The sequence below is a fragment of the Protopterus annectens genome, chromosome 2.part0 (genome assembly GCF_019279795.1).
Source record: "Protopterus annectens isolate FY-2018-M chromosome 2.part0, PAN1.0, whole genome shotgun sequence".
In the NCBI taxonomy this organism is placed as follows: domain Eukaryota; kingdom Metazoa; phylum Chordata; order Ceratodontiformes; family Protopteridae; genus Protopterus; species Protopterus annectens.
Window position 1 is genome coordinate 1,548,629,845 of NC_056728.1, and position 144,179 is coordinate 1,548,774,023.

The following is a 144,179-nucleotide window of genomic DNA, read 5'->3' on the forward strand; positions in this document are numbered from 1 at the left end:
ATAGACATAAATTTGCAACCACAAAATTGGATCAAATACTGCAGTGAACAAAGCCACAAGTAAACAGTATCCAAAAACAAGACAAAAACCAGGACTTCAGAAGTGCCAAGAGTTTAATAAGTATGAAAAGCTTTCAGGTTACAACCCTTCCTCAGTGCATTCAAAGATACAATAAATTCAAACCACAATTCAAAAGAATTCAAGAAAAAGATTAAAAAAAAAAAATCACATGACACAGCCTTCTATCACAAAGCACGTGTAATTATGTAATTAAAGATTCAAAGAATAAATAGAAGTACAAAATATAAAAAAAATTATAAAATTAAAAAAATTTAAACATAAAGTAGCTATATTTATATACACAGCAAATCATCAATATTGCTTCTGCTTCTTTACAAGAATAGGTTTAACACTAAAGGTAGTGTTAATACCAGGCTCAAGATCTGCTTGCAATCGTATGATCCATTTATATTCTCTGGTCTCTAGACCATTATTTACATCCCCACCTCTAATACTTCTTTGAACAATATCCATTACTCTAAACTTGAAATCCATGTGCAGTATTGTGCTTCGCTAAGGCATTATTCTGTGTGTTCCTATGTATTTCAGACCGATGCCCAATAATTAGGTCTTTAAGTTTACAAGTACATTTACTAACATAGAAAGCAAGACATTTTGTACAGGTCACCAGATATACCACATTTACAGTATTGCAACTTGGAAACCAGCTAAAATTATACATTCTTTTAGTTCTTGGATGTATATACTATTATCTGTCTGAATGCACCTATAATATACACAATTATAGAAGGGCAATGTTCAACCCTTATAACATAACATCTTTTTCAAATTCCTACTATCATGAAAGAATGGTTTTGCCACTCCATCCCTATTTAAAATAACTTCCTGAATAGTTTCCTGAAGCATGTTTTTCTTATAACCTCTTTCTTTAAATTCTCTAATAGTCTCATTCATCTGCATCACACAGTTGCCGCTATCTCTTATTAGCCTGCAGACTCTTAAAAGTTGACCTTTAACAATGCCCATAAAATATGTGGGGCATTCATGATAATGTGGCTAATAGTATACCTAATAGGGTTTCAACAAATAATTATTTAAGGTATGTCACCACCTACAGTAGGGGAACAGATATTTTAAAGATCATAAAAACGAACTGGTGTATTTTAGATGCTATGCCTGAATTGAATCAATTTGTTGGTAATGCACCCAGTTTTGCATGTAGAAATTGCCCAAGTGACTTTCTCAAAGAAAGTCTGCCAGATTGAGCAGGCCTTATTGAAGTCAAACTGAATTGGGTCCAGTGTTTTGTGACTTCCTATGATGTTTATCAGGTCCATGATTATTCTTTCCATGGACTTGCATATGAGACTAGCCAAAACTATGAGTCTGTAATTTTCTAGATCTGTTGATGGTCCCTCTTTACATAGAGGGATGACTGTTGTTGTCATCTACACCCCAGGGATAAAGTGATTCTGGAGGCCATGGTTAAATAGAGATCCTAGTAGACCTGAGCTGTCACGTTTCAAGCTATTTAAGAGGCATCCTGAGATATTGTCAGTACCCACTGAGGCCATGTTCTTAGCTTTAGAGATTGCGGTGATGACCTTTTCTTTTGTGATAACTGGCAGAGGAATGGAAGAGGGTATTTCTTGGGAGTGGTAACCAGAGGTGATGGGGAGGTAAAATTTGAGTCGAATTTATCACCCAGCAAATTTGCTATATCTTCTGGCTGGGGAAAGGTGATGCTATCTACCACTAACTCTGCACATTGTTGGGTGTTGCTCTTAAGATTGCTGACATAACTGAAAAATGCCTTATGGTTACTCACAGCTAGGGAGGCTATTTTTGCCTGAAAATTTTCTTTTGAAGCATACCTCCCAACCATACTGAATTACTCAGTTTTTACCGAGTTTTGGGGTCCAAATGAAGGGGTGCCACAATTCCCAGGTGGCACCTCTTCATTTCCGATTTTTTTCTGTTGTTTTTTAATTTTTCAATATTCACTATGTTTGAGCTGACATCATCATGTACACAATGATGTCAGCTCTATCAGGGCTACCAGACAGTCAGAAATGAGCTCAAGGAGCTCACATCATGCACATTTGCTGGCCTGGGCTGCTCAAATGCAAGCGGGAACAGATGGCACTCTTCTAATGGGAATTATCGATGAAACAGCAGAACTCTTATTTATGTTCAGAATGGTAGTGGGAAATCAGTCTGGGCAGCACTCTTATTTTATGTTTGAAATGACAGCACTCTTATTTATGTATAGATTATTTTATGTTAGGAACGGCAGTGGGAACAAGAAAGTCCGAAAAGCAAGAATGAAAACTCAGCAACTTGCAAGTAAGGAATGGTGTGTTTGTGTGTGTGTGAAAATGCCCACACTTAATACACCTGGTGGCTAGAGGTATTCAGGTAAAAAGAGCGTGAAGTCCCTAGCCACCATGGCTTGTGAGATTTGTCCAGATTTTTGTGCTAACAGTTGAGAGCTATGGTGAGAAGTGAGAACAGAATTTGTATTCCCCCATTATTTGCTTTGTTTGTCCAGGTTTTTTTGTGCTAAGAGGTTGAGTGCTATGGTGACTGAGAAGTGAGAACTGAGTTTGTATTCCCTCATTATTGAATTTGTCCAGGTTTTTTGTGCTAAGAGTTTGAGAACTATGGTGAGAAGTGAGAACTGAATTCATTAAATTATACCCACTAAGTTTCAGTCTTCCTATTCTTCAGGGACCTGCTGATTTGGCATAGTGGTATGTTGCACTGACTATAGTGCATAGGGTCCTGGGTTTAAGACTTGCCAGTGAAATGCATGCTGGTAATACATTTTATGCTAGCAACTTTCCAAAATTATGCAAGCAATGTTTAAAATATGTCCCTGCTGGTAAATCCCTAGCCACCACCACTTGTGAGCTTTGTCCAGTGTTTTGTATTAAGAGTTTGAGAGCTATGGTGAGAAGTGAGAAATTAATTTATATTCCCCCATTATTGGCTTTGTCCAAGTTTTTTGTGCTAAGAGGTTGAGAGCTATGGTGAGATGTGAGAAATGAATTTGTATTCTCCCATTATTGGCGTTGTCCAGGTTTTTTGTGCTAAGAGGTTGGCAGCTTTGGTGAGAAGTGAGAACCAATTTCACTAAATGATAGCTATTAAGTTTCAGTCTTCCTATTTTTCAGGACACTGCTGATTGGGCATAGTGGTATGTTGCTCTAACTGTAGTGCATAGGGTCCTGGGTTCAAGACTTGCCAGTAAAATGCATGGTAATAACAAAGCATTTTATGGCAGCAACTTTCCAAAATTATACAAAGAATGTTTAAAATGTGTCCCTGCTGGTAAGTCCCTAGCCACCACCACTTGTGAGCTTTGTGCAGGTTTTTTGTGCTAAGAGTTGAGAGCTATGGTGAGAAGTGAGAACTGAATTTGTATTTCCCCATTATTGGCTTTGTCCAAGTTTTTTGTGCTAAGAGGTTGAGAGCTATGGTGAGAAGTGAGAACTGAATTTATATTCCCCCATTATTGGCTTTGTCCAGGTATTTTTGTGCTAAGAGGTTGAGAGCTATAGTGAGAAGTGAGAACTGCATTCATTACATGATAGCCAATAAGTTTCAGTCTTCCTATTTGTCAGGAAACTGCTGATTTGGCATAGTGGTATGCTGCTCTAACTGTAGCGTATAGGGTCCTGGGTTCAAGACTTGCCAGTGAAATGCATGCTGGTAGCACAATATTTTAAGCTAGCAACTTTCCAAAATTGTACAAGCAATGTTTAAAATGTGTCCCTGGTTTTTGACCTTTTGCCCCCCCCCCCAAAAGATAAAAACTGAAATTAAAAATAAGTGAGAGAAGCTGTGCAAGATGCCAATGGCTTACACTACTGTCATTCTATTTATAGGGTGGGTGTCTAAGTAGACTTTTATGATGGAAATGTTCTGAAGTGGGAAGTTTTGTCATTATTGGTTCATGCATTTTGTTTCATTGCCTACAGTACAGTGCTCTGTCTAACAAGTGTGCTGTATTATACGAGGAATATAACTTAATAAAGTCAGGAAGGTGTATCAAAGAAAAGAATACATGTATGTTTCTTGTTTTGTGTGCAGGGGGCCAATGATTTGGAAACAGTCCAAAGCTAATCTTTATCCACCACTGGCCAGATGCATTTGCTTTAGATGTGGTGTGGGTTTCACTGCTGTTTCAAGGAATGTGAGTTTCAAGGACAGAGAAGTTTTAATGCCAAGTCTATTTTCATTGTGAGACAGTATTGCTTTGTTTAGCAGATATCTGTTAGTGTTTGTGCATTGTTATGCTGCAAAATGTAAAAATAAAATCCAAATAATCATTGTAGAAGTAAAGCAGTATGCACACATTAGTGTTTATGGTAAATGGGGCAAAATAGCCAGGTAATGGGACATTGGAATGGCTGCAAGGGGACTCTGGTGCCATATTTTGGTTGTCTGTTCTTCAGTTTGTGTTTGAAAGTCGGTAGCCCACAATTCCATTGGAGTGGGTGAGGTTACATAATTGTGTATGCAAATTAAATGTTAATCAGCATACAGATTTGTACCTATTTTTCATGGGGTCTATATCATTTCATTGAAAACTCATTTCATTGAAGCTTAATTCATTGACACATATTCACTGAAAGCTCACTTCACTGAAAACCCAATTCACTGAAAGCTCACTTCACTGAAAACCCATTTCACTGAAACTCATTTCATTGAAAGGTATATATGGCCTTTTTCCCACTGTTGTGCGATCCTGGAGTTAGTATATAAAGTAAGGGGGTGTGAGGGGCACAGCCCCCCACATTGGGGGGGGGTGCGGTTCATAGCCCCTCACATATTGTAAATATTTTAAAGCATATAGATGGATACTTACAAGTGTAATGAAAAAAATCTTCCAGAAGACAACATATAACCAGTTTATGTGGGGGGCTTCACCCCCACACACCCCTTACTTTATATACTAACTCCTGGATCACACAACAGTGGGGAATAGGCCATATATTTGTAAGGGAATATGGTTTGTTTTTCTAGGCATGTACTACAGTGTTGTTCTTGAGTTGTTATACTTCAAAATGTCGTTTCAGCTCTCCATATACATACAGCACAATGCTTTGGTTCTCTGGTTTGGATCCTCTGCTGTTTCCCTGTAACTTGTGGATTTTGTCAGCATGTTTGCAGAGAACAGCCATCATTTCCTGTGAAACAACACTGTAACTTTTATCATGCTACACTATGATACTCTACATTGTATGTGTGCTTTAGATGTTAGAATGTAATCAGGAAATTGTGATACAGCATAACTGCTTATCTTCCACTCATTTGTTCATTAATTAATGCAGTGAAGTGTTCACTAATCTGCCTGATACATGTTTGATTTTCCTGCCAAACTGCCATACAGTGAGGTTTGCGATCATGCCATTAGCGAAGACTTCAGAATGTCAGTTGATAATGTAGCCTCCATTTTGGTTGATGCATATTGAGTTAGCCAAAGTAAAGCATGTACAGGTTATTAGCCCAAGCAGTGTAGGCACATAAGTAATCCTCTGAAATGCCTTCATGGTGGAATGAATCCTCAAATATATTGGGGGAGGGATCTAATGTACTCCATCACATGTTCTAAAATGGCATTTAGGAGGCTATTTAATATTTTAATTGCTGAGAACAAAGTTTTTTTCCATGGTGTTTCAGGTTGGCATTTGGAAGGTACAAGGTGCCAATATGCACAATGTTGTGGGCATCTTCATCTTAGATGTGATGCTCCATCTGTAGTCAGTATGTCTCTCCATTCTGGGCCTGCATATATCGGTGAGTCTGATCAGTCTCATCATGTTTGCATTGCTTCTGACTAGGTTGCCGTGGTTTATCAGTAACTGAACACTGAAATACATCTTCAGGTTGGGTCACTTTCTCCTCCATATCTGCTGTTTTACATCTGAATGGACAGGTGTGCCACTCTTTGTTGTTACTGCATGCAGCATGGCAGAACTGCTATTGTTTGCTATTATCTGTATCACTTACAGGTCAGTTTGCTACCATGGCAGATGGTTATGTGTATTTCTGTTAGCTGCTGACACTTTTGAGGCATACAGGTGTTTCATTTGCACTGGACAGGCTTGTAAATAAGTTCCATTAAAATATTACTCGGCATCCTTTGGTTATACTTTGTGCACAATTAATGTGTATTTTGACATGAATATCACTTGAGTGCAGCTGCTCTAAACCCACAGAACATGCACTTAGTTGTGTTTTTTTTTTTTCTGAAATTTAACTTATGTTTCTCTCTCTAAACTCAATATTCTATTTTTTTTAGAGATAGTTATTTCAGCATTCAGAAGTTAGGTTGCTATTTTACTTAAATTGGTACAAATATCAAGGTACGTCATAGTCTATAGGTTGATCCAAGTTAAATTATGCACTCTCAGATGTGTAACTTGTAGGTGCTGTTTTGCATTCAAAACTATGCATGTAATAACCACATGATTACATTGCCTCCCAGATACAATCACGGGTTCAGACTCTGTGACAGAGACAGTATAACAGAAAAGACATTTTGCATAAACATGCAGTAACAGACAAAATGGATAGGCATCAATGTATGAGTACTCATATTAAGCATATCCTTGGCTAAAATACCTTAATTTTCTGAACTACTATGCAATAATTATAATTATTAGACTTAAATGTTTCTCACCTTGCAAGTACAATATATTTACAAAAATACTGAATTATTAGCTGCTCAACTATGATTTAATAATTTGACTATTTTGAAAGAAAAATATTCTGTGATTTTTTTGTGTCTGGGAACTGTCCTTTACAGAAAAATGCATCAGTGTGAGCACCACGCACAGTTGGTGGTGTACAATATGTATGAAATTCTCAGCATGTGTTCACAAAGTCTCTATAACCATGTGGTACATATTTAGTTGTGGATAAGGAGTAGGCAGCCAGCACTGTGGGATGCTTTGTTTTTAGGACATCCACTCCACAAAGAATGCTACTTTTTAAATGCCTCTTCACACAAATAACAGGACAATCCAGCATGTTGTACAGTACTAACAGACATATTGTCTTTTTTGTTAAGATGAAAATAATATGTCACTAGCCACAGTTCCAGCCTTTGAATGACATTCAGGCATAAAATGTTATTTTAGATTCAGTAACTAGCAAACCTCAGTTGAAATACATTACAAAACACTTACACAAGAGACCACATTTATATTACTGTGTATACACACAGGGCTTTATAAAGCTAAATAATGATAGAGATGGCATTGTTAAAATAAAATGCTTACAAGATGAGGAATAATGTTTACATTCTAATGACAAGGAATCCAACCACTTGTGGTTTCCCATGTAACACAGTGAGGGAGGCTAAGAAAGGTAATAATACAAAATTTAGCATCTAGTTGCAAAACAGGACCCAGTCTTTATTTATTCTTGTGGAGCAGACTTTATAGCACTTGTCTCTAAAGACTAGCACTCATATACAAATTCCCACAAACTCAAAGCACTGAGGAAATACAAGGTTGATATGTTCGGGGTGTACCAGTCCTTGGAAATGGAGAAACTACAGAGGTCATTAAAAATGAAGAGGCCTGGCACTTTAGGATTAAGATCATGAGTGCGTGAGTGGCAAATAGGGTGTTTTGTTGTCCAGTGTTTGGTTCTCTCAATTTATGCTGGCACTTTAAGTAACTCTGAACAATCCTATTATAAGGAAGTGCTCCCAGATCCCACTGAAGAAAGGAAACATGCCTAGTGGGCTTACCCATTAAAAGAAACAACAACTTTAAAATATGCTTTATTTCATAAAGCAGCAACATACATATGTCAAATTTTACTCTTTCAATAAATAACTTTAAAATATGCATTACTTCATAAAGCAGCAACATACATATAAGTCAAATTTTACTCTTGAAAGTAGTTTAAATTAAAAGGCAGGATCAGACCACCTAATACTGATTCTTGATACACACACACACACACACACACACACACACACATATATATATATATATATATATATATATATATATATATATATATATATATAATTTGGCAGTCTGTGCTTGGGGAAGGATGGAATACCTGCTTAAAACAGTCACTGTTTTCTCATGTGTCACATATTATCTATCTAATTATAACTGTATTCATTAGATGACCAGTTAGCATCTTCAGGTGCAGCTACCTTTTTCATAGGTGACATCTTTTGCTACTATGAGTGAATATTATTTCACAAATTTACCATATTCATAACTTGCCTAGATATGCAGGTGATCACATCACATTAATTGCACTAACTGCAATTAGCTGCTTTAAATTTTTGTTAGTCAGTTTAAAGAGAAAACAGGTTATAGCTTTAAAAGTCATATTGAAGATTGTTAAATAGATGTTCATAGGTTCATAGGTTCATACTAGGCTATCTGCCCTAAAGCATTTATAAGCCTAGCCAGAGTGTGTTTGGCTTTCACCACCCATTTTAAATTAATTTTGCTATGCCCTTTTTCGAGGTTAGTATACTGTGCCTCTGTCTAACAGTGACACAGAAGTGATACCCGGGGTAAACCTACGATCCCCCATCCAGTCATCAAGATTCCTCTTGAAGAGAGTCAATGAGGGACTCTGCCTAACCTGGACTGGGATTTTATTCCAGAGTGAAGGGAGCCTCTGGGTTATGAATCTGTCCCTCCAGCATGTCCTATTTATTTCAGTGCTGAGGTTCAAGTCTCTCGAGCGCTTAGCTCGATGGGATTTGGATTTTCTGAGGTGCAGCATGTCCATTAATTCTGGGTTGGACATGGCTTTATACGTCAGGCACAGATCGCCTCTGAGCAGGTGGTATGCCACTGAGTAGAGCTGAAGTTTCTTTAACCAGGCAGCATATGGCATCTGTTTGAGCCCTTTGATCCTCTTGGTGAGGTACTTTTGGGGTCTTTCCAGTTTCTGCAGGTGTCTGTTAAGGTACATCCCAAAAGGGACATTGTACTCAATTATGGGCCTGATGAGGGATGAGTAAAGAGGCACGATGACCTCCCCTGATCTAGATGTGAATCCCTTCATGATTAGGTGGGCTATATAAAATGTTTTTCTAACCACTTTGGCCACGTGGTTGTCAAATGAGAGATTGCTATCAACTTGGGTCCCCAGGTCCCTAATTACTTCTTCTGTACTTAATGGATTACCACATATGTGGCAATTTGTGGGCACTTTGTTTTTGTCAAAGGGGATGACTATACACTTTTTGGCATTTAGCTTGAGGCCATGGCTCTGGCAACAGTTGTCTGTTTCTATGAGGCCCTTTTGGAGGATGCTTGTGTCGTCTGGAGAGTCAATTATGGTGCCCAGTTTGCAGTCATCTGCGAACTTGGTCAGCCACAGTCCTTCCGTGTTGGCCTGTACCGCCGAGAAATATATACCGAACAGGAGAGGTCCCAGGACTGAGCCTTGTGGGATGCCACTTGTAACTGGTTTGGAGTCTGACATGGCTCCAGCAATTCTAACCATGTGGGTTCTGTCCTTGAGCCAGTTTGCAACCCATCTAGTGACATAGGGGTTTATTTTTAAGCTGGTGAGCTTATCTATAATGCCTGAGTGGGGTATTGTATCAAAGGCTTTTGCGAGGTCCAGGTAGGCTGTGTGGAAAACCTTCCCCTTGTCAATGGCCTTGGTGATAGTTTCAAAGAAATCGACCAGGTTTAAGATGCAGGATCTGTCCTTAACAAAGCCGAACTGGGTAGGATCCAGTGTCTGTAGGTCCCCAATATCTTTTTTTATGAGGTCCATGATGATCCTTTCAATAGCTTTGCAGACCAAGCTAGTCAGGCTTATGGGGCAATAGTTTCCAGGATCCGTTGAGGCACCACCTTTGTGGAGAGGGACCACTGTTGCTGTACGCCACTCTTTGGCTACATATCCTGTGGTAAGGCTGAGATTGAACAGTAGTTTTATGTTTGGGTTTAGCTCTTCTTGGAGTTCATGTAGTTCACAGCCCGGGACACCATCTGGTCCCATTGATGCTGTGTTTTTTGCTTTGGAGAGGACGGCTCTTACCTGAGCATCTGAGATGTCAGGGGGGCAGCACTCTGCTGGGATAGATATTTGCCCTTTTGGTGGGGGGGGAGTGTGTACTGAATGCGTCAGCTAGGATGTTAGCAATGTCTGTGGGTTCGGTGTAGTTTTTGTCATTTTGGACTAATTCTGAGCATATCTGGGAATTCCCACCCAGGTTCCTAACATAACTAAAGAAAGCCTTGTGATTATCCTTAGTGTCCTGTGCAATTTTTCTCTCGAAGCTGGCCTTAGACAATTTTATGAGTGCCCGTAGTTTTTTGCTAACACTGATCAGAGATGCCTTCCCTTTTTGGGATTTTGCTCTATCATGTAGTAGTTTCCTCCTTCTATTGTATAGTTTGTTTATGGCTGGGGTCCACCAGACAGGACGTCTGTCTTTGGAGGATTGGGTCTTGGTTTTATTTGGGATTGCATGATCCATGCATTCCTGAAGGTGTTCATAGAATGCGTTTATAAAGGATTCTGCGGTCTGGGCCATATTTTCCACAGGCCCGGGGGCTTTGAAGGATTCTACCTCAGTTTTGAGGAGTGTGAAATTTGCTTTAGAGAGGTTTTTCACTGTGGTTTTCTGGGCAGGGGGTGGGGTCTGGATGTGAATATCCAGTGAGATTAGTTTATGGTATGATCTTACCAGTGAGGGATACACTTCTGGTCTGGAGCATAGAGTCCCCATGTTTGTGATGATCAGGTCCAGTATGTTTTCCCCTCTTGTGTGAGTGGTAACAAGTTGTTCCATAGCATTTGAGTTTATAACTTCTAGGAACCTTTGAGCTAGGGTGTTGGAGCTAGAGTAATGCTCCCAGTCTATGTTTGGGAAGTTGAAGTCGCCCAATATAATGGTGTTTGGAGAGACCTTCATATTTTCCAGTGTTCTCAGAAAGGCCGAGTGGGGTTCCTGGGTTTGGGCGGGTGGTCTGTAGCAGGCTATAAACTGGAAGGCAATTTTACCCACTGTTAGTTGCACATGGATAGTCTCTGATGCTTCGTGCTGTGCCACCTACCTGGAGGTGTGGGTATCTTTGACGAATATTGATACTCCCCCTCATTTTCTGGTTCGGTCCAAGTTTTGGGGCCGAAAAGCATGGTATGAGGTATAACCTGGTAGTGCTGGGGTGCTCTCGGGAGCCTTGAACCTGGTTTCTGTTACTGCACAGATATCAATGTTCTCCATGCTAAGGAGAGTTTCGAGTGCATGCATCTTGAGGTTTAGACTTCTGGTGTTGAGTAGCATTACTCTTAGTTTCTTATCCCTTGTGATACCTATGGAGGTGGGTTTGTCTTTTGAGCCTTGCCTAAAAAAGGCACTATGGGGGTAGCAGGAGCCTTTGCCAATATCCGAAAGCCCAGGGGTGACAGTTGCAAGCCATCCCTAGCGAAGGATCGTGGCCTGTCGAGCATGTCATCCCAGGCTGACAGGCATTGGATCCCCTTTGAATGACACCAATACTTAAGCCAATTGTTGAAATTGATCATCTTGTCTTCATATTGTGGCATCATTCTTGGTGAGGGTAAGATGCTACTCAAGGTCAGGGTCATACCGGCCTGGGCCACATGCTCAGAGAGCTCCTCTATGTCTCTTTTCATGTAGTCCAGGGAGGTACATCTCAGGTCATTCACACCAGCATGGACAATGACTGAGTCATATTTGTACTTGCCTTGGAGTGACCTGAGTGCTTGTGTTATGTGGCGGATCCTAGCGCCTGACAGGCAGCTCACTGTGACCTTCTCCTTGTTCAGCCTGGTGAGCGGGACGTCAGTGTGCCTGACGATAGAGTCACCTATTACAAGTGTATCAGGTGTGTTGTTTAGCCTTAAGGGCTGTGACTGTTCGGCACACTGGCTTTGTGAGCTATGTGTTGCACGTGTTTTGTTTTGGGGTAGCGGTTGCTTGGGTGTCTGCTTTGGAGGTCTCTGCTGCTTAGGCAGATTTTTATTTAGAGCCTCCGAGTATGTTTTTGTGTGTTTATGTGTTTGGTTTGCTGTCGTGGTAGGTCTATGTGAGACTGGAATTGTAGTGAGTGTGGTTTCCTTCTCCTCCTGACAGGTTTCGCCAGTACTGAGTTGAGAGAGCTTAGCCTCCAGTTTGGCTATATGGTTGCATCTCTCACATGTGTTGGAATTTGTTGGGAGGAGGAGAGGGTTGTCTGTGTACATGAGGCAGTTGTAACATTGCCTCAAGATTCCCAGATTCACCAGCTGGACCGGAGAGGAGATTGACAACTGACCTTTGGACATGCTAGAATAGTATTGGGAATTCCTTTATAATTGAAAAAAAAGGGCCAATGGGAAACAAGGTACTCAAGGGGAGTTTGTGAGGGTGTAGTGCTTTTAATTTTTTAGTGCTGACTTATATAATTGCTTTAGTGAGCAAGTGCCAGGTAATTTAATGCAATGTGTTACAGGTAACTTAAATGCAAAAATGACAAACAGTAACTTTCTTTCAAGTGAAACAAGGAAATAAGTACAGTAAGCAATGCAGATGTCACTAGGTATCCACAGAAGTGCTGAAAAGCCGCGTTTTAGGTGGAATTAGCATTTCAGGGAAATAACAAGCAAACAAGCATACAAACAAAGCTAGATTCAGCAGGCCTGGATCTAGTCTATGCTACAGCAAACAAGGTGTACCAATTTAGCAAGAAACAGTTCAAATATGCAGGCACTATAAGCCTCTAACCAGAAATTCCCAGCTCAGAAGGGCAGAGTCCAGCTTCTCCTCCCACAAGAGTGCAGACCACGAACCTTCTTAATGTAAAATAACTGGCCTGAAGCCCAAGTGCTTAAACCAGAACTAATATACTTTTAGAATAACATACACTGAGCCCTCAATCAACAGTTCCCAACTTAGAAGGATGTAAGCTACCTGTCCTGCCACCACAGTGCAGGCCACAAACCTTCCTAATGTAAAACAACTGGTCTGAGCCCAAGTGCTTAATCCAAAAGACTTTGAATGATAGCTACACTTTAATCAAGTTACTATCATGCAGTAATAAATACAATTGAATACTTTAAAGAATGCCTGGATTAGTGCTCAAGTTATACAAACAAAACTAGATTCAGCAGGCCTGGATCTAGTCTATGCTACAGCAAACAAGGTGTACCAATTTAGTAAGAAGCAGTACAAATATGCAGGCACTATAAACCTTTAACCAGAAATTCTCATCTCAGAAGGGCAGAGTCCAGCCTCTCCTCCCACAAGAGTGCAGACCATGAACCCTCTTAATGTAAAATAACTGGCCTGAAGCCCAAGTGGTTAAACCAGAATTAATACACTTTTAGAATAACAAACATTGAGCCCTCAATCAGCAGTTCCCAACTTAGAAGGATGTAAGCTACATGTCCTGCCACCAGAGCACAAACCTTCTTAATGTAAAACAACTGGTCTGAAGCCCAAGTGCTTAAACTAAAAGGCTTAGAGTGAGTTACACCAAGCAGTAATAAATACAATTGAGTACTTTTAAGATGACGCAAAAGCAAAATAAAGTAGGAAGAAACACAAATACAGTAAAAGCAGATAATTTTTTTTTTTTTTGTATGTATGCCCATCTTCTTGCCTAGAGCTTTAACTTAGGACTGGGTATTCCATTTCCAATAAATAATCATGTTTAATTGATCTATAGATATAAATAAGATCACCTCTTAAGTGTCTACAAGACAGTGAAAATATCCCATACATGCACAGTTGACATTTATAGTCTAGTTTTTCTAAGCAACAAACATTTTTGTTATTATTTGAATTCTTTCTAATTGAGGAATTAATGTGTTTTGAAGATGAGGCCTTTTAAAACAATGTTATTACAGATTATACCTCACTAGGCAGTGATAAATATTTATTATACAATATCCCTCCATTAATATTCCAAAATGTGCACTCTGATTGGCCAGCATGCCCATTGTAATTCCAACAATATACCAATGAAAAAAGGTCCGATTGCACAGACTTTTTTCCATTGGTATAAAGTGTCCAAAACCTTTTTTTTTTAATAAGTAAAAAAAAAAAGAAGAAGAAAACAGAGCAAAAGAGACTTTCTTTTCTTTGTTGCTTCCATTTCAAAGCATTGATGTACTGGGTATGCGTAGGAACGCAAGTCCCATAAGCATGTGCAGTACATCAACACAAGAAAGCAGTATACCACAGAAAGAACAGTAATGCGCTGTTATACAAAGACATTAATGGTGAAAAATCGATTCACCAGGCGTATAATATTTAACAAAGCAATTTATTAACAACACACAGAGGGAAAAAATGAAATAAATGAATAATATTAAACCAAATGAGTCAAATTCAAGTGCTTTCATCTCCTTTGTAGAAGGCTTTTTCAAGAACACACTGTTCTTGAAAAAGTCTCCTACACAGGAGATGAAAGTGCTTGGATTGGACTCATTTAGTTTAATATTATTCATTTATTTCATTTTTTTCCTCAGTGTGTTGTTAATAAATTGCTTTGTTACATATTATACGCCTGGTGGATCGATTTTTCACCACTAAAGCCTTTCTGGTTCATCTGTTTTGCGGCTTTTTGTTTGTATACAAAGACATTATTTAAGAAAAGTAAGTATTTTTTTTGCTTAAATAATGTTATTGTATAATAACAATAACTGACTCCATGTTTGTGGTATATTGAAATGTACCCACGGTTGGCTTTATTTAATCAGTCGGGCTTCACCCTTCTGATTACACCATGCCAACCATGGTTAATCTTCAATATACCACACCACGCCATCAATTATTGGTTAACTAAAACTTTAGGATATCTAGAGCTGATAAATATACAAATGCAGCTACCAGTCTTCAGTGTCTGTGTACAAGCTACAAAAATGAACCCAAGGTATTCAAGCTTCTGAAAGAACATTGCAGTCATTATATTGAAAAGCATCTCTAGAAAAATAATACCAGTTTGGTAAGTAATATCCACCTTCTTTGATATATGCTTACATATGTGGTTTAGTATTAATTTATATTTCCTGTTTCTCTTTTCAGTTGGCAAAAGGCTGGAGACTTCAGTTCAAGAAACAACATTTTGAGAGCTTTATGTCATCTGCATAAATGAAACTGAAGGCTAACACTTTGAAGGCTATATTGAGCAAGCGAATAATAAATAAGGTTACAGACTTGATCCTCGAAGCATGTTCTGTTTAATTGCTTTACAAATCCTAAAAAAACCCTTCAGTATACAAATACCATGGTCTTTTTAAGAGCCTTTTAAGAGCCGGTTTCCTAAATGCTTAATAGAATGCAGATAGTCCCAAGGTTTTAGCAGTTTTTAACAGAAGGGACAGACTGTAGTCCTAAAAGAAGTATATATATTCCACATAAGCCATCATGCACCAAATCAATGTTGTTATGACACTTTTACAGAAAAAGAATCATTCTGGGATGGAGACTGTCATACATAAAATAGACATTGTGATGGATGTTTATGACTTTAGTTTCTCTGTATGCCTTATTGAGATAGTTTGCACTAATCATACCATTCATTTTTGCATACATGATATCAGGCTTATAGGTATATAAATCATGTAGTTTTTATCCTTAGATACTGGCCTCAACTCTAGCTCTCCCAGTCTGATGGAAAAATATTTTTTAGAGCTGTTAGCAGTTAGTAATAATAGGATTCTGCTAGGTCCTGGTACAACATTTGAGGTCTTTGTTGACATCACCACTGCATCTTGAAACTCCATTAATGTCCAAGGAAGTAACCAATAACACCATACAGTGGTGCCAATGTATGAAAATCAGCTCATATAAAAGGATGTCAAAGTTTCTTGTTATATCTATGGAATGAAAGCACTCTCTGTGACATTTTATTCATGTATTATTGTTTTCCTGCTCTAGCCTGCCCAGTCTCTTCTGCATGTAGCAGCTTTCTAAGCTTTGCTAATGTATATGTATCTGTTCATACTGGATAATCCATTAACGTCAAGTATTTCTCAACTAGAAGACTGAATTTTGCCTACTATTTTCATACTTCCAAGAATATTTACCTGGAATTGAATAAGTGATTTTCAAACCCCGTTAGCTTGTTTGCAACAAAATAGATCTTAGTGTCATGCTGAGTGAGTGTTATTGGCACTTGTTGATGTGATCTACTTTTATTCACATAGTCATAGAAGAACTTATTATCTTTGTAATTAATTGGCATTTTTGCTCAAACTTAAATCTATTTTTCTTACTCAACACTGAAATCATTTGGTTAATTTTGGCTAATGTTTATACTGACATTTTAGTGCACAACTGGCATGAGTTTTTTTTTTTTTTTTTTACTGTGTCTTTTTTATTTTCTTGTTTGTAAAATTTTTAAGTAGGGAAAAACCTCTTCCTCTTTTCACCTCAAGCCTCTGAGCAAATCAAGACTATATTCTTGCAATAATCCAGGCTTAACATATAATGATGAGATGTACTACACACTCCCCTTCCATTTCTAACCATCTCCCCACGTTATACATTTTGATCATATCTTCCTCATCTATTACTCTCCTTTTCTTACCTCTCAAACCTATCCACCTCTCCATAACAATCCCTTAGTTCTGAGTTCATTTTGCTATCACCCTTCACTATAACCTACCCTTTTCTCTCCTGCATCCATCTTTCCTCTTCTTAGTTTATATTCTTCTAATAAATCAGTGTTGATTTCCTTTCATAGAACCAGTAATCTAAATACTTTTGTAAACACTTCAACAAAATATTTTATCATGTTGTATTTCTCAAAGTCTAAATAACATTTTATTTATTATGTATCATGGTTTTTAATTATTTGTATATATTTTGTAAGTCCTTAGATGTATCCAGAGCTATTCTCACTGCGCCTCAGCTAAAAATGGATACCTTTTTGCCCAGTCAGACTTTCCTAGTAAACAAATCTCAATCAATAAATATACAAACAAACAAACAAATAAATAATTGAAAGCATGAATAAATAAATAAATAAATATAAATAGATAAATAAAAAAATAAATACATAGATAAATAAATAAATAAAGTAAATAACTTAAATACCTGAAAAGAATAAAATTGTGTTTTACACATTTTAATTCAGGTATTCTAACTGAGGTTGCCAAATCTAGTTTTACAGATTTATTGAGGCATTCTTGTAAGTCATATAAATAGTGATCAGTACAGACTGGATTATTCCTTTAACTTGTTTTTCACCCATTTTAAGTATCCTTGCATTAGCTGTAATTAATAAGTAGTTACCACATAATAAAAGAGACCATAGCTAATACTCTGCATATATTATGTTCTTTTTGCATAAATAATATCATTATATGCAATTCTTTTGAAGGTTTACTATAACCATACTTAAATTAAGAGCTATAAAGTAAGATGTGAACATTTTCTTAAATTTTATACTATTGCTCAGTGTTATTCCACAATATCTGGTAAAGTTCTATGTTCATAAAGACCTTTAAAATAGGATAAGATGATTATAAAAACGTAATAGGATTTCCAAGACCATATGCCAAGACACTGGAAGAAATCACAATGAATCTTACTGACAGGAAGACTTAGTCAAGCCTTGTAGTTGTTGATTTAACAGTGTAGTCCACAGAAATCCACAGGATAAAAATGCCAAGGAACAAAGCTTTTCAGCTGTAAAAATAGTTTAATCCAAGCATTCACTTCACAGGAAAAAACACTGAAATCACACTAACTCTCCAAATGCAAGTACGTTTTCATTTCAAAAACTTCCTCAGATGTGGGCAGGTAACTACATCAGTGCATATATATACATCAATTAACATTTAAAACCACCAATCTCATGCTGCATAGTAAATGAGGCATAATTGAAAATTATGTCATGAAAACTTTTAAAGGCACATTCTAAATGCCTTATTTCTTGCACAAAAAGTACTATTGACCTAATTGTACTAGTGATAACAATCAAATATCATACCAGTTGTTTAAGAGTTTGCAAACTCTTTGATACAGTCACTTTTATTACTTTAATTTAAACTTTAAAATCTCAAAAACCTGTACAAATATAAATCACTTGATGTTGAAAATAGCTATTGAAAAGAATGTATTTCAGAGAATATTGTGCCGAAGGGTTTGAGGTTATGTAAATACCCGAACAATGTTGTACCTGGCAGTACATTTCATAAAGAACTTATTGCTATTTTTAATAGATGTGGGCTGGATGTTTTAAAAGCTATGACTGATGAAAATAACCAAGTAAAAAGTGACCTAATGAAAGAAATTGATATTTTAAATGACAACATTAAAACGGACCTTATGTTCAGAATTCAGGAATAGAGAGAGAGAAATATTTTAAGATCAAAAGTGGTATTGATGGTCAGTGTAGTGACTTGATTCAGAGAAAAATAAAGAAATTAGAAAGGGACTTGATAGAATGCAAAAATAACACTAGTTACCCTATACCAAAGTATAGACCTAGGTCTTGGATAAATGAACAACCCAGTCTTAGTGAAGAAGAAACACATAAACAACATCTAAGAAATGATGAAAGATTAGATGTCCTGGATGAATTTAATGACAGCCCCCTGCTGAGGAGGTCAGAGAGACTGAGAAACAGGAATGATTACCAACAAAATGGGTATTACACAAATTTTCGGGATGGTGCAAGAAGGGGGAGGGGGAAGTACTAAATGTTGCTAGTACCACCAGCCCCGCATTGAAAAAGAAAATATTATTCAGGATGTTAGTAACCCTTATAGATTTACCAAGGGTGACTTTAGTATCTACAGTTTTAGTAAAACCAAACTAACGGATGAACACTTTAGCCTGTTATCCAAGGGTATTAAATGTATACCCACGAGAAGAGGTGAGCTTACTAAGAACTTATTAGACATAAAAGCATTTCTTAGAAAGGTTAACTTGCAAGTTCTTTTAAACCAGGAAATGGAAACACAATCAAAATCTAATAATCTAACAAAGAGGAGTATTTTCAATCCTCCATTACACCCCCAGATTAAGAACTTTGAAAACATGATAGAAATTGAGATTAGATCTAATTTTGACAAGGTTAGATACACCAGTAACTTGAATATGGAAGAAAATAATACTTTAATAGAATTAAGAAAGGATGTCAACCTCAGAATCATGAAACCAGACAAAGGGGGTGGAATGGTCTTGATGGACACACTTCTCTATGAAGGTAAGATGAATGAAATCTTGAGGGACCCCACTGGATACACTGGTTGTTCTAGGAATGAAATAAATATAGCTTACAGAAGGACTGACATAGTCTTAGAAGACCTTATTTCTGAGGGACTTATAGACAACAAAATACTGAGGTACTTAAAAGTAGAAAAAACAAAAATTCCAACAATCTTTGGGATTCCAAAAACACACAAAGATGGAAGGGATCCACCCCTAAGACCTATAGTATCTGCTGAAGGCTCAAAAACCCTACCACTGGCCAAATATGTAGATTTAAAGCTCAAGAATATTTGGTTGAAACGTGACAATATTCTGAGGGACTCATGGGACTTCTTGAGAAGTGTGAGACAAGATATGTACGCAGATAATATTTCATTCCTTACTATTGACATTATTGATTTATTTTCCTGTATCCCCTCACAAGGAAGGTAAAATAATGTTGGAAGAAATAATTTTTGAAGAAGGTAGTTTAAGCCGAGATTAATGTATGGTTATTGTACAACTAATGGACCTGGTTTTAAAGTACAACTTCTTATACTTTAAAGGTGAATTTCTTCACCAAATTAAAGTTGTAGCCATGGGCGCAGCATGTGCACCTACATATGCCAATTTAATTTTAGCAAAATGGGAGGAAAAATTGGTACTAAACTCGGGATACAACCAAAAATGGTTGTAGTACAAAAGGTTCTTGGATGATATTTGTATTTTTTGGAACACATCAAATGAGGAAATTCAAGAATTTATAAACTACTTAAACAATAGTACAGATTTCCTTAGGTTCACCCACAATGTAGATTATGCCAGGTTAAGATACTTGGACATCCAGATTTATAAAGAAAACAAGAAGTTTAATTCAAAAGTTTACAGGAAAAATATATATTCAAATTTCTATTTGCACTATGACAGTGCCCACCCCATTCATCAGAAAAGAAGTCTTGTGAGAGGACAGTATATTAGGTCATCGAGAATGACATCAAAAATGGAAAACTTTGTGGTGGAAATGAATACTTTGAATAGTATGTTCAAGCAAAGGTGCTACCCACATTCCTTGATGGAAGACATAGAAAAGGAAGTTTTAGAGGGTAGAGCTGATAGATTTCAACCAATTTTAGGAAAAAGTGAAGTGGTTAATGAACAGACAAAGAAGTTAGAGGACAATTTCATAGTACTTTAGTGATTGAATTTAATGGAAGCTCCAACCTTATAAGAAACACAATGGTTAAGGAAAGGAAAATATTTTTCACTATTACAGATATAGACCATATAAAAAAAATGTTAAAATAGTTTACAAAAATGGGTGCAACCTTTAGAATTTGTTAGAAAGAAATTAAGCAGGGAACCGTAGAAACAAGAACCAAAGAAGAAAAGGAACATTTAAATGTGGACACTGTGCTCAGTGTCCATATATTATAAACAGGGAAACAGTGTTCCTTGAAAGTAGACAATTGGTTCTCCAGGGGAAAGAATACAGTAACTGTGAGGACAAAGGAATAGCATATTTGGCAAACTGTGGAATATGTCAAGCCTTCTATGTTGGGAAGACAGAACGAAAGTGGAAAAGAAGAATTTATGAGAACATGTAAGAGATACAAAACAAAAAGTGACTAATGCGCTCTATAAACATAAGTTACAATTTGAACAGGCATATTATGAATTGCTTGTACTGTAAAAAGTGAAATATGATGTTAAGGGGGGTTTATGGGAGGAAAGAATTGAGTATCGTCAGCTTTGGTGGAAAGTTACGTTGCAAGCCAACAAGCATCTGGGACTCAATGAAAGTATTTCCATTGCCTCCCTCCTCAAATTAAGAGCTGCGAAATTATAGATCCCAAACAGGAATCTAATGTTCTTCCTTTACTTAATTATTAAGTTATTAACTAATTTCCATGTCAGGATTGCTATCTCTGCTTGTATTTCAACAATATATTTTTCAACATAGGATGATGAACTACACTGACGTCAAGAAACTGAAAGAACTTTTAAAGTGTTTTTAGAATGTTTTTAAAGTATTTGTGTTTTCCATTTTGCTATTTTGCACGTTATTCATTTATCATGAAGATTTTAAACATATTTGTATTAACATGGATAGCTGCTTATTACTGTATTGCTCTGAATTTTGTAAGCATGATTACAACAGTTACTTCATATAAGTTCTGGGGTCAGAGAAACTCCTAGGAAACATACATTCTTTATAATAGAAAATGGTAGTTCAACTTTGTTCCACAAGATGGCATTGTATTAAAAGTTTTTTTAGAAAAGGTTTCAAAAGGTTTTAGAGATTTTAAAGTTTAAATTAAAGTAATAAAAGTGACTGTATCAAAGAGGTTGCAAACTTTTAGACAACTGGTATGATATTTGATTGTTATCACTAGTACAATTAGGTCAATAGTACTTTTTATGCAAGAAATAAGGCATTTAGAATACGCTTTAAAAGTTTTCATGACATAATTTTTCAATTATGCCTCATTTACTATGCAGCATGAGATTGGTGGTTTTAAATGTTAATTGATGTATATATATGCACTGATGTAGTTACCAGCCTACATCTGAGGAAGTTTTTGAAACGAAAACGTACTTGCATTTGGAGAGTTAGTGTGATTTCAGTGTTTTTTCCTGTGAAGCGAATGCTTGGATTAAACTATTTTAACAGCTGAAAAGCTTTGTTCCTTGGCATTTTTATCCTGTGGATTTCTGTGGACTACACTGTTAAATCAACAACTACAAGGCTTGACTAAGTCGCCCTGTCCATAAGCTTCATTGTGTTTTCTTCCAGGGTCTTGGCATATGGTTTTTTAGTTACTTTTTTGACCTGTTGGCAGTTTTTGGTGATTTACTAGGATTTTCAGGACCTTACTCTGTAAACTTGGGATTGTCTTTATATGCCAACTACTACAAATCTCCTCAATGGAAAATTTCAGTCTGAGCATGACAGATTTGTGTTATTCTTCTACTGCCAAACCATATAGACATGGACCTCTTTTTCTACTCTTCTATTAAGATCTTTTGTCCTATTACAGTTATAAAAGTAGCAATACAATGGGCAAAAGTAGTCTGCATTTAAAAAAAATGATTATAGTTAGTTCTTTTAATGCTAAACTTCAGACAAGATACTTGTTATTTAAACTTCTCACTATCATTCTCTATTTACTATTAAATATTACTGGTAATGACTGAAAAGTGTGAGCTTTGTCAATTTGTTTAGATAAAATTAAACTGGCGATGAGTACAAACTATAGCAGAAAAAACAACATGGTTTCATGCCCATTAGACACTAATCTAGAAATTCAATTTTTATACTGTACAAAAATCTATATTTCTTTAGTATGTTCATTTTTCTATCTTTGTTCTTTGAGCCCATAGTAGAATTTGCAAAATAGTGTGGGCAAATTTCATTTTCACTGATTGACAACAAATCTCTGATCCTCCTAGCAACTTCTAATTAGCCTTGTCATCTTAAGTTGTCAGCTCTGAGAGACAGTACAATGTGATCAAATTTCATTTGTCGTTATATATTTTTTAATCTCTGTTCTTGTATCATTTATCATCATAGCAACCAGATAACAAATATTTGTCACTCTAGTATAAAATCTGTTTTGTTGAGAGTAACTTTTTCAAGTAAACTCCTATATTTTTCCTGTAATACAAAGTCCAGCTGAGGGGTCAATAATGTGATAACTATGGATGCTTAACAGAATTTCACCACACATGTTTTAAATCAAAAGTATGAACACTAATATTTACCACAAAGGACTCAGCAGAAATTGAAACTAACTCAAAATCTATATTGCATTTTGCACTGACTACCAATCATTAGTGGACTGGAGTTCCGCTGTGGCGACCCCTAACCGGGAAAAGCCGAAAGACACAACAACAACAGAGGTATTCTGTCCCTCTCCCTCCACCCGACATAGACTGGTGCAAACCAACTTCCTTGCTTCTTACATTTGCTACATCTAAAATAACTGTACTTCAGAGAATTGTGGATTCTACAAAATACTGAATCTTAAAATCAGTATATACGTAACTGTATTTATACATTACTGTTTACACGTTTGAGTGCAAAATGTGTAGATAACGTTTTTTCTGCAAAATTAGGTGAACTCTTATTGATAGACCTTTCTAATACTAGCCTTTTCCTTAATAACTTTTAATACTTATTCTTAAAATATTATTTATGTTTTCATACATCTTTTGGTGTTCCCTAATACATTTAGTTCAGTGCCATATTTACCTAATATCGTCTCTTCTTTACTCACATCAGCTGGTGTTTGATTATGTATTATACTTATACTTAGCATACATCTGTTGGTTCAGAATGAGGTATTTCACTATTCTCCTTTCTCATTTTGTGTTGATGCCATCCTTATATTCCCAAAATCCAGCTCTTGAGCTTGCTCCTATTTTTGTTTTGCTTTACTACTTTAATTTCTTCAACCTTATACACAGGGGAAAATGAAATAATAATTTGCTGAGATTTTCACTGACTTCAGAATCAATACTTTCATCTACATGTATTGCAGAGAAAATTATATCCTGACCACATCATGATGATTTGCAAAGGGACACTGATTGGGAAATACTCTGTCCCAGAATGATTTCCACTTAATTTTCCCACAATTCTTAATTAGTGTCTAAACATTGATTAGGCCAGTCGTTAAACACATTGCCCCTTCATGATGTACCAGGCATATCAAGTGACTAGAATGATCCCAGACGTTCCTAACTAAGAATATCATGGTGAGAGACTGGAAGCAATTTTCCTTTATTCGTCATCTAGTAGACTTTTATGGGGAGATGTATGCCTTTCCTTCTGTGCCATTGCAAACTCAATTGTTGTGGACTTCTTGTATCATCACACATCTAAAAGGTCCTCAAATATCAGATCTAGGGACCTAAATCTTTACCAGCAGAAAAATAAAATGCAATACAGGGATGCATTCATCATCCACTGCCTCCCCGACCTGTGGAATAGACTGCTCCTTAGCAGAGTGATGCACTATCATTCTTTCCACAAGACCGAGCTGTTTGGATGGACTCTCACAAATTCACCACATGATTGACTGGCCTAATTCTCTTAAAGAAAGGGGGTATGGCCTAAAGGTTGGCACTGACAAGGAATAAATAGTCTTGAAATTCCTATGAAGCCTGTTAATCCTATTGCATTAATTGTTCTAGGCTACTGGATTTGAGAGTTATTATTGAATACAAAAGATGCATGTGAATAGCAGAGGTGTCCACCACTGAATGCCTCAAAGACCTGTATGTTTACTTGGTATCATACAGACTTTTGTGTAGTGATCTTTGCCTGGCATACAAGGCATCCCTTAACCCTCTTTTGATGAACTCTTTGCACATCTGCAAAACAAACAGCATTAGAACTAGATGATTAAAAGGGGTGTATGGTTAATCTTCAAAGAAAACATCTGTTGAACGCCTTTTAATTGTATGCAAATAACTGAAACTTCTTTTCATCATATAAACTTTTCACACCCACTAATTATACACACCAACTCCAGGATTGCATATTTATAAGGGGATAACATTGTTATTTATTAACATATAAAAGGCATTATGTACTTTATTTTATACAGTGTGCCCTTTAGAAGTCATATGAACAAGAACTTCTAAAGAAACTAGATAATTGAAGAAAAAGCTGGCAAGGCAAACAGGAGAAGGAATCGGACTCCAAATTAGCACTTTCATTCCTTTTTTAATTAAAAAGAAATATCAGAAATAATCAAACCACACTACTACACATTTAAATAAGGAAATGAAATCATGTGACATTGAACATTCAATAAACTTCACAAAACAATTAAATTTTAAAAAGGTCTTTTTTGTACTAAAAACTGTAAAAAACATACAAAATATATCTATATCAAAATAAATCCATACATATATATATATATATATATATATATATATATATACAAACTTAAATAGAATCCAAATGATTGCATAGCTTAAAATTGACTATCTTTTTTGTAGCTGCAAAAATCATTTGATGTTAATGGTCTCATTGAGATCAGCTGCTTGGTCAGCCACCAACGTAATCTGCCACAACCTTTCTCGATATTCTAATAAAGTTTTGTAATCACCACAAAAAATTCTGAATTCACCTTTTCTAAAACAAAAAAATTAATTTTTTTTAATTATTACACCCAATAGCATGTTGGCCAAGGGCATTAGATAAATCCCTTTTCTTAATAGCCAAAACATGTTCGTAAATCCTTTTGTTTAAAGTTCTAAACATCTTCCCTATGTAAAAATGATCACAGGAATTACAAAATGCAGAATAAACATTAATGGTATTGCAGGTACAATTATCTCCAGCCCAAACAGGTGTTTAAACTTCACAGATGAAGAGTTAATGACATATCTACACTGTCGACAATGCCCACATGAATAAATACCTAACAAGTGGGATCTAGACTGCAAAACAGTTTGTTTATCTTTTTCTAAAATTGTTTTGATGTTAACAAATTTTTTATAGGTGAACAAAGGACTTTCACCTATAACTTTAACCAAGTCAGGAATCTCCAACTGAACTTTCCGGTTCTCGGAAATGATGGTTCTAATCAACCCCATTTCATTGGTTATAGGAATGGGAAATGCCAAACTGTAGCTACTAAAATCACATTTATTTTTGACTGGAAAAATGTCCTGTGACATCTTCATTCAAACTTCAAATCATAAAAATAGGGCATGCTGTGCTGTGTCGCAGGCATATAACTTCATTAGCAATTCTTTTCAGCCATGTGGAATCATACCCCCTCTGGATGAAAAAGTTGCTAAACTTGTCAGTTTCTACCATAAAAACAGATTGATCACTAGTCAGTTGGCTAAGACGTATAAACTGGCCTTTAACCACCCCTCTTTTTATGTGATATGAATGTAGACTGTCTGTGTAAATATTGGTTTACAAAGGTGGATTTTCTAAAAAATACAACTTACAAAACTACAGTTAAAGGAAACAGAAGTCAAGTGTACATCCCAAAACGTCAATACAGCTTGCAAAATTTCCAATGATAAATATAAGGATATTGGTAGTGTTGTTCAAGTGACTCACAAATGAAAGGAAAGTGGCATGGTAACCCTTCCAGAGAAAAAAACAGGTCATCTATGTAATGCCTGTAGAATATTATATTGTCTGCCAAGGAATGTCCAATAAGGTATTTGAGGTCCCACTTTGCCATAGCTAAATTGGCAAAAGAGGGTGCTACCCTGGAACCCATGGCTACTCTTGACACCTGTTGAAACATAGCATTTTCAAATCTGAAAAAAATTGTTTTTAAACACTAACTCCATTAAAATACAAATTGTGTTGATTTTGTCATTGTCAAAGCTTGTATACTGACATAAATACTCTCTTAAGTATTCCAAACCTATCTCTTGGTCTATACTGGTGTACAGAGAAGTAACGTTGAGAGATGCAAAAGGTGAATTACCAACTTTAACTTGGCTCAAAAGTTCTAATAAATGTCAAAAATCACGCAAATAAAATTGTGATTTCTGGACAAGCTGAGAATGTCATCCAACCATATGGAAATGGCTTCTGTCTTAGTAAAGGTTGCTGACACTATAGGCAGAAAGAGGGGATGTATTTTATCCTTATGTACCTTCGGAATACCTAACACTGCAGCCAGTTTTGGATATTCCACCTGTAAATACCTATAGGTAGAATAATCCAAACTCCCTTGGCTAAATAAATCTAACAATGTGGTGTCAACTCTCAAAATACTTTATCTAATTTATTCTGATGTAACTCTTCTATAACATGTTTCATCATTCAACATTTCAAAAATAGCCTTACTATATTCACCAGATTTCATGACAATTGAACCCCTCTTGTCAGCTTTCATCACACATAGCTCCTTGCTCAAAGCCAAACTTTCTAAACTGACTTTTCTTTAAAGGAAAGGTTAGAATTATTGGGATGAGATGCACATAAATTCCTAAAGTGGTTTTCACACAGAGCATTGAAAACCTGTAGTGTGGAATTAAAAAATTGTAAGTGCTTCTCCTTCTAAAACCAACTTCAGTGTTTTCAATTCCAGAAACACCGTTGAAGATATATTTAAAATTTAATTTTCTCAAATACAACTTTAAATCAACAATCAGTTTGGAAACACTCACTGTGTTAGATGGAATAAAGGAAAAAACATGCCTTAACACTGAAATAGCATCATCACAAAGATTGCCGCCACTCAAATTAAGTATGTCTGTCTGAAAGTCTAATTCCTCTTTTGGCCCTTTCGTCTTCCTTTGTTCCAGGTTTGAACATTGTTGGACCACTTTGGAGTCTTTTTGTTAAAGTGTCCATCAAAAAAGGACTAGAGATGTTAGTTGTTGAAGATGGAGGCACTGACAATGTAGATGGAATCACTACTTCACCAATGCTACTTTCAGTGTTACTATGCCAAATGTTGACCGAACCCAACTGAACGGCTTCAGAAACAACAGCTGGTACAGTTAAAGATGTTTGTTTAGTCTGCCCAAAGATTATCCCAGATCCTCCATTCGTGATTTTAATGGGATAAGCACAATTGTCAGCATAAGCAGCAAGGTCTTTCTTTAATTTACCTAGATATAGATATATTTTATATGGTTTGTACATTTTTAGTGCAAAAAATACCTTTTTAAAATGTAATTGTTTTGTGAAGTCTGTTGGATGTTTAATGTCACATGATGATTTCATTTCCTTATTTAAATATGTGGTAGTGTGGTTTGATTATTTCTGATGAAGTTCTGTTTTATTAAAAAAGGAACAAAAGCACTAATTTGGTCTCTGATTCATTCTCTTGTTTGCCTTGCTAGCTGTTTGTACAGTACTTTAGAAGTCATATTTTGGAATGTTACTTTTGTTTTGTTTTAGTTGACAGCATCATTGGGCGATCCCGATGTTAACCAGCTATTACTGTTCATGATTTGCTTACAATGTAAAGCCTACACAATGAATAGCAGTTTTGATTAGTAGCATTCAATTAAATCCCATTCGATGGATTTTTTTTGACAATTAACCATAGACCCAATTAAAAGACCTAATTTTGCTTGCAACATAAACAGGACATGTTGGAGAGACAGGTATGCTTCTCAGAGAATTCCCAAGCTCTCAGACAGGCTTCCTGTTCATGTGAAGAAGAGTTACCCTTATCCCTATTTAAGTGTAGCTTGGACCAATGGATGTATAATTGGAAATTCACTCTGGTCTGGTTCCTATGTCTCAGATGGATAGAGGCAGTCAGTAAATCATCCCTTATATAAATCAAATTTGTGGGCCACATTTGGGTTGCACAGCTAGGCTTATAAGGAGCCTAGTATACACCTATGAACTTATAAAAGTAAGAAGAAATATTTATTTTATATAATATGTTTTATTTGGAAGGAAAGATAGAATGGAATTTTGTTTAAGAGGAAATGGATTTTGGCAACTGCATTGCAAAAAATCAGATTATGGTCATGGAAGAAAGATTGGGCATCTATAATGGAAGAATGCCAATGAGGATGCCATTAAAAATGATAAATAGTAAAACATGGAAATGTGTGTGCCCGTGTGTGTGTGTGTGTGTGTGTGTGTGTGTGTGTGTGTGTGTGTGTGTGTGTGTGTATGTGTGTGTGTGTGTGTGTGTGTGTGTGTGTGTGTGTGTGTGTGTGTGTGTGTATATATATATATATATATATATATATATATATATATATATATATATATATATGTATATGTATATGGGTCTACCTGTTATTAGGGAAAACCCACTTCAACAAACTGCAAAAAGATGAGATGACTTTGCCAAAACATGATTTTTTCGAACGTTCACATCACTGGAGTTTTACTCTGGGAAAAGAGACATTTGGCCAATAGGTAAAAAGAAACACACCACACATATCAAACCAGCTGTGATGCCCCTGCACTGGCACACTAATCAAGGAGCCTCAATCCTCACCACTGGCAACAGTGAAGGATGTGCACAATGGGAGGATGGCAAGTACACACACAGTAAAGTAAAATTTCCCTTAAGAGCACACAGAGATCTCAGGGGCTGGTTTCTCCCTCTTTCTGTAGATCCCCATTAAGACTCCCCACTGGCACAGCTATAGGGTTAAGATGTCAGCTGAATGGCCAAGCTAAGACCTGCAGCACCCTCTCTATCCAACCAGTGTTTCATGTCACTACCCAACTAGGTGACACACACACACACACACACACACACACACACACACACACACACACACACACACAAACTTTGATATTTGATTGATATACAAACACAAACACACATACGTGGGAATGGCTGGCACAGGCTTACTAGCTATGCCCACCTTCTGCCCAGACTATAAGGTAGCACTAGCTGCCACCCGCCACCATTATCAGCTACTATAAGGCCCTTACAAAGGGTGACCAATCCTACTGTGTAATGTTGCTATTTATCCAGTTTTGACCAAGACTTGCAAGGCTATTTAGGAGTGGCCTGTACAGTGTCACCAAATATATATGCAAGTAATCTAAGAGCTTTAATATCTCAAAACAAACCAGCCACAAAGAGGTTTAAATATATTTAATAATAAATAATAAAAGAACAAGCAGTACTCAGAAAATAAACACAGTTACTTCAGAGTTCAAAATCACAGGAAATATTTTAAAACAACATTGTAGGACAGTCACAGATAAATACAGAAAACATCTAAACTTATCTTTACTATATTCCTATCTATATCCAAGGGAGATACTATGCCCTAAGTCTTACTTACAGGCAACACACAGGCAGAAGTGCTGAGTGGATGTTTCTATGTCCAAGACAAGATACAAAATGCCCAGACTCTCTTTGAGAGAGTTCTTAAATTAATAATAAACGTTACTGCTGGGTTGGCTTGGATGACATCAGTCTTTGTCACCTGACTTCAGTTCCTATGCTAAACAGATACTAACAGAATTTTAACATCTCTGTGTGATAAGTGCATATCTCTCAGAAGTTTGCAGAACTTGGAAGTCGTAAAACAATAAAACACTTTACATTTTAAATCTAGTCATTACTTTTCTTTTCAGACAATAGAAAAACTTCTAGCTCTAGACATTTTGTCTGCTGCTGAAATGAAACTGAGAGATAACACAATCATAAACCCTTAAATTTCAACTTGTTTTCTTGAAGCTTGCAAGTTAACTTTGTGTTCCAGCTTCTATTATTAAAACGTACATTTGCACAGGTATATAGTTTCTACACATTTGTTTTTTTCCAGTAGGGTACACTGTAGACACATCCTTGAAGCTCAGTCATTTACAAACCCTGTTCAAACCACACTTCTGCACCAGTAGTTTAATATACACATAACATACAGTTATCTTACATAAGATACGTAAGACAAGCATATTAATCATTTTAATATTCACAAATGACATATGATTATTTACAAAATTCCAGATAGCTGGGCTGGCAGTGTCAGAATTCCCCTCCCCCCAAAAAAACTCAAGCTAGTTTTTCAAGTGACCCTTGAGAAACATTTCTTAAAAGGGTTGAGCCAATCTGGGAATACCTTGCCCCATTCCCTGTCTTGAGCTTCCAGCTGCCTTGTTATGGCTGACCCCAGTACAGGGCTGCACTGTCCTATTATATGCCTGCAACACAAGGCTCCACCATAGTAATTTGGAATGTTCCTGCCTCCCTGTAGCCATAGATGCCTTTCAGACTCATCCTGCATTGTACTGCAAATATTTAGCACAAGGACCTACCTGTCTTGGTAAGGTTTCATCCTGTTAACATGGTATAATGTGTGCTTCTGCCTCCTGCCTAGCAGTTCTACCATACAGTTAACATCACTGACCTTCCTTACTACCTTGTATGGTCCCTCTTGAGCTGCCTGTAGCTTATTGGGTCTGACAGGAGTGAAAACAATTACCTGCTGCCCTACTGCATACTCTCTAGCTTGAACATTCTGGTCATACCAGTCCTTTTTCTGCTGTTAGGCTTTTGGCAGGTTTTCTTGGGCCAAGCCCATGAGTTCCCTGAGCCTTGTCCTAAGGTTTAGGATATATGCCACAACAGACTCCTTGTGGGCTTCCCACTCACTCTTCCACTCATCTCGAATCAAATTTAGGGATCCTCCTGTCCCTAGACCCATACAACTTAAAGAGTGAAAAACTTGTAGATTCCTGGGGTACCTCACTATAAGCAAACAACAGATTGGGCAAATATTTGTCTCAGTCCCTCTCAGCCTGGTCTGTAAATGCCCATAGCATGGACTTGAGTGTAGAGTTTAACATCTCAATAAGACCATTAGTCTGGGGATAGTAGGGGTGGTCTTTAAGTGCTTCACCCCACAGTACTTCCACAGACAAGCCAGCAGGTCTGACATGAAATTGGCACCTCCATCAGTCAGTATTTCTTTTGGGAAACCTATCCTGCTAAAAATCTCTTAACAAAGCATCTGCCGCCCTTTCTGCCTTAGGGTATCGGGTAACATAGTCTACTATCACTAGGATATACTTTTTCTCTGTGGAACTTAGGTACTCAAAGGCCCCACTATATCCATAGTTACCCTCTAAAATGGCTCTTCAGTCACAGGCAAAAGCATCAAAGGAGCTTTCACCATGTCTCCTGCCTTGCCTACATTTTAGTACTGCTCACAGGCCCTGCAGTACCCTGTTACATCTCTGGAAATCCCAGGCCAATATAGGTTCTGCATAATATGTCTCTTCATACGTTTTATGCCCATATGACCTGCAAAGGGAATATCATGGGCTATGGATAGCAGTGCCAGATGGTAGGCTCTGGACACTACCAACTGCTGTATTCTTTTACCTTTTAGCCGTCCCTCAAGGGTCCACTCTCTATACAGTAACCCTTTGTCTCAGTATACAGATTCCCCTTTCCCTTGAGAATTAGGTGCCTCCCTGGCTACCTCCCTCAGGCCTCACAATGTAGGGTCTGAGAGCTGAGTCTGTCTCAACTCTGTCTTAGTAACCCTTCCCAGCTCCCATTCCACAGGAAGACTGGCATTCTCTGACTGTGGTGCCTCACTGTCAGCCTGGGTACTACTACTCACCTCTGCCCTTGCAGTCACTCTGTCCAAGGCAATATCAGTACCCTCAAGCAGCCATGGCTCACCTTCACTCTCAATGCTACAGGGTAACTCCCTCCCTGAAGTAACCACCTCACCAGTCCTGACTGTAAGTGTGCGGTCTGTCTAGGTTTCCCCCAGGCTACCATACTCCAAGCCTGACTGTGTGTAACTGCATGCATACACAATACTGCATTATAAAAATCATTCCCTACTGGGGCATCTGCAGGGGATATCCTCAAACACACCTACTTGCTGGCTTCCTTTTCCACCCTCCCAGTCAAGGTGAACCCTAGCCAAAGGTATTTGGAATGGGGTCCCTCCTAAATCTCTGACTGGAGTACTCTGCCTGGGCAAGTAGTTCTCCTCTTTAACCATTGCAGGCTTCACAATGGTTAAGTCAGAGGCTGTGTCTCTTTTAGCAATGGCCTCTTTCCCATTCACTAAGATAGCATATAACCTCTTCTGGTAGTATGGTACACTTGTTGTCTCGAGACAACTTACTGCTGGCATTTTGTCATTCCCACTTACTGGCACTCCCACCTTTTTTCCCCACCTTGCCTCTGTGGACATCTATGTATATGCTAAATGGCCCAACTGGTTGCATTTAAAACATTTGACCTTTGGTCTTTGATGTGTACCCGGACTAGTGTCTTCCCCTGCTACTGGTGGACTCTGTCTGGGCTTTCCACCATGGGTTCCCTTAGATCCATGAGCAGTACTGTGCATCCTTTTCCTCCGCAGTGAAGCCCTGCTTGCTAGGTATAGGTCTCCCTTCTTCCCCAACTCATCTGCAGTAGTGCATTGTCTATCAGCTAACCAGATTCACATGTCCTCAGGCAAAGTGCTAAGGGCTTGTTCCCTCACCAAAATGTTTGCAGCCCTTGAGAAGTGGTGACCTGACATCCACTCACCCACCTATGAAATTAAGTGCTTAGTTCAGCAATGTATTCACACACACTTTCATCTGCCTTGCATCTATGCTCCCAAAACTTTTTTCTATAAGCTTCAGGTGTTAACTTAAATCATTCTAGCAAACAGTTTTTTTACAAGAATATAATTTAAACAATCAGTGTCAGACAGTTTATAAATAACAGTTACAGCTTTACTATGGAGTAAGGGGGTCAGGAACTGTACTCAGAGCCCTTGGTCAACATTATACTGTTTACGTACCCTATCAAACATATGAATGAAACTATCAAAATTATTCCCCTCTTTAAACTATAGTAGAAATGTACTGACCTTTGTTGCTTCTGGGGTTTGGTTACTCTCTTCCCCATTACCTCACTGACTCTCATGAAGAGTCAGCATCTCCTTTTCATGTTGCCTCTACCTTTCTTTCTCCTCAGCCTCCAGCCATCACAGTTTCTCATTTTCCTCAGACTTAAGATGTCTCAGTTTCTCTGCTGCTTCTATTTCCAAATGCTTGGCCTCCAGCTCAAGTCTCTTTAACTCCAGAGAGATTCTTAAGTCCTCTGTGGAAAGGTTGAGCTGTCCATTTTCTGAGAGTTGTACATCTCCACGGCCAGTCCGATTGTCCTCCAAGTTGCTATTCTGTGATGCAGCTCTGACTAAAGCTGCAATATTGTCTGCTTTAGTCAGGTTAGCATTAACCAGTCCTTTAGCCTGGCACATTTCAGTCAAATGGCTCCTTGTCAGCTTTTCATACTCTTCTGCTGACATGTTGCCTGCTCTCCCTAACTAACTAAGCTAACAAAAAAATAAAACAATTGTGATATGAACTCTGAATGTTCACTACATGGCTGATTGAGAGTACAAACACCTTCAGTGACCACTTTACACAGACTAAAGAAATTCAATATCCACACCACTACACACCAATTAATATGCGATGTGGCTAACTCACCATTGTCAACCAATTAATATGTGATGTGGATATCTCACCACTGCCAACCATTTAATATGTGACACACCTGCACTGGCCCAGTAATCAAGGAGCCTCAAGCTTCACCATAGGCAACAGTGAGAGATATACACAATAGGAGGATGAGAAATACAAACACACTAAAGTACAATTTCCCTTAACAGCACACAGACAACACATTCAGTCCAGGGCTGGTTTCTACCTCTTTCTCCAGATGCCCAATAAGAGTCCCCATTTGCACAGTTATAAATTTAAGATCTCAGCAGAGTGGCCAAGCTAAGACCTGCAACACCCACTCTGTCCAATCAGTGCTTCATGTCCCCACCCAATTAGCGGACACACACACACACACACACACACACACGCACACACACACACACACACACACACACACACTTTGAGATTTGATTGATATACTAACACAGATACACTCACCTGGGAAAGGCTGGCACAGGTTTACTAGCTTTGCCCCCTTCTGCCCAAACTATAAGGTAGTAACAGTTGCCGCCAGCCACCCTAATCAGCTACTATCAGGCCCTTACAAAGGGTGACCAATCCTACTGTGTAATGTTACTATTAATCCAAAAGGTAGTTTTGACCAAGACTTGCAAGGCTATTATAGTGGCCTGTACAGTGTCACCAAATATATATGCACGTACTCTAAGAGCTTAAATATCTCAAAACAAACCAGCCACAAAGATAGGTTTAAATCTATATAATAATAAATAATAAAAAACAAGACAATACTCAGAAAACAAACACAGTTACTTCAGAGTTCAAAATCAGAGGAAATATTTTAAAACAACATTGCAGGACAGTCTCAAATAAATACAGAAAACATCTAAACTAATATTTATTATATTCCTATCTATATCTAAGAGAGATACAATGCCCTAAGTCTTACTTACAGACACCATGCAGGGAGAAGTGCTGAGTGGATGTTTCTAGGTCCAAGACAAGATACACAATGCCCAGACTCTCTCTCTCTTCTGAGAGAGTTCTTAAATTAATAATAAACATTACTGCTGGATTAGCTTGGATGACATCAGTCTTTGTCACCTGACTTCAGTTGTCAGGTTAAACAGATACTAACAGAATTTTAAGATCTCTGTGTGAGAATGAAATATCTCAGAAGTTTGCAAAAATTGGAAGTCATAAAACAATAAAACACTTTACATTTTAAAACTAGTAATTACTTTTCTTTTCAGACAATAGAAAAACTTCTTGCTCTAGACATTGCATCTGCTGCTGAACTAAAACTGAGAGACAACACTTTAACTTCAACTTGTTTTCTTGAAGTTTTGCATGTTAACTCTGTATGTTCCAGCTTCTACTATTAAAACATACATCTGCACAGGTATATAATTTATATACATGTCTGTTCTTTTCCAGTAGGGTACACTGTGGACACATCCTTGAAGCTCGGTACTCTACAAACCCTGTTCAACACACAATTCTGCGCCAGTAGTTTAATATACACATAACATATAGTTCTGTTACATTTGTAAGACAAGCATTTGAATCATGTTGATATTCACAAATGACATATATTCCAGATAGCTGGGCTGGCAGTGTTACACCCACCTACACCCCCCCTGACTAAATATACTATCTCAGAGATCACACTATAGCGGAGAAAAGGGCAAATTTTCCCATGGTGACCAAGTGTCTCCTTTCCTAAAGTACAACTCCAGTGATGTGAATCTTCAAAAAAACTCTTTTTTTGGCAAAGTTGACTCGTCTTTTTGCATTTCGGTGAAGTGGATTTTTGATAATAACAGATATACTGTAGATATATATATATATATATATATATATATACACATATATATATATGTGTGTGTGTGTGTGTGTAATGCATACATGTGCCTATAAATATGCACATTTTGTAAATATGTAAATAATGTTCTATGCTGTGATAAATAAAGGACTCTTACTCTTTTCAGGAGATGTTTTAGGTTCATTTACATACATTTGACCTACCACCAACTCAAGCAGATGGGACCTTGGTTTAACATCTCATCCAAAGGAAAACACACTCAGGAGTGCACCCCCTCATACTGCACTTCAGTGGCAGCAGTTCATCTTCATGTGGTGGGAGTAGAACCAATAGCTTTATACACTAGTAGTCAGTGTGCTACCTGTTGCACCACTGACACGGCTTTGGTGTCAGCTTGCAATGTGCTAGTATATGGGAATGTTTACTTGTATTGGTTAAGATACTGCAGGCTTCTGCAGTGATGTATGTCACACATCCTTCTGCCCAGGGATATCAATGGCATAAAATTAGAGAAATTGCCAAAATATCTGTGATGCTGAAGAGGACACAAGCAACTGTCATGGCTGCCTGAGTGGCAGGTTTCCCAGATGCTTCTCACTCCAGTGGATTTGGCAATGTTTCCATCCATTAATGGATTGTTGTCTGATTAGAGGAAACGTCATGGTCAACAGGTAAGTATACATGATTATAAAGAACAAAATGTCTCAACCCAAGTAATACCACAGGTTGTTCAGGATTTTTTTTCATGACTTTTTAGTGGAAACTTTACTTGGGAAATCAGAAAGAAGTAAGACAAGGCTAAATATCAGTGTTCTATCTAATGTTTTCTCAGTGCACACCAGTCAAGTAGTTGACTGCAGTGAACGTCTGTAATAAATCTGCTTTTGTTACAAGTGAACCATTTATTACTAAGTTTTATTTTCTTATTGTAATGGTCACCTTTTTCCCATTCAAGGAGGGATTCTGGTGAATAGAGGAAGTATGATTAATTCCATTCTCTCTTCTGAACTTTATAAATCCCTTGCTGGGTAATACTGCTGCAGTTTCTGATATTACCATTTCTGATATCCTATGCTTACTGAGGCTTGTCTTTCATTTTTCTGTAATTTGAGTAAACTTATAGTTGCTCCAGGGTTCACGTTCATATATTTAATGACCACAAAATTTCTCCTTTGTATTCAAGTGCACTTTACTTACATTGACTTAACATTTTTAAAAATGAAAAGAATATATAATTGTGAATTAAGCCATGTTATCTCAAAATTCTCTCCAAGGAAACATTAAGGTGTACAGTTCATGGTCATTCTTTTGGTCATAAATACTTAGACAAACCTCTGCGATGCTCAAGTTTCATTCCCTACAGGCGCTAGTCAGTGCCTTTCTAATACTTTCACTGTCTTTATCAGACAAGCCACAATCTCTGATACTCTTGTGCCATGCTTCATAAGTCCCAAACTGTGTGTCTTTCCACATACTCCCTCTCTCTGGATCTCTGCAAGAGAGGACCATGTCTCATTCCCTCTCTCTCTCTCTCTCTCTATATATATATATATATATATATATATAACTATATATATATATATATATATCCTTCTCTCTTTTGTAAGAATGGGTTTGTGGCCTCCTCCACAAAGAGTAGGTGTGGCTCTTTTTCATGCAGTGCCTGGAATACATGCAGTACCATGAACCCCAGAGCAATCTATAGGGGACACTATACCTCATGCTCCCCAGTTTAGACTGATGGGGGTGAGTGCCACTGACCATGCAGCTCCAGCTTTAGCTGGTATACTGCTTCCATGGCGTAGAGTAATTTTTTCCAGCTGTGGCCACATATGCCAATATATCCCAGTTGGGAGCACAACTAGCATTGTGAATCCCTAATGCTGTGCACATTGCTCAGAAGCATGGACTCCCCTACTTGGATCATCATTTCAGTTGTTAGCTCTAAGACTGTTTGCTTTTTCCTTAGCTCTTGAGGAAATATCAGTTTAGAGTGTTTCATTTTCTGTTCTTCAGCTCCTGTATGATAATATTTCATGTCTGAACTAAAATTCTATAAGTATAATTTTAGGCTTTATCACTTTTTATTTAATGCATTTTGTATGTCTTCCCATGTCTGAATATGCCCCTCCCACTATACTTTTAATTCCTTATAGGCTACATCCAGAGCCTTAGCCATGGTAACCTTCATCTTATTATGCATGGATTGAGGGACAGACTTGTCTTTCGTTTTTTTATTTAGTGTCATGGTTTCACAGCAACTTTAATTTTCCTCCATGCAGTTTTCTGAATTTTTGATTAATTATATCAACCCATTTTTTCTGTTCTGTCATGCTAGGCTATCATTGCAATTTCCAGATTTTTCCACTTCGTGGTTGTATGTCTGGCAAATCTTCAGTGGCCTCAGGTTGTTTGAAACTTTTGCTTTGTTACATGATCTGCATCTTTGCTCCTGGACCATTTACTGCATTTTTGTTGAGAGAGCCTTGATATTTGCATTTTGAACCCAGTCTGGGGTATTATTCCAACAGTTTAATTCACAGTTGTGGCAAAACAGTGAACTTTTTCCAGATGTGACCCTTATTTAGTCAGTTATTACTGCATTTTTCCATAAACCATTTTACTGGTAAATTTCTACTTAGTCTACTGTCTTAAACAGTGCTAGAATTGCAGTAGAGACAATATTGTACATTCTGCCCCAGGACTGATGCTTAAGTGCGGTTACAGTTGTTTATATTCCTGTTTTACTGCTAGTGTCTTGTATTCTGCTTATCAGTTACCTACCTAAAGTTCCATAGTAGTGCCTTTCTATTCCCTTGTTTTTTGTGTATGAGACATTATGCTAAAAGTTTCTGAAATTCTAACCCAGCCAGAGTTATTAAGCAGTAATTCAGGGTCATAGGACTAGAGTTCTGATAGTGGCTTAATTTGATTAGTTTCTTGCAGCATGATTTTTTCCCAACTCTCCCATGCTTTTCTTGTTGTGGTTTTAAAAGAAGTTGTGTCTCTGGTCTCCAGCACCTTATGGTAATCTGACTTCCAAAGTCCCTCCTCCCCTCTTTCATTGCTATTTTCTGCCGTGTAAGCTATTTAAATATTCTTCCACCCATTTTTTCCATAGATCCATAACACTGACTTCCCACCCAGCAAACCAGTATTGCTCTTGAGTAAGCCACTTTTAGTGCATATTGTCTCCTGCTCATTTTACAAGAGTTCCCATCAGCTTTGTGCTCTTAAAACACTCTGAGGGGGTCCTGAATTAATACTGATCATCCTTGACAGATAGCAGATTTATTTTATTATGTTGCACGTCGGTTAACTGTTTCAGTGGGTTACTGCTTCATTTTCACTGCATTTGATTTTGGACTTTAAATAATTATATAGGTCTGTCATACTTAAAATTGCCTTGTCTGGATATTTTTTGTTTTAATTCTTTAGTGTTAGAAAACATTAAGAGGACTGGAATAATCCATCTAGTGGCTGTAGATGGTAGTCTGATGTATCAGAAAAGGGGAAATATATAAGAAAGCTGTTGTTTTATTGGCCAGAAGATGCAGAAGCCAGTTTCCAGTGTTTTAAGTGTTTGTATACATTTGGAGTTTTTGTGTACCGCTGTCTATCATGCAGCAGTGGTTAGTATTGCCCTGTATAGACACAGACACCTGGAAACCAAATTTTCCCTATAAAACCACTTCTGAATCTGTATCAGTAATTCAGTGAGAGCAGTGCAACCACTTTGCCCATTGAGAAGCATTGAGCAGCTAGTGTGCTTGTTGAGGAGCACTGACTCTTGAATTTTGCATTATATACCCCAGTCTAGTCTCTGTCTGCAAAAACACCCTTAGTCAGCCCACTATTAATCCCTCATGAACCCCATCATTGTAGCTCACTCAATAAAGGACCTGACATTGTGGATATGCACTTTCCCATTTTCTCTGCAGCAAGTTCGGTGGAGATGGATACATTGAGATACTGTAACAATTGTCTGATGTTCACTGACAGCTATTTAGTCCTCAAAGAAACAAATATAGTATGTGAGAGATGTATGTACAGAATGAGTCTGGAGGCAAAACCTTTGCATACAAGCACTAATAATAAGAATTTGGTGATCAGAAACACCCGTGTTACACCCCACACATAGCTGTACTAATGGTGAGGCACCTAAATGCAATATTCCCAGACACCAAAGATCTCTCAGGCATTCCAACTACAAAAAGTATCCTCAGAAAACCCAAAAGAAATACCACCTAACACTGCACCTGGATCCACACCCATTGGAGCCTCAACTACCAAGGTCATGAGGCAAGACAGTAAGCTATCCAGGACTCTAGTCATATGGGGTTCCATTGTATGACATACTGATGCCTCACTCACCATGGTGAATAAGGAGAAAGTAACAGCCAGTGGCCCTTTAGGGGCCAGGATCAACCAAGTTATGAACACAATCAAGTCATTGCACTACAGGTACCAGTATGATTTAGTCGTACTCCATGAAGGAGTAAATAACCTGAGGCATACCTGCCTTGATCATATGAAGAGAGACATTATGTAGCTCTCAAACTGTGTATCACCAGGCTGGTATGCCCCTGACACAGTTCAGCATTCTACCTTCACCAAGGCGATGCTGCAATACAAATAGATGACTGACTTTAATAATTAGATTAGATTTTGATATCATTCTAAGGGGATACAATATTTGTCAGTGCGGGAGGACATGGTTAACAAACCGCATTGTTTTGTCAAGGGTGGTCTGCACCTGTCCTCTCTAGGCTTTCACATATTGGTAGAAACATTGTCCTACCCCATAGAAACTTTTTTTCAGGTAATGACAAACTGATAAAATGTCAGCATTGCGAAATCTAACTGAGGAACTCTAAAGGTGATGCTACTCAAAGACTGGAGTCTAAACAAGAAGTGTCACACTCTCCAAGCTCTCCTATACCAGTGCAGTTACTGATACATAGTTTAAAGCCACAGAGAGTACCCTGGCAGTGCAAGGCTTCAGTGCCTCCCACACATTTAGACCAGCACCTTGCAGACAGGGACTAAATTAGAGGTATGTCAATCTACATTAATATCAAACATAACGCTAGATTGGCTAAAAAGGATGATATATTGGAGTTCCTCTACATCCAGACCATAGACTAAATCTCATATTATATCCTAGCAAGCTATAGGTCACTCTCTGTGTCCCATGAAACCCACAGCTCATGCTTATACTACTCACCATTCACCGAAATACCATACTCATGGGGGACTTTAATTGCCCAGCTATAAACTGGGAATCCCATATGACCCTAAATCTGCAGGTGCAGAGAGTGCTAGACTTTGTAAATACAAGCACAGGCCTGTTGGACCAGTTAGTGCACAGGCCTACCAGAGGTACAAACATATTTATCTCGTACTCATAAATATGGGAGTATGCTGCCTCACCCCCCTGCCCTCTCCGTGTCATCCCATCTCTAGTAACAGCATTCTCCTTTAAAATAAGAATCAATTCTGTATCCCCAGAAAACTCTGTAACAAAAACTATTTCATGGCAAACCATCTTTTATTAAGTGATAACCAGTCAAAATTTCAAGCATCTCCAAACTCAGATAACACATCAACCTATGTAGAATTATTCACAGAAGGTTTGGGCAACCATGTGAATGATTATATAGAGGCTGCTGTGCCTACCAGATGTAAGCTCAAAACTAACTCAAAAACAAACCAGTGTGATATAGTCCAAAATTAAACAGATTGTACAACAAAAAAAGTCATAGCTATAATAAGGAAAAGTAACAGCAAAAAAAGATAAAACTCTCTCACCAAATAGAATAGACAAATGAGAGGGCTAATTAAGTTCGGCTAAATAAAGTCTGAGGTAAAGATAGTGTCCCAAGCCAAGAACAATCATAAAGCCTTGTTTAGCTATGTCTGAAACCTTAAAAGCAGCACACAACAGTGTGCCAAACTATTGGTTAATGGAGCCAGGTTTGCAGAACTGGGGGGATGTAACAAATCTTCTGGCAATCATAGACACCCCCCAAGATACTAACATCTTACAGGAAGGTCTCACACAGGCAAATGATTGCAACCAAAAACATGGCTTAAAACTCAGTACCAAGAAATGCACAATAGTACATTTCAGGAAGATGGCCATCCAGGGAAACTACCTTATTGAAAAAAAAACACCCCTAAGCATAGACACTGTAATCAGAGATTTTGGGACTTATATAGATAGGAACCTGGTTTTCAACCAGCATGTGTCTAAGGATTAAAAAAAAAAATCATTCTATGTAAATCAGGTTATAAGTAAGGACATAGCATCCAGGTCCAGGGAAATTCAATGTTTCACTGTACTCAGTTCTCATCAGACCCATAATTGAGTATAATATCCCTTTCTCTATGTACCTGACCAGGCACATGAGCAAATAAAATGCCCACAGAAGTTCTTCACAAAAAGAATACAGGGTGCAAACACAACGTTCTATGCAGATTGCCTCAAAGCCCTACCTCTATGCTGTGTTTCTTACAGACTGCTGAGGGGTGATTTATGCCTGGCATACAAGGCATACTTTGATCTTGCTCAGCTGGACCTTTAGCAATTTTGGAAAATGAACACCGTCAGAGTTACTAGATCTAAAGATTTCAACTTTGCTTGTGACATAAGCAGGACAAGTTTGAGGGGCAGGTATGTATTTCAGACAATCCCTATTCTCTGGAATAGGCTTCCCATCCATGTTAACCAGAGCCCTACCCTCACCATATTCAAGTGCAACCTGGACCAATGAACAGGAAATCAGAAATTTACCCTTGGTCTGATACCCATGTCTCTGATGCCCTAACTAACATACACCCCTTAAAATAATCTGTAAAGTACAATATCTCATGGGATACATTTGGTTTGCATTGCTAGGCTTATAATGATCTCAATGGTCATTTGCCTAGTTAACAGCTATGTTCCTAAGAACCAATGAGAGTGCCTTATTTCCTTGTAATAGCTTAACAACACTTAGCTTTTTTCTTCTTTTGGTATATTTACAATACTTTTATTATCTTTGCAATTTTCTTCCACTTTTGAGATCTGTTGATTACACTAAAGTTGCTGGTATTTCTCCTTTGTCTTTCTTTACTCATTGTTACACTTTCCACACTCACCAGTGTTGAATGTTTTCATTAATATATGTTTTAGATTTCTGTGGCATGACTGATTGGGCTACTTTATTGTTGTGACGACCTGTCCACGTGCAAGTCTCAACTCTCTTTGTGACCTCTCGAAGTTGTGCTTTTAGTATTTCAATCTCAGTTTTCATTGTCAGTAAAGCAGGGAACTGTCATTCTGTTGTAGTTCTTGACACAGTTTTTTTCTTTTACTTTGTAAACACACAAAGTTAGTTTGCATTTGAGGATGGTGTGTTGCTGTTTTAAAAGTTCAAACATTAGATTACTTTTCTGTATTTATTTATTTATTTGTTTATTTATTTATTTATTTTGAGTTGCAGTATCTCTTGTCTTAACATTTTCAGGCTTAATTTGGATTTTAATATTCTTATTACTGCAGGATATTCAGAGTGCTTTTTTTTTTTTTTTTGATAAATCAGCAGTTGCAACAAGTTGTAAATCTCTAATTTTGTTTTTAATCCCAGAAACCATCTATTCCACCATAGTTAAGAGCTCTTTTTGGACGAATATATCACTCTCTGACTGTCTTAATAATGTTGTACTCTCAGTTAATTTCCTAACTTCATTTTGAAAAGCTCTACAGCATTGAGGGAACAGCTAATTTGCCTTTAATAGCACTTTTTCTATAATTTTTCATGCGCCAGCCTGTTTCCTCAATTAAGTTGCATTGTCTTTTTACAAGCCCTTGTTTCTTAGCCACACTGTCTACTTTGAAAAAAAGAATGTCTTTCTTCAGCAGCATCGATTCCAGTCTTTTTAGAACCCAAAGTCTTTATGTCACTCTTTGGTTTCATCTTGACTAATTGCGGCACAGAACCAAAAACATTCATTTTGTCGTCTCGTTCCACTTCATGAGACCTAGATGATCAACACTACTTCCTTTTGTTAACTAATATTACTTTAACATGGCAGAAATTTGCTATAATTCCATGATGGCAACCCACATGTTGTTCTGCATATTATTTATTTTATCTCTCTGTTTCTGTACAGGCAATTCACAAACAATTTACAAATTCGCACACAATTTTCTTTCATTTGCTATACAGCAGTAGATCTTTTTGTTTTTGAGGGATTACTTTCAGAATCAGCATCCTTTTCTTGCCTCAAACAGAAGTGAATCCCCTCTTCCCATTACAAATTTTAACCTTTAAAAGCAATAACTAGCTCTTGGTTTAGTGAGAAGTCAATGTCCTTTTTTCTGATGAGTGAGTTGAACCATTTATTATCAACACTTTTGCCCGCTTTACTTATCAATTATTTTTTGAAAGATGGTTTGATTTATTCTTATTAGAAACAACATCTTTTTTCTTATTTTATGCATCAATGAACTCTCTTTTTTACTGTTAGCGTTTCACTGTTAGATGCACCTTTTTTGCAGCAGTGTTTCTGAAATGTTTTACTATTTCCTTACTATCACAATCCATTTTCTGCCACTGGCTGTAACTTTGTGCCATAGCTTTCCTGTGCAATGCCAGAGTGATACTCTTGGCATTGTGATAATATCTGTTTTTCTTGCAGTGAAATTGTGATTTGGGTTGACAGCAAAATACACTCATGTAAACATTGAGTATCTTTTTCTGAATTTGAGGGGTATGGAATTATGTTCACAGACATCAGGAAAATGTATAATAATGGTAGTGTTAAACTGTGACAAGTGTTGCATTTTTACTTACTTCTGGTGAAATTTGTATAACTGTCAATGGAACATCTGAGCAGTTCAATGTTGCCATTCTGCCTTCTGTAGGAGAAAATAGTTACCCATAGGGATTCCTTCCTGAAATGTACACTTACACTGATATGCTTATGCCAGAGTTCTTATAAACAAGATATTTATATAGCTTTGTTTTATATAGCTTTCATTTTATAAAGCATTGAAGCAAGTGGCAAGTGAACTACCCAAATATTACACTTGAGGTCAAACACAAAGTTATGCAAAATCTGTATGCCAGTTTATCAGAAGACCACTTTATGTTATCTATATATTTTGAACTGTAACATTTATTTATTTATTTTTAACTATCTATTTTATTGACATTGGTTTACCTGGAAAGTCTGACTGGGTAATAAATATCCATTTTCAGTGGAGGTCTGAGGAGTAAAGTTCCATAAAGTTAGAGAACATCAAATAAAACAGTAGTATAGATGTAAAAGAAAACCATAGGTACATACAATTTGACAGTGGAATACATAAGATACAATAAACTATGAGGATGTACCAGTGATGTAATAATAAAAAAAAATAAAAATGACAAATGTGACAATCAGTATATACAAAAGTATTAAAAGTATAGTCCATTGCACTAGAAAATACAACATATATATTGAAAAAAAAGATATAAGTGCCTCTTAAGAAGGGGATGAAGACAAGTGTTGAAAGGTACAGTTTTTGCTGATGTAGACCATTGAGGATAGGTCCATGATTTTATCTGGACAATGCTCATGTTCAGTAGATAGGCAACAAGAAATGATTGGTAGAACTTGCTGGAGTGTAAGGTGAAATGCAGAGTATATGACAAAAGATTACTAAATTATATGCACTAAGATTACTAGCTATATAAGTCATATAAGATTACAATTGCAATAATTGCATATACCATTGCAATACAGAAAGCATGACTTCCATACAAGCAGATGAATATAAAGTGGACAGGGATGCAATTTGTAGATGACACTTGTATGAACTGAACATCATTATTCATGGTTTCTCATTGAAAATCATGTCTTGCACTGTTTCTATTACACTGACAGCAGTTGCTTGCCATATTTTGTATTTTTTTCATTTCTACCATGGCAATAGAACAGCAGAGATAACAGACAGATAGATAGATAGATAGATAGATAGATAGATAGATAGATAGATAGATAGATAGATAGATATACAGATAGATAGATAGGTAGATAGATAGATAGATAGATAGATAGATAGATAGATAGATAGATAGATAGATAGATAGACATACAGATAGACAGAGGCATTAGGGTATCTCACACAGTGGAAAGTCCAGGCTTGCTAGATTTTTCTTTTGGTTTTTACTCAGTGTTTGTTCTGCGTGACCTTTTTACTCACTGTTTTAGTTTGTTGGTTGGGATATTTTGCAGACACCCTAGTGGTTATGGATATCAGCTGGATACGACAGCCCTGAGTTTCTAAAGGTTAGAGAAACATTCTACGTATGCTGTGCCAATGATGCCATAAGAATGCTGAAACATGCATGTCCACAGCTAGTGGAGTTTGACTTTTTTGGCCTGAATTTGTCCATAAATAGACTTAAAATAAAAAGTTATGGACATTCAGAATTGTCATATAGCTGAAACACCTGATGTCCTAAAAGGGTTATTTGCATATATCCCATGCTGTCTCTAATAAAAGAGGTTTAAGGACTCACACAGTGGAAAGTCTAGCCTAGCTAGATTTTTCTTTTGGTTTTCACAACAACAAAATTCTGGAATCAGATATATCTTAATTTGGATCATGATTACATTGACAGTGGTAATCAATATGCATTGCCAAGCCCCCAACTTTAGGCTAAGGGAATGTTTCTGTTTCTTCTGCTTACAAGAACAAGACCAAACAATTTTAGACAGGAGTATCAATCCACACAAGTGTGCACGTCTACGCGCATGCAAAAGCACACACACACACACACACACACACACACACACACACACACACACACACACATACATTTAAATATTTTTCACCTTACTACAACAGTATGTATCATATTCATAAAGGGAAATAACATAAAAAAAGAGATGCTTATGTACTCCAAATACCATGAAAATGAATATCTTCAAAGAATCTAAAGCAAGCTTGTCTCTTGGATGCTAAATATGATGGCTGCTCTACAGGTGGTTGAGGTGAAAGTACTTGAGTGTCAGTTGCCTGAAGAAAAAGATGGCACTGACCATCACCTCGATCTCTGCTTTCCATAGGAAATCATTGCTGATATGATTTCTAATCATGTGATGGTAAACATTCCCTTGATTTGGGGGAGTTATCCCTTGTTAGTGCAACCATGAAGTTGCTATATACAAGTTTAGGAGTGTGTGTGGAGCTTGACCTTCACATCCTGAGGTGCAGGGAGGCTTGCCCCCACCCCAAAAAAAAATGCTTAAAGTTTTTTTTTTTTTGCTCTTATGACTCCTGGTCATTATTTTTCCTCATTTACAATGCTCAGGATTCAGCTATTTGGCAATTCATAGTAGAACCAAATACATTTTATATTGCACAAGTTGATGAAGTGGGACAAGAACTAAATACCTGTTACATGTTCAACAAATAAATGAAAACAATTTTAAAACAAAATAAGATAAAAGAAAACTACCAAAGTAAACACTATTCAGGATGCAGATTTCCAGACAATAAGTTGTTTCCTGTAGAGATAAATTGTCAAGTTTTTTTGTTAATGAGCAAGAGACTTTAATTATTAATAAAGTAATATGAAGAATTTTAAAAACAAATTATGACTGCAGGTTAATGTTAGCGTAAATATTCAGTAATCAGCTGTCTCTAAAGTAGCCATAAATTTTCCACATATATCATGAATTTTACTATATTTTGAATATTTTTCTTTCTATTATTTATACAAAGTCACAAAGATTTTGGAAAAAATAATAGGATTAAAAAAAAACCCTTCCCCAAATGGAACTGTGTCTGATAATATGAATTATTAGGATCCATGGGTAAATAAAATAAGTTTATGGGATACAGGCATTGGATATCATTTTTTACCAGTACTGTCCTCAGATATACTTGTAGTAGTTGCATAATATGGATTCTTATGGCATAACATGCGCAGCCATTCTAAAGCACAAGTAAAATGCTTTTAAAAAATAACATTTTATTTTGGCATATCCCATATCTATATCTGACCATCTATCTATCTATAAAGTGGCCTGAATGTTGATTCAAGAAAAATCTTGCAGTGTATTAGCAAATCAGCTTTGTTGTTCATAGTGTCTTACAGCATATAATTTGGTGGAGGTACTTAGAAAAAAATATCACAGTGCATTAATCTAAATGGCACAGTGAATGGTAATACACAAGAAAGGAAGGATTCAGACACACACACACACACACACACACACACACACACACACACACACACACACACACACACGCACACACGCACACACGCACACACACACACACACACACACACACACACACACACACACACACACACACACACACACACGTACAGACACAGCATGACCATGTCAGTAGGAAACTAGCATCATATGCATGATATGCATTGCATGCAAATGACTGCATAATGATATGCAATTGAGGGTCAGTATACCAATGAAATTCATCACATATATAAATGATAAAATCTAATATAGTGGCATACTATGGAAATGTATCAAATTAGTATGAGAAGCCATAGCAGTCAGCTGTTTTGAACATTAAAAGTTTTCAGTGTACGGATCATTACTAGCATGTGTTAGTGGCCACCTTAGGAGCACAAGGCCATAGTATTATTTTACCACTCACCATGTTGCAGAACAGTCTGTCAGCAGCTCATGTGGCATCATGTCCACAAATTGATCAGGACTGACTGCTACCATGAATACAGTCATCACACTGGGGTCAGTAGATGTGCTGTCCTCCTATGGAATCAAGGGGATGAATGGACTGTGTACCATAATAGACACAAACATCTGATTAGCATCAACTATCCTTGCTATTTGGGATATCAGCCTCACAAATCCCATGCCAACTCCTTGATGTTATGTTGCAGAATGTGGAGAAACATATCTGTTTTCTATCAATACAGAGAGAATCACCACTATGCAGATAATCTAAGATAGTGGAATTTTCCCTGATGTCCTGGGGTGGCACAGACTGCACCCATATTTTCATCAAGGCCCCCTTGCTGCATATGGCTTCCACTCCATCAAATGTTCGGCAGTGTGTTTGTGCACCATCCAAGCAGTTTTCATGATTTCCACATCTGACACACACACAGGATCTATACCAGCATTTTATGTCAAGTGGCTTTCTACATGGTCATTTAATTGGTAGGTGAACATATTGCCACACATACAGTCCATTACAGTCCATTCCTACAAATGTGTATATCGGATCACTCATAATGGTGCCCACTGTTGTGAATTGCTGTCAGACTAGGACTGGCATGGAAAGAATGGTCTTTGCTCACCACAAATTATTCCATAATGTCTTCCTAACAAACTACAGCCATCTCAGCTGAGGGTGATGTGAGTGCACCCTCCACTGTTAACATAGTTGATGAGTCCACTCTGTCATCAGACTATACCACATGAATGGTGCACTCATTGTCATCCTCTGGTGACTTGCTAACGTCAAGCATGTAGTAATCTGTTGTACTGAATCCCATCCTATTGGAACCTTTAAATTCATACAGGTAACATACCTGCAGTAATGGTGGCATGTGGCATATGGGCTACTTTATGCCATTCTTATACTTAACCTATGAACACATGTATACCTTGTGCTGAAGGTCATCAGTGCTGCAGCTCTGATGTCCCTGACATGTTTTCCTCTAAGTAAAATATACAGAAATAAAAGTCAATGTCTACAAGAATAACATATGTTACTACTCACCTGCATCATCCATTATAGACACTTGAGCAGTTGTTACCAGTCCATCTCTCACATCCAGACCACTACTGTGTATGAGAGATCATTCATTTTGCTGGTAGGTGATAACAAGAATTCCTCCATCTCTGTGATACATGGTTGTCCAGGTGGCCCACCATCAGTGCATAAGTTGTCTTTGGTAATTTGCATGCAGTAATATATCTGTGATTCTATGACACACAATTGCCATTTCTTCAATCCCATGTTATGACATATACACTTATGGGTTAGACATGTGAATCAGTGTGTGTATTTATAACCTTCCAAGCCAGCCAACAATTGTCTCCATACTTTCAACAGCAGCCATGCAGAGGCCACGTCCCCATGTACTACTATAAAGTTACAGCTTAGACTCTGTGTCATAGTGTGGCGGATGTTGACATGATATCCATGCCTGTTATCCCTCACACATGAGCTGATAGCTCAGTCTGTACCTTGAGTTCTGGAGGTCTGTCATCCTCCATAGCATGTCAGGATGTCAGTATGCATATGGCACACTGTATAGATATCTGTGACAAAACCTGCCTCTGTCCCCTGTTCCTTGTCCTGTTGAAGCCATCTCTTGAGAGAACTGCAGCCCATCTTGTACTTTCTTATCTGGAATCTCCCCATAGGACTGCAACCTCTCTAGTAATATTCTTGTGTCCTATCATGTCAAACCCCTCACAGGGCTGCAAACTGCCCTGCAGTTGGCCTATGTGGTGTTGCCACTCACAGTCTACTGCTGTGGGACAATGTGCTTTGCTTCAAGGAGTAATAGCACTCCATAGAAATGGGGATAAAGCTCACCAAGTCACATCAGCCAAATAAATCTTTTTATTCCACCTTGTATAAAGTAAACTGTATAAGCACCTTAGCGCTTTCATTTTAATCTACATAAAACTTCTTCAGATACATTTAAAACTTGTAACTGCTAGAATTTAAATGCCATTTGTTACATGCCAAGTCATGCCCATTACTAGGTAAACAACTTCACCTTAAAGTTATATCCCTCCCCTTGTACAAATCCATTCACAGTATAAGCCAGTATCTTTCAACTTACTTATCACTTGTACAAAATTTTATGATACTGTCAGGTAAATAAAATCAAGTAACGTAGCAAGAACTAATAAAAACATGAATTAAAGACACATATAAAACTGTAAATTAAAGACACATATAAAAAGACCAGCTTAGACCCAGCAAATTTAGATATGTACGCATGTATAGGAAATACCCTTAAATTTTTATATAGCATGTTATAAGCTTAAATATCCCTATAAAAGGTATGTATAATCATTTAAAAGGGGTGTTAATGTTCCAATGACTTTAATTTTAAAATTGGACTTATGCTAACCATATCGTTAAGATCTGGGTATCTATATGCTTCAATTTTTATCTGCCAAATCAGCTCCTGCCTTTCCAAGACAACTGACCAAGGACCTCCATGTGGGTTTTTTTCAACCTTTTCAAGAATACTGAACTTAAAATCATACCCTTCATGTTGTTCTACATGCCTATACAAGGCTTTTGTATTTTTTTCATCCTTACTTCATACATGTGACCATACATGCGGTTATGCAGTTTCCTTTCAGTTTTACCTATGTAAAAGGCTTTGCAAACCTGGCATCAGGCACCATATATAATCCCCGCAGTTTCACAGTTGTATTTCCCTTTTACAAAATAATCCCTCCTCCTCAAATTAATCCTGCCCCCTTCCAAGATATATCTACAAGTACTGCATCTACCACATCTAGCCATACTTGCATGGGGTATGATTATAGTTGGCTTCCTTTCCATCATAATCTTAAAGTTGTACCTTCTTCTATATATGATACTTGGTCCTTCCCCCAAGATATACCAGATCCCAATTTTTTTTTTTTTAAATGCTCCAATTCTTATTTAAAATCCAATTAATTTTTGCACTTTCCATATTATAAGAAGTTATCATTGCATCTGTGTAACTGTTCTGTTTTTTCACCCTGTTTGATGAATTTCAATTACAAACTTTATCTAGAGATAAAATTGGCTTAAATACCCCACTTTCCCTCTTCATTTTCACTTCCAGCATTATTTCCTGTATGATATCCTGTCGGTAACCCCTTTTAATGAACATCTTCATTAATAGCTCACATTCGTTTCTAAAGTCACATTCCTGCGTAGTCATATGTGCTGCCCTCACCATCTGTCCCTTTATAACCATTTTCTTTTATTTGTGAGGGTGAAAATTAGAAAAATGCTGTAGTGTGTTTGAATATGTTGGCTTACGATAAACACTTGCCACATAATTATCCTTTAATAAATCATTTTCTATCAATACATCCAGGTATGCCATTTGGTTTGCATCAACTGTATATGTGAATTGTAAAAAGTCTGTGCTGCCATTAATGTAATCCATAAACTGCTGCAGTCTACTCTTATCAAAAGCCTGTACTGTCATTAATGTAATCCATAAACTGCTGCAGTCTACTCTTATCAAAAGTCTGTGATGTCATTAATGTAATCGATAAACTGCTGCAGTCTACTCTTATCAAAAGTCTGTGCTGTCATTAATGTAATCCATAAACTGCTGCAGTCTACTCTTATCAAAAGTCTGTGATGTCATTAATGTAATCCATAAACTGCTGCAGTCTACTCTTATCAAAAGTCTGTGCTGTCATTAATGTAATCCATAAACTGCTGCAGTCTACTCTTATCAAAAGTCTGTGCTGTCATTAATGTAATCCATAAACTGCCGCAGTCTACTCTTATCAAAAGTCTGTGCTGTCATTAATGTAATCCATAAACTGCCGCAGTCTACTCTTATCAAAAGTCTGTGCTGTCATTAATGTAATCCATAAACTGCTGCAGTCCACTCTTATCAAAAGTCTGTGCTGTCATTAATGTAATCCATAAACTGCTGCAGTCCACTCTTATCAAAAGTCTGTGCTGTCATTAATGTAATCCATAAACTGCTGCAGTCTACTCTGTCTGTAATGTCATTAATGTAATCCATAAACTGCTGCAGTCTACTCTTATCAAAAGTCTGTGCTGTCATTAATGTAATCCATAAACTGTTGCAGTCCACTCTTATCAAAAGTCTGTGCTGTCATTAATGTAATCCATAAACTGCTGCAGTCCACTCTTATCAAAAGTCTGTGCTGTCATTAATGTAATCCATAAACTGCTGCAGTCTACTCATCAAAAGTCTGTGCTGTTATTAATGTAATCCATAAACTGCTGCAGTCTACTCTTATCAAAAGTCTGTGCTGTCATTAATGTAATCCATAAACTGCTGCAGTCTACTCATCAAAAGTCTGTGCTGTCATTAATGTAATCCATAAACTGCTGCAGTCTACTCTTATCAAAAGTCTGTGCTGTCATTAATGTAATCCATAAACTGCTGCAGTCTACTCTTATCAAAAGTCTGTGCTCTCATTAATGTAATCCATAACCTGCTGCAGTCTACTCTTATCAAAAGTCTGTGCTGTCATTAATGTAATCCATAAACTGCTGCAGTCTACTCTTATCAAAAGTCTGTGCTCTCATTAATGTAATCCATAACCTGCTGCTGTCTACTCTTATCAAAAGTCTGTGCTGTCATTAATGTAATCCATAAACTGCTGCAGTCTACTCTTATCAAAAGTCTGTGCTGTCATTAATGTAATCCATAAACTGCTGCAGTCTACTCTTATCAAAAGTCTGTGCTGTCATTAATGTAATCCATAAATTGCTGCAGTCTACTCATCAAAAGTCTGTGCTGTCATTAATGTAATCCATAAACTGCTGCAGTCTACTCTTATCAAAAGTCTGTGATGTAATTAATGTAATCCATAAACTGCTGCAGTCTACTCTTATCAAAAGTCTGTGCTGTTATTAATGTAATCCATAAACTGCTGCAGTCTACTCTTATCAAAAGTCTGTGCTGTCATTAATGTAATCCATAAACTGCCGCAGTCTACTCTGATCAAAAAGTCTGTGCATTTTTTGTAAACATATACTGTGTCCAATCTACTGTAAGCCATAAACTGCTGCAGTCTACTCTTATCAAAAGTCTGTGCTCTCATTAATGTAATCCATAAACTGCTGCAGTCCACTCTTATCAAAAGTCTGTGCTGTCATTAATGTAATCCATAAACTGCTGCAGTCCACTCTTATCAAAAGTCTGTGCTGTCATTAATGTAATCCATAAACTGCTGCAGTCTACTCTTATCAAAAGTCTGTGCTGTCATTAATGTAATCCATAAACTGCTGCAGTCTACTCTTATCAAAAGTCTGTGCTGTCATTAATGTAATCCATAAACTGCTGCAGTTTACTCATCAGAAGTCTGTGCTGTCATTAATGTAATCCATAAACTGCTGCAGTCTACTCTTATCAAAAGTTTGTGCTGGCATTAATGTAATCCATAAACTGCTGCAGTCTACTCTTATCAAAAGTCTCTGCTGTCATTAATGTAATCCATAAACTGCTGCAGTCTACTCTTATCAAAAGTCTGTGTTGTCATTAATGTAATCCATAAACTGCTGCAGTCTACTCTTATCAAAAGTCTGTGCTGTCATTAATGTAATCCATAAACTGCTGCAGTCTACTCTTATCAAAAGTCTGTGCTGTCATTAATGCAATCCATAAACTGCCGCAGTCCACTCTTATCAAAAGTCTGTGCTGTCATTAATGTAATCCATAAACTGCTGCAGTCTACTCATCAAAAGTCTGTGCTGTTATTAATGTAATCCATAAACTGCTGCAGTCTACTCTTATCAAAAGTCTGTGCTGTCATTAATGTAATCCATAAACTGCTGCAGTCTACTCATCAAAAGTCTGTGCTGTCATTAATGTAATCCATAAACTGCTGCAGTCTACTCTTATCAAAAGTCTGTGCTGTCATTAATGTAAGCCATAAACTGCTGCAGTCTACTCTTATCAAAAGTCTGTGCTCTCATTAATGTAATCCATAACCTGCTGCAGTCTACTCTTATCAAAAGTCTGTGCTGTCATTAATGTAATCCATAAACTGCTGCAGTCTACTCTTATCAAAAGTCTGTGCCATCATTAATGTAATCCGTAACCTGCTGCAGTCTACTCATCAAAAGTCTGTGCTGTCATTAATGTAATCCATAAACTGCTGCAGTCTACTCTTATCAAAAGTCTGTAATGTCATTAATGTAATCCATAAACTGCTGCAGTCTACTCTTATCAAAAGTCTGTGCTGTCATTAATGTAATCCATAAACTGTTGCAGTCCACTCTTATCAAAAGTCTGTGCTGTCATTAATGTAATCCATAAACTGCTGCAGTCCACTCTTATCAAAAGTCTGTGCTGTCATTAATGTAATCCATAAACTGCTGCAGTCTACTCATCAAAAGTCTGTGCTGTTATTAATGTAATCCATAAACTGCTGCAGTCTACTCTTATCAAAAGTCTGTGCTGTCATTAATGTAATCCATAAACTGCTGCAGTCTACTCATCAAAAGTCTGTGCTGTCATTAATGTAATCCATAAACTGCTGCAGTCTACTCTTATCAAAAGTCTGTGCTGTCATTAATGTAATCCATAAACTGCTGCAGTCTACTCTTATCAAAAGTCTGTGCTCTCATTAATGTAATCCATAACCTGCTGCAGTCTACTCTTATCAAAAGTCTGTGCTGTCATTAATGTAATCCATAAACTGCTGCAGTCTACTCTTATCAAAAGTCTGTGCTCTCATTAATGTAATCCATAACCTGCTGCTGTCTACTCTTATCAAAAGTCTGTGCTGTCATTAATGTAATCCATAAACTGCTGCAGTCTACTCTTATCAAAAGTCTGTGCTGTCATTAATGTAATCCATAAACTGCTGCAGTCTACTCATCAAAAGTCTGTGCTGTCATTAATGCAATCCATAAACTGCTGCAGTCTACTCTTATCAAAAGTCTGTGCTGTCATTAATGTAATCCATAAACTGCTGCAGTCTACTCTTATCAAAAGTCTGTGCTGTCATTAATGTAATCCATAAACTGCTGCAGTCTACTCTTATCAAAAGTCTGTGCTGTCATTAATGTAATCCATAAATTGCTGCAGTCTACTCATCAAAAGTCTGTGCTGTCATTAATGTAATCCATAAACTGCTGCAGTCTACTCTTATCAAAAGTCTGTGATGTAATTAATGTAATCCATAAACTGCTGCAGTCTACTCTTATCAAAAGTCTGTGCTGTTATTAATGTAATCCATAAACTGCTGCAGTCTACTCTTATCAAAAGTCTGTGCTGTCATTAATGTAATCCATAAACTGCCGCAGTCTACTCTGATCAAAAGTCTGTGCTGTCATTATTGTAACCCATAAACTGTCGCAATCTACTCATCAAAAGTCTGTGCTGTCATTAATGTAATCCATAAACTGCTGCAGTCTACTCTTATCAAAAGTCTGTGCTGTCATTAATGTAAGCCATAAACTGCTGCAGTCTACTCTTATCAAAAGTCTGTGCTCTCATTAATGTAATCCATAAACTGCTGCAGTCCACTCTTATCAAAAGTCTGTGCTGTCATTAATGTAATCCATAAACTGCTGCAGTCCACTCTTATCAAAAGTCTGTGCTGTCATTAATGTAATCCATAAACTGCTGCAGTCTACTCTTATCAAAAGTCTGTGCTGTCATTAATGTAATCCATAAACTGCTGCAGTCTACTCTTATCAAAAGTCTGTGCTGTCATTAATGTAATCCATAAACTGCTGCAGTTTACTCATCAAAAGTCTGTGCTGTCATTAATGTAATCCATAAACTGCTGCAGTCTACTCTTATCAAAAGTTTGTGCTGGCATTAATGTAATCCATAAACTGCTGCAGTCTACTCTTATCAAAAGTCTCTGCTGTCATTAATGTAATCCATAAACTGCTGCAGTCTACTCTTATCAAAAGTCTGTGTTGTCATTAATGTAATCCATAAACTGCTGCAGTCTACTCTTATCAAAAGTCTGTGCTGTCATTAATGTAATCCATAAACTGCTGCAGTCTACTCTTATCAAAAGTCTGTGCTGTCATTAATGCAATCCATAAACTGCCGCAGTCTACTCTTATCAAAAGTCTGTGCTGTCATTAATGTAATCCATAAACTGCCACAGTCTACTCTTATCAAAGGTCTGTGCTGTCATTAATGTAATCCATAAACTGCTGCAGTCTACTCTTATCAAAAGTCTGTGCTGTCATTAATGTACTCCATAAACTGCTGCAGTCTACTCTTATCAAAAGTCTGTGCTGTCATTAATGTAATCCATAAACTGCTGCAGTCTACTCATCAAAAGTCTGTGCTGTCATTAATGTAATCCATAAACTGCTGCAGTCTACTCTTATCAAAGATATGTGCTGTCATTAATGTAATCCATAAACTGCTGCAGTCTATTCTTATCAAAAGTCTGTGCTGTCATTAATGTAATCCATAAATTGCTGCAGTCCACTCTTATCAAAAGTCTGTGCTGTCATTAATGTAATCCATAAACTGCTGCAGTCTACTCTTATCAAAAGTCTGTGCTGTCATTAATGTAATCCATAAACTGCTGCAGTCTACTCTTATCAAAAGTCTGTGCTGTCATTAATGTAATCCATAAACTGCTGCAGTCTACTCTTATCAAAAGTCTGTGCTGTCATTAATGTAATCCATAAACTGTCACAATCTATTCATCAAAAGTCTGTGCTGTCATTAATGTAATCCATAAACTGCTGCAGTCCACTCTTATCAAAAGTCTGTGCTGTCATTAGTTTAATCCATAAACTGCCGCAGTCTACTCTTATCAAAAGTGTGTGCTGTCATTAATGTAATCCATAAACTGTCGCAATCTATTCATCAAAAGTCTGTGCTGTCATTAATGTAATCCATAAACTGCTGCAGTCTACTCTTATCGCTATTCCAGATGATAAAGATCTCATCCAAATAACATAATATAATTTAATACATTCTCTATATGCTGATTGAAAATATATGCATATTCCCACTGTAGCATGACTATGTTTGCTAAATGGGAACCCACTGGAGAACCCATAGCAATTCCTTACTTTTGTTTATAGATATTGCCTTCGAAGATTATAAAATTTTTCTTTAGAATAATCTCAAGCATTTCTTTACATATGTTAACATTATCCTGAATAATACCTCTCCTAGTCAAGTAGTCCTGTGTCCAATCTAATGCTATATTATGAGGTATAACAGTGTACAAGTCACAAATGTATATCTTGATCGTAAGATCGCTAATATCAAAGTCTACCTCATTCATTTTGGCCAAGAAATCCCAGGAATCCTTACATAAATGTTTTTCATCCTTTAATAATTGTTTAAACTTAAAATCAATAAACTGAGCACATGGTACTGTTACAGAACCCCCTACCATCCACTATGGGTCTTAGTGGTGGGTTCTCAATTGATTTATGTACCTTAGATACTCCAAAGATAGTAGGTGTCCTGGGTGCAGCTACTGTTAGATATTTAAACTCATCGATATCAATTCAATGCTCTATATACATACCCCTTAACTGGTTATTAAATGTATGATAGCCACTGTTCATTTCTGACATACTCACAGTTTCATATGCAATATCATTCAAAAGTGTCAGCATACGCTCATTATAATCCCTTGTTGTTATAATGATTACCCCCTCTTTATCGGGCTTCATTGTCCTTAAATCACAATTCATAAGTAAGTTAAACACAGACTCAATCACATTCACCGTGAAAGCATCCTTTTTTGTAGATTTTCCTAACATGGAATGTAAGCCCAGCTAACACAACTTCTCATATGCTACTTACAACTGATGTAAGGGAGGGTTATATAAGCTTGACACTCTCAATTGCTCTATAGTGGGTTGCCTTTCATCAAAGAGTAGATCAAAATTCAGTTTGCATACAAATATTTTTAGATCTATTATTAACTTCACCAGGTCAGCTAGTTTTGGTGGAATATAATTCAATCCTCTCACAAAAACATCTTTAAAAGTTCTATCCGGTTCAAAATGAGTATAACTGTACAATTTGAAGTCCCGTTCTTAAATTATAAATCACCTTCACTACCAAACTAGGACATTCGTTTTCATTATAGATGGAATAAAAATCGTCATTACTGCTAACGGCCCTCATTAATAAGTTTTTTTTCCCAGCCTCATAGGACAGGCTGTTGTGATAAGATTTGTCCTGATTGGTTCTGTAAGGCTTCCTCCAAGGGTTGTGATCTGATGGCTGCATCCTCTGCTGCTCGCGGATATGCTCCGATCTCCTCAGTTCTGGAATATCCTGTTCCTCAGCCCCATTGGTACATGGATCCATAATGAGCCTATTCTAGCCAAGTATAGGGTCCTCAATGCCTTGATTGTTACTCTGGTTACTATGTGTTGTATGTGTAAATTATGAGAAAACTCCTGTTTCTCCCAAACTTGTGAGCTTGGTGGAGGTGGATATGCAGTGCCGTTAACATAATCCTTTCTATCCCTTTCAAATTTTTTAAGTTTGTAAGCTTTAGAACGAGTTATGCTCTGTTCAATACTGCTGAAAATATGAGCATGCTCAGTTCTTAATTGTGTATTAACAATTAATATGATTCTTTGTTTGTGAATTTACAATGTGTATTGCTGCCATACCCTTTTTAGTGGACACTGCAGTCATGTACTCTGTTACCAGCAGTTTGGTGCATCGGGAAATTCCTTAGGACAGGCAATAGAGAACTGGCAGGAAAGACTGCAGTCATTTTGGGGGGTCTACATGACAGCACACAAGAATATGGATGGATGGATAGCCTCCATTCCTATTTCTCTAGTGTGAGGCATAGGCTCCTTATTATTGGGTGGTACAGTGGGGCCCTAATGGTGTACTCCAATGCATGGCTCTCAACTGTCCAGATTTTTCATAGAATGTTCAGGTTTTTGGCTCCTAATTTTTGTCTGTTTCACATACAATATGTTGTTTTCTGGCAAATCAATGAGGACTGAAGTCACAAAATAATGACAGACATATGAATGTCAGACCTCATACCCCTTAAAAATGTGTGCTTATGCAAAACTTGGTAATCTATCAGCTTTCTAAATTTATAATAGCAATCTTTTAAACTGTCTGTATTTTGGGCCTTTTCTCTCCTCCACCCCCACCCCCCATTATTTTTGGCTTTGAGGTTGAAGGGCATGTCTCAGTGAAAAGAGGCAATTGGTGTGAAAGAGGTGAATTGGTATTTTGATGCCTAGCTTGGCACCTCCTTATGTCATTGGGAGAGAAGCATGTCCAGATGCTTTTGACCATCAGACCACCAAAGGTGGAGCCCTCACATGAAGTCAGCTATGGAAGCAAATGGCCTCAGGGTGTTTCAGCTTGACAGTCATTCCTCATTTTTTCTTATTTTAAATCATTGCCTGAATACTCTTTGTGTCACACTCCACTCCTTATTTGTAGTCCAGTTCCCACCCTCAGTATTTATCTACCCACTGTCAGTCTGCTTTGCCCTCGATTGTTGCACCCCCCCCTTCTGTCACTTGTTGCTGTATATAGCACAGTCTCCTGCAAAATGGCAAATGTAGTTTTTATCATGCTAAAACGGGGCACATAATGCATATGTTATACTAGAGAGGTAATACAGTGCAACTGTATATGAATCACGCTAGTGGTAATGCATTATCACCCCTAAGCTGAGCTACAAGACCCATTTCTTTTCATGCATGGGCTCAGAGTTAACTTATAGTGTGTGCACCCCAGGTGAGTGGTCATAGTAATTATAGCTTTCATTGCACTAATGACCATGGGGGTCATGCTGTCTTGCTGCCTGTCATGCCCATCTATAAGCTTTGATGTCACTTATGTTGCATGTATCTGTGGAGACTGGTTGTAATAGCTTCACTTTACACTGTACTAAGGTTCCACATTCACCATGTTATTACTAATGGCCACTGAGTAGCACTGCTACTGGTTGATGTGTCACATATGTGTTTTCCATTTTGTGTGTCTGTGTGTCTTAATGTGTTCTTTTTGATCAATGAACCAGATGATTGAAATCCATTTGGTCAATACTGTATGGTTAATAATTTAGTTAGCTGAAGCATTCTGACTGAGAGTGCGGAACAGTAGGCATTTAGGATTTGCCACTTTCCCCACTGTAGCATGATATCATAGTTGGTATATATAAATATATATACATATAGATATATATATATATATATATATATATATATATATATATATATATATGTTCCGTTCAGAATCTCGAATGGCCAAAAACCCAAATTTCATATGGTCAAAACCATATGATCGAGTTTTCAGAAACTCAAAATTCTGAACGGACATCTGCATACAGCGCGGAAGGGGAGATTTCCCTTTTCCTCGCTGTAGTGCAATCTTGGAGCAAGTATATTTAAGTAGCAGGGATGCGGGGGGTGCAGGGGGCTTGCCCCCCTGCAGAAATGTTTTATTTATTTATTTATTTTTTGGATTCATTTCAGGGCTTCGAACTTCTGAAAACTCGATTATATGGTCTCAGCCATATGAAATTCGGGTTTTCAGACGTTTGAGATTCTGAAGTGAATATATATATATATATATATATATATATATATATATATATATATATAAAATTAGCAGGGGGTGTTGGGGGGAGGGGGCTTGCCCCTGCAAATCATTGATAGTGTTGTTTGTGGGTATTGCTTGGCCTCTATTAGTTGATCGACAAACTAAATTTTTGACCATATGGTCTTGACATATGGGTTTTGACAATCTGATTCATCAGTCAAATGAACTAGATCCACTCTAACTACCATTCTTTGCTGCTGAACTTTAATAAGATCAGTTTGTGTTGGGGCTGTGTCACCTGATATAACAGGGAATGCAAGATCTTTTTACACATGCTGTCCACCTGTGTCCCTAAGTCTGTTATCACACTTTCGGTGTTTAGTGTACTGCCACCTATGTGGTAATTCACTGGTACATGTTTTTTCCCGAAGGGAATAACTATACATTTCTTGGCATTGAGCTTGAGCCCATGGCTCTGGCACCAAGCATCTGTTTCTGTAAGGCCCTTTTGTAGAATATCCACATCATTTGGGGATTCAGTAATGGCTCCCAGTTTGCAGTCATCTGTGAACTTTGTTAGCCAGAGTCCCTTAGTGTTGGCCTGTACTTCAGAGAAGTAGATGCCAAACAAGAGCAGTCCCAGGACTGAACCCTGAGGTACTCCACTTGCTACTTGTCTGGAGCTGGATTTGGAGTTGGCTACTTTTACAGTGTGGGTTCTGTCAATAAGCCATTTGGCAATCCATCGAGTGACGTAGGGATTAATGCCAAGCTTAGTAAGTTTATCTATGATTCCAGAGTGGGGGATGGTGTGGAAGGTTTTGTCTTGGTCCAAATAGGCTGTGTGGACCACCTTACCCTTGTCCACAGCTCTGGAGACTGATTTGAAGAAGTCAATCAGGTTCAGAAGATCGACCCTTCACAAACCCAAACTGGGTGGGGTCCAGTGTTTGAAGGTTGCCAATGTCTTTGTTTATAAGCTCCATGGTAATACATTCCATGGCCTTGCAGATCAGGCTCATCAGACTGATGGGGCAGTAGTTCCCAGGATCCAAGATTGATCCCCCTTGTGGAGTGGGATAACTGTAGCTGTGCACCACTCAGTGGGCACGAAGCCTGAGGTGAGGCTATGATCAAACATGACACTTAGCTGAGGTGCCAGTTCATTTTGTAGTTCATGTGGTACACAGCCAGGGATTTCATCTGGTCCCATGGATGCTGTATTCTTAGCTTTGGAGAGTGATTTTTTTACCTGTGTGGCTGTTATTACCATTATTATTATTATTATTCATCCCTCATCAGACCCATTATAGAGTACAATGCCCCATTTGGCATGTATATCACAAGACACCTACAACAATTGGAAAGGCCACAGAAATGCCTCACTAAGAGGATTACTGGTCTCAAACAGATGCCATACACAGACCGTCTCAAAAAACTCTAGCTCTACTCCATGGCATATCGCCTACTCAGAGGCGATCTCTGCCTAACATACAAAGCTATGTCAAACCCAAAGCTGTTGGACATGCTACACTTAAAGAAATCCCAATCTCTCTGAACTGCATGCTCCAGGGACCTAAACCTTGCCACCACAATAAACAGAACATACTGGAGGGATAGATTCCTGTCCCAGAGTCTTCCCATACTCTGGAACAAGCTACCCATTCATGTCAAGCAAAGCTCCTCATTGGCCCTCTTTAAGAAAAATCTTGACGACTGGATGGGAAATATTCACCCCGGGGATCACTTCTGTGGCACTGCTTGACAGGGGCACAGGAAAATAATTTTCTTGGGTGGCAAAAGCCAGGGAACATTTCTGGCTAGGCTTATATAGGCCCCAGGGCTGATAGCCTAGTACCTACCTAAGAACCAATGAACCTATGTACCTATGAAACTATGATATAGATGAAATACCTTAGCGTGGCTTATGTTGTTTGTTTTGTTTTATATTTAGTTTTGTTTTCATTTGGTTAATGTTTTACTTAGTCTAGATAGTTTCAGTCATGCACCTGAGCCACTAACACTAACAATGAGCCAGGAGTATTGATGCATTAAAATTTATCTTTATAGATATACCCCCATATCAATTTAGTCACTCATATTATCTGGAGTCTGCTATTAAGATAAATGTTGTCCCCCCACACACAAATGGTTTATATATTTCTTTCTTGTTTTGCTGACATGTTGCTATTCAAGACCTTACAATGCTTTACATTTAATATATCTGAGCAGTCATAAATGTATAATCAAAAACTCATCTCTGTATTAGTTTGAGAATACAGCTTCCTCTCTGCTGCAGCAGATATTTTATGTCTGTGAGGTAAAAATATACGTATCTTAGAAGGCAATATTGCATTATTTAGAATTTTCAAAATAGCAGTATATAAATTACTGCAAATTACAGAAGTTTGTAAACAAATTGTGTATAACAGGATGACAGCTACATGAAAAATAGGAACCAACAAGTCATTATTTAATTATTCATAAGGACATATTGATTTTATACCATAGCAGTTTCAGTTTTTAGCCAGCTTCTTACTTTACAGCAGATGTTATTGAGAGGGTTTATGAGATTTTTTTATTGTTATATGCAGCATGTCAAAGACAGAAGATTTTTTATCTCATTTAAAAACAACTTTTATTCTTGCCTGATAGTAATCATTTCTCAGTAGGTTGATTGTGATTTCTCCGCTCGATACTTCCTTCACAGCATACATTCTTCAAGCCAAGACTAGTGTTGATAGCTACAATATGTTACTGTCTAGCTAGCCTGTCTCAAAAAACATGTCTGCCAGAATTTTGCTGAGCCAGGCCTCAGTCTGGATATTACTGTCTTCTGACAAATACTCTGCAGACTGAAAAACATATCCCGAGTGCAGTCTGGCCATGTGAGCTGAGAAAGTTTCAGCATCAGATTACTGCTTCACAAATGCGCAAGTTTTTTTTCTTCTTCTAATCTTGTGGTCTAATATTAATATATGTTAGAAAATGGAAACCCTGTGGATTAGATCATTTTCCATCGGTATGTACTCTTGGGAGAACATACTGGTGTTGCTTGTTTTAATTAAGTTACCACATTTTCCATATGATTAAATGCCTAAATAATGAAGACTTTGGGGACAGAAAATGAGCCATACTTCAATATAAGCAACACAGGAACATATGATTTTATTTAGACACATCTTTTAGTGGCTAATGCTGCATCTTAGCTAAGCTGATCAAAATAACACCATACTAATGAGACATAAAGGACGAGAAGAGTTTGTTACATAAAACCATGGAATGTGCTATAGACAGCTGACAAAGAAAAGAGAAGTTAAATTAGGCTAACAAGGAATTAAAATAATGGTTCATATCTTGTGCAAGTAGCATATTTACTACACCATAAATAGATGAAAAACCACCATTTAAATCATTGTTCATGAATTATTTCCTGAATTCATCTAAACATAATTTTTAAGCCTTAGTGGCATAAGATCATATGAAAGAAAGAGAGAGAGAGAGAGAAAGAATGTCAGAAAATTACTAATATACAGAGAGATGGTGGTGTGCTAAGCATGTTGTATAGGGCTTTTCAAAAATAAAATTTAATTTTGTATTGCTAGCAGAAGGACAAACATTGCCAACCTGTTGTAAAGAGACACAGCAGAGATTTTCTATAAGGGAAAATAGCATTAAGAGATGTACTTGTAAGTGTGTGTGTGTCTGTGTGTGTGTATGTGTGCATGTGTGTGGCATTGTTTGCAGACGTGTGTGTATATGTTCACTTGTACTTATGTGTGCCTCTTTATATGCAGACATGCATGTGTGTGTGTGTCTGTGTGTGTGTATTGTATTGTTTGCAGATGTGTGTGTATATGTTCACTTGTAGTTGTGCATATGCATGTGTGTATGATTTTACACAAATGTGTGTGCTTGCATATGTGTGTCTGTTTATATGCAGACATGTGCATGCATCTGTGTATGTGTGTGTGTGTGTGTGTGTGTGTGTGTGTGTGCATGTGTCACTCCATCTCTTTCTGTGTGTCTGTGCATATGCATTTCAGTTTATGGACACATCTACAATTCGCATGGCGTTTTCAATCACAATAGAGACATAAAATGATGAGAAAACATGAAGGTGGTGCACCTCATTGAAGACTAAGAAATCTTTACAGATTAAGTAACACAGTACTGAGTATCTCCTCTCCAGGGTGAATGTAATTAAACCATGACTGCATTTATATGCTAGGCATTAGAAGTACATATGTGTTTGTATCCTAGGGAACACATAAAACTGTCTGTGCATACTTGCAATGTTTTAAATGATTGCTGCTTCCTCACTTGTGCATTATTTGTCTTTCTTTACATACTGAATGATTATGAAAGAAAAATAGGGATGTCATAGTCTAGTACAAAACTTGATGTATAAATAAAATACATTTAAAATGTAATTACACGTGATGAGCCCTTGCTTAAGCCTCGTGTTCTTCTCTGCATGATAATGCATTCAATGATTTGGCATTAGGAAGCATACAACTAATGTCAGAAATGATAAGGTGTTGCATGTTATTAAGTAAAATACTGCACAGTGTCATTGATGACTTCATGGTATACTGTGCATTCAAAAATAATTTAATTATATTACATCATACAGTCATAAATTGATTGTGTGTCAAAAATATCTGTCATAACATGTTTAGGCCCAAAAGGTCTCCTAACTTGTTTTTACACCTTCATTTAAGGTTATTGCAACCCAGAATAATTTTGATTTGAACATAAGCAAAAATAAAGGGTCATTTGTCAAATGTCTACGTATGTGGAAAAGTATTCACAGCTCTTGTTCCTTCTACTGCAATCAGCACATCTACTGACAGGAGCATGCACTTAACTTCTAAGGCATATCTGAGTAAAGTTTAATATTCCAGACGTCAATGAGGTGACGGTGTGTCCATCTGTTTTACTTGCTTTGTCTCTGCCTGACAAAATTACTAGAAACTGAATATCAAAACTACTCTCTTAACAAAAGGGTATGACATCTAATCAACATTGTGATTCCAAAGTATTGACTAAGATATCTAGTAAGCAATTATTTACCAACAAATTGAACTCACAAGAAATATAAGTTGTGTAGCTTTAATGTAAATGCTGTCCAGAATGTCTCTTATGGAAGGCAGAGTACTTGGGAAGGTGGAGTCCTACAACACAGACTACGGAACACCACACTGTGTTCTCGACATAAGCAAAAAAAAGGAACTTTGTCTTCTGAGATGGGAAGAATGAATCTGATGGAAGAGATGATCAGAAAACATAACAGATCGCATGTGCTACCTAATAATGCCGTAGATTGAACTTGAGGACCAGGGATGTTAACAAAAATTGTAAAGAGGTTCACACTATAGAAGGCTTAGATTTTACATATCACTCAGCATCTAAAGTAATGTTATGTAGAAAATTAATCAGTACTTAAACAGCTGTTTACAGTCTTTTTCACATATTACTTGCTCGTAATTTATATTTCATGTAAAGCAAAAAAGATAATCTCTGCATATGTAATACTCATACTGAACACATCATAAGTAATTTAGATGCCATGACCCAGGTAATAAACATGCTAATAGCCTACTTTTGAGACTTAAACAAGAATCAGATATATATTGAAAGAAGAGAATGCATTGAATTTCATTCAAGAATTTGCAAGATATAAGAATGGGAGTCATGAAATCAAAACATATCACCCATGACCTTTCTAGGCACTTCTTCACCAGTGATTATATATAGCATAAAATACTTTATGGCTGATGTCATCACTGGAAGTCATTCAGTGCTACTCATAAATGTTTCACTTGAATTTCAGCCTTGACATTCAAACCTGCCTTTTTAACATGAAAGATTAACTATACAGAACTGCTGCATTTATTGGCTCTAGAAAACTTGTTATCTGCAGACTGACAACTCTTCTGATATGGAATTCATGCTTCTTCATCATAATCTCACTCAGGTAGCTGCAGGCCCTACACATTCAAATTATAAAACTCTCTCCTTGACCTAGTACTGAACAGCAGTGAAAGCTATGCCAGCCGATTATTCTACATAAGCTATGCCAGACGATTACATTACATAAGCTATGTCAGATGATTACATTACATAAGCTATGCCAGATGATTACTCTACATAAACTATGCCAGGTGATTACTCTACATCCTACATGCTGTATGATATCTGGCACTAGCTTACCCCCTGAACAACAGACCCTAAATAACCTTTTAATAGCATCATAACAAGCAAACTTAGAACTGATATAGGTTAGCAAGACCTGCTGATTTCCCTTGATATTATTGACTGACTGCATAACTTCCTTAACTGATACAATTACTTCTGTTTGCTATCTTTTTTTTTCTCTAATTCTAGAAGCATTTACAAGAAGATCAGTAAGCCTAATGGGAGAGGAGTTCATACCTCGGAGACATTTTTTTTATTCAGCTCATAGTTGTTTAATTGCCCCTTTAACCTTAACAACTATATTCAGTCAGACATTTTTGGTGGAGGTAGAAACATCGCAATCATTGCTCTAAAATATACACCTTATGACTAGAGGCAAAATGTGGAAACTAGCCTTCTACTTATTGAAGAAAGTCACATTGAACCTGCTACTGAAATTGTTGAAAGTATTGCAGATCATTTATCTCCACCACTCAGCAAATATCTGCAATTTTTCACTGTCACCAGGACAAATTCTATCACTTCGTGAAAAAGCGGTAGTTGTCCCATATCAAATAAAACCATGGAGCACCCTTTACACCACAGACTAAGCTTCTTTACGGTCTGTGCTATGATTTCTTAAGAAGCTGGTGGAATAACAAATGTCGGTGTGGCTTGATAAATAAGACCTTCTTGTACATGGGTTCAAACAAGACTAAAGTAACATGGCTTCTCTCTAGCTCTTATATCTCCATTCATTTCAGTATGGATAAGAATTAAAGCTACTGTCTTCCTAGACTTGATTAAGACCTTATGCCTTAAACATTCCCTGTTGATTGACTTAGTGGTCCAGTACCATTACTGTGTTCATAGACTTGGTCAACGCCTTAAACACTGAACATTCCTTCTTGATCAGCATTGTCTGAAACTAGACTTGGCGGTGTATTTACAGCATGGCTCAGTAATTTCCTGTTAGACAATTCAAGGTAACAGTGAGTGCTCATTCTCTGAATCCACTCTTCCCATTGCCATATGGCTATGTAATATGACAATTACCACATTCATTACGATGAGAAGGCCATAGGTTTATGTCAAGTTTGCAACCTACTGCACTTCAAAAAAGGTGATTGATGTTGCCACATGTACAGATTTAGACTTTCCATAAATATAGGAAGAGGGTTATGAATAAGTAATTAGGTAAATTTATTTTTATGGAATTTATTGACCAAATAACAATAAATCAAGTAACATCGAGAAATAACACAATTAACATTAGATTGATCTAGATGTGATGACATTATAAACAAATACAACAATCAATTGTGTCAAAACTTTCACATTTTAAGGAAGAATGACCACCTTCAACCAAAGATGTAGCAAAGGAGTTGAACTGTTACAGTAACCAGCTATGTTACGCTATTAGAGCAGGCAATATCATCAGTGAAACTGAAGAATTATTACCAGTAATTAGTTGTTTAATTGATTTATTGATTTTGAATAGAATTGTATTCTACACTTACATAGAAGATATTTTATGTACCTTTTTCACATTTTCCACTACAAATATTCATCTACCGTATTTGGTGACCTTATCCAGTAGTAGCTTCTCCACCAGCATATATTAAGCAGAGATTGTAATATCTGAGAAACCTGTAAAAAAGAAAAAAAAAAAAAAAGAAAGAAAGAATAGTACAGTACTAACTCTTACATTTTTTCAGGCAGTCCATATTTTCTTTGTGTATGAATTTTCTTACTGGAAATCTAGTGCCACTCAAGTCAATTTCTCTTGTAACTGTAACAAGCTGCTCACTGCAACTGCAACAATCAGCTTGCCACAGTTACAATCACACACTTGCTCACATTAAATTCTTCAGCTATGACTGCAAATGCAGTATCAATATTCATTTATGAAGCCACAATAGTCTCGCTGTTTTATCAACCAGTGCAGGTACTACACTCATATACAACTGACTATGGCTGATCATACCCTCTAACAGTTTGTACCTGAGGCAATCACCTCTCTCTTCTTGCCATAGTTATGGCTTTCCAAACTGCTAAGCAGAATGCACATGTAGTAAATGGAGCATGCTATTTATGCTCTGATGTTTGGAAAAAGACAAATCAGTTAATTTATTTAACATTTGTTTACAGGGAAAGTCAGACTTGGAACAAGCCAATTTTCAGCAGAGGCCCAGGGACAAATGCTACAAATGCATGTCTTTGTAATGTGGGAGGAAACCGGAGCACCCAGAGGAAACCCACACAAACACAGGGAGGGTATGCAGACTCCACACAGAAGGCACCCCAGCCAAGAATCGGTCTGGAGAACCTATTGCTGTGAGCCAACAATGCAAACCGTTGCACCACTGCACCATCCAGTTAAATGTTAGAGTGGCACAAGACCTGACCTTAACAAATGTTAAGCATTCCCTGCTAAGGTTGTTAAGGTCAGATCTCTGGCTAGGTAGTAAAATCTGATAGTACAGATGACACCAGCAGAATAAATGGTTTGTTTCTGCCTGCTGTCTGTCAGTAACATGTCGCTGACTTCCTGTTTTAAACTTAAAAATAATTAGAATAACCAGATGTGTGTTCACTTAATTTTCTGAAGAATACAAAGTTTGAAATGTAAATGAATGACGTTATTTAATGTCTTCAATCCCCAGTAATTTGCCTGAAAACAATGGACTTTATGAAGAACACAACCAACATATGAGACAAAAATCTGGACATTCTAAAAAAATCTGGACAGCTGAGAGGCATGGAAGATGAATGTAAACATAAGGACTGTGTTACACTTCCTTTCTTAAAGCACTCGCTAAACATTCTATGGCTTTGAAAGCCAGTAAAACACTTTGTATTTCTTTTTTTTTTCTTTTTTTTTGTTTGCACTATAATTTAAAGTACATGGATCAAATAAAGTTCCATGCACTACAAAGAATTATGAGTTGTTCACTGATTTGATCTTGAGTTGAATTTCTTGGTACTTATGTTTCAAACATATAATAACATGGTTAACATTGGTGAACCATTTATAATCTTCTGTGTAGTGCATGGAGCACTGCATTATTGTCAAAAATAGAAGCCTAGTTGCAATTATGTTCCAATATGTCAAAAATACAGGCCTACTGAGAAGCATTTTAATAGCAACACATATCTGAATGACAAGCAACAACAACAGCTGAATTCTCCTATTACAAATATTTCCGTATAAAGATTGTTATTTATTAGACAGGAAACTGCCAATATTCTCACTGATGTTAATCTTTTAAAAGTATATAGTTATTATTGACTTCCTATTTAAATGTCAGCAATCAAAATTCAGAGTGCTGAAAAGCCTAAAAATAAGATCGAAGTCCCAGAGAAGAGCAAATCTTGAAAATCGCTCTTCTCCCTAAAACTTCTTTTTGTAGACCTTCTGAATGTATGTATACAAACTCCAAGATTCCCATACCCCACAGAAAAGAGAATATTCCAAGAAATGACATATTGGACTTAATATATGTAAGTCCTTCTTTTGGCCATTCAGTCTTCATAGCAAGTCCAGACATTTCAAATGGTTACCGGTTTTATTTGTATCATAGTAGATTTTTGTGATCTATCTAAATATCGGTCCTATTCCTTTAATGCAGTACACAGTTGGGAGTATATACTCTAAAATAAAAGTTTCTTAGATACATTATTGAGCATTTACTACAGTCTTAAAAACTTTACATTCTCCTGCATGTCGCAAACCTATGCTCTGATTTGCATCTCAGAAGGAAGTATACTTTAGATACAGCCTTTTTCTTCTGTAGCATACCACAATATGATTAAATGTTACACAATATGATTAAATGTTATTAACACTGGATAATTAAGACTAAATTCTAGGCATCTAAATAGCAATTGTAATTTCAGTTTAAGATATGCAATACTCCAAAAGTGCCTGCATTAAAATAAGGAATATATATATATATATATATATATATATATATATATATATATATATATATATAGAGAGAGAGAGAGAGAGAGAGATACACTGCATAAGCACAGGTTTATGCATATTTATATGTACAATATTTTGACTCTGTAATGGACCTGTAGCTATTAGTGAACATGGAGTTTTATTTTTCTGCTGTCCTGATTATTCTGCTTTAATTTACACATGAAACAATGGTTTACTCTACTGTGCCAGTATGCCATTCCAGAAATGCAGCTTTGGCACCAGTTAGGACTCAGATTTCAACCACATGTATTTTTGAAAAACAATCAAAAGGCCCTTATATGGCATTTATACCGCATAGCTATTAAAACAATGTTTACACATCAACTTCGAAGCTAATTAAAACCATGGTTGCAAGCTGTGAAACAGCAGGGCAGGGGACAAGAAATATTATGCAAGCCTTCAGTCGGTGATAGGCTTTATTCTCCAAGGTTCTGTGGTTCCTTTGCAAATGATCCATAGAAGCAATTGGGGGGGGGGGGCTTTTTCAAAAATCTGCTGTTGTTGTTTAGAGAGGCATATTTATTTGACTGGAAGATTTTATTTTTCTTATAGCTGTTGTGTTCAGGTTCAGAACTGTGAAGGTTATCCAAAGTAAACAGATTCCAGTGGACTAAATACTGAGAACATTCTACAGTGTGAGAGATAAAAAATAAAGGCTGGTCTCAGAAACTTAGCAGAAACATGGCTGCTCTCTATATCAAGTTGTTAGGATTACATTCAGATATTGGGTCTCTTGCAGTAGTCTTGACTTAGAGGAGGCAAACAATTTGGGACATCTATAGCTTTGAAAAGAAATGCTGCAGTATGTCTCTGTAACACAAAGACGTCAAAGCACAACAAAGTAAACTCTGATAAGCATGAACATTTTCATTAGCAAAGTACATTTTGGAAAAACAGTCTACCATGAACATTCTGCAACTTTTAAATTCATGTAATTTTGTGATTATGTCTCTAAAAAAGCGCAAGATGTTGGGGTACCTGGAGAGGATGCAAAGGGAGGTATATATAGGAAGCATTGGACAGATGGAACAGAGATCAGGATAGAGATTTAAATAAGCACACAGTGCATTCTATCAAAATACTAACATCTATCTACCTATAGTTTGAATTTCCAGGGTTTGAGCACAAGTACACTATTTATGTGCATCAGTTCAGTCATAATAGTTACTCCTCTGTAAATTAATGCATCAAATATTTACACATCTTAATGTTCTCGACTTAGTGTAGCTCAATATTACTTATATTGATCAGATTACCTATACTTTAATATCACAGCAAAACAATCCCAATGTCTCACTGAAATATAATACAATCATAGTTAAACTCCTGAAGACCATATCACACATCGCCTCAAAACTAACCCTTAGTGGAAATATCCATTCAAAACCTGGCCCCAACACCAACCCATTCCAACAAACACTCCAGTATGGCAGCCATAGTTTATTAAACCTCTCTTGGAAAGAATCTAGCCTCCTATAATTAAATTTGAACATTAGAAGTTTCGTTAACAAAACCAACAACTTCATGCTGCTCTTACCCACTACTCTCCTGACATCACTCTGATTACTGAAACCTGGTTAAAATCAGAAATTAACGATAATGAAATTCTACCTCCAGGTTACAATATGTATAGGGTAGATAAAAAGGGCAAAAAATGAAGCAGAATAGCCATTCTATTTAAAAATATCCTACAACTAAATACTCCTGGCTTCAATAATGCAAAAGTAATCTTTACAATACTTAAGATCAACTCCAAAAAATACTTAAACATAGTTGGAACCTATATCCCTACAGGTAACTACAGCTCCACTCTAGAATACATCCTCTACTTGTCATCAAACTCTCTTCCCCAGGAAACAATTATTACAGGGGACTTCAACATAGATTTGATACCATCTCTCAAAACAAACTTATATAAGGAGTTTTGGGACTAAACCTTAGTCAATCCACAATTACTTGGTTCAGAGGCTACTTAACAGGGTGCCAACAAGCTTTAAAATGGCAATAAAGTATATCTCCTCTACTGCACATTACTCTAGGTATGTCAGTAAGTTCAATTCTAGGCCTCCTCCTTTTCACACTTTTCACTAACAATTTACACACTGCTATCCTGTATGCCCCCCAGTCCAATATGCAGATGATTCTACATTAATATGCACTGTATCGTCACTCCAGTAGTTACAATAACTAATGCAGCAGTCCTTCTCTGCAGTTGAAATGTGGCTTTCTGAAACTCACCTTATTCTAAACCCCACAAGACCAAACTCATGATATTCCAAACCACTAGAGCTATAGATCCCTTCTCTCCACTTAAGATCACATCTACAAACAATACCACCATCTCTCTTGTTTCCCAGACTGCACTTCTGGGTGTTGTTATTGACAACACTATGAAATTCAACCTACACATAGCCCAGACAGTCAAGAAAGTAAATAAAAATGTGGTACACTTTACAAAAATAGACAATACCTAATCAATAGCACAAAGGCTACCGTTGCAAGAACACACCTGATCTCCAAACTCTTATATGCCTCACCCATTCTAACAAACCTGAAAAAAAATCAGACCTAGCAAAATTAGACACCTGCTACAATAAGTTTGCAAACTTTGCAATAGACTCCAACTTTAGGACCCACCATTGCCTTGCACTCAAACAACCTAACTGGCTAGAACTACCCCGGCTCTTAACTTATACCCAACTTACTTTGGCCCATACACTTCTAAATGAACCTGAAAAAACTCTGCTCTGCAAAATCTACTAATGCCCTACACTAGCAACTGGTCTTTATGCTCAAATAATAAAGCCTTCTTAAAAGTTACCAAATCCAACAATGCTACTAGAGATTCCCTCTATTCTACATGGATAGCCAAAATCTGGAACTCACTACCAACAGATATACAGACAACTATAAATGCTCTGCAATTTAAACAAAGACTCAAATCTTATTTATTGAATACAAAGCCATGATTATACACTAACCCTGGATAACGTATGAGTGCCTTCTTGCAACTCCTCCCTCGCTATCCAAATTATATATCCTCACTTCCTTATTCTTCACCATCCGTTCCTTCATAACAATTAGTCTGACTCAGTCTCTGCCCCCAAAACTTTTAGCATTTTTTTTTCAATTAGTAACTGGTCTATTTTCTCTTTATTATTATCTCTCCCTGATAATATAATATTATTTACCTGTGTTATCTCTCCATAGTTATGTACATACATAAAGTATTTGATTGCTAGACATGTCAGTATCCTGTATTATTAGAAATGTGTATAAACCTTAGTCTATTTTATGTATTTAGAAGTCTTCATGTATTACACTATATCTATAGGGGGAATTTAATAAAGCCTACATGGTCTTTTTTACTGTGTAGGCATCATGGCACACTGCTTACATGAAAGTACAGGCTTGCTATTCAGTAATCACAGCTGGGTGGTGCGCATGTTCGCGCCAGCACGGAATTATCAGTGGCATGCAAATCACCTCATAAGCAGGTAAATCTTATGCAAATGAGGGAGGTAGATTGATCCAGCAAGGAGATAGGGAGCTCTGCAGATCCTGTGTTGGTGTCCATGGTGTACATGGAAAAATTCCATGTACAGGATTTTATACAGACAGCAGGGGCTGTAAAATGTACGTAGATGGACAGAATTAGCATAACACATATAGATATGAGGAAAACTTTCCACTGTGTGTCTAAAAATGTAAGGGAAATAAGTTAAAATACTTTTTTAATGATCGGGGCATGTTTGCACAGTACGCTACTGTGCGCATACATGCTTTTATAAAAAAAAAAAAAAAGAGTGGTAAAAAACACAATAATAAGTGACAGAATTATAGGACCCTGTGTATAGTATCTATAATGGTGGAATGGTGTTGTTGGTAATGAGGTAGGGCCTGGACCACTGTAGTTTCCTGGTTGTGTGCATGAATCCCTATCAAAATGAGGTGGGGATACTGAATATCACAAAAGGGTATCTGTGTCTGCATATCCCTTCAGTGTAAAAACAAAACCATGTCGGTGTCAACAGAAGAAGTAGCTGACATCAGGAGGGGGTGTGTCTGAGGACTTGTAAACTGATTGGAACTCAGCTGCACCTGTTTGCGTGGCGCACCACAGTGCTCAGTACGGGGGGTGTACATTGATTGCTAAGCTTTATTTACCTTTGGGCTCATGTTTTTGCATGTTTCCATGGTGCGGCACATTGCTGAGAGTATCTAAAAAGCAATGATGTAGTAATTAGTTGTGACACTTGTTTAACTTAAACTAAGGCCAGCAAACAATGTTAATGATAGACTAGGCAGTTGGAATACATCATGGGTAGCCAATCACATAGTCAGCACCTACAGTAGAGCACTATAAAATATGCATACACCCTACATTCGGATTTTTCACCCATACTCTACACCATTAGAGTACAGACTTGGGAATTTTAAGTGAAACAATGCAAGCAGCTGCTGCAGGTCTGCTACATCTTTATGTACCAGATGTTGAAGTCAATGCTGCTGCTGGTGCTGCAGATAATAGGCCTAGGCAGAGAAGGAGAAGAGTGTTCAGGCCCAGGGTAACCTTTCAAAAGCTACATGAGCTGGAGACAAAAATGACCTGTTATGTATAAATGTCTATGCATACAGATATACTTATACATATCCATCTGGCACTACAATCTCTCTCTCACATGCATAGTATATATATTGCTATGCAGTGTTAAATATATATATATATATATATATATATATATATATATATATATATATATATATAGCTATATATATTAAAAGGATACATACACCCCCCCAATATATCTACAAGACACATATACATATCATTCACACACACAGCTGCAGTTATGTATGCATCCCTGTTATATACATTTATGTGTGGATGTCAGTATTGTCTGACATACCCTAATAATGGTGAGTGAATCTCCACTATCACGCAGACATACTGTTGCTCAAAAGATCCAAACTAAGGGTGCAACAGTACAAATTCCACTTACTCACAGACCACTGGGCCTGCTGGATGTCACCAAGTAGACAGACACAGGTGAGCAGATTCTGTAGTGTATAATGTTGTCAATGCATGTGTGGACAGGCAGGTTGTCTCTGCCCACAGGTATGCCTGTGTAACTGCAAGGAGCCACATATGGCCATACTGGTAACTGTACACACATAGTTAGGATAATTACAGTCATCCCACTGCTAGGATACTAGACACAGAAAACATTATGAAGCAATATCACACTGCAGGCCATGGATACTGGTCAGCACAGGCCTAGTTTGTGTAATGCACAAGTACTGTGCCTGCAATCACACACACAGCAGACTTAACGTATGGTGCATGTGATAAGTTCTGTGACCTGTAGTGTATAAGACTAGATAGGTAGGGGTTATAATTTCACTCTAGCCACTTGGTATGTGACTATGTCAGTGTGTGTGTGTGTGTGTGTGTGTGTGTGTGTGTGTGTGTGTGTGTGTGTGTGTGTGTGTGTGTGTATCTTCCTGCAGATGAATGGGCATGCCCTCATGTGCTATCCACCTGCAATCGTTATGCACTTTTTGGCCCTGTAACATGCTGCTGGCTTCCACACTGCCCTCTTCTACAAGGCCTGATAATGTCAGCCACCTTAAGACTACCAGCTGAGCATGTAAAATCAGATGTAATCAATGGCACATGTGATAAGTACCATAATCTGTAGTGCATAAGACTAGATAGGTAGGGGTTCTAATCTCACTCCAACCCACTTGATACATGACTGTGTCAGTGTGTGTGTGTGTGTGTGTGTGTGTGTGTGTGTGTGTGTGTGTGTGTGTGTGTGTGTGAGAGAGACAGCTCACAATGTAAGATCAGATGTAAGTTGTGGTGCATGCAATAGGTACCATGATCTATAGTGTATAAGACTAGATAAGTAGGGGTTCTAATTTCTCTCCAGCCCACTTGGTATGTGTGTGTATATATCCATATGGCATAACCTTGGTAGCCTAGACATATGTAGGGTTTTGCAGTATTTTATTTGTAGTGAGTGATGTGGCCCCACCAAAGGACTGACCACAAAAAGGCATGCATATGTCATCAAGCATAATATGTCCAAAAATGATAGTACTAGCAGACATGAGGTGAGTTGCAGGCACCATTTACTGTGATCTGCTGTATGTACCATTACATAGATAAATGTACACGCTTACATACAGCAAACCTGCACTAAGTGTCTGCTTTAGCATGTCCTGTTCACACTGACTGGAAGTGGTGCTAGCCTCAGTTTAGCCATGTATTTGTGTGAGCCTGTTAGAGCATTTTGCAACATGCTATGGAACCATGGGGTGCATGTATTAAACACAGAAAGTACCATAGTCTTCAACTGTTATTGGTTTGAAAGATGTGGATATATTCACTGTTGTACAACCAATACCAACAGGTTTGAGACAAACATCCCAGACTGGCACTGGTATACTGAATATGGCAGTCATCACAGCTATCATTGTGTGCAATGGCACCCTTGCCATGTCATGACACAGGCATATTGTACAACTGTAGCAGCCACACAGGTTCCAAGGTACACTGATACACATTGTAAAGAACATGTCCTATGGAGTCAATGTCAGGACCGTATATGTGTAGTCTGTTTCTGAAATGCTTTGGATGAGATGTGTATGGATCCATACAGGGAGGTGTCAGTTCCCACTGTGTACCTCCCATGTATCCATGACAGAACTAACACGTGTGACCTGTGCTACACACCAACATCAGTGTGGTATGCATAATACATGCTGGAGAGACAGGTATGTAACACAGGCAGTACACCCGACATGAAAAATCCATGCATGTCACACACACATCTGCTGTGACACACATCATGATTAGGGTTACACATTGGGGTGCAGAACACAACAATCATAAGTGTTGCTGGGCAACTGTTGATACTGGACACAGGATATATGTAGATGTGTTATCTCCATCAAAACCCTGGTGTCACTTATGAAGGGTATCAGACCTTCTCACAAATTAGGGATGCATGAGTATGCTGAATGCCAACATTGTCCTTGTTAGCTGGTTATACACATATGAACCTATGGGCCCATGCAGTTATAGTGCTGTACCTTACTGACGACTTATGTTTACTGTGCTGGTATGCCATCCTGTACTGCTTTATTTCTGCTGTGTATCCATAAGTTATCCCAACAGGCTCCTGTAACTGAAACATAAACAGGCCCGTGACACACCTGTCATTGTGTAACTATACAGCCAGTTCAACAACCATACGACATAAGGACCACATAAAGTACATAAATGTTTGTGGCATACACGTGACAAATGCCAGCATACAGTATCTCTCTTTAACCACTACAAGTGGCATGGTGAACCAACACTGCATTACACGAATGCATGTTAAGTAATATAGTCACTCTTGTGCATCAGACCCATAGCTTCATTTCCCTGCATCGATGTCAAGGATGACAGGGATGTGGCATAGGTATCATCACTTGCACAGGGTGTTGTGTGGGGATGCAGGAGACCTAGGCTGGCCCAAATGGTAGACAACATGTGCATAAGTTAGGAGAGAGCATATAAGATGGACCATGGAGAAGTGTTGTGTGTTTCTGTAGGTGACCTGCATTTGACAGTGGTGTGTGAGTGTGTGCATATACACAGTCATGCTCAGTGCTAGCTCTACACATGTGCATGTTGGACAGCTTTGGATTATAAATGGTAGATTTGACAGTTCACTGTTTCCGGCCACAACCATGGGAACTGGGTCTGCCAGGTGTTGCACTGACACCTCCATGGCCAAGGTCAGAAGCAGTGCTAGTACTTGATAGTGACTGCAGTCTGCTGGGACCTTGTCCCCAATGGGACTGCCCAGGATCACAAGCCCATGGCCTGCCATGTTGTGGTGTGGACAGCACACTCTCCTATGTAGAGCTGGATGTACTGCCACTACAGGACTGTGAGTTTGCATGGCCATGTGGACTCTCAGCAGATGGTGTTGCTGACCTACATCCATGGCTCTGATGCTCAAATCCAACCACATGTTCCAGCACAGACAATGTGCAGTCCAGGACAGACATTTTCTCAGCCCACTGTCTGTCCACTGCATCAGTGAAATGCTCTAGAGTGTCCCCAGTGTGGTGAAGGCTGTCATGGATATCAGACTAAGCATATGCCTGGTGTTCCATTCAGAATGTGCCTGTGCCTCCATGACAGCCTGAAACATGCTCCAAGTGACGCATAATGTGACACCTGCAACAGGTAGTGGTCGGACAGCAGGCCTCCTACAAGCACCCCTGTCAATCCACCTGTGTGGGACCTCACCAGTTCTCTGGCTATGGCCAGTGTCTACATTCACTGGAGCCATAGTTGCCACACCTTCCTGTTCAATGTCTCCACCTTCTGACTGTCCGATATCTGTGACCTCCGGGGATGTGGTATGTGTGGGCAAACAGACTGTGTGCGGTGGCAATGGAGGCAGAAGAGGGATGTCTACCTCAGGCCAGATTCAGCACCTGAAGCCCATACCTTTGCCTTGCTGTGGCCACTATCATCATCAGTGTCCAATGAGACACTGACATCAGGTTGTGCAGGGGACAGACTCCAACCCCCACAGCCAAGTGCAATAAGAATGAACAAAGCAGTACATTAATGCCTGCACTATTGTGTATGAAAAGCATCCAAAACTCATAACAACTAAGACCCACAACTGGATTAGCAGTCAAGCAACTTGCTTCACCACCTTCATCCACAAAGCATTACCTCTGAACATAATTTGTAATCAACTCAGGACCTTTATAACCATCAGCTGAAATGCATCAGGTCTAAGATGACCAGTAATATTTACCTTTCACTTATTTAGTACGACATTATAATTGAAACAACAAAACATAAAACCCAGTACAACTTTCTTCACAATTATTGGAAATATACATTTCACTGCCTAATGTATTTGCCTTTAACCTGTTGTATTTTAAAAAGGCATTTTAGATCCCTTGTCTCATTTAAATAGGGAGCTGTATATGCTCTTACCTGTAACTGCCAAAGTGTATCTGTTTGTTGAACTACATTCCTGTGGCCACCCCTTCTCAAAACCTTAGGTACCTCTTCCAGACTGGCATTTAAAAACATGCTACACTGTCTACACACATAATTACATGTACATATGACATTATTCCAGTCCTTAACCATATTAGGCTATAATTGTTCCTTAACAAATCAAGTGTCATACTTACACTATAATTGTCCCTTAACAAATCAAGAGTCACACTTACCAGGGGCAGGACTATGGCCTTGGGCAATCCCTGATGGACCTGTGAAAGTCGATGGTGGTGTAATGTCAGTACCATTGTATGTTGCAGCACAACAAGGTAATGCATCCATATACCTCATATTTACAGTAAATATTGTGTTACTTGTATTGGTCCCAATCTGCTTATGAGTGTATACTTGAAATTACACCCCCCAAAAGAACAAAGACCTGACTCCCACATAAAAGTACCCGCAACCTGACACACTGACTACTACAGTATTACATTGCTGATCACATTAAGCTTACCTGAAAATCTCTCAGCTGTGAAAAATGTGGCACCCACCTCCACGATGTACGGTGTGATGAATGCCTGGGAGCTGTTGCATGTGCCTAGCTATGCCAGGAATTCCTCAGTGGCAGAGAGTTGTTGTTTTGCTGCACACCCTCCACTGGTGACAGCATGATGCCTGGCTATATCCACTGCCCATCGACATGCAGCATTAATCATATAGGTTGCCCAGTGTTGAACCATGCTCATATGTCCTGTCCTGCTGGCTCCTGATGTTAACATCATGGACAAGGTCTAACTACAATGCAGCCCACTGTTCTCTATCATGTCTCCCCCTGGATAACAGGATGTCATGATGCTGCCTTAATCCTTGCAAGATTACCTCATTCTATGCATCCGTAAAGGGTGAGTGTCATCTGTGGTACATTATTCCTGAAAGACAACACATGTGGAATACATTACAGGAGCAGATACATGGATTTCCACTATGTACAGATACAGCAAGAGCAAAATGGCTGGCACTATCCACTGCTTGCTCACACATGGCATAGCTCACAGTGTGACAACATACTACATATGTAGATACAACTAAGATAGTACCATTACCAAGGTATTTTCCTGTGTGCCATGACAGCTTCTGTTGTATGATCATACACCCAACACTCCAGTCCAATGTGGTGTGACCCCTAAGGCTAACAACACAATAATATGTCATAGAAGCAGTGCCAGACAAATAGCAGTGTGCTATAACAATCAGTATACAGGGACAGTCCAGCAACACCAGTGTGCCACACTGACAAAAGGCAATGCCACCCTGATGTATTGTGCATCCCCTGTAGTTTTAAGTCAACAGGACATCAGTGATATGTCATCACCATGGGTCTATGACCAGCGTACTGCTGTAATCCCCATTCCACATACCCCTATCCTCCCATCTGAATTCTGTTATACACAAAAAACAGTTACATACTTGCTAGAGTGGACTCTTCTGTTGAACTGTGTGTTTGGTAAAGTGTGAGAAAACTGTGTTCTGTGTGAGTAAGGTATCATATAGAATGGTCCCCCATAGCCAGCTGCCTGCCTTTTAAACATGCTCCCCATCAGAACGTGATTACCTCTAAACCAATCTATCATTCTGAAATGCTAATGGCAGCCAAAGCAGCTGAATTGCACTATCATTAGCCAATGACATGCAAGCATTGTGCAATATATAAGGCCTTTATGTAGACCTGGGCCCCTTTCTTAGCTGTTGAGATGGACACTACTGGGGTGAGGAGACTACATTGTCACAGAGGGTAGGTCTGCAGCAAAAACCTTTACATAGTGCTGTGTGCACCACAAGCTGCAGCTGCTACTGCAGGTAGTAGACATAGGCAGAGAGTATGAATACTTTGGTGGACAACACTTTGTAGGTGTATCTGTGTCAGCTGGTTCAGCCTTGTTGCAGAGGCTGTACCAGTGTGAGGGTACCCTTTACATTCAAATTAAGGCATGTGTTTAAGGTACGCGTGTTAGGCAATGATGTCAGTAACAGAATACTAGGTGACATGTAGTACTGTTATACAGATATGTGAAATGTGTCCCTACCTGCAGGCCTGTGACTTCATGCACTGAAAAGCGATTATTTAATTTGCAATGCTTTGTATGAATAAAGTCTTTATTACTGATCCATTAATTGCTGTCTTCACAATAATGTAATTGAAATGCAACACAACACTGGATTTGAACCTAGGACTGCGTGTGGCAAAATGTATTGTATCTAAGTCATTTAACAGGCTAAGCTACTGAACCATTGTTAGAGCTGGTGTACTTGCAAGATATATGTGCACATGTATAGACTGTGACAAACATTTTCTACATCCATCAGTATGTGCATGGCTCTACATGGATGTATTTCTGCACCAGAGTCCCTGTTGAACACGTATTTTGCCATGAATGCCTTAGCAGGTGACTTTCTACATGTGGCTGATAAAAGAGCACATTTACCTGGTATCACAGATCTCAGTTACATCCATTATCATGTCTTTGGCTGTCTAGTGGTGTACTATTGCACCGGAATCCGAGGTACACTCCCATTGTTTCCATTACTTTTTATTCCAGTTTGCATGGTGTGGCATGGTGCACAGCTCCGCTGAAACATGCTTGTTTGTCTTTTTGGCTTCTCCTGGTTAGGAGTCACCACAGCAGAACTCTGGTCCGCTAATGATTGGCAGTCAATTTTTTATGGTGCCGAGTTGCCAGCCCGACGTCCAATCTTCAGCGAAGGCATGACCATTCACTCATGGCTTTCGGAGGCCACTCGACCACAGGGAGGACATGTAGACTCCACAAAAAGGGAATACAGACGAGAATCGAACAGGAGAACCTCTTGCTGTGAGGTAACAACACTACCGCTGTACCACTGCAGATTTCCACTGAAACATGCTTAATGACTGTAATTGACAATTACTATGTTTTGTTTAAACCACCTGTTTCAATTAAGAGTTGCATGACATGGTTGGTTAATGCACTGTGCTGCACGTGTGATGGGCTTGTGATTGAAACATTGCAGAGATGTTTATTTTGTACATGTGACTTACAATGTTAAAAACACATATACTCATAGCTCCATTTAGTAAATGGATCTGAAGGTCATACTGCCCAATGCTAGAAGTCTAAATCTCAAGATGCACTCACTTGAAGCACTCCTCAAAATGGAGAACATTGACATTAGACCTGGTTTAAAGCAGCAAAAAGCACCCCTGCACTATCAGGCTATAACTCATTCCACACCTTTCGGCCCCAGAACATGGACCAAAGCTCCAAAGGCAGTGGTGTCTCCATATTCATAAATGATATGCACACCTCCAGACTAGTAGCCCAGCATAACACATCTGAGATACTCCAGGTACAACAAATATTGGGTAAGACAGTGATTCAGGTCATTGCCTGCTATAGGTCCCCAGCCATGTCCCAGGACTCTCATTCCACATTCCTAAGCACCCTAGAAACTATTAAGATCCAATCTGACACTCTCATACTAGGTGACTTCAACTACCCCTCCATCAACTGGGAAAACTACTCATGCACCAATGCACTGGCCCAACGCTTCCTGGAATTCATCAATTCCAATGCACTGGACCAGCTCATTCTTACCCCCACTAGAGGAAGCAACATCCTTGACTTGGTTATTACTAACATGGGCAACTATTGCTCTACACCAATAGTCAATTCCTCCCTGGTTAGATCCAATCACAAACTAATCACCATGGAAATTCACATCTCACCCACACCCCTGCAAAGGTATCCACCATGAAAAACTTCTCCAAAGCTGACTTTGGACTCCTAAAAACAGAGGTGGCTAACTTCATGGCACCCATGCCAATGGAAAATAGATGCATGACTGCCAAATCATACATCAATGTTCTGTATGAACAAGTACATAAATGCATGGAACTCACCATACCCAACAGAACCAAGATGCTCTCCTCCAAAAAAAGGACGCCAGCTTGGTGGTCCCTTGTGATTAATAAACTCTACAACAGAAGGAAGAAACTGTTGCAGAAAAAGGTGAAATCTCAAGACTGGAAAAAGTCCCTTATTAGCCTCAACAAAAAGTTGAGATCCCTCATAAAAACCTCCAAAGCCAGCTATGAAGACAGAATTGTGGCAGACACTAAAAGCAACCACAAAGTCTTCTATTGTTATATCAAGAATCTCCATGCTAATACCAAGATCTGCTCTGAGTTACTGTACAATGGTACCTCCTACACTGAGCCACAGATTTTGCCAACATACTGGCCGACAGATTCAGTGCCAACTTTATCCCTCTCACCCCAATAAAGGACCAATCTCAATACTGGAAGAATGCCAGGCACCCAGCACTACTGTAGCACAAGTTAAAGCTGCATTGTCAAAGGCCAAGAATACAGCTTCCATGGGACCTGACAATATCCTTGGCTGTGTTCTACATGAATTACAAAGTGAACTGGCACCACATCTGTGTGCTCTGTTCACTCACAGCCTCACCGCAGGCTTTGTCCCTACCGAATGGCATAATGCTACACTGATCCCTCTCCATAAAGGAGCAGTAACTAACTACAGACCCTGGAAATTATTTCCCCATTAGCTTGATGAGTCTGATATTTAAAGCTATGGAGAGCATCATCATGGACCTAATTAACAAGGATATAGGGAATCTCCAAACTCTAAATCCCATGCAATTGGTTTTGTGAAAGGTAGATCATGCCTTCTAAACCTGGTTGACTTCTTTGAGTCAGTCACCAGAGTGGTGAATGAAGGTAAAGCAGTTCATACAGCCTACCTTGATCTGGCCAAGGCCTTTAATACCTTTCCTCACTCAGGAATTATTGATAAACTCAGCAAACTAGGTATCGACCCCTATATCATTAGGTGGGTTGCAAACTGGCTCACAGATAGAACCCACAGTGTGAAAGTAGCAGACTCCAAGTCAGACTGCCGACCAGTCATGAATGGTGTCCCACAGGGATCAGTCCTGGGTCCCCTCCTGTTTGGCATCTACTTCTTAGAAGTCCAGGCCAACAGGGAGGGACTCTGGCTGACCAAATTTGCAGATGACTGCAAGCTAGGAACCATTATTAACTCCCCAAGTGATGCAGACATCCAACAGAAAGGCCTTACTGAGACCAATGACTGGTGTCAAAACCATGGCCTTAAGCTTAATGCCAAAAAAATGCATCATCATTCCCTTTGGAAAAAACTCAGTTCCCACTAATTACCACATCGATGGAAGCCCACTGAACACTGAAAACGTTATAAGAGATCTGGGAACACAGGTTGACAGCAATCTCTCCTTCGACCACCACATTGCCACTGTGGTCAGAAAGTTCTTCAGTGTGGCACATCTCATTACCAAGGGTTTTGCATCCAGGAAGAAAGAGGTCATCATTTCTCTCTACTCTTTCCCATTAGACCAATCATAGAGTATAATGCTACATTTGACATGTACCTTTTTAGACACATGCAACATCTGGAGAGGCCAAACAAATACCTCATGAAGAGGATACTAGGCCTTAAACACATGTCCTACATGGACAGACTAAAAAAAAACTCCATATTCTCTGTATCATATTGTTTACTAAGAGATCATCTCTGCTTGACTTACAAAGCCATGTCTGATCCAGCTCTGTTAGAAATGCTACATCTAAAGAAATTCCAATCTCTCCGCACCACATGCTCCAGAGACCTCAACCTCATTAGCACATTCAACCAAACATGCTGGAGGGACAGATTCATAACCCAGAGACTGCCCATACTCTGGAATAGACTTCCCATACATGCCAAGCAGAGCACCGCATTGGCCCTTTTCAAGAGAAATCTTGATGAATGGATGGAAAATAGAAAGTTCACCCCAGGATCACTCCAATGGCTCTACTTGATAGAGGCACTGGGAACTAACGACGGGCAGCACAATGCCAGGGCACTTCTTTTGGCTAGGTTTGTAAAGGTCCCAAGGGCATTAGCTTAGTGCACACCTATGAACCTAAGTGTGGCTGCATGAATTGGCACACCGCCCATCTCTGTGTTAAAAAAAAATATATAAAGAAAAGAAAAAAGGGGAGATATGAAAGTGGTGAAATGGGGAAGCAGGGAGAAAAACATACTGAAAGGCAAGGAGGGATGTGCAGGAAGTGTGTAGGAAAGAACCATATCTATCCATTTCTTGTACAGCAACATCTGTGCACTTTTACAGATTTGTAAATAGATTTGGATTCTATTTGGATTATCAAACCCCAGAGAGAGGGGTGAGGACAACATAACTGCATCGTCAAGCCAATTGGACTGAATTACGTGTCTCATGGACATGTGTGCAAAATGGATAGCTATGTATGGGGCGATATTTATTTTTGGGACAGCTGCCCATTTCTTTTTTTAGTGTGAGACTGGAATGATGGGGAAGGGACATAGATACTTGTGGGGGAGGTAAATTGAGTAGGTGAGGATGCACCTGTATGCAAGCAAGACAGATAAGGCAGCATACAGGGGCTGTGTGTGATACGTGAGGGGGATGAACACCTTTGACAGGGAGGGTGATGTGCAATCCTATTCCCAGTGCCTCCAGATGGCAGCAGTGTGACTCAAGTCCACACACATGGGGCCATCGGCACTGCTGCTTCACTGCCCCAAGGGCGGCTGTACTGGAGGCTGAATGGGCACCAGGGCAATGCTGCTGTACCAGGTTGACCAGCATGCCTTCAATCTGGTGCAGGAATTGGTCATAGCAATTGTAGACTATCCTGTACACCAGAGGACTGGTAGCTCATCACAGGTGACTAACCTCCCTCTGCCATCCCTTTCAGAGGGGGACTGGGCCCTGTACCCTGGGTACTACCCAACACTGCAGGTAGTGCAGGGCCAGCAGAAGGAGCAGCACTGGTCTGGGTCCCAGACATGCTGGGACCCAGTGCCACAGCCGGTTGAGGCATGGTAGGGGGAATCAGCAAGAACCAGCCTACCTTGACATGCTGTGGTACACGAGGTAAATGAATAAGTTATGGCTAGCAGCAACCAGACCATTGTTAGTATTAATAGAATGGAACATCATATTTATTAATCCAATAATGCAACATAACATTCAGTATGTAACAGCATGACAGTGTGAAGTAAGCCATAAGGCCAATCAGTTAGTTTAACAAAATATATTAATATTGAATTATAATAAAACATAACAATAATCAACCACATTATCCAAAATATGGTTAGTTTAACAAAATATGTTAATATTAAATCATAATAAAACATAACAATAATCAGCCACATTTTCCAAACTATAGTTAAACAAAATATGTTAATATTAAATCATAATAATACATTACAATAATGAATAAATTAAGATAAGAGGTGAGGAGAGAAAAACAGAGAGAGAGAAAAAACATTCCATTAGAGTCATTGCAGATGATATCTCTGACAACACTGGTCATACATACTTCTACAGATTTGTATTGACAGTTGTGATTACAGTAACTAGAATTCTCCTATAGCTGTTGTAGCACATACATATCTCTCAATCTGACAGCATGGGACAATAAGGGCCAAGCACTAACAAATGCAGGTACAGAACTACTCAGAATGGTTTCACATAATGTGGACTTATATAACTATCAGAGTGTTCAGTAATTGGATGTGGTAATACATTGCATTCTAGGTAATAATGTATCTGATAAACATGTGGCAGATAGATTAGTTAGTTTTAATTTCATTATGAGAAATTGTGAAAATTGAGAGGCATGTTTGTGTACTAGACAGCCACCATGGCTTAGTTAGCAGGCATGGGAGTAGAACCTACTAGCTGTGACTGCAGGGGACATCTGCAAATAATGTAATAATTGACTGCAGCAGCATAGTACAAACATGCAAGAGATACAGCCATACTAGGATTATATAGTTTTATTTCTGAATCAGCAATGCTGATGAACACATTCTTGCTATTGAGTGTAACATTCTGAGAGATCTAAACACAATATCTGCACATAATATGGGCTAACTCACCCATAATATTTTTGTGTTCTTGGGGAGAGAGAAATTGTGAGCATTACGTGACTGATACTGAAAATGTAGTGCTACATAGCACTGAATTTGAACCCAGGACTGTGTGTGACAAAATGTACAGTGTACAAGGAATTTAACAGACTGAGCAACTGAGGAACTGCTGCCTACAGGGTGACTGATACTTTCTCGGAGATCACATGGAAACATGCTATGAATTGTGCAAAACAAGTTACAGGACTTTTCTCTAGTGTTCTAGTACTGTTAGAGTGCTATAGCAGACTGCAGTGACACTAGAACACACATGCATGGTATACAACCATACTGCATATATTACTACAACTTTATTCCATTTTCAACAGTACTGGTGAGCACATATTATTGTTATTGGTTTGAAATGTCTGTGAAGTCCACACACAATATCTGGCTGTGGAGTGGGCTACCTCGCCCATATACCGTGGAAGACAGAACATTATGTAGCCAGTACTGTCCTAAAGACAGACGTGAAGAGTACTGTGAGTTAAGCAGTACAATTTGCAACCATTAAATTTGCATTCTACAGCTTACAGTGTTATACAAGACTGCAGCAACCTTACCTTGCAGACTCAATGCGTACAGCTCTACTGCAGTGGTTATGACAAGACAATTCTGATGCACAGCATTTTCCTTGCTCTTATTGGTATTGTTTCTTGTTTTGATTACACTACAGTTGTTATTATTCATTTATTGCACTACAACACTAATTTCACATTTATTGCACTACAGCTCTAATTCCAAATTTATTGCACTACAGACTTTATTGTATATACTTTATTGCAGTTAATGCCTTACTCTTTCTTGCTTATTGCACTACAGTTGGCATAATACATCCATACTCACCACACTCATGGTACAACCTGGCCAGACACCTGGCAAGTGACTCAACATTGCAAGCCCTGTCAGCTGCAGCTGTTGGGAGAGAAGCACAGCATTATGCATACCAGTTTTGCAGACATTCAGATTACATATTGGTAAAATAGAGGAAAAAGTACTTACGTACTTGTGGGGCATGCCCTGCGATCGCTTCCTGGACCAAGGTGCCCAAGGTTCCCTCTTTTGTCCTTTCAGGTATTCATGGTGGTGATGTCACTGCTCACCTATGCAGGGGATACCAACAACACCAGTGAGTTCACTGGACAGCTGATCCCAGGTCTCCATCTTACACTCTGAACCCTGGAAACCACACTGCAGCAGCCTATCATCATATTTTTTTCCAAGGTGCCCAACCATGATCCTGGACTCCTGAATGCCCCACCACTGCACTGGAAAGGGCACACCTTCTCCAACCCCACCAGCCATATCAACAGATGATTGAACTCCAATGGATTCTGCTGAATCGACACCTAGTGTGCTTTATATAGGCTGTTTTCCCACCCTTACACATCATTGAGCAACATTCAAAAAAGTGCTGTGTTGCTTAGCAGCATGCAAACCAGCCAAGCAGAGCTGAGCAGCGTGCAAACATGCACAATCTTTTTTTTAGCTAAGCTGAGCACCGCACAAACATCGGCAGCTGATACCATGTTTATGCGGTGCTTAGCACGTATGAGTACAGTTGTGCAGAGTGCAACGGAGCCATATTTTAAAATTTTGTCCATAATGTGTGCAACAAATATACAGGCTAGTTCTGATTTCCATGTATTTGAACCCTGGACCTACTAAACATACAGCTGTAACACTACACATTTAGCTACATGGGTTTTAAGAAATCTGGTATACCTTCACGTGTACCACTGAGCTTCCTGTTAGCAGTGCTGAGCACCGTGCCACACTGAACAAACACGCTTAAACACACCAATCAATAAATAATTAATTACATCTGGTTTCTATTTATAGATGTCTGGTAAGTGTCTGCCATGTATGTATGAGCTCTGCTCAGTTTAACTGTGCTCCGTGCACCACCGTGCAAACGCCAAATAAAAAAAAATAAAACACATAAAATATCATTATATTTATTAATTACATCCAGTTTCTACTTTTAGATGTTTGGCATTTGTCAGCTGTCTACATGTAAGCACATCTTGGCATTGCTGCACTCTGTGTCATGCAAACGTATTTAAAAAAAAAAAAAAAACAGACAACATTAACTCAATATCCTTGTTTCCTAGTTTCTCCCTCGGCAGCAAGCTATCACTAATATGCATGACATGCTGCCAAGGGGGGACAGTGGCTATGTACATGGATATATTCCATGTAAGCACTACACGGTGCCTACATGAAGTTTATTAAATCCTGGGGTATGTGTTACTTCTCTGTTGTAATGTTTTGATATTTTGTATAATGGTCCTGTTGCAAATGTGGAGCTTTTCACCCAAGACCTACTATAAAAAAGGAACTGTATCCAGTCGGACCTTCCCAGAAAACAAATGTAAAATAAAATAAAATAAAACAATAAATTAATATTACTATTCCCTGAAACAGATGAAAAAACCAAGGCATGCAAGCAGAATAGATATGACAATTACATATCTTAGAAGAAGCAGATAGTTTTTTAAGTTTTGTGTAATGTTATTAACATACTTTGCTTATAGGAACACTATATCTGAATAAAATATCTGCTGTGTTTATCCACTCATATTGTATAATGTCCTCTGTACATGATCAGCAATACGTGCCCACAGGTTGATATTACAAGAGAATGATCCAGCAAATACAGGAAAACAGTATACAGTGGTGACCTTACTGTTAAAGTTCACGTACAGTTACTCTGAAGTGTCAATTTGTAGTATCCATGAGCCTATCCCTGCATGAATGAACATAAATGCGTACATCAGAGGAGCAATGTTTTCAAAGATTAACTGTTATATTTATCTGCTACATTAGTTATAGAAGTTGCCAGCTTTTAATGTCTACCTTTGTGCTTTGCAATTGTATTAAATTTTAATTAGCATTACTTACGTCAAGTGAATGAATTAACACTGCCGCGTTTACTTACTAAAGCATTTCAGATATTTGTTACATTTTAGGGTGTACTTTCATTGGTGAATTCTGTTCATGTGTCTGTTGCTTGCTATTTAGCTTGAAAACTAATTTTGCAATGTTTTTCCCAAAAGATATCTCAGTAATACAAGACAAAACTGCTTAGAGCATTTGCAAAAGAGTTTGCTTGTTGCTTTAAAGAGTATTCTGGTTGTATTCATTTATTACATTTTTAAAGATTTATATGCGTTTACTATTTTGACTACTTTTTGTAGGACTATGCGGTGTGATCTAAATCATTTTTTAATGAATGGACCACATAGTATAGAGAATAATTACATAAGGTGTTTTTTTCTTGTCTCTCTTTCTCTCTCTTTCTTTTTTTTTTTGGCTGACTTTTTGGCTCATGGTGTTGTATTCTAGGAAGTGCACAATTTCCTTTTTTATCAAGATTCTTTATTCGGTTTGGGTTTCAGAGCCAAATAATGGGAGTAGAGTTATAGCCTGTCTCTTTACTTCTTGTAGTTAAGAATTTAGATGTTAATAGATGCTTCCTTTATTTGTTCATGCTTTCATTTTATGATAATGCACTTAATCCATTTCAGGGTAATGGAAGATCTGGGGACTATCTTGGCACTCATTTGGTGTAGGTTTAAGAAAATTTTCTTGAATGGGGTGCCAACCTCTCACAAGGTATCTGTCGCTTGTCTTGTATATCTGAATAAGACAATGAGGCTTGGGTGTTTGTTTAAGTATTTTGTTATACAGAAACACATCAGGATGGATATCAAGAACATTAAACTTAAATGAACTAGCTGACTGTCTAACACACATGCATGCTTACAGCTTGACTGCTCATTACAAAATGGCACTCGCTTGCACGTGCTTAGTACTTATATACATGTGCCTGCTGACTGGATAGCTTCTTAAAGGAATGTCAAACACTCTGATCTACATCCTCCCTCTTTATTGAGCTGTCTTGCAATGATAATGACATTTAAATAGGCATGCAAATTATACAGACAATAATAAACAAAACAACATTCATGTCCAGGTTGCCATGTATCTAGAACTAGGTCTAGAAATACAATCTCATCTTGTAATGTAGTAGTTAGGACTGGGTTTAGCAACAGGGACAGTCACATGTGAATGTTCTGCATTAGGACTCTCAAGCATATTCTCAGGAACATGGATATATGCTGGAATGTTCTCTGGAACTGGAACACTGGATAAGTAACTCTGAGAACTAGAGTCTTTGTCACAGGCAAGATGTAACACTGGCTCAGACAGTGGTGATAAATGTTTCTGATTCTGCCTAAATTCTATTCCTTGTGATTCCACAATGTACGATCTCGGCTCTTGACACAGACATTTCACAAATCCCATCTGATCAAAACCTTTTGCTGTCTGCATCCTCGCTATCTCCCTTTCTTGTAATGGATTGAGTGGTTTGCTGGCCATATCATAATAAGACTTTTGTGTCAAATGCTTTTTCAGAAGTTGAGCTTTCACTGCTTTGTTGTTCTTAGAACATGGAACCAACAAATTGCTACTGATTGATAGTGTGGTTGTGGTTTGTCTGGACACAAGTCTCTGGGCAGGTGAACTAAAATGATTATCGCGAGGAATGTTTCTGAGATTCAGGAGATTTAGAAAAAAAACATTGGTATTGTCTCATTTTGATTTCTCTAACAGATGTTTTGCACTTTGAGCCGCACATTCTGCCAAGCCATTTGACTGTTGGTATTCAGCACTACTTTTAATATAAACAAAGTCCCACGTTTCTGCAAATCTTTTGAACTGCTGACTTGTAAACTGTGCACCATTGTCAGAAATGAGTTTGTGCAGACTACCATGGACAGAAAAATGTCTCTACAATTTAGTGATGACAGTATTGGATGTTAGGTTAGCAAGGCTGGTATGACTCTGACTCTGAGTAGCATCCTGCCCTCACCCAAAATGATGCCAGCATATGAAGAAAAAATGATCAGTTTCAACAATTGGTTAAACTACTGGTGTCATTCAAAGGGGATCCAGTACTTGTCAGCCTGGGACGACATGCTTGACAAGCCATGTTGCTTCACCAGAGACGGCTTGCACCTGTCGCCCCTGGGCTTTTGAATACTGGCCAAGACTCTTGCCGCCCCAATACTGCCTTTTTTAGGCAAGGCTCAAAAGACAAACCCGCCTCCATAAACAACAATAATAAACAAAAACTGAGGGTAATGCTGCTCAACGCCAGAAGTCTAAACCTCAAAATGCACGCACTCGAGCCTCTCCTTAGTATGGAAGAAATTGACGTATGTGCAGTGACAGAAACCTGGTTCAAGGCTCCAGAGAGCACCCCAGCACTACCAGGTTATAACTCCTACCTTGCCTTTAGGTCCCAAAACCAGGACCGGAACACAAAAGGAGGGGGTGTGTCCATATTCATCAAGAACACCCACACCTCCAGGCTAGTAGCACAGCACGCGGAATCTGAGACCATCCAAGTGCAATTGACAATGGGTAAACTGTTCAATTTATAGCTTGCTACAGATCTCCCACCTTGTCTCAGGACCCTCACGCAGCATTCCTGAGAACATTAAAAATTATGAAGATTCTACCCAAGACCATGCTACTGGGTGACTTCAACTATCCAAACATTGACTGGGAAAACTACTCAAACTCAAACGCTCTAGCCCAATGCTTCCTTGAGTTTATAAACTCAAACACCCTGGAACAGCTGGTCAACACTCCCACAAGAGGTGACAACATACTGGACCTTGTCATCACCAACATGGGGAACCTATGTTCCACACCTGAGGTAAACTCATCATTGGTAAGATCAGATCACAAACTAATCACACTGGACATCCACATCCCAACCCCCCCCCCCCAGTCAAGGACATAAAGGTAAAAAACATCTCTAAAGCCAACTTCACACTCCTCAAGACCGAGGTGTGAAGTTTCAAAGCTCCCAATCAAATGGAAAATGATGACCCATCGGCAGAATCCTTTACAAGTGCATTCTATGAACACCTTCAAGAATGCATGGACCGAGCCATCCCAAGTAAAACCAAGACCAACCCCTCAAAAAAGAGGAAGCCAGTCTAGTGGACCCCGTCCATAAATAAACTTTACAACAGAAGGAGGAAACACCTGCAAGATAGAACAAAATCCCAAAATAAGAAGGCATCTGTGATTAACATCAGTAAAAAACTGTGCTCCCTCATTAAATCATCTAAGGCCAACTTCGAAAGAAAAATAGCCAATGACTCTAAGGATAACCACAAGGCCTTCTTTAACTATGTCAAGAGTCTAGGGGCAAACTCTCAGATATGCTCCGAGCTAGTGCATAATGGCCATAAATACACTGAACCAACAGACATTGCCAACATCCTGGCTGACAAGTTAAGTGCAAACTTTACTCCCCCTCCACCAAAGGGGCTAGCACCCATCCCAGAAGAATGTGGCACTCCAGATATCTCAGACACACAAGTAAAGACAGCCCTTGCAAAGGCCAAAAACACAGCATCAATGGGACCAGATGGTATCCCAGGTTGTGTCTTACACAAGCTTCAAAATGAACTAACCCCCCATCTCAAAACACTATTCAAACTCAGCCTCTCTACAGGCTATGTACCCAAAGAATGGCATACAGCAACAGTGGTACCACTCCACAAAGGTGGTGCCACAACTGACCCTGAGAACTATCGCCCTATAAGCTTGACTAGCTTGGTCTGCAAAGCCATGGAACGCATTGTCATGGAGCTCATTAACAGGGACATTGGGAACCTCCAGACACTGAACCCCACCCAGTTCAGCTTTGTTAAAGGCAGACCTTGCCTCCTGAACTTGGTTAACTTCTCCGAAACAGTCACCAAGGCCATAGATAAAGGGAAGGTGGTCCACACAGCATATCTGGACCTCGCTAAGGCGTTCGACACCATCCCACACTCAGGAATCATAGACAAATTCACCAGCTTAAATATCAACCCCCATGTCACGAGATGGGTTGCCAATTGGCTCTCAGACAGAACCCACACGGTAAGAGTGGCAGGCGCCATGTCTGACTCTAAACCAGTCACAAGCGGAGTCCCACAGGGGTCAGTCCTGGGACCCTTCCTGTTTGGTATATATTTCTTCGAAGTACAGGCAAATGCGGAGGGACTGTGGCTAACCAGGTTTGCAGATGACTGTAAATTGGGCGCAATAATTGACTCTCTGGCTGACACAGACATCCTGCAAAAGGGTCTCTCAGAGACAAACACCTGGTGTCAAAGTCACGGCCTCAAGCTAAATGCCAAAAAATGCATAGTAATCCCATTTGGGAAAAACAAAGTACCTACAAACTACCACATAGATGGGAATACACTAAGTACAGAAGAAGTAATTAGGGACCTGGGTACCCAAGTAGATAGCATGCTCTCCTTTGAGAACCACATAGCCAAAATGGTCAGGAAATCCTTCTATGTGGCACACCTAATCGCGAAGGGTTTCTCATCCAAATCCAAGGAGGTGATTGTGCCCCTTTACTCCTCTCTCATTAGGCCCATAATAGAGTACAATGCCCCATTTGGGATGTACCTCACTAGACACCTGCAACAACTAGAAAGACCACAGAAGTACCTCATTAAGAGGATTAAGGGCCTTAAACAATTACCCTATGAAGCACGACTAAAAAAGCTCCAGCTCTTCTCAGTCACTTGCCGTCTGCTCAGAGGTGACCTATGCCTGACCTATAGGGCCATGTCAAACCTTGAACTAATGGACATGCTTCACCTCAAAAAAATGAGATCCCTCAGAACCACTCATTCTAGCGACTTGAACCTATGCACAACAATAAACAGGACATACTGGAGGGATAGATTCCTGCCCCAGCGACTCCCCTCACTCTGGAATAGAATCCCAGTCCATATTCGACAGAGCTCCTCTCTGACCCTCTTCAAGAGAAATCTTGATGAGTGGATGGGTAATCAAAAGTTCTACCCTGGGATCACTTCAGAAGCCCTGTTAGGCAGAGGCCCAGGTTACTAATCTAATGGGGAGGCGAAAGCCATCACTCTGTGGCAGATAGCCTAGTACTTACCTATGAACATATGAACCTATGAAGTAGGTCAATCTTGAACCAATTTGAATGAGTCTACTAATACCATGTAATTCTGACCATTTCACTCAAAGATGTCTGTATCTCCTGTTGACCAAGGTAGTTCAGGAATCTGGCTTAGCTGAAGTGGTTGTTTTTGTTGATGTGATTTAGTACTATTACATATAGAACAAGATGAAAGTACTCTTTCAAGGTCTCTTGAAATAGAAGGTCAAAATACTAGTCCTCTCACCCATCTTTTGGTAGAATCAGTTCCTGGGTGGCCACGATGCAATATCTGAATGTACTCTTGTTGCAAAAAATTTAGAACAATCAATTCTGGACCTTTCATGATACCATTATCAGACAAAATCCCATCTCTGTAAGGAAAGTACTGTTGCACTTCTACTGGTAAGCAATATTGTTTTGAAGGTCATCCTTGACTGAGGAAGTAGTAAAGCTTCTGGAGAATTGGATTTGAAGCTGTGTGAGTTCTAAGCTCATCAAGATGGGTGGAAGAAAAATTTCTCACTTCCATGACTTCAAAATCAGGTTTCTCATTCTCATGCTGTTCACTGTTTTTTCTGGGCAATTTGGATATGGTATTAGCCAGATAAAGAAGTTTGCCTTTTGTGTAGACAAGATTGAAATTGTACTTTTACAGCTTGAGCATCATGCATTGCAATCTAACAGGAACTGTATGCACAGGCTTTCTCAAAATAATGACTAGAGGTTGGTGGTCAGTCTCAATTTCAATAGGTCGGCCATAAATATAATCATGGAACTTTGAACATGCAAACACAATTACCAAGAATTCCTTCTCTGTCTGAGCATACTGTATCTTGCTTTGGGTTAGAGTTCTCAACATATACGCTATTGGACTACCTTCTTGAAGAATGACTGCACCATGATCAAACATAGAAGCATGATGGGAGTTACTGGTTTGTAAACATCATAGTATCTTAAAGTAGGTGAACTGGCAATTCTCTGTTTCAGGACATCAAATGCTCTCTGGCATTGTTCTGACCAGGACCAAGATACATCTTTGCCTGTCAGCTCTCAAAGTGGTGCTGAAAGCTGGCTCAAATCTGGAATGAACTAATGAACTTTCCTAAATAGTTGACCATGCCAATAAAACTTTGTAGGGTTGGACATTGTCCAGCACTGGAATCTCAAGAATTGCTGTTTACTTGGAAGGATCTGGTCATAAGCCTGAAACTGTAAACAAATGACCAACATAAATAACTTCTTGTAGCCTGAATTTGTATTTCTGAGGATTCAGCTTAAGATTCACTTCACAAGTTCTTTCTAAAATTGTTTTGAGGCTTCTATCATGTTCAACTTCACTATAGCCTCCTACAAGAATATCATCTACTATAATAGCACATGGATAGCCTGAAAAAACTGGTCCATTGCATGGTGAAAGACTTCACTGGTAGAATTTATTCCAAATGGCATTCTCAGAAATATGTACCTTCTGAATGATGTACTAAATGTGGTTAGCAGTGAGGATTTACAGTCTAGCAAAATTTGCCAAAAATGAACATTTTGCATCTAAGCCCCAAAAAAAAAAAAAAAACAGCAGCATCTGGCATAAGAGCAGCAACTTCTTCAACTGTGCACTTTGGATGATGAGGTCATTTTAGTGCTTTGTTCAAGTCTCATGGATCAATACATATTCTAATATCATCTGAGCTTTTCTTATGAGCTATCACCGTGGACAATACCCATTTAGCTGGTTCTTCTACTGGACAAATTACTCTTGACCGCACCATTCTGTCTAGCTCAGCCTTAACTCTGTTCTGCATAGCTATTGGAACTTTCTGTGCTGGTCTGATAACTGGGCTTACTTCAGGGTCTAACTTCATGGAGGACACAGCTGGGTGTTTGCCTAGTTTGTCTTCGAAAAGATCAGCATGGTCAGAAAAAATAGTCTAGTGGGGAATTTAATAAAGCCTACATGGAGTTATTTGCTGTGTAGGCATAGTGGCATGGTGCTTACATGGATGTGTGATCCAGTAAACAGAGTTGAGAGGCGTGCACAAGCATGCGAATACGGAAGTGTCTGTGGTATGCAAATCACCTCCTAAGCAGGTGAAATGCATGCAGATGAGGCAGGTAGAGTGATCCAGAAAGCAAATAGGATTTGTGCAGACCCTGTGTTGGTGTCTGTAATGTACATGGAAAAATTCTATGTACAGGATGTAAAAATGGTACCAGGGGCTGTAAAAGTACACTTACAATGGCAGAAATAGTATAGATGACACAGAAATGTACAAAAGTAGCCACTGTGTGTCCAAAACAGTATAGAAAATAATGTAAAATAATGTTATTTTTTTAATACCCTGGTTATGTGTGTGCAGTGCGCCAAGGTGTGCAAACATACCGTTATGGAAAAAAAAATAAAAAGAGTGTAAAAAACAGAATTTGTGAGTATGTAACAGTAATGCATTATAGGACCCTGTGTGGGGTATGTACAATGTAGGACTGCTGTGGTTGCTAATGAGGCAGGGCCTGAAACTGTAGTTTCCAGGTACTGTGCATGGATCCATATGCAAATATGCTAGGATTACTGAATAGCAGAAATGGGTATCTGTGTCCACAGATCCCATCCTTGTTGGGACAGAACCATGTTGGTGTCCACAGAAGAGGCAGCTGACATCAAAAGGTGGTGACCCCACAAACATTTACACTCATTGGAGCTCAGTTGCGCTTGTTTACCTGGTACACTGCTCTGCTCAGCAGGGAAGGTGTCTGGTGATTGCTAAGCTGTGTTTAGCCCAGAGGTACGTGTTTCAGCAGGTTTGAGTACCTTTGACCATGTTTGTGTGGCACGCAGCCATGCTGAGCATAACCTCCATGGGGGCATGTCTGCTCACTGCTAAGTCTCGTTTACCTTTGCAGCATGGGTTTGCATGGCATGCAGCAGTGCTTAGCAAGGAAGACTGTCAAAAAAAAAAAAAAAAAAAAGAAAAAGAAACCCAGAGAAAGCCAATGATGTATTAATTATTGATAAGCCTTGTTTCACTTAAACTAGGACCATTAAAACCCTTAATGATGTACTTGGCAGGTGGAATACATCATTGGTAGCCAATCACACAGGCTACAACTACAGCAGAGCACTATAAAGTATGTATACACCCTACAATCTGATTTTCACCCATACTCTGCATCATTGGATTACAGACTTGGGAATTTTAACCTAAGAGAATGCTAGATGCTGCTGCAGGTCTGCTACATATGTGTGTGCTAGATGCTGAGGTCAGTGTAGCTGCTGCTGATGCTGACCATAGGTCTAGACTGAGAAGGAGAAGAGTGTTCAGGCCCAACGTAATCTACCAGGAGCTACATGAACTGAAGATTGTAGAGTGCTAAACGGTGGACAGGGACATACTACACGAACTCCCTGAGCACCTCAACTCAGACCCAGAGCCAACAGAGGGGAACCCACCCCAGTGGAAACAAAGGTATGTTTAGCCCTTAGGAAACTTGCTACAGGTACTTTCCAAAGAACAGCTGGGGACATGATGGCACAGGCATCCGCTTCCAGGGTACTCCAACAGTGCTTGATGCCATACTACCACATGCCAGTGACCATATTTATTTTCTCCACACCCCTGAGGAGAGGGCCAGCAGTATGTGACTATTCTACTGTGTAGCACAGTACCCTGATGTACTTGGTGCCATAGATTGCACTCATGTACATATCAAGGCACCACCTGATAAAGAGGGTAGAATCTACATCAACCACAAGGGATGCCACTCCATCACCTGCTAGGTCTTGTGCAATGCCTAGGGCAGTAGCATGAATGTGTGTGCTGGCAGCCCTGGCAGTTCTCATGACTCTCATATCTGGCACACTGGGGGGACATCCCACACTGCCATTTACTGGGGGATGCTGGCTACGCACTGGAACCATTGATGATGACACCCATCAGAAATGCACACACACTCACAGAAGAATGCCATAATGAGGCACATGCACAAACCAGGAATATCATAGAGCATGTGTTTGGGCTGTTGACGTTACAGTTCCAGTGCCTCGATATATCTGGTGGAGCTTTGCAGTACTCCAGCCACATGTGCACAGATGTTCACAGTATGTGCCGTGCTACACAATATGATCCTGCAGAAACAGCTGCAGCATTATCACCAAAGGGAAGGGACATGCAGCCCACCAACAGTGCTTAGGTCACCATAGCCACACCCACAGGGGGACTCAGAGGAGGAACTCCCTGAGGCTGTCTCTGTAGGCAGATGTAGGCATGCCCAGTATGCCCTGGCCTTGGCCAAGAGACAATGCATAACACATACACTGATAACCTTGGGCCCTAGGGACTGACACCATACTCCAACTTACATACATATTATCAAAAATGATGCCAGCCAGCCCACACAACCTATACCTCACCATGTATTGGCTGTGGACTGTGTGCATCTGACAGAGTCAACCCCAAACTATAGGTCTGTCAACTGCTGCATTCGCAAGGTAAGTCACTGTCCTGTGCACCACTTGTAAGGGGTACTACAATATGGAAGTATATGTCTGGACCTGCTGCGTGTATGCAAGGGGATATAGTGGGCTATATATAGTATGTTACTGGGCTACTTACAGGGACCTAAAGTGGACTACTAGGCTACTTGTACAGATCTAACAGCCACTTGGGACAACATGTACTCTGTTCACTAGTATGTGCCCCATAATAGCCACTAGGCCACATGGCTGGAAACTCCACAACATTATCTCAGGGAAATGCCAAACAGTGGGGTCACAGGACAATTTCACCACAGTCCATGCCAGCAGAGCATAGGCTGGTTGTCTCCTATCCCAAGCACATCAGTATTTCCTTGCAACTGCTGTAACAGTAAGTCTGCAATGATATACCAGCAGACCAGGCAATTCCTCTATCTTGTTGATAGTGTGAGGAATGAAACCTCTGTGTCTGGTGGCTGATGTGACTCATTGGGCCAGGGACAGTAGCGTATGTGATGGTGCTGATGATTCAAATCTGACAGCATCCAACATCTTTTGCTTGTGAGGTACTCATATGGTGGTAGTCCCACAGACTGTCACAATCCCTCAATCTGTTACTGCAATAAAGCTGGACAAAGCCAGATTGAATGGGGGCACAAAGGGCCATACCTACAAACAGACATTATACACACGCTGAGTAACCAAGCAGATGGGTAGTATAAAAGCAGGCTGCAACAGGTTAGATTAGCTGAAGGATGTAAAGGCCACCACTTAAATGTGTCAGTAGGTGCAACAAGTCAGTGACTGCTGTTTACAGTATAGCATTGGAAAACCACACGTATGAGGAACAGATCAGACCTATGGGGCAAAATGCTGGACATTCTGTAAAAACATGTACAGGGAGAGGTATGCAGACTGTTGCCCTGTGTATGGTGTTTCACCCTGTACCCCAGTAACATCATATCTCTCAACCTCTTAGAGCAAGAAATCTGGCCAAATAAAAGGAATAAAAGTGGGACCAAGCCCCTCAAATTGGTACAGGTTTTAAATATTTGCTCCTACAGATGTAGAATGTCAATAGAATAACAGGTCCTGCATTAGCATGACTCTTCTGACGTGCATGGAGTCTGAAGCTTAGATGTCTGCATTATTTATCAGCTGCAATCTTCACTAATTTGCTACTAATTTGCCAGAAAACCACAATGTTATGTGAAATGGTCAGAAAATATGAGGCAAAAGCCTGGACAGTCTGTGAAGCTCTGTACAGTTCTGTAGCATGAGTCTCATATTAAGGTCACCAAACAGTTAGGGAATGCCTTGGACAATATCAGGGGAACTGCAGTACAGTGTTAACAAGTGCAGCAGCCAATGGCCTGCAGCACACAATAATCCTGGACTGGAGTACACGTAGCTCTGGCCAGGAGTTACCTTGAAAGTACTGACAATCACACTGGGCATGCTACTACACTTAGCTAACTTGAGCTCAAGTCTGTTGCCTCTAGTGACGAACGACTTGCTATGTAGAAATACGTCTGTTCATACAGACAGCTAAGTATACATATCTGTCTCTCCCTGTCCCTCTTATGCTTGATTAGTGTCTCTATCAGTATGTGGCACATGTATATATATATATATATATATATATATATATATATATATATATGTATATATATATATATATATATATATATATATATATATATATATATATATATATATATATAATAACAAGAGGTGTATATAACTATATAAACTACAGTGATACATAGACTCCCCACATACATGTACATAACACAGTTACATTACTTACACACACAACTACATTTAAGGAGCCATCCCTGTTATACACATTTATATAGATATGTGAGGGAATGGATGAATGTCTCCACATACCCCTGAATGCTGGGATTATCTGCATATACACATCACAACAGATGTCCGATGGCTCCAGACCAAGACTGCAACAGTACATAATCCACTCACCCACAGACCCCTGTGTCTGTGGACTGTCATCCTGTAGACAGACATAGGTATGCATGTGATGTAATGTACAATGGGTGCAATGGATGCCTTGGACGGGCCATTTTGTCCCTGTCCACAGTTTTTCCTATCAAACTGCAAACAACCACATATGGTCAGACTGGTAAGTGTGCACACATAGCAGGGATATTACCAGGTATCCCACCCTAGGACACTAGATATAATAACAGTACCAACCAGTATCACTTTGCAGGCTACACATGCTGTCTAACAAAAGGCCACTTTGCATACTCCACAAGTACTGTGCCTGCATCAACATATACAAGAGACATAACCTGCAGCATGTGGATAAGTACTGTAAACTGTAGCATGTATGACTAGATAGTTAGTTCTAATCTCACATCATCCAAGTGTGTGTGTGTACATATATCCCCAAGCAACTCTTAAGACAAGCCTGTATGGGCTATCTCTATGCAATGGTTATTCATTTTATGCCCTGTGACTAGCTGCTGGCCTCAACATTGTCCTCCTTTACAAGGCCTGCTGATGTCATCCACCTTACGAACACTGGCTGACAGTTTAATATCAGATAAACAGCATGGTGCATGCAATAATTACTGCAAACTGTAGTTTGTGCTACCTAGATACGTAGGGGTCCTAATCTTACAGCATGCGAGATGAGTGCATGTAAATATGTCCCATTGCAGCACTAAAGGCCTACTCTTGTGCATCGGTTATGCATTTTATGGCCCTGTGACTAGCCACTGGCCCTAAATTGCCCCTCTACATAAGCGTAATTGATGCCCTCCACCATCTAGAGTTGTATGTGCAGAATACCCAGGTGACATGTAGCAAGGGTAGTAGTGTCTATCACTGTATGAAAGCATGATGATGCAGATTGCCTCCAGTGTCCCAGACACACTGTTCTACACATATGCACCTAGGAAGCCATGCATGTATACTGGCATACTTTGCTGTGCTGCTTTGTCGTCCTGTGCTACTGCATTTCTGCCATGTGTCCATTGTTGAACTTCTCAGACTCCTGGGACAAAAACATACACAGGTCTGTGACACACCTGTCATTCTGTAACACTACAGCCAGTGTACCATCAGGCAACAAAGATACACAATGTTTGATGTGTAGTCCTGACACATGCCACCATATAGTACCTGTCATGGCCTACAACTGCTATGGCATAACACTACTGCACTACACAAACACATGTAAAGTTATATAGTCAGCCTGTGCATGGGACAAATATATGCAGGTCCCTGCATCAATGACACTAATGGCAGGGATGTAGCACAGGTATCAACACATGCACAGGGGGTGGTGTGGGGGTGACAGAGGCCTAGGCTGTGCCAAACATTTGACAGCATGTGTGTGAGTCAGCTAGGGTTACAAGTTAGATGGGCCATGGAAAGGTACTGTGTGTGTCTGTAGGTGACCTGCATGTGACAGTGATGTTGGAGTGCGTGCGTGTACACAGACTATCTCAGTGCTAGCCCTACTCATGTGTATGGTGGACGGCTGTGGACAGTACATGGTAGAGTGGACAGTTCGCTGTCTTCGGTCACAAACATGGGAACTGGCTTCACCAGGAGTAGCAGGGGCAGCACCATGCCCAAGCTTAGATGCAGTGCTAGTATCTGATGGTGACTGCTGTCTGCCGGGCCTGTGTCCTCCACAGGACCACCCAGGACCACATGCCCACGGCCTGCCATGTCATGGTGTGGACAGCACACTTCCCTCTCTAGCGCTGGTGGTGTTGCCACTATGGGAGCGTGAGTTTGTATGGCCACATGGACTCTCAGCAGATGGCGTTGCTGACCTACGTCTGTGTATCTGATGTCCAACTCCAACCACATGTTCTAGCACAGACAACATGTGCTCAGACACAGGCATTGTCTCAGCCCACTGTCTGTCCACTACATCAGTGAAACATTCCAGGATGTTACCAATGTGATGGAGGCAGTCACAGATATCAAACCGTGCTGCAACCATAACCTTAAGCATCCATTTGCTGTTGTTTTCAGATTATGCCTATGCCTTTATGACAGCCCAATGTGACACCTGCAACAGGAGATGGATGGGCAGCAGTTCTCCTTTGAGCACCCCTGTCGATCTGCCTGTGTGGGACTTTGCCAGCTCACTGGTTATGGCCAGTGTCTACACTCACTGATGCCATAGTTCTCACACTGTCCTGTACTATGTCACCACTCTCTGACTGTCCAATATATGTGGTCTCTGGTGACTGGGTATGTGTGGGCATACTGACTGTGTGTGGGCATACTGACTGAGTGTGGGGACAATGGGGGCAGAAGAGGGATGTCAACCTCTGGGACAGTTTCACCCACTGACAACTCCACCTGTGCCTCATTATGGCCACCATTAGCATCAGAGTCTGATGAGACACTGACATCATGTTCTGAGGGGGGACAGACTCCAACACCCCTGTTCACCTCTGAGGAGGAAGACAAAATCAGTACATTATTACCTGCACTATTATGTATGGTAATCCACACAGACACATACAGATGAGGATCCACAACTGCATTACATGTCCCACATCTTCTCTCATCTCTGATCCCATGCACAACACACAAACTCACAACAACATGCACAGACAACCCAGGTCCTGCATAACATGCATGTCAACTACATCTGGGTAACATTGCCAGGACAATACATCTGTGAAGTATGCAATATGACAGTGTATGTGATAGCACTACACATAAAACCCAATACACCTATGTTGAGAATGATATTCCAGTTGTAGTATAGCTGCCTCATGTATGTACCATCTACCTATTGTGTTTTAATGGGCATCTTGGAGTAATTGCCTCATTTATATCAGACTGTGTAGTTGCTCATACTTAAAGTGCAAAATTGCTAATGTTTGTACCAATATACACTTGTCATTCTGTAGGCTATGCACTGTAGTTAACTGCTCTGAAATTAAGTAAGTATTCTACTCTAGCTAAGCACAACAACTGTGCACAAGGCAATGTGGCAACCCTTAACTTTTGTAGGGTATATATGATCTGTAAAACAACAGTATCACAATTATCATGTACAGGGCCATGGACTCCAGCCACACCTGATATGCCCATGAAAAGGTGAGGGAGAGGTATTGTCAGCAATACTAAATGTTGCAGTGTTACATGGCAATATGTGTGTATATCCAGATGTACACTAGCTAATATGATACTGGATGCATTGCTGACATTTTGAGTATGTGTGCACAACTGTGGGTAAAAGCCCCACCCCCAATGCAGATAGATCTGACAACCATGTATTGGTCTGTAGTGCCTGCCACAATGACTGGTAATGTATTGCACTGGTGAAAACAGTAAGCTTACCTGGAAGCTGCACTGATGTGGATGCTGTGCCACCCACCTCCAAGATGTATGATGTTATGGATGTCTGGGAGCTGTTGGTTGATCCTAGGTTCACCAGGAATTCCTCTGTGTCTGAGAGTTTCTGATCTTTTGCAGGCCCTCCACCTGTGGCAGCATGATCCCTGGCAACAGCAGCTGCCGTTTGATGTGGGACATTGACCATATCCATGGCCTGGTGTTAGACCTGCTCGTAGCTCCTGTCCTTTTGGCCAATCTGATTAACAGCCCTCATAAGGTCACCCCACAATGCTGCCTGCTGTTCATGATTGTGGAGACCCCTTGACAGCAGGATGTGATGGTTAAGTCTGAGAGCATCCAGTATAGCATTGTTCTCTACAGATGAGAATAGTGGATTTCTCCTTTGGTACATTATTCCTGCAAGACAACAAGAGGGGAACACATTACAGGACCGGATACTTGGATGTCAACTATGTACAGGCCCTAGACACCCATAATGGCCTGCACTATCCACTGCTCCCTCAGATGTCATGCCGCACAGTCTGGCAACACACTGCATGTGTTGATATCACAAAGATAGTAGCAATACTGTGTAATGTCCCTGTGTGCCGTGACAAGTTCTACTGTATGTCTCTACATCCAACATTGTTGTGTACTGCGGTTTGTCCCCTACAGGCATATCCCCAGTAATATGTCATATGGCCACTATTGGACAAATAGCAGTGTGCTATTACCGCAAATATAAGGGGATAGTCCAGCAACACCAGTGTGCCACAATGACAGACAGCAATGCAAACCTGCTGTAGTATATGTTCCCTGTAGGCATCATACCTCTCAATTATGCAGATGTTTGCAGAATGCCACCATGTTTGCTTCATAGATGTGGTCCTTTTTGCACAAACTTGTGGATGTCTGAAAAATGGTTGTCCAATCATTGCTGGTTTCTATCAGAAAATTAACACAGAATCTGTCACCCATCAGACCTCTCAGAAAACACTTATGCTACAGCAACATCTGTTAGTCTGTTCACATTCTTACTTTGTATGACCAATATGTATACTCTGTCACTGAGTTTGGCCCTTTGTCCCTGCATTAATTATGGCTCTGTCCTGATTTCTTACTGTAGGAGGTTGAGAGGTATGTTAGACATTGCACTCAACCAGACAGGGATGATTGTCCATGAAACAGGGACTTAAACAGAGTACATCAGGGACATTCAGAGACACTTTTACAATGTTGGTATTATTTGTATGTGACATTGACAGACTGAGAGGAGGTGAATTGCAATACATCGTTTGATGTTACTGGAGTGTACACCCTTACTTAGTGTCACTATGTCTTACATGTAATCCGCTATCTTTACTACAACAGCCAACCATTGTAGGCGGGATTGATAGAGGCAAAGCAGAGATGTGATTTAAAGCAGGGGAAGTTGAAAGGCATGCCTTTAGGTGTTGAACAGCAGAGTATTACTGACATGTGAATATCATAGCTGTAATGCAAGCCTACTGTTTTAATCCCTACTCCCACCATCCTCCCATCTGCATCCTGTTTTATGGGGAAATCTAGTACATACCTGGTAGAGTGATGCATTCCTTTTTTGAAGCATTCCTCTGCAAATGCTTTGCACATACACTGTCTGCGTGAGTAAAATCACATACAGACCTTTTCCCCATAAGTAGATGCTTGCCCTTTGTAGGTAAAGGTAATTGCCTCTACACCAATCTGTGGCTCAGAATTGCTAATTGCATCCAAAACAGCTGAATTGCACTATCATTAGCCAATGACATGGCATCACAGTGCAATATATAAGGCCTTTATTTAGTCCTTGGCCCATTTCTTAGTGCTTGAGATGAACATTACTGAGGTGTGGAGACAACAGCATCACAGAGGGTAAGTACAGATACTGTCTACTGCACAGATGTATGGCGTATGTCCACAGTTGTGGCTCATATGTTTGGTCAGTATCACAAAATAGTGTGGTCATCTGGCAGTTCACTGGCAAACATTGTGGGTTAAGGTCAGTAAGGGGAGAGAGACATGTGAGTGTCACACTTCATGCCCATCAGAATATGCATGCTAATGCAGTAGCTGCTATTCTATCAACTTACTATCTTGGTAGGGTCAAACTGTGAAACATGTCCCTATCTCTGGTCCTTTGCCCCCCCCCCCCTTTATGTATGGTTGTGTCCGGATTCCTTGTTATGGGAGTTGGAAGGTATGGTCGGTCTATAGCAGCTACCTTACCATACAGCCGAGTATGCTCTGACCTGCACCTGCTGCTGCAGCCTAGGACACATAGGGGGAAGTATGACCACTTTGGAGGCCAGCAAGCTGTACATGTAACTGTGGCAGAAGTGTCAGCCCTGTTATTACAGCACAGACAGGGTAAGTGTACCCTTTACATTCCAACCGAGGCATGTGCTTAAGGTACATCTGTTATGCAACAGTGCCAATAGCCGAGTAGCAGGCTACATATATTTAGGCTATACGAACATGTGTAGTGTGTCCCTACCTGCAGGCCTTTGACATGCAAAACTGGGTAGCAGATAATTCAGTAGCAGTAACCTATGGGGACTAAAACTGCATGACTCAGTCATTACTTGCTGTCTTCACAACAATGTAATTGAAGTGCAACACACTAGTTTCTAACCCAGGACTGTGTGTGGCAAAATGTTCTGCATGCAAGACATTTAACAGACTGAGCTACAGAGTCAGTGCTAAAGAGGGTGTATTTGTCAGATATATGTGCAGACATGCAAGCTCGGACACACATTGTCTGCATCCATCAGTATGTGCATGGCTTTCAAAAGTAGTTGTTTTGCAGCAGGGTCACAGTTGAACATATGCACTGTGCCATTTTTACCTTAGCGGGTGTTTCAAGATGTTGCAGGTAAAAGGGAACATTTACCTGCTATCCCAGGCCTCATGTACTGCCATTAAAATTTATTTGGCTGTCTTCTGGTGTATTTTTGCATCAGAGTCTCGAGTACACTCCCATTTTTTACATTAGGCTTGATTTCAGTGTGTCAGTGGCAATCAGTATGTATTGCTGGAAGCACCTACTTTAGCTAAGATTTGTGAGGAGGTAATAGGGGCCTGGGCTTGAAACATGGCAGCGGTGATTATTTTGTACATGTGCCTAACACAGGGAAAAGCACATAAGATCATTAAGGCACATTAAAGCTAATTTAAGTGGATTTCCATGGTGTGGCACAGCACACTCCTTAGCTCCATGCAAACACGCTAAAAAAAAAAAATAAAGACAAGAAAAAGGAGGTGATAAGACAATGGTGAAATGGGGGCAAGCAGGGGGAAAACACAGTGAAAGACAGGTAGGGGTGTGCAGCAAGGGTATAGGAAAGAACCATAGCTTTCCATTTCTTGTGCAGCAACAGCTGTGCGTTGTGACAGATTTTGTGGATTAATTTGGACTCTCAAACCCCAGAGAAAGTGGTTAGGACAACATAAATGTGTTGACAAGACAATTGGACCAGATTAGTTGTGTCCAGTGGACATGTATGCAAAATGTAGAGCTATGTATGGGGCAATTTTTTTTTTTTTTTTTTTTTTTGTGGGACAGGTGCTCTTTAATTTGGGTGGGAGAGGATGCAATCTCAGACAGACAAGACAAACAAGACAGCAGACAGGGGAGGTGTGTGACACATGAGGGGGCTAAACACATTGGATCAGGAGGGTGTTGTGGAATCTGAGAAACATCTGTCTCCAGACAGCAGCAGCATGATTGATATCCCCACCCATGGTCAGTCGACACTGCTCCTTCACTGCCCTGAAGGTGGCTGTGCTGGAGGCTGGATGCCCAGCTGGCCCCACCAGGTTGTTCAGTCAGCCCTCAATCCAGCGCAGGTGATATTCATAGCTCCTATTAACAATCCTGCGCACCATGGCCGGTAGTTGATCCTGGGTGACTATCCCCCCCTCTGCCACCACTCCAAAGGGGGGACAGGCCCTGTCCCCTGAGGCAGTTCCACCCGAAGATGGTGCAGGGCCAGTGGAGGGGTCACCACTGGCTTGGGTCCCACACATGCTAGAACCTGGTGCCACGGCCGGCTGAGGTAGGATAGGTGGATCAACAGGAGATGGCCTACCCTGACGTACTGTGGTTATGGAGGTAAAGCAATACATATAGGTTAGTCATGAACAAAATCAATGTTAGCAATAACAGCAGGATAGAATATTGGAAATAAACCCATTGCATTTAAATGCATATTATGTGAAACACAACAATAAATAACAGAACAGTCAGTGCATTAACAGAATGCCAGTAACAGTTACAGCCAACAGAATAGGTAATTTAACAAGATATGTTAATATGCAACCATTTTAATACATAACAGTAATAAAACAAATGTCCCAAACTAAAGTTTAATGTGACAACATATGTTAATAGTAAACCATAACCAATGAATAACAATAATAAATATATGAAGATAGGGGGTGGGGAGAGAGAGAGAAATACAGTCCATTAATACCATTATAGGCTATATACTTGACAAAAGTACTGCTCTTTACTCTACAGGTATGTCCTTACTTTATGTGTAAAAGTGCCCTATAACTGCTGTAGCATGTACATACCATTCAAGCTATATGCAAGGGGCAGTATGGACCAAGCATTAACAACTGCAGATACATAACTACACAGAACACTTGCACATTAGGTGGACCTATATAATTACCAAGGTGTACTGTGAGTTGATATATTGATACTCTGCTGTTTAGGTAATCATGTTGATGATAAACCTGTGACAGAGGGATTACACATTGTTAATTACATTATGTGACAGCCGGAACCATAGAGCGAGGGGGGGGGAGTGCCCCCTCACTTTTACAGCTGTAAGACCTATAGGCAGACACATGAGTGCATTGCATGCTAATGTTAAATTCAATCACAAAGTGGGCAGAAATGGATTCCACATTAAGCCTTCTGCCAGTGTCCCCCCCTCCCCAAGGCTTCATTTATGTGCTGGAAGGAAGCTCCATTTGTTACAAGCCGAGAGGTCTGTTTTACTGTATATGCTGAGAGGTCCATTTTACTTTTTATGCTGAGAGGTCTGTTTTACTTTGTATGCTGAGAGGTTCTTTTAATTTTTATGTTGAGAGGCCCATTTTACTTTTTATTTTGTGTGTGTGTGTGTGTGTGTGTGTGTGTGTGTGTGTGTGTGTGTGTGTGTGTGTGTGTGTGTGTGTGTGCGCGCACGCGCCTTGGTCCCTGCAACTCCATTTTAATACAACTTCTTCAAGCAAATCTGTACAAACATAGGTAGACGTTTGTGTAGATTAAAAAAAAATGCATGACAATGTTTTGCATTTGCTCTTACCTCGTGATCGTACATCACACTCTGCCCCTGATGTTTCTCTTCCATTCTCTATAGAAAAAATAATCTCAGGGATGGGAGCTGCCTTCAGTGTAGATATGAAACAAATAAAGAGGATTATTACTACCAAGTGGAAAAGTTTGAAGGTTACAATACTACTTCTAAAAGTATCACTGAGATCTCAGCTCTTTTTGGTGAGGGGTGCAACTTTGAAATATATATCTTGGAAAGGGGAAGAGTCTATGAAAATGTAAAATCAGTAATCAGGGCAAAAATAAAGGCTACTCATGCATGTAAGATTTGTATGTATTGCACTTTATGGCTAATGCTCCCCACTTTTCAGATCTGAATACTAGATTTGTTTATGGAAGCAGAGAAAGATATGCTAGCTAGATATGAACTGTATATGTGACACAGTGAGATGCCTGTGGGATATGTTATGCTAAAAATGCAGGAAGAGAATTGTTACTGAGACACCAAAACCATTACTATTATTCTGTTAACTCATTCACTTCAATGGAGCTCAGGAAGTTTGCACTGTAACTTCCAATGGGCGGAGCCTAAACCTTTTGACAGAATCAAATTATGTCCTCAAAGCCTTTTGACAGAATCAAATTATGTCTTCACATTTCAAAGAAATGCTCATGTTTCTGGAACCATAATGCTGAGAGGTCCATTTTACGTGTGTGTATGTGTATGTGTGTGTGTGTGTGTGTGTGTGTGTGTGTGTGTGTAATGCCCCCAGTTACTTATGGCTGGTTGTTAAGAATTACTCAGGCTTAAACCCTGTACCTTAGGTACAGGAGCCTGCATTCACTACCCACACCACCATTCCTGATCCAGGTAGCTTGATTTGTTCCTCTTAAAATTTGTGGTTTTCTGGCAAATCAGTGAGACTGGAATTCACTAAATAATGATAACCCTTTAAGTCTGTCTTCCTATCTTTTTTGGAAACGTGGTAACACATAACACTATTTTAGCAACGTTCTAAGATTATACAAGCAATATTTAAAATGTGTCCCTGGGTTTGGGCCTTTGCCCCCCCCCCCCACTAAAGTTTGGCTTTTTCCACATGTAATTGAGAACTTTAGTTCTGTCAAGTAGATGGTGCAGTGGTAGTGTTGTCACCTCACAGCAAGAGGTTTTTGGTTTGAGTCTTGGCTGGGGTACCTTCTGTGTGGAGTCTGTATTTTCTCCCTGTGTTTGTGTGGGTTTTATCTGGGTGCTCTGGTTTCCTCCCATATTGCAAAGACATGCGTCTGGAGCATTTCTCCCTGGGCCTCTGCTGAAAATTGGCTTTGTTCCAATTTGGACTTTCCTGGTAAACAAATGTTAAATAAATGAAAAATGTTGCTGAGGGCTTCAGGGGAAGAGAAGTTTAGTGTTGCTTATTACAAGTTTGTTTGCATTGCTAGTAGCACAACAGTAAGTAGTCTTACCTTTGATGCAGAAGGCCACCATAGGTTCTACTCCCACAGTATGCAGGTGGATTGCTGATACTGTACTGTGTTATACTTTAAGGGGAGTGAATGCTGCAGTCCTGTGAATGTCCTCCTTTGGGTGAATTACATAGTAACTATGAACTGTTATCAGTTTGCCATCCATTCCCTATTGCAATATTACTAGCTTATAATTTTTTAATGTAACGTAGGCAATTTATTCTTCAAGGGCAACAACCACTTTATTTGTAGATGAAACAATGAAATATAAAGTTGTTTCTTAGCAGCAACCTCATCATTAGTTAGAGATCCCTTTAATGTGGAATTATTTAGATGACTGACTTCTGCAGAAATGTTGCATAATTACTGATATTGGTGGATAGTAATGACAGAAGTTTAAGTGGCCTTTTATAGTTTAAATTTTCTGAAATGGGTAGTTCTGTCATTGGTTCATACATTTTGTTTCATTGCTTACTAGACAACTGTTCAAAACTACAAATTTAAAACAGTCTAACAACTGACACTGTATTATACAAGGAATATAATTTAATACAATCAGTAAGGTGAATCAAAGAATTCATACATGTATGCATGACCCTAAAAATGTGTTTGAAAACAGCCCAGAGGAAAGTGTGAAAGGCTCAAAATCATGAGCAAAGTTTAAGCTTTACTTTTGTTACCAAAGCAATGGATGAAGGTAAAACAGTTCACATCACATTACCTTGACCTGCCCAAGCCTTTTGACACAATCCCCTACTCAAGTGTAGTACAAAAGATGATTAATATAGGAACAAACACTTGCATCACTAGCTGGATTGCCAACTTCCTCATAGGATACAGGGGAACAAAACAGGGGAAAAGACCATTCACCAATGGAGTCCCCCAGGGTTCGGTGCTGAGACTTTTTCTGTTTGGCGTATGCATCTCAAAAGTAAAAGGAAACACCAAAGGGCTTTGGCTGGCTAAGTTTGAGATGTCTGTAAGCTAGGACCAGTTACTGAATCCTCAAATGACTAAATGATGACAATGCCCTCTGAGAACTAACCCGATTGTTTGGCATTTGGGAACTTGCGTGTACAGTGACCTAACTTTTGACCAACATGTGCCCAGAGTCATACGGAAGCCTTTCTATATTGCACAGCTTATAAACAAATTAATTGTGACTAGATCTACAGATGTTGTTGTCCCCCTTTACAAAGCTCTCATTAGGTCTGTCATTTTGTATAATCCCCACTTTGGCATGTATCTGTCCAGCCCCATGCAATAATTGGAATACCTTCAGAGATCCCTCACTTAAAAGGATACAAGTCCTTAACAATAGGTCTTGCATGGGCCACCTCAGAATTTATTACTATAGATAGTCTCCTGCAGAGTGCTTAGAGGTGATGTGTCTGGCATGCAAGGCATCCTCCAACCTAATACAGATGGACCTACTAAACATCAAGTCAAATGGCATCAGGAAAAACTCAGTCCAGGTATCTAAACTGAATGTTGTGGAGAGATGGATATATATCACAGAAATCACCATTGTTCCAGAACAGACTATGCATAAAAATAAAACAAAGCTCATCCATCCATATTCAAATGCAACTTGGATCTAATGCTGGGTAATAGAATATGTACTCCAGAATTGCCCCTCATACCACTAATGGATCAAGGCAGTTCCTAAATACTGCATCCCTCATATGGGTCCCCTCAAATTATCTATAGAATGATCACAGTTGTTTTCACTAGGGCTAATATAAAATTATGAGCCATGGGATAGGTAAGACCAATCAGAAAATGTTAATTCAAGCACCAAAAGGGAATTGGCTAAGCTTAAAAAGTCCTCCAAGTGAATCTATGTTGTGATAATAAATAGTTATAAAAAATTGCCTTTTTTAGAACACTAAGTGCCCCTTTCACCCTCCAGCCCCCCCAGTCTTCAACAGCTTCCGGCGCCTATGACAGCGTGATACTTAAGAGGCATGTATGTGTGCAGTACAGAAACTAAACACCTATCCTGCCTTGCTTGGCAAGCATTGGGATAGAACCCAGTAGCAGTGACTGCAGAGGACATCTGCATCAACTGTATTAACTGACTGCAACAACCTTTAACAGACACTCCAGGCATGTAGCCATACAAAGTTTTCACATTTTAATTCTTTTATTTTATTTTATTATTATTGTATTTATTTCCTTTATCTTATGCTGTATTTTCACATTCCTGGTAATGATTGTAACAGTCTGTGACATCTAAACACACAACAATTTACTCATAATATGGGCTACCTCACCCACTTACCTGTAGCTCCTGTGGAGAAAATATCTGTAAACATTACTTGATTGATATTGTTATACATAGCACTGGATTCGAACCCTGGACTGTGTGTGGCAAAAATACACTTCATACAGAGCTATTGAGTCACTGCTGATTACAGACTGACTGATATTTTCCCAGAGCTCACCTGGCACCAAAATAGGACCTAGTAATAGTAGTACAGTTTTTATACCAGACTGCAGTGATAGTTGAACACACATGCATGAAATTTAAGCATGACAGAGACACTAGGTAAACTATACATTACTACACAAAATGCAGGTGTACACGGTACATTGTTAGTGTGTTGAAATATCTGTGAAGGCAACAAACAATATCTTATTATGAGTTATTATTTGCAGTCTACAACTATTACACTGTTATACCTGACTGCAGCACTGTACCTCACAGCCTGAATGCTTGCAGCTGACATGCATTGGTGAAAACAAGACAATCCTGATGTACAGGATTTACTTGGTGTTATTGCTATTGGTTCATGTGTTGTTGTAGACCAGTTGTCATAAGTCATTTCTTACAAAACAGCTCTGACCCTACACTTATTGCACAACAGGCTTTATTAGATATACCGTCATGCAGGTACTAATATATTATTTCGTGTTTTTATTGCAGAACAGTTGTCATAATTGATTTCATGGAAAATAGTCAGTGCACAACAGACTTTATTAGAGATCCCTTCAATCAGTTACTGGTATAGTTTCAAGTTTTTATTGCACAACCGCTGTCATTATGCAGGTGCTGCAATACAGCTGTAATTCTACCATTATTGCACTACAAACTTTATTGCAGATACTTTACTACAATCGATACTATAGTCATCCCTGCTTATTGCACTACAGTTGGCAGTATGCACTTCTTGCAGTGCAGTTGTAACCCCACATTCATTACAATACAATCTTTACTGTATATACCTAATCACAGTTAATGCTTTACTCTTTCTTGCTTATTTGACTATAGATAGCAAACTACATCTGTACTCACCACACTCATGATGCAACCTGGCCAAGCACCCAGCATGCACCTTGGTGTTGCGAGATCTCTCCTCTGCAGTTGTTGGGAGAGGCACACCATTATGCATACCAGTTTAGCAGACATTCAAGATTAGATATTAGTGAAACGCAGGTAATAGTACTTACATACATGTAGGACATTCCCAGCCTGGTATTCTTGGACCTCAGTGTCCAAGAGAGACCCCTTCCATCTTTTCAGGTAATCATGGTGGTAATGACACTACTCACCTGTGTGGTGGATACCAGTTGCACTGTTGAGGTCCCTTGCCAGCTGGTCTCAGGCCACTGCCTTGCACTCTAAGCTCTGGTAACCTCTCTGCATAAGTTGGCCCTCATGTTTTTTTACAAGGAGTCCAACCATGATCCTGGATTCCTGAATGCCCCAATGCTATGCCCAAAAGCATGAACCCTCTCCAATGCCTACTATATTATCCTTCAGAGTCAGAACTCCAAAAGATTGTGCTGTATTCCCACCTTTTGCGCTTAATATAGCCTGTTTTTCTACCCTTACATGCCATTTGGCACTATTTAAAACTGCAGCACATTGCTTAGCACCTGGTAAACCAATGTGGCTGAGATAAGTAGTGCTTAGTGTTTGGCAATTCTTAGCAGTGCGCAAACCAGCCAAGCAGTGCATAAACATTACCAGCGATTATTTTGTTTACGCAGTGCTTAGCAGATCTTAGCAGAGCTTAGCTGAGTGAAGCAGTCGAGTATTTAAAAATAATTAGCATAATTTTGAACAAAAATGTGAACTTGCCCTCCCATGTATTCAAACCCTGCACCTACTGCACATCGGGCCATAACTCTACCCATTTAGTGATGTGGATATCTGGAGTTTTGCTATACCTTTACAAAAACCTCTGAGCTACCTTTAAGCAGTGCTGAGCACTGTGGAGCATTGTGCAGACCCATTTAGCTATGCTTAAACTTGACCTTTACATAAATAATTAAATACATACAGTTTCTATTTTTAGATGTCTGGTGTCTCGGCACCACTTAGCAATGCTGTGCTCTGCACTGTGCTGCGAAAACATGCTTTTTAAAAAATAAAAAATAAAAAAATAAATTATATTGCCATAATACAATTGGACAGTGCAGGGAGTGTGTTACTCATCTGTGGACACAGTTAGCACCACACTCCCTGCACTGACTCAATAACTGTGTTTCATGGCTCTCCCTCGGCAACGAGCCATGATTAATATGCATTGAGCACTGCCAAGAGGGAACCATGTATTCAGACACTGTAACATTCCATGTAGGATCTACACTATACCTATACAAATTTTATTAAATCTAGGGCTGTGTGAAATTTGAGCTGTTATCCTTCAAGCTTACATAGTAGACTTCCTTATTAAACAAAAGCAGTCCCATTTTCAAACTGTCTCTGAGGTCTAATAACGACTTCACGTGTCTCTTGACTACATAAAATTGCAAGTCATAGCTGGGCCCAGCAGAGTAACATATAAGCACTACTGAACCCTCAGTATGAATTTCTTCAACACCATAAGCAACAAGCTTTGCATACTTTGCCAAATTAAGTTTCTCACCAGCTTTTACTCTAGCAAATGTTTCTGCGGACATAACATTGCACTTTGAACCAGTATCAACTTTGAGTTCTATGGGTCTCCCATTAATCTGAACAGTACAATGTACTTCATTCTTTGCTCACAAAACTGCACTGACTGTTTCAACAAGCACAGACACACCATCAACATAAAAAGTAGGGTCACAGCTTTCTAACTGATGAGCTTGCCTCTTCGAATGCTTTTTTTAATAAATGAATGAACCTCTTTTGATTTTAAAAAATCTTTTGAAACGATTCCACTTTTTACATTTGTGGCACTGCTGACTAAAAGATAAGAATTTTTCACTTTTAGGCTCAGGATTACCTTCACAATTATGACAGTTAACAATGAGGCTAGGTGGGGGCACATTCTTTGATTTAGCTGACTCACCCGTGTGCTTCATTTAGCATATCTGTCTTACAGAGCATGCCCTAGAACTTGCTAGAAAGGCTCTGGGTTTCACTAAAACTGCCACATTCTTTGGTCTCTATGTTTTAACCATGAGCTAAAATACTGTCTACATTAACACTGGAAGGCATTGGAAGCATGCTTTTTTCATTTGTAAGTATATCTGTGTGCTTTTCTCTGAGCTCATATATTTGACAAATCTCTATGGCCTTATTTAAAGTTAAATCACTGTCTTGAAGCAAAGTCTTTCTCACTGCATCATCTTTAATACCACACATAAGCCTATCTTTATTAACTCATCTCTCAGATCACTGAATCTGCACATTTTAACCTTGTTTCTCAGGTTGATTATATGTGCTGCAAAAGTTTCACAAGGCTTTTGATCCCTTGTGTAAAATAAGTGTCTTTCCATTGTAATATTCATTTGGGGGTTACATGTTTCTCTAAATTTACATTTTAAGCACTCGGTCTTCCTGTGTTTCAGCCAGTACCACTATCATAGGATCATAGGATCATAGGATCACAGGAAATTGCTAGGCTATTGGTCCTGAGGCCCTTATAATTCTAGCCAAAATTTTAGCCCATGTTTAGGCAAGTCAACACCCAGTGCCCCCATCCAGCATGGAAAGGGGTGGAATCCCAGGGGTGCATTTTCTGTTTCACATCCAGTTATCCAGGTTGCACTTAAAAAGGGGTAAAGAGGTACTCGCTTGACATTGAGAGTGATTCTACTCCACAGATGAGGGAGTTTCTGGGACACAAATCTGTCCTGACAACAAGCCCTTCTGATGTCACAGACCAGGTTGAGGTTGTGCGTATGGGTTACTCAAGTGAAGCTTCACTTGCAGATATGCAGCAGTCCCATAAAGTTAAGGTCTGAGATTACCTCTAAGAATTCTGTATGAAACTGAGTAGAGGGATAGGGCTTTTAGCCTATCTGTGTATGGTAGATGTTTGAGGCCCTGTAGTCTTCTGGTGAGGAACCTTTCTGGTCTCTGCAGCTGCTGCATGTGCTTTGCGAGGTACATGCCAAAAGGGGAGATTTACTCAATAATGGGCCTTATAAGGGAAGAATTTAGGGATGTTATGACCGCCTTGCCCCTGGATGAGATACCCTTACTTATGAGTTGGGCCATGTAGAAAGCTTTCCATACAATGGAAGCAACGTGGTGGTCAAACGTCAGGTTGCTATCAGCCTGAGTGCCCAAATCCCTCATGACTTAATGCATGCTTAGGACACTGTCACTAATATGATAATTTGTTGGGACGTCACTCTCCTCAAAGGGGATGATGATGCATTTTTTGGTATTCAGCATGAGGCCCATGTTTCTGGCACCAGTCATTTGTTTGGGTGGGCCTCTCTTGGGGGATGTCCACATCAATAGGGGAATTGATGACAGTGCCCAGTTTGCATTCATCTACAGACTTGGTCAACCATAGCCCATTGGTTTTGGCCTGCACCTCAGAAAAGTAAATCCCAATTAACAGAGGCCCCAAGACAAAACCCTGGGGTATGCCACTCATTACAGGTCTACCGCTTGAGGTGGCTTCCCCTGTTTTGACTGGGTGGGTTCTATCAGTGAGGCAGTTTGCTACTCATCTGGTAACATATGGCTTGATGCCTAGTTGATAGAGTTTCTCTATTATGCCTGAGTGGGGAATAGTGTCAAAGGCTTTGGCCAGGTGAAGGTAGGCAGTGTGCACCATCTTCCCCTCATCTATGGCTTTGGTGACTGCCTCAAAGATGTTGACCAAATCTAATGGACATGACTTCCCCTTGATGACGCCAAGTTGTGTGGGATCAAGTGTTTGGAGGCTGTTGATGTCCTTGTTAATGAGGTCCTTGATAATCCATTCTATGGTCTTGCAGATCAGGCTAGTTAGGCTGATGGGTCTATAATTTCCCAGATCGGTGGATGCTCCACGTTTGTTCAAAAGGATGACAGTGGCTGTCCCCCACTCAGCTGGGACAAAGCCGGTACTCAGGCTTTGGTTGAATAGAGCGCCTATTGGTGCTGCAAGTTCGTGCCTGAGGTCATGTAGGATCCAGCCTGTGATGTTATTGGGTCCCATGGAGACTGTATTTTTTGCCTTTGAGAGAGCAGTGAAGACCTGTTCCCTAAATATAAGGAGAAGTGGGCAGGTACTGGCTTGTTCTGATTTACTGATGGGGGATAGAGGGGTGAAGTTTTTGCTGAATCACTCAGTTTGTGAGTTTACTATATGTATGGCATTTGTGTATGTGGTGTCCTTGACCACCAGTTCTGAACAGATCTGGGTGCTTCCTTTGAGGTTTTGGACATTTGTGAAGAAGGCCTTATGATTTTCTCTAGTAGATGTGGCCAATTTGGACTTGAAGTTTGCTTTGGAGGATTTCACTATTGCTCTTATTTGCTTGTTCAGGCTAAGGAGAAATTGCTTTCAATTGGACACCTGCTCTATCTTGGTCCTGGGCAGCAACTTTTTTTCCTATATGACAGTTTCCCCTTCCCCTGCATACACAGCAATTGCATACACAAATGAACTCTCTCTTTCAAGGGCTTGTGAACGAGCTAAATTAAGCAGAATAAATGCCTTTGTATGTGTGTCTTTGACAGAAAAAGCAACCTGTATGAAAATATCATACTCTTGCTCAAGCAATCTCCAATTTTCTGCAATATTGTTACCAAACACAAGCAGACTTGGTCTGTAAAATCCTTCTGCCATGCCAACAAATGATGTTTAAACATAATGCAAATGTGGCCCTTGTAATTATGTATGAGCACGCAGTCAAACCAGGTACCCGTAATAAGATTCAAATGCACAATAAACTCTTTGAAAGACTGTACTTTACGAAATATTCTTTGAAACAGCTGTACTCTGAAATAAATGTACTGTAATACTATACACACTTGCCAACACTTTGCACACTTCGGATACTTCAAATAGATTTAGTTAATGTGAAAAAGTAGCACATAATGAAAAAATACAGTTGTTTTCCTTTTTTTTTTTTTTTTACATTTTATGAGATTCGGATATTATTTCAAATGTTTTCGTAATTATTTTGAATATTTTTATTAATATGTAGCAGTTTCAGACATTTCATTTAATTAAAAATTTGTTTTGAGCATTCTGAGTGCTTTGTTTTATATTCATTGAGTAAAAAATCATTTAAGCGAATTTTAGTACTTGAAATTCATTTCTGACCTGTTTGTGAGTCATTTGAGCAGTAGGGATGATCCACTCCTCTATATTTCTCCAACTTTAACTGTGCACCACATGGCTTTAATTCTGGATCACATCGTACTTCTCAACCATACCGAATTCCTCTGGATTTACTGGTTTTGATGTCAAAATAATGGGGTGCCATGAATTCCTGAGTGGCCCCTTTAATTTCCAAATTTCTTTTTTTTTTTTGCCATATTTTTTGCTGACATCATCACGTGCAGGGCGTGCATGATAATGTCAGCTTTGTGATCAGACTCTGCCAGCCTGTCAGAATTTGGCTGAGTTCTTGTGGGGGGTGTTTACTAGTCTGCTTGTGTTTAATGTTTTTCTTTGCGCAGTTATGCCAACGTGTTGCAGGCAAGCCATTTGCAGTTTGAAACTGAATCCTTAGTAAGTGCACTTAGTGCAGCAGTCATTAGACTCGAACTGGTCTCATTCATTTTGCTGTATAATTACCTATTTTGTGCAATAGCTAACTTAGCATCATCAGCAATTCTTAAACTCAAATCTGTTATGCAATTACAGTCTCAAGCAATCAAATTCATCTGCAGCCGCTAATCCCATTCTCTTGTGACAGACGAAAGAGTTTCTTAAAACAACATGAATTCTTAATCCTTCATAGAGGTAGGTGACCTTTTAAACATAAACTTCAATATCCGTGAGAAATGAGCTAAACAAAATGAAGAATGCAAAAACACATGCTGAGGTGTTCAAACGGGATAGCTGACCGAGTGAAGCATAAACACTGTTTCTTAATTCACGCACTGCAAAACACTCTGATGAAGAAACTACTCACTGCAGCTAGAGATATGTCAAAACTGAACTAGTTTTTTAATGAAACCTCTAAGTTCTCCTTGTCATCACCATCATTTAAAAAAATGGATCACAGACTTTCTGTTACCTTTTCAGACTTTCTGCCTTTCCTATTTTCTCTACCGTGTAACACTACAATTCCGATTGTTCTTTTGCATCAGGTTGGTAATATCCTTGTTAAATGAAGTGTATTGCCATTTGAATTACTATGTTTTATGTAACCTAAAGTTGTTAAAAAAGAAAAGGCATTTATTAGTTGTCAAGGTTAAACAGACAGCCAGATAAAAATTAATAAACTACTGTTTGGCCATCCAGCATAATGCTTGTGCTTCTTATATTATTTATATATTTTCAAACATATGGATTTCTAACAGTGGAGAGCTTTATGCTTAGCCTTTTTGTTAGGAATGGTCAATAAGGTAGAAGCCTTGCAGTATGAAGGTGTGGATGCAGTTTGTGGACATACTCTGTTCCAATGTTTTGTCATATATTTGAAAATGGCAATGTTTATGTTCCTGAAAGTGCTCCTAACCACACTTGCATTTTTAACTTTTATACTTTATTTCACATCTTGTTCCTTCCCTTCACCATGTGATAAGTCATATATTGCTTATTTCTTACTTTGTGGGGCCAATTAAGCTTTGCATTTCTGTTTTATCCTTTGCATCTCCTTTCAAATTATTTCCTTCATTTCCCTGCTGTAAGTCTTACTCACTAGTATTTATCAAATTAAATTCCTTTTGTAGATGTGAGCTTAACTTACATGTTTTATTATTGCATTCTTTGCACTTTTATATGTTTCTTTTAAATACATGGGTTTACAGCTGGAAAAGGAGTCTTGCTTAATGTATCTTGGCATCAATGTTCAAAAGTGTATTCTAATTAACTGGCAATACACTGAAAATGAATTTATGACTGCAGTGGTGGTGCTGCAGTAGTGTTGTCACCTCACAGTTAGACGTTGCCCATTCTATTCTCAGTTAGAGCATCTTCTGTGTGGTGACATGCGTGAATGGGCATTCCTTTGTTGAAGGTTGTGCGTAAGGCCTGGCAAGCCAGTACGTAAAACTCTACTGCCAATCATTAGCGGACCGGAGTTCTGCTGTGGTGACCCCTAACCGGGAACAGCCAAAAGACACAAACAAACACTGAAAATGAATTTATTACTAAATGTAGCTTGTACTTCTCCTCCAGACACATTAGAAAAAGTGTCATCATTTAGGGTGTCTCTCTGAATACGTAGAGTTAAATGCAAGCACACACTTTTGTTGATAAACTATGGCTAGTCATAACATATTACACATTTCAGTCTATGCTATGTTGAATATCAGATCTAAGAATAGCAGGATTCACACGGTGGAGCCTATCACTACCCAAGTAAGGATACAGATGTGGAATAAATAATATATTTTTTTATTTACGTATTAGTGTAATTGCATGAATATTTTAGTGTCTGTCATTTGTTTAACATCTGCAAAACAGGCCCTTGGCCTAATTTTCACCAGACCTATCATGTCTGTATTTTTGGAGGAAGTGGGCAGGATATGATTAAAACATTTCAACCAAGTTTGTAAAGTATTCACAGCTGAAAACTTATGCAGATCTAAATTAAGCTTTTCATGTGAACTAATAGTAGACTCTACTGGAATGGGAATATACATGGCAGAGTTTTGTAACTAAGGTGCATACTGTTGGAAACTACTAAGGGGATGGATCGCTGGGGGAAATGTTTAATTTTGGTGCTTGTGCATACTTGAAAATACTGAAGGGAATTAGGTTTTTTGGCTTTTGGCTATGGGTCATTTTCTGAAAAAATTGTAGTTTTCTGGCAAATCACTGGCAGTGGCAGATCTCTGAGGACTAAACTAATGTCTTTTGGCTTCTCCCAATTAGGGGTCGCCACAGCGGAATTCTGGTCTGCTAATGATTGGCAGTGGATTTTTACAGTGCCAAAGTGCCAGCCCAGTGCCCAACCTTCAAAGAAGGCACACCCATTCATGCACACACCTACCTGCATGTCTTTAAACATCACTTGACTGTGGGGAGGACATGCAGACTCCACACAGAAGGTGCTCCAGCCGTGAATCAAACCGGAGAACCTACTGGCAGTGGCAGATCTCTGAGGACTGAAGTCAGAAAATAATGGTAGGCAGCAGACATTATATTTGATTTTCAGACTTCATCCTTCAGAAAATTCATGCTGTGCAAAATCTGTTCTGTCAACAGTCTAAGTTTGGAAGGACAGTATTTAAAAAGTGTTAGTGATGGGTTCAGATGCCTAGGCCGCGAGACATTTCCCTGTGGTACATTTGACTGGGGACACTTAGCTGAAGTGACATTCAGCTGCAGAAAAATATAGCTGTTTGTAAATTTCCTGAGGGCAAAGAGAAACGCACACTCCCATGTTCACAGCTTTAATAACCAAATGCATGGTGGCACAAGAAGTAATGAGTGTTGTGCTCAGTGTACAATGCATACTTATGTAGCTACATGTAGAAGTGTGCTACAGCATGGAGGAAATCCTGCATGCTATTGTAGTCACATTTATGCTGCAGTATGCATTTTAGGTATTGCTCCTAGACACTGTGAAGGGGGTAGTGGTCCACACATTCCAATTATAAAGGCACTGCCCATTGTGTACTGCATTTTTACTGCCACTAACACACCCTCTGACCAAATTGTTTTCCCCCTGTGCATTTGGTTGTTGAAGTTGTGGGCATGGCAACATATTCTTCTCTTTGCCCACAGGGAATTTGCAAACAGACATATTTCACTGCAGCTGAATGTCACTTCAGCCATGTGCCCCCGGTCAAATGTACCACAGGGAAATGTCTCAGTGCCTAGGTGCCTGAACCCATCACTGACTATTTCTGTGCCTTTGTTTGGTCCCCCATTACTTGTGGAATGATTTCTTGCTCTAAGAGATTGAGCGGTATGGGATGAGGCCTGTTTCTCATAAAATTGCAGTTTTCTGGCAAATCACTGTCAGACTCCATGATGATGGGGAGAAAGATATTCTGAGAGAACAGGTTCCTTAAAAGTGAATATTGACTAACAGCACAAGTGTTGAGGAAACATTTTACAATGGAAAAAAGTGGTAATGTCTGGAAAAGGATAGGATGTGTGAGTGTAGAAGAATGCTAAGAATAGACATGGGTGCTATAGATGATAAGACGCTAAGGCAGATTATAAGGGGCAGCAACATTGCTGCATCACTGGGTGGCATTAAAAGCCAAACTCTACACTATAGCAAAATATCAGATAGTATTACTGGTGTGAGAGGGAGACATTATTCCTGAAGTCTTGGTAGATGCCGGTCTAGGACATTGAACCTGGTTGTTTCTCAGCTTGATCTTCATGAACATTTTGAAAGCCAGGAAGCCAGTGTTTAGGGAGTAAATCCCTCCCTGACATGAAGATGTTTAAAAGTTAAGAAGCTAAAAGATGGTTAAAGGGGCAGGAGGACTACTAAATAGTAGAAATATATTTACTAATAAGATAAGGTTCAAGATAAGGGTCCAAGGGACTGAAGTAAGGACTTGGAGATGGCAGGTTTTATGACATAGATGTGAAGTAATGTGTGTTGGTAGATGGATGATGCAGTAGATAGATTAGATAGATAGATAGATAGATAGATAGATAGATAGATAGATAGATAGATAGATAGACAGACAGAGATATATATGAGGCTAATGAAATGAGAAGATGGTGGGAAGAATGAGAACTGGCTAGAAATAAAGTTGTTGTAATCATAAAGAGAGCATACAGAGAAATTTGGATGTCTTTTGAAATTTTAAGGTCCATAACTGAGATCCTCAGAGCAGTGCAACTGCTAGTGCAAATAGGGGAATATATACTGAATTCTGTGTTGTAGAACCTAAGATTATTTCCACTTGGAGGTAGTGTGTTCTGGTTATATTTTGTGTTTTTTAATATTGTTGTAGAATGTAGAAGCAGTTCATTTTATTTTTATAAAAGAAAAATGTATTTTAGTTTTACACAAGTTCAGAGTTTGATACAAGTTCAAATGTTAATATAAATAAAACTATTCTTCTGGTTATATTTTGTGTTTAATATTTTGTCTGTTCTTCAATTTGCATTTAAAAGTTGTTATCCCACAATCCCACTGTAGTGGGTGGGTTACATAATTATGTATGCAAAGTTTATGTTAATCAGTGTACATATTTTAGACCAGTTGGACTACTTTTCATGGGCCTTTGTCCAGATTCTTGATGATTCCAGGTTGAGAGGTATGGATCCCATTCTGACACCATGTCACTTGTCTTGTATATCTGAATAAGACAATGAGGCTTGGGTGTTTGTTTAAGTATTTTATTATATAGAAACAGATCAGGATGAATACCAAGAATATTAAACTTAAACTAACTGACTGACTGACTCACACACATGCATGCTTACAGCTTGACTGCTCACTACAGAATGGCATTCTTGCTTTCACATGCTCAGTACTTATATGCACAATCTTGCTGACTGGAAAGCTTCTTAAAGGTGTATCATACAGACTGATCTACAGTATCTACAGAAACTCAGTATCACTTATGACATGCAATTCATTTATGTTCCTGTTTATTCATTAACTTACTTATTTAGCTACTGATTGATTGATTGATTGATTGATTGATTGATTGATTGATTGATTGATTGATTGATTGGTTGGTTGATTGATTACATGGTATCAGAGCTTGGATGATGAGGTTATTTGCACAAGGATTTTTGCATTTTGGCCCTAGAACAGTACATACTAGGAACTGTGAAAATGTTCTGATCCATGCCTCAATGGGAAGGTATCAGAAATGTGGATATTTCAAAAGACATAGTTTTAAAATGATGCTAGGTTTTGAGGGAAATGCAATGAGAAAATGTGCTGAGGTTTTTTTTTTTTATGTATTGAGTTCAGCTCTGGCTCTGCCACTGGCTATATTAATTTGTGTGAAGAAAGAATAGGTAAGAATGTAAAATTTAAATGTATTTCTGTTATACAGCAAATGTTTATTTGTTTTTGGCTGTTTTTGTATTACTTTATGGCTTTTTCCAATTTGTGGTTTAGTTGATCAATGCCTTCTTTTTAAGGTTATGATTTATTTTCATGCATTTATTTTAATGTCAGTTTTTTTCTAAGCATGTTTTGGCCTTGTACCTACCAATCATTTACCTTCCCCAATCTTACTTGAGCCCATTTGTCCCACTTATATCAGGAATTCTGATCAGTGGTGCAGAAGCCATCAGGGGTAGGGGGTGAGGGGGGGCTCATCATGTGCTCACCTCTCGGGATTGCTTAGTTTCACAACCGTAGAAGAAGCATTCAGTCTTCTTGTGGTGCTGCACATCTAGGACACCATCCAGGCATTGCTAGAAGATCCCAGAGTGATAAGCTGTCTGAGGCTCTGCAGCCATCACTTCTCTTGGCCCATCTCCAGGATGAGTCCTTGAAGCCCCCACAAACTTGGATGATTTTCTGTTTGGTCACTAACCCCATTCTCTGGGCAGCTGACATGAATATCACATCACTGCAGGGCAACCTGTACCCTCCCCCAACACACGCATGCCCCTAGGCGTATATCTGTTAAGACTACCTTTGCCAACATGAGATACAAAGCCCATGTCCTGTGTGCTATGGCCAGAATGCAAACCTACAGCTACACCATGGCTGACAAGGAAGCTGTTCTCCCTTCCAGCATTGTGGGTAACTTTGCATAAGACATTCATTTCCATTGTCCCTTGCCCAACTCTTCACATACTCAAGATATTACTCAGACTCAAACCTGTGCTGTCCAGGTATTAATCAGGGCTTTGTCCCTCTACTCCACAGAGATAGGCAGGTTGGTGCTGAGGTTTAAGACTGCATGCTTATAGGACTAGATCCTGCAGCACTCCTGGGTTTTATTCTTAAAGCCGATATTTGCCATCCATGTGGCTCTGAGCAAGGCACCTAACCAGATTTTTCCCAGGTTACCCCTGAAAACAACAGACTGTTTATCAATTGGGCAGTGGACATGTGAGTGTGTGTGTGTGTGTGTGTGTGTGTGTGTGTGTGTGTGTGTGTGTGTGTGTGTGTGTGTGTGTGTGTGTGTGTGTGCGTGTGTGTATGTGTTTTGTGTGTGTGTGTGTGTGTGTGTGTGTGTGTGTGTGTGTGTGTGTGTGTGTGTGTGTGTGTGTGTGTGTGTGTAAAGGGGGAGAGAGAGAGAGAGCTTCTAAGTACCTTAATACAATGGAGGCAGAAGTATATAAAACATGGGTTTATTACTCCAACCGGAAAAAAAACAAATAGACTGAAAAGCAGCATGCCTTGACTTATCAGCATTGTATAGTACAGCTTTTCTCACTAGATTTTCTCTCTCACAAACTTTTAAACCAGCATACCATAATTACAAGCCCATGGCTGTAGCCATCAAACTGAAATTTGTTTCAGGTCTACACTGAAATTACTTTATCAGGTATAATTCCACATCTTGATCCAACTGGCTGGAGGCTCCACTCCTATAGAATTATCCTATTTGGTGATACCTAGCTGTTGAACCAATTTCCTGATTATAGCCCTGCAGGCTATTTTCTTTTAAACAGCCTTAAATAGAATATGAATTGTTGCCTATTCAACTGTCCCTGAGAGCATTACCTTACTAGACATAGCAACATACATTTTGAAGATGCACTAATCATTCACCCAGATCTAACATATTAAATCCACCTAAAAGCACATAATTAGGAAATCTGGACACATAACAATGTATTGTAGGGCTTTGACAGTCTATCAACATTTCATTGGACTAGACTGGGTTTGTCAGTTCCTGTGTATTGAAAGCACTGGGCAGATGGTACCCACCAGCATGGCTTCCTTTCCATTTATGTGATTCCAGTACTCTGTGGGATCTCAAATTAACTTTCACTTCTGCAGCTGCTCTAGCTTTCTGAGGAATTTCTCTGAAAACTTCTGTTTTCTTTAAGAGAACTTCCCTTACCTTCTGGTTTTATATTTTTGACAAGGCTTCCTCTTTCTTTACTTCAGGCAGAGTTTCCTGCTGTCTCTTGTATTAACTTCAGGTTGTATGCTCATTGTAGAATTTTGTACTTCTTTTCATGACTTCAGTAGACTAATGTGACAGATTTGATCTACATTTCTTTCTCATTGCTGTTTGTCCTGGTCCCCATCAATAAATAAACTACACCAACTGACATTTGACAACCCTTATTAAACGTCCATAAACATAACTTTATTGAGCAATATTTTAATTTATTCATCACAACATATAGACCCATATAACCATTTACTAGAGCAATGTAACCTCACTCACCCTAACAAAATAAGCAGCGTCCTCACCTCCACCACTTTTTTTACTTATCAAGCAGCGTCCTCACCTCCACCACTTATTTTACTTGTCAAGCAGCGTCCTCACCTCCACCACTTATTTTACTTATCAAGCAGCGTCCTCACCTCCACCACTTATTTTACTTATCAAGCAGCGTCCTCACCTCCACCACTTATTTTACTTATCAAGCAGCGTCCTCACCTCCACCACTTATTTTACTTATCAAGCAGCGTTCTCACCTCCACCACTTATTTTACTTATCAAGCAGCGTCCTCACCTCCACCACTTATTTTACTTATCAAGCAGTGTCCTCACCTCCACCACTTATTTTACTTGTCAAGCAGTGTCCTCACCTCCACCACTTATTTTACTTATCAAGCAGCATCCGCACCTCCACCACTTATTTTACTTATCAAGCAGCATCCTCACCTCCACCACTTATTTTACTTATCAAGCAGCGTCCTCACATCCACCACTTATTTTACTTATCAAGCAGCGTCCTCACCTCCACCACTTATTTTACTTATCAAGCAGCGTCCTCACCTCCACCACTTATTTTACTTATCAAGCAGCATCTTCACCTCCACCACTTATTTTACTTATCAAGCAGCGTCCTCACCTCCACCATTTATTTTACTTATCAAGCAGCATCCTCACCTCCACCACTTATTTACTTATCAAGCAGTGTCCTCACCTCCACCACTTATTTTACTTATCAAGCAGCGTCCTCAGCTCCACCACTTATTTTACTTATTAAGCAGCATCCTCACCTCCACCACTTATTTACTTATCAAGCAGCGTCCTCACCTCCACCACTTATTTTACTTATCAAGCAGTGTCCTCACCGCCGCTCTTTTACTTTACTTATCAAGCAGCATTCCAATGCTCACTTTCATTCCCCATCTCATTGAATTAAACATTTAAAACCAGAGGGGGAGCAGAAGAAGAACAAGCCTGCCTCTCTTCTTTGCCAACTGGCCTGACATAGGCTGTTCCCACTCATTCACTCCAAAACCTTCAGCAAACCCTTCAAACAAACCTAAGTGTACATTAAAGAGGGCCAAACTAAAATCATTCAGGTGTACTCCATCCTCTCTGAACCAAACTGGATCCTTATCATTAACATCCCAGTGCCCTATCATATAAATACCTAAATTAGCCATTTTCCCAACTAGCCTAACATTAACAAACCAATGAGTCCCATCCAAAGCCAAAATAACTGTGGTACTAGCTCTGGCCATAAAATACACATATATGGGTATAACCTCTTTAAAATCAGATCCTCACTTATCCTAACTACCAACTGTAGCTTCAATATTATACCCAAAATGTTAAGGAGCCCATTGCCACCTGAAACAGTGCAAACCCAATAGCGGGCCATCCAGCCTAACTGCAGTCCCCTTTTGCTTCAGAATGGATATAAGCATGACCAAATGAGATTTGGTTTCATAGAAAATTTAATAGTAAGCCAATCACTGTACCTAATTATCTACTGTAGAATAAGAAAACATTTGATGACCAACAACCCGCCATCTTAATGACTTCAATTAATATATCTTCCCTCAATAAATCTGGTACCCTTCCAATGCACAAAGACTGGTGGAAATCCTCTCACTCAGAATGCCAACACACAGAAAAGCTCTCCTCATCACAACAGACAAAAAAAAAAAAAAGAGAGAAATACTTAAAAATTCCACCAAACGAACAACCAAAACAACTCTGTTACCCTAAGAAATCCATAATGCATACATAAAGAGAACATCTCACCAAGTATAATCCAACGCATCTTCATTTATCAACATGAATTCCCACAACAAAACCTGCAAAACCTGTCTTGCCAATTACCATCATCTGGCAGTGTTCACACTAATAGCCCTACCCAGATCCTTCAACATAAGACCACAGTCCAAAATTTAGTAAAGTCATGTGACCCTGCCACCTGTGCAACTATACTAATCACAGGTAAGTCCACCTTGACCAAATGAACTGCCTTGCCTTGTTCCCAAGTCTGAATCCAATATTTCAACAACAATCTTTCCCACCATACTACGTCTTCCTCAATCATCTGCAGTACGCAATTTAATAAAATCTTGCAATGACCTACCATACACTTTCCTTTTAAAAGCTGCCAGGATTACTGTACCAAACATCTGATCATTCCAGGCCAACATGACACACCTCATCTGGCAACACCAGTGGCTTGTAACACTGCCATATTGTCCAAATGAATATTAACTCTTTCCTCCTACAATGTCTCCTGCTATACCCTTGACGCTAGCCAAATTGGAATTAACTCCAAACATTAAACATCCCTTCTCCCATCGTCTTTCCATCCTGCCAGCCACCGAGCCACAAACCATCCCCCAAACTATGCCCCTATCCCAATACTTCCTGCCGTATGCATAAACAATGGCAAATCCCCTTGAACAACCCAATCTGCCTACAAAAAAATACCATTAAACTGCTACAAAAAGACACGCACTAGCTTATTAACCATCCCCCAATGACATCTGCTTTTCCTCCCATAAAACCAAACTTCAGGAGCCTGAAGAACTCCATGACATCCTTAACCCACACCTTGTCTTGGATTTCCCCCACAAGTTTTTTCTTTGACATGGGTTAGCTTCATATCTAGTAAACAAAGCCACGATGACCTGCATCCACTAATAATCCCAGAGCAAATTGTCTTGCTTGAAATACTAACTTCTACCTAAAAAACAGAATACCTGGTTCCTCACACATCCTCAAAATACTGGCATGCCTTCCAAAATCCTGTCAAACTCTTCACCTCCTCTTAAGAAATCATCCAGATAATGTAACTCCTCCTGACTGCCCATCCACTGCTGCCAAAACTCAACGGAGAGCTGTGTTAAACCTCTCAAAGTAGCAAAGGCCACCAAGAATCCCATCAGCATAGCCTTGTTAAAGTAAAACTTAAACCCAGTTGCCTTCCCTAAAATGAACACTTTTCATCTCTAACTGATAATAAAGGAAAATGAATGCAATATCTACCTTCACTCACTATGGATCTGTAAGCTCCCGAATGACCTGCACTGCATCATCCAAAGACATATAACAGCCTTTTACCTCATCTCCTGAAATAAAATCCTACACAGAATTCTCCGCAGAACAAGACCACTGGTGACTTAAATGACATTATTTGCCAGCTTCTTAGGAACCAAACCCCAATGGAGAAACCTTAAAACTGTTAAAGAGAGGAATATAAAAATTAATCCAGTAACCTACCTGCCCACTATTCCTTCTCACCAAGCCTTCCGAAATCTCATCCTTCCCTTACAAGGGATGCAAATTCCTACAAACGGATCCCTTCCTTGCTACCTCTGATCTAATAGAAATTCCCTTAGAAACCCATTTATCTCTTCAACCACAACCACTGAATTAGGAAATTGCATGAACAACTGAAACAATACCTGCACATTAATGGAAAGATGCATTCCCGGTCTTCCCTTTGACCCATGAAAGGAGACCTTGCTTTTCTGCCCATGAAAATTCTCCTAGCCCCAACTACATTGAAATAAAGGAAATACTAAATGTAACCCACCCGATTCAGGCTGCTGAAAACTCAAATTAACCAATGTGCCTTCTCATCTGCCACCTGCCCAGCTGAATACATACCCACACACCTCAAGCAGGTATGCAAAAGCCTACATACCATCCATGGGCAACACCCTCATGTAGTTATGCCAGCATCCCACCTACAGTAATGTCAAACTCCCATAGACAACTCTATGCAACCCTCCCCAATTTCTGCCCCCACTTGAATTTCACTAGGCCCATGCTGATTCTCCCTAACTCCTGAGGCTTTGCCAGAAACATGACATGACCTCCTTTTCTCCAAATTAGACCCAACCTGCACCAAGTCAGCAATACCTACATGAGCTCCCAACAACATACCTGCAACCATATCCTGTGCCGCTGCAGCAGTGGGCACATCCTCTTTGACAGCGCCCCTTGACTGCCATGCCTGCTTTCACAAGTGACTTCCCCTACTGCCTTCTCCTCTTCCCACTGCAACCACTAGGTTCTGTGCTTCCAGCATTTGCCAAAGAAAGACCACAGTAAGTAATGTACCATAAATAAAAAAAAAAAAAAACAAAAAAGAAAAAAAAAACATTAAAAATGAGAATCAAACCCTGGGACATAGAAATTAAACTCAATAACTTTAACCACTGTGCAAAGTGTCAGATTAGTTCAGTGAATGTGCATATTTAATTATACAAACCATAAACCTATCCTCCACGCCAAAGACTGTAACCCTACCTCTCAGCCTCGTACAGCAAGAAATCTGGACAAAGCCATCAATAATGGGAGACAAAAGCCAAAAAAATGGGGACACTTTTTAAATTTCGCTCTTGCAACTTACAAAATTGATAGAATAACACACTTTGCATTACCATGAATTTTCTGAAGGGTATGAAGTTTAAAACTCCATTGTCTGACATTATTTTCTAAATTTAACCCTCAATGATTGTCTGCCATTATTTTCTGAAGGTAACCCCCAATGATCTGCCAAGGATTATTCAGAAAACCACAACTTTATGAGAAATGGACTGAAAATATGAGGCAAAATTCTGGACAGTCTGCAAAATCTGTCAAGGGTGAGAAGTATGTCCATAATGGCTATAGCAGTCCCTCTGCCCATTACCTGTTGTGCTACTAACACAGCCATGCTAACATTCAAATCAACAACCAGCATTCTGCCTCCTTCCATACCCAGCCAAAACAACTCCATTTCTGCTCGTTCAGACCAGAACCACACCAAAGCTTCTGTGTTCAGAATCTCCTCGGCAAAATTTGTCCAGGGGTGAGGCACAGAAAGGGGCTTCCAAAAATGAACATTCCTGCTGCACCCCACAGTCAACACCACACTCAACAACCTACAGCACAGGCAAGTTAGCCTTGTATCCACTGGAAGATTTATATATATATATATATATATATATATATATATATATATATATATAAGGGTCTACTTCAAAACATCTAAAACCCATAGCATCTAATTTTATAACATTGAGACCAGAACATCTAAAACCCGTAACATCGAATTTCATAACATCTAACACTACAAATCACAAGAAAATTACATCCCCTGCACATATAATGACACCAAACTACCAAACACACTTTTTACTATGTTTCTGCAGGGAGGCAGGCCCCTCTGCACCCCCCCTATGGGGGGCTCCACCCCCCACACCCACTGTAAACTAAATATACTAACTCCAAGATCGCACTACAGTGGGAAAATGTTAATTTCCAAACCCCACTGTTTCAAGCCCCCCTGAAGAAACATAGTAAAAAATGTGTTTGGTAGTGCGGTGTCGTTATATGTGGAGGGGATGTTATTTTCATTTAGTGTTAGATGTTATGAAATTCGATGTTATGGGTTTTAAATATTTGGGGTTTTAGATGTTCTGGTCTCAATGTTATGAAATTAGATGTTATGGGTTTTAGATGTTTTGTCAGGGCCAATATATATATATATATATATATATATATATATATATATATATGTTTATTTATTTATATAGATAGATATAGATATATAGATATAGACATATTTTTTTTAATTTACAGAACAAATGCAGGGAATGTGGCCGCAAATGCAGTCGAGTAGTCATTTAACCCTTATATTTCTTTTTCTCAGCCAACAGTAAGCCATATCTCCCAACTTGTATTGCCTGACAAGATGGGGAGACAAAGGCACAAAACAGGGACCGATTTTAAATATTGCTTTTGTAAACCGAAAGCTGCTAGAATAACAGGGTTTTGTTGACATGCATTTTTCTGAAGGATTTAAGAGTCTGAGATTCAAAAGTATGTCATTGTTTAATGATTTCAGTCCTCAAATCATCCCAGTAATTTGCCAGAAAACCACATATTTTACGAGGAATAGATCAAAAATATGATGCAAAAATCTGGGCATTCTTTGAAAATCTGGACAGTTGTGAGGTATGCAGTACCACACCAAAGCTTCACACTGACCTCTCGGTAGTGCACAAACTTTTTAAGAGAAGAAATGAACAATAAATGTTATAAAGGGATACTGAGCAAATAGCTGTGCCACCAGGAATATAAAAACCTTCCATAAATAATTGTGGCAGACTACCAAGTGCATTGATGTGCTCTCCTTACAAGTTTACTCAAACAATACACTTAAACTCTTGAAATTACAGAAGTAGCTTTCTGTAGTCTGTTCAAACATTTAGCTGCCTCAGTTTCTATATGCCACCCTTATCCCTCAAACTCTATGCCCATGAAATCTGGACAAAACCAAAATAACAACAAGAACCAAACCAAACCAAAACCTCATTTATCCTTATAGTTCACAACATTTATTCTTTGAGTCATCTCAAATACCTGCTAGTATTTGGTCAGAAATTAATTTTTCATGGAGGGTGCAACCACTAGTACCTATCTGCTGGGTAAAACTGTCTAAGTTAAAGATTCTTATTATAAACTGATTCTTGCATTTGATAGACTCTCTGTGTGTGCTCCCTTAGTATAGACTTAAGTACGTCTGTCACACAAATTAATGAAGTATTTCTTCATTCTTTTAAATGAAACACACATTTCTTCCCATGTTTCTTTAGTATTGTCAAGCAGTTCTTTGGGGTGTCTATCATTCGAAAATTCTAATGGGGTACACACAGTTGATGCTTGTGGCACCTCTCATGTTTTGCCATCTGCATCAATATATTTCATTACCATGGATTTCAGTGTTTAATTAAACCTCCCCACTAATCTATATGTATGCTAAGGGTCTATATTGCAACATCAAATGCTAAAAACAGCAAACAATGTTTCATCGACACATTTTCTGTGAAAGTTGAAAATGTCGAAACCACAGAACAACCCTCCCCAAAAAAAAAAAAAAAACATTAAACACTTCCAAACACATACACACATACCCTAATCCTAATTCTACCCCCCCAAAAACAGTAAACAACTAAATACACATATGCACATAACCCAACCATACATTAAACGAAAAAAATAAACAGTAAACATTTTAAACCATATGCACTTACCTTAACCCGCACCCTAACCCTAAGGTCAGCAACTATTGCACATTTACATAAACAGTTCCAAACACATACACACTTACCTTAACCCTAATTCTATCCCTCAAAACAAAAGTAAACAGCTGAAAACACACACACATAACTCAAACATACATCTAACACAAAATATAAAACAGTAAACATTTTCATACATATGCACTTACCTTAACCCGCACCCTAACCTTAAGCTCAGTAACTGTTGCACAATCATGCTCAGGAGCTATACTGGACAAGGGACCACACTACACTTCAGAACACGGCAAAACAATGAAGCGGTCAAGTGACTTCTTTCCCAGGGAAAAAATTCGCTAAACAGCCACTTCACTGTTTTGCCTGTTTGCTCTACGTGTCGATGAAAATGCATTCGACAAAATGCATTTTCGTTGTACTCATAGGAACCCATATGCTAATGGTAGTCTGATATCTTCAGTTGTTTGCTTTTAAAGCACTGACATAACTGATACAGTATCCTTAAAAAAGGGAGTGCATTGGTCAGTATGTAGAATAACATGTCACTTTGAAGAATAACAGTACAAGTTCTTTAACACTAACCTAAGCATAAATGTGTAATGAAACTGATTCTGGAAATATGGTAACACTGTTCGTTATCAATAGTATGCATTAATAAACATCACTGTGCTTTACTAGTTACCCTACAATGACTATCACAATACATTCAAACTGCACTTTTATGATGGGCATAGTGCAGGTTTTGGCTTTCTGGGCAAAAACACAAACAATTTCCATCTCTTTAATTATGCCTGACTAGGAAAATCTAGCCAATACTCTTACCTCAGATTTGTCTATCCACTGGTGGCTTCCAAAAGTGTAATTATTGGCTAGTCATGAAGTTTTGGCACCAGTAACTGATGCAGAGTTTTTTTTCACTTTCTCTATTTACTCTACATAAGAGGTCATCTTTTAGTTTTAAATAGGGTTAAGCAGTAATGGGAATATATTGTTCCCTATCTCCTTTACAACCTTGCTTAATTTTCTCTCTTGCCTTGCTCAAAATATAATATTTATAATGCTCTTTTTTAAGGTTTATGATGCTTATCCTGAAGTCCACTATCTCAGGGTTTCTTTCTTTCTTTCTTTCTTTCTTCAATAAGCTTGCCTTGAAGAAGAAGTTTCAGCGTCTTCCCACAAAATAATGACAGTGCAGCTTTATCTATGTCTCTCTTGTTCTTTAATGGGTAATTATAAACAAAATTACCTTCTGCTTTACTGTCTTTAGCATCAAGTACCAGACTCATAAGTGGTCTCTTTTCTTATAGGTCATTCTCCCTCTTCCTTAGTATGAAAGGGTACCACTCCTCACATCCTTTCCATTCTCTATGTTGTCTTCCACTGCAAATCATATCTCCGAATAAAATATTTTGCCAGTTTTTCTTTCTGTTTTTCTTTTCTGCTTTACATTAGCAGAAGTTGATTCAGAGCTCTGTGTTTTCTTAACTAAGTTATGTTTAATTTTTCTACCATTTATTTTCTGGAGGTCTTCACTCAAGTGCCCAACTTCTTCTGTCTCAGTTTTGATGCTTTAACTTTTTGTGCAGACTTTTCTCTTATATTTTATTTTACTTTAAGGTTCCCTCGTCAGTTTGCTTCCAGTCCCTTCACTGACTTCTCTTACAGTTTTAGGCCCCTGTTCTCTTATTACTGTGGCATGTTTTTGATAATGGATAGGATTTTTTAGGTCTCTAACCACATCCAAATTCTAACTCCTTTTGTACCTTATATGCCAACTTGCTTCTCCCAGTGTTGATGCCAGCTCTCTGTATGAGTGTCACAGCCTTTCCCTCCTCCCATTCCTATACTGAATGGATGTGTCAAGCTGCTGCTCTGCTTCTTTCTTGTTAAATATCTCAGCTTTCATTTTTGTAGAGATTACTATGCTACTGGACCACAAGGGAGGTTTGTTTTAATTTCCCATTGTATTCAGATCTGTTTAGTACTGCCAGTTCTGTACATTTATCTAAGTGGGCATAAAACTCATTTGTGAAGCTATCTGTTGTGGCAAGGTCTGCAGGATGTATCTCTAAGTACATTTTGGAATTTTTTCATAGAATTTGATGAGATTACTATGTTTGAGATCCTTGAATTCTGAGATATTGATTTCAGTGGATTTAAAGATTTTAAAGGTGATGGTCATTTGTCTTCACTGGTTAAGGAGGGGGGTCTATAGTATTTGAATGAAAGTTCAAAATGTCAATCGCTTAAACAGTGAAAATGCTGATAATCGATGCCTGTTTTGTGAGATTGTGGTACAGTGAAGATCAGGAAATTTGCCCTTTCCTCACAGTAGTAGGATCTCAGAGTTGGTATATATAATTAGCGGGAGGGGGGGGGGTGCAGCCCCCCACAATACAGGATTTAACTATCAGCATTTTCATTGTTTACAGCGATTGACATTTTGAATTTCATTCAAATAATATAGACCCTAAGGAGGTACCAGGGGAATAATGCATGAAGAAACTATATTCCAAAGGGTTGGGTCAAGATTATTATGTTTTCTAGTGGGTTTGTTAACAATCTGATCCAGGGATTTTTTGTTTATTAAATCTAAGAACCTTTGGGCATATCCTACATTGGAAGTATTACTCTAGATATTAAGAGATGGTTACAGTCTCCCAAAATAACAGAGTTCTTATTGGTTGAAATTTCATCAGGTACATCTATAAATCTTACATGATTTTCAGAGGACATGAATAGTGTCTTATAACAGGTTGTAAAGTGAGAGTTGGCCTTATTTAATGTGATTTGAATATCAATGCATTCCATTTGTGAGTCTCTGTGGTCTGCCTAGAGTTGATATAGCCCTAATAAATATGTAGATATCACCACAGCTGACACTGAATCTGAAGGCATAGTAAGTGCAAAACCCAGGTAAGGAGGTATTGCTTTCTGAAAAATGAATCAAAGTTTCAGTAATTACACAGATATGGGCATATTCCAAATGCAGAAGAGCCTCAGTGTTGGGTAGTTGTTTGTTGAGACTTTTGGCTTTGAGCAGAGCCAACTTAATGTGATCCTGTTTTAAATTTAATATTTTAGTTACAGTGGCATGTCCATTTACTGGACTCTGTCTAAAAAGGCAATGTGTAGTCAGCAAAGGCTTTAGCAAATATTTGGTAGCTGGGAGCACTTCATGTCATCCAATCTGGGGTGTGTGGGGAGTGTTCCCTCACATGGGGAGTTCAGAGGGGGCTTGCCCCCTCATAAAAACAAAATTGATGCATTGTTAATCGAAGGTGGTTTTAGCAAACTTTTTATTTCTGTTTGCCAAAATTACCTTTGATGACTCGACATGAATCAGTAAAAGCCTTGCGATGAGATGCATGGGAGGCCATCCTTTGTAAAACAAGTAGAACTGTGGAGCATCTTGTCTCATGTTGACACAGACTGGATCTCCTGGAAAGACACTATTTAACCATTCATTGAAACCAATTATTCTTTGTATGTAGGCATCATTATTTGAGAAGGAAGGATTCCATTCAGGATCAGAGTCTTACCTGTGTTTGTGACATGCATGGAGAGTTCCAACTTGCTTGTCTGCATATCCTTCAGGGTTTTATGTCCTAAGTTTTCACATTCATGTGAACCACCACTATGTCTTAGTCATATTTGTTAGCTGAAAGGGTCTTTAGAGACCCTTGAGATATCAGAGATCTTGGCACCTGAAAGGCAACTCACGTTATGTACAGAGTGGAGAAACAGTGTTTCTGAATACAGAGTCAATGACCAATAAAATAATTTTATTTATAATGTTGCCTCGTGTACTACTTTTGAGATAATTTAACTCTTGCAATTCGTTGTTGAAAAAGTACCTGAAGGTGATGTGATGATGGGCTTTTAATGAGATCTAATCTTCATGGGTATTGGAGGGTTAGGCAATGATGTATGCAATCGTAGCATAATACATTTTAATGTGGGTTAGAGTAGAGTGTGGTGGTTGTGTGTGTTGTCCACAGTCCAGTTTTTTTTCATACGATTGGTGCCTTTATATTTCTTAAATAATTTCAAATTTCACAATCATCTCTTATGGTGAGTAAAGAGTTAATTATGTATGAGTACAAGGCAGTTTACTCCAATGCCTAAGAATACCAAGTCGGTGAAACTAGCAGCAGAAGGGAAGCAAGCAGAATGATTTTTCAACTTGGTCTAGAGATTTTGAGAATTAATTCTTATTTCACAGAGCACTATACACAGTTAATGAGATAGCTAATGGGCAAAGTAATAAATATACAGGCACCACTCCTACAAAGAAAGAGATGGACTATGAACAACACACACAACCACCACACTATTCTAAACCACGTTAAAATGTAGCAATGCAGACTTTCTTATGGTGAGGTAAATCAGGTTTAGTTGGGGGAGGTACACTGCCTTTTATTATATGAACTAAGTAACGGGTACACTACATGACTAAATAAAACAAATTAACTAATAGGGGTTAGGTTACTATGACAATGGACAGTGCAGTACCACAAAGCTACTTCAGGGTATGAAGTATGCAGTGCATCTCATTTAATACCTACCACCTGCTCAAGGGCTTCCTGATCTCTGCCTCCAAAGCATTATAACTCTTCTCTTCAGTTTCATCTTACTTTTCAAAAACCTTCCACTTTTAGTATTGCTTCTCCACCCCCTTCTAATTTTCCTGTTACTGAACTGCCCACCTTCCAAATCCTTGGGTGCAGCAACCTGCACCAGATAAATTTTAATACTAATCGTTGTCTACATTGTTTAACAATGTTCCACACCCTGTCAAGGATCCTATGTATTAGCTGGGTTTGTAGATGGAAGCCTTTAAAAGTAAACTCCAGCTTAACTTAAAATCACTCTTTAGAGTGCCATGCACCGACCTAAGTAAAGAGTAACCTGGGTAAAGATTTTTTACAGCAGCAATTCACTAGTTACATTTAATGCTTCGTCAATCATGTCTTCATCTGAGAACTCCATTGCTATGACTTTTTCATTTGTGATGGTTGATGTGGTGGTGCATTTTATAATTAAATCAAGAAAAAAATGAAATTTATCATCAGGACAAATTACAGGGTGATGTCTGATCAAAGCTTATTAAGATATGAGTGCAGTTTCACCAAGAATTCTATTAATCTGAAAACCTGATAATTAAGAGCTTCAGGCTGTAAATCAGGCCAGGATACTTGTTTATAAGATGTTACACATTAAATAAATTCAAATTATGTACATCTAAGATACTTCTTTAGTGACATTTCTTAACTGGCTTTTGGTTTGCCTCAATATCACCCAAATCTTGGAATAACAACACAACAGTGTGGTATATATGAATACATCTTTGTATATAAATGAGGTAAACCCTACACTTTATTTGATTAATCAAAGAATATTTTTGAAGTGTGTAAATTCTAAGCTTCATCTCTTAGAATGATGGCCATCATGTTTTGAGTCTGAACCAATACAGTATTCCATGACTGTAACTTCTGTAGGCTCAGTTCAAGTACAGCTAGGCTTGCCTTTGGTCCAGGATTTCTTCTGTACTTGTCTAATGTTAAGCCTAGCCTTCTGGCTGCCATTTACTATTGTATGCAGTAGAGGGGAAGGAGCAGAACTAAATCCCATAAGAAGGGTTTACTATATTTATAAAATTGACAGAACAGGGACAAGGATGAAATAATATTTTCTCTGCACTATGAGAGGTGGGCAGTGCATCATAAGATGCTCAAAATTATCAGGAATTTCAACTATACTGGTTTATATGTGTGTATGTGTATATGCGGGGGAAGGAGGGAGGCTCTACTGTTGTTCTTTGTTACTGACCCTATAGATCTGACTGGGTAGGACTCACTATTACTTGATCAGTTAATTGACCAGCAGCCCATAATGTATTTGTCCACACATGCTTTAAAATCTGTTTACTGCTGTTAGTGCGAAGCAGGCTTTCTAACAATCACCCGTATTATATCATATTAAGAGTGACAGAGACTTCAGATTCTGCTTCAGTACCCAGTTTAGCTTAAAGAGTTAAGAGCAACAACTAGATGTTTAAAGCTGTTAGCAAATTAATAACCAGGGCAGAAGCAGCTGGCCCAGCAAATATAGAATGGGAATTTATTTTGCAAATATTAGCATATGTAAGGAAAAGGCTGCAGTTAAAAAGAAAAAAAAAGTGAATGTATAAAGGCAGGGGAACATTCGTAAAACATTTACTTCACATTTTCCTAAGTAAATTTTTCTGAACATGCCTTGAACACACAGAAAACAAAAGGTGAAAAGTAGTGGGCAAATTTAGAGGTAGGAGATTAAAAGGAGATTGGTCAAGTAAAAATATTGTATTACTGAATAATAACAATATGTACAATAACAATGAAATATTCGTTTAGAAAGAAGAAACACTAATTCTTAAAAAAGCCCTTTAAAATTACATTACAAAGAAAGATTTATGGATCATCTCAGATTTTTTAATTTGATCTGTCACATCAATTTAATCCATATAAGTTAAACTTATTTTTTTTTAAACAGCATTTTAGAGTACCTTGGAAGGCCAGAATTTCCCATCACAAAGTATATATAAACAACTGTAGAGACCAGCAAAGCATCCCTTGAATGTAGTCTAGCTTTAGAGGCTAAGGATAATTCTTTAGCTAATTTCGATAATGAAGGAATAATACACATTACAACTCTGAAGTCATCTATAATGGCACCTCTTATTCCAGTCATAAGACTTGCCAACATACTAGCAAATGCATTTACTTCAAACTTCTTCCCAAAAACAATCATCCCCACTCCAAACATCCCAGAATCATTTCCCCTCCACTACCTCAAAGGCTCATATCCTTAAAGTGCACTCCAAGACTAAAAATAACCTCTTTCCAATGGGTCCTGACAATATGCCATACAGTCTAATAAAAAGTGTCAAGCAATCTCTCACTGATCCACTACTTATGTTCAGCCTAAGCCCTGACACAGTATGTTAACCTAAAGTTTCCAAAATTTTAACCATAAGACTAAAGCTCCACTATTGGCTTTATTTGATTGGATCCTTCTCTAGGAAGTCAGCTTCTTGCAGCTTGAATTTTTTCCCCAATCCTTCCATGCTTGTTTTTAAAAGGCTGTGTCTCTGGTTTCTGTGTCTTATGATAATCTGACTTTTAAAGTCCCTATCTCCCCTCTTGCATTGCAGTTGTCTGTTGTGTAAGCTGTTTAAGTACGTTTCCCACCGATTGTTTTCCATATCCATACTACTAAGTGCCCACCCAGCAAACCAGTCCTGCTCTTGAGTAAACCTCTCTTGCTACATATTATCTCCAGGCCATTTTCCCAGAGCTTCCTTCTGCCTGGCACCTCGTCACACTCTGAGGGGGTCCTGTGTTTATAGGCTCATAGGATCATACTAGGCTAATGACCAGTAGGGTTTTCACAAGCCTAGATGTGAAATCTGACCCAGTTTTGTCCCA